Source organism: Spinacia oleracea, chromosome 3 (genome assembly GCF_020520425.1).
Source record: "Spinacia oleracea cultivar Varoflay chromosome 3, BTI_SOV_V1, whole genome shotgun sequence".
Lineage (NCBI taxonomy): Eukaryota > Viridiplantae > Streptophyta > Magnoliopsida > Caryophyllales > Amaranthaceae > Spinacia > Spinacia oleracea.
In genome coordinates, this window is record NC_079489.1 from 28,580,950 (window position 1) to 28,725,128 (window position 144,179).

Here is a 144,179-nt window from a genome sequence, read left to right on the forward strand (position 1 = left end):
TCTCGGTTCCCAAATCTATCATAATTTTGATCAGATTGATTTAATTCAATTTTATTAGGGATGGTAACTTCCAAAAAATATACAATTACTATATTTCTGTTGATTGTATCATCTTTAACACGAATTTACTATGGAACTTAAATCATGTATTATCAAAAAGTCACCATAAGCAAAAAAAATAAAAATAAATTTAAGTGAGTACGTGTCGGCTTAGGGTGAAATGTTCCCTTTAAACCCCCACCCCGAACTCCCTCTTAACGGTTAAAACAAAAAAATAAAAATAAAAACAAATACCAATAATTAAAAAAAAAAACCCTCTTCTCCCAAAAATCAGTGGGCGTCTCACGTTTCCCCCCTCTCTTTCTCTCTCCTCAGTCACTACTCCCACTCTCCCTCCTCCACTTTTTCCGATTCACCACCAAAATTGGCCGGCATGAACACCGGAGTGGCGGTAGAGACCGCCGTGAAGACGGTATTAGACAAGCCCTTGCACGAGCTTACTGAAGACGACATTTCGCAGCTCACTCGTGAAGATTGCCGCCGTTACCTGAAAGAAAAAGGTGTTCCTCTTTTCTCTCTCCCTCCCTTGTTTTCCGCAACAATTGGAAAATTTCGATTAATTTAAGCAAATTGAGTTTAAAATTACGAAATAAAAATGGAGGGAAATGACACGTGGGATTGGGTTTTACAGGTATGCGACGACCCTCATGGAACAAATCCCAGGCGATCCAACAAGTTATCTCACTCAAATCTTTGCTTGAGCCTTCTCCTCTTAATGCCGCTGCCCTCAAATCTGCCGCTGTTCGTCCCCCGCTAAACCCCAACAATACTGTACGTTTTAAGGAATTCATAACAAAATCATGCTTTGATTGGTGTTACTTGTACTTTAATGCTGAATGTTTCTACTCTTAGCTTGCTCAACTTTTTGAAATTTATGTGAAATTTTATTATCTTGCGGTGGATTTTTTATATGCACCTGGAATAAGGTATACATTCTCCTATAAAATAGCTCACTTGTTCATGTCCATAGCATACGAGTAGGAAAATGTGAGGCGATGCACCTACAACTAGGTGAACCCAGGTGCATAATAGCCTAATAGGTGCACTAGGGGGGGGGGGGAGGTGGTGGTTAAGGCCAAATTTTATTTTTAATTATAATGTACTTGTACTAGTAATTAATGGTTAAATAATCTAAGTTGCACATGAAGTGTTCCACATTGTGTGTATGAGCTTGATACGTTAAATAGTTAGGGAGAATTTAAAACTTAGCTAAGCTGCGTTGTTCTTATAATTATAATGTTTTGTTTATAATTTAATTTTATGTTAACCGAATTTTGGATCTTATGAAATGTAGGTGAACTCGAATTCATCTAGCTCCGTAAAGGAATTAAGTCCAGCTGATGCTGATGGCTCGGTGTCAGCATTGGGGGAGGATGGAGGTCCAAATCAGCCGGCTGGTACCTCCAGCTCGGAACCCACGAGAGAAGCGGAATGTCGTCCAACTGCCATCGACTCCAAAGTTGTATCTGTCAGGTCTTTGCTTCTACATTCTTATTAGTAATATTTTATTGGTGGTTCTGTTTCGTTTTAAGGTTTTATTTGGGAAGTGATGCATCTCAAGCCTATTGTTGAGAACCCTGTTTTTAAGTATTGTGTTTAATCTCATATCTGTATATGTCTGGTAGATGAGTTTGTTATAGCATGCTGTAAAATTTGTTGCATAGGAAACCTTCTCTTGGCAGGCATTTCATTCTCTTTTACGAATTATTTTCGACATGAAATGTCTTGAAGCATATATCTCATGCCTAGATCAAGAAGAGCGTACTTAGGGCAGGGAGAATTCATAATTTTTTCCCCCCTACTTTCCCTACTTATATCTTTTTGTAATCCTTGATGTAAAACTTGAAGCAACACATGTATCTCTCATTTTACAGTTGAGAATAAGAACTGTAAATTTGCATCTTAATACTTGTGTTTCATGAAGGCCTCAGCTGGGCCATGAACTTTACATGTGCTAGCATGTCTTGCCTTTTTGCAGCAAACTGGCTTGTTGTTGAAAAATCTCTAGAATCTTGTTGTAGTGTTGATTATTTTCCACAAATTCAGTGTTTTGGTGCTAGCATTAAACTTCTTTTTACCTGTTGGCCAGCCTTAATGGTATTTAACGAGGGACTTGTATTTCTAGGGGCTTTCTAAGCAATTTTCAATTTCCTTCTGTTTGATATGACCTAAAAGGTGTTCAAATAGGAGCTGGGCTGCTAATGTTGTTGCTGCTCATTATGCAATATAAATGTTGTGTGCTGTTTCTATAAATGTTGAATTCTCTCTTTGACAAATTTGTAGGAGCTAGATATAAGGTCCTGCTGCTTAATAATCTTTTTGTCTTAACGAAAATAGATATATTTATCAGTAAAAGGCCCTTTGGAATACAAGCAATTCCTAAAAAAAGAAATAATGATAATCAAAGGAGCATATTGTCTATTCGAAGGGAATCCAATGAAAGAAAATTGTGTGCTATGCACTAACATCATAGAAAGATGTTAAGTAGACCAATATTTCCCGAAATGCTTCTCGTCAGTACTATTAATCTAGACTTCTCCGTTACCTCTGTGAAAGGGTCTTTAAATTTTCAATTGGCTGGAGAACGGAAGAAAGAAGGTTAGCAAGTTTGGCCTTGAAGAAAACGAGAGACAATGGAATTAGATTATAAGAGAGGAAAAGAAGAAACCACAGGACATAAATATTTAGCTTTCCAAAGCCCTTTTTATTTTTGGTGTGATTGATTCTTGGAAAACATCTTCTATGCATCATTTTGAACTTACTGTAAATGTCAAAAGACAGCAAATTCCATGGAACTTTGTAATTTCGATTTACGACCAACTACATTTGTTACAGAAAAGTTTATGCTGGAATATGTAACTTATGAACTTCAAATCGATTTAGCTAACGCTAATATGATTTTATGATTATCTATTTCTTCTTGCATCAAAGTATAATATGCCAATCAGACCTAAAGGAGTTACCATAATAGTGAACCGGTTTCTCACGACATTCATGTTGAATGAAGAATTAAGGGTGCAGTCATTAGTTAATTTACTTTATTGTCGACTTAAAGTACATGATCTGACTGTGTGTGCTCTTGTCATTGACACTTTGTTTGGACAAGGGGAAATGAAGAGAAAGGGAGGGAAGGGAAAGAAAGGAGAACAAGTTCCCTTGTTTAGAAAAGGGGTTGGGTGATGGAAGGGGAGGAAGAGGGAGGGATCCATTTTTCCTCCCTCTTTAATAAACACCATCCCTTCAAAGTTGGAAGTATATGGAGGGAAAATGGACTTTCCCTCTCCCCTTCCTTTCCCTTCTACCTTGCTATCCAAACAACGTGTGACTTGATTGATGAGATCTGATAACTTCAGTAGCTTCTCGGTAGTGTGTTTTGTTCTGCTTTGATATATAGATCAATTGTTGAGATGTCAACTACACATTATTGACTAAGGTGCATAGAACTGATTGAAGTATTTGAACAAAGCCTTTCTTAATTCAATAATTTTATTTGCAGAGGTACAGATGCATCACATCTGCCATTGGATCAAATGACAATCTTTTACAGTGGCAGAGTCAATGTTTATGATGGAGTTCCAATTGACAAGGTAATCATTCATATGTGGATATCATCAATAGAAATCAAATCAGTATGCCCCTTCTGATATGAGTAGCTGGTTCAGCAGGCACGGGCGATAATGCATTTAGCAGCAAGCCCTATTCAGTTTTCTCATGATGAACCGAGTAGCGGAAACTCGACAAATTGGAGCGACCCTTGTCAGTTGCCCACTTCAAGTTTTAAATTCAATGTGTCTACTCAAGATGGAGCTGCTGCACAGTCCATGTTGCAAGGTACAGCATTATGACTTTTAGATCATTACCTCCACTGATAAGTTGTTCTGGAGTCATGACAGAGTTTGGTTTTAATTACCACAAGAACTTAATGTTAGATAGCATCAATTAGTCAGCACTGGAATAGCTTCTTATAAATGGAACACCTAGACAATGTTCAGTTTTCTGTTATGCATGAGTGCTGAATTCAAGGCAGGAAGATGTACTTTTGGAAAGTTGAACGTCATCTTCTTTCTCAAAATAAGTCCCTCTTCACTTTTTTTTTTTAAAAACTTTTACTAAGGGTGAAGGTGTCATCTGTCATGTGTGACTAATATATTTTTTCTTTTCTTTTATATTTGGCTGTTTGGTAAGTAGTACTGAAGTGTTAACTTTTAAAGGGTATATATATAGGATACATAGAACTTGAACTTTTAATTTTGGGCACTGAGGAAACACAACTTTATGGTTTGATTTAGTACTATGTGTTTTCAATACTACTGCTGTAGATTGCACAAAAACCTGTCAAGTTGTACGACAAAGAACACCCAACAAAATATTAACAACACCCTTTTGTGGAATATTGATCTTCATGTTCGCGTTGTTGTACTTTGGTAATAGTTGTGATAAAATTCCATTAGGTTTTGGCTCGTAGAGAAGGCCAGACTTCAAGCCCGATTTAAATAAAGGCATGTAGCTCATGGACATGCAACCACCACCGAGCAAAGGGAAAATTGAAAGCTACAGGCCCAAACCCTTAAATTCTTACACTCTTAGTTGAGTTAGGGTTGAAAGCCTTTACAAAAGGATAATGAAGGTCATTGAAGAAATAGATATGGACATAATTAGTGATGCCACGAGTGAGAGAATGCTTTCTTGGGTTGTGCATGAGGGCTTGGGGGGTAGTTGGTGCTTGTGGGGTGAAGATTAATTAAAGAGTTTCAAGAATGGTGAAAACTGGTGAAAGTTTATGTAACTTTGACAGAAATATATATTTTTAAGGATGAAATGCTGGTTTTAGGTGAATGGCACCTTGTGTAGTATGTGACAGTGCCCATATAAGTTTCCTCGGATTATAATGTTGAAGTTTCGGAAGGAGATCAGTGCATTTACTAAGTATGTATGGGGATGTATTGAACTATTTGTGAATGGTTGGAGGGGATTGAGACTCCATGCATTATGTATAGATGTAAATTTGGTTTTTAACTTAAATAAAAAGATAAGGTTTTGGCCGATTGTTCGAAAAGGGTTTCCCTCTTCTTTTATCGTGTGTCTTGTTGCAACTATTGTTAGTTCTTGCTGCTTTATCCTTACAAAAGATAAGGCTGTCCAATATATAAATTTCCATAGCCCAAACATCATTTGTCAGGATGGTGGATTGGCTTGGTTGCAATTAGCATATTGGTGTCTGACACCATGAATCACAAGTGTAGTAACTACTCCCTCCGTCCCAGATTAGTTGTTACACTTACCTTCGCACAAAGTTTTAGGTGATAAGTGGTTGTTTAGTTATCAATTGTTATTTTATTGAAAAAGTAGATGTGATAGGAGTTAGTGGAGTATCTTTTAATTGAATGAGAGAGGGCGTGGGGACAAAAAAACATTTAGTGGGAAGAGAGAGACAATATAATAATTGTGGGGCCATTCCTAATTTAGAAGTGTAACAACTAATCTGGGACGGACGAAAAAGGAAAGTGTAACAACTAATTTGGGACGAAGGGAGTAGTTTTATTGGTTTTTCAAGTGCCACATAAATTGAAGCAAAAAGGACATCAGAAAATTCATGCACAAATTTTCCTAAGTGTGTATTTTGGTTGAGAAATCTAGATAGCCTATAGAACCCAACTTCTTTACTAACTATGACGATCATTTTGACCTGCCATTGACCTTATGTAATACTCCCTCCATCCCTATTTGTGTGCCCCGTTTTCCATGATTGAGTGTATACCCTATCTCATTAATGGTCCTATTATCCCCTGCTTACTCTTTTCATCAACTATATCCGGTCCCACAATTTTCGCTCGCAAATCCACCCAATCAAACATCCGCACTAAAAAAAAATTGTGCATATAAAAAGGGACGTGGGGTGTATGAATGTTCTCATTACTAATGGATCAATGCTCAACTTTCTTTTGTATATCCTTAAAATTATGAAATGATAGGGAAAGTGGCGGAACTTATTCAACATTGTAGATGAGATGGAAGCATTTTTTACAAATAAGGTGCATCTTTTTTGTGTCACGACCGGTGCATAAAAAAGCGCAAGGCACACTATGACGATAAGAGTCCTAGAGCCTAAGAGTAAAGCTCAAGGGCAAGGCGCGCGCCTCATCCAAGTGAAGCGCTTTTTTAAAATTATAGTTTCTTTACTATTATGAATATATATCTGACTAAATAGAGTATTTAAACCGCAAGCATATATAAACATCAGATTTGCTTCCCAATTACTTTTTTTTATAGTTGCGTCCCAATTACTTTATTTTAAACAAAAATAGGGCATATGACATAGTGTTATCATACACTATCCACTGAAGGAGGAGCTAGAGTTTGTTGATCGTTTATCTCCGACTTATTCTTTTCTTTTCTTCCTTTTCCTTTTCCTTATCTTTTGGACTCTTTGGCCCACTATTGTTAAGGATTTATATGGTATGGTCCAGAACACAGTAAATAACATAGAAAAAGAAGTTTCCAACATAAAGTAAAACATAAAAAGTATTTTAATGTAGCGCCAAAAAGCACGCTTCACGTGCTTTACGTGCTTCTATGCGCTTCGATGCGCTTCTTTCAAAAAGCTTCGCTTATGTCTAATTAAGCACGTTAACCTAACGCTTCAGGTAAAACGCGCTTTTTCATACACTGGTCATGATTGTGCTTTTTATTGTCAAAAATATTTATTTTATTTGAATCGGGATAATATTGGATGAAATGAACGTTAGAGCTAGAGAAATCTATTAAACAAGTATTCTAAGGCATAAATTGCAGCCTAATTTGCTCGTAGAGTGTGGTCAACTTGAGATTGAAATTAGGGTACAAAGTATATGTGAGTGTTGGACTATTGCCCATATTGAAGAAACATAAGGAGATTGACCAACAATACCTCTGTTTCATAATTCATAATGATATTTACAGTTACTATTTTCACAAATATAAAGACAAGTGTGATAAAGTGTGTAAAAAGGTGTGCGAGTATAATAAAATATGGATAAAATAAAAGAGATAATAAAGTAAGAAAAAGTGAGTAGAAAGATATAAATTTTGCTGTATAAGAGGGGTAAGATGTTACATTTTCATGTCCAACATAGTATTAAGTACAATGTAAAGAATATGATGAAACAGACTAAAACGGAAGGTGTATAGATCATTATGAAACGGAGGTAGTATAATATTGGTGGGCTACGATCTTATCTTATATGTTAGTCGACTAACATATAAGACTAGCAGACTACTCCACTCGGTTTTAGGATGTAGCCTTGTTGAGCTTATATGTCGTTAGTTTAGCCTCTCCTCTTGTATGGGATTGTGTTTAGCCTAATGGACTTTATCAATTGCTGGAGCATGTGTAGTCATGTAGATGTTATGGGTTCTTTTAGGAGAGATCAGAAACGAGAGGTGTAAAAAGTGATTTATGAAGAACACGTGCATTGTTGTTGATGTGGGGTTAATTTCCTGTTTAATCTCTATTCTATTAGGGAATATCCAAGGTTGACTTTTTTGGTTTCCCTCCTATATAACACCTATACTACCCCGTTAACGTGATGGTCATAAATATACATCAAAATTATTTTAAGAAATATTTGACGTTCTATAATTAATAGTATAAAATTACAATATTTGTGTAAAATGCCTGCATACACAATAGTTATCCATATAAAATGGGGTGTACAACAGTATAAAATTACAATATTTGTGTAAAATGCATGCATAAACAATAGTTATCCATATAAATCGGGGTGTACAACATGGCACTCTTGTTATTTAGTTGTTGAAACGCCTCATGCTATGTGTTATCATGGCTCGCTAGAGCTTAGTTCATGCCAGCATGCGGGCTGCCGCAACTTACGCCAGTTGGTCCGGCAAGGCACAAACCCAACACAACACGAGAGGCACGGCTAGGGGCCATGTACGGATGGGAGGCTCGAGCTGAACCCACCCCACTTTTTAGGGTCTAGTCCAATTATTTGAGACGCATTGGATTTGTGGTAGATCTGGGTCTGGATCCAATAATCTTAGACTTAGACATGGTCTAAATCCTACCCATGGACCCATTAAAATATATTAATTTTACTTGTTGTTTAGGCATGATTTTGACCAGTGTTACCCGGAACGTGGAGCGGAGCCGGGAACCGGGTTTGGTCTTCCTGGAAGGCTACAATCGCCAACAGGTTCACCGGATTCATAAACGATACCTACGAAGGTGGAAGGTCTTTTTGTTGCCGAAGAAAAGTGCATTAACTATGGAGAGAGAGGAGGCGGAGAGAGAATACTTACGAATAAGAGATGTCGGCTGATTTCTTTACTTTTGTCAACTTTTCTAGGTTTTCCCCTTTTTATTGGTTTGGTTTGGTAGACAAATAGGTAAAAGTATGTGGTCTTTCTAGAAACCATGTGACCTTTCTTTATCTTTTTGTTTTTGAAATTAAATAAAGTTCATTCACATTAAATGAGTTCTCTCTCCTCTTTAAACAAAAAAAAAAAGAACCCATCATACCGAGAACTTTAGGGGCAGCGTTCGGTGTTCCCATTCCCGTATCACGTTCGACTCGTATTCCATGTAACATTGATTTTGACATTGGATTATAGGGAACTAATATGTACTTCGTCCGTTTCAGAATACTCGCAACCCTTGTGTTTTGCGTAGTTGTAAGAATGTTTGTGGGTAGTACATGAAAATGAATAAATTGTGCGAGTGTGGTTAGTGGTGATATTTTAATTGTAGGTGTGAGAGAAGTAAAAAAGAATTAGTGCAAGTAGGGGAAAAAGGAGAGAGAAATAATAAATAATTAGTTGCCCCATACCAAAAGAGAAAATGTTGCAAGTATTCAGAAAAAGGCCGAAAAAGGCAAGTGTATCAAGTATTCAGAATCAGAGAGTATTCACACTTGATATTTTTTATACGAATGTGATGGTAAATGATGGTCAAACTAATGGCCTTGAATTTTTTTGACAAAAAATGTTCAAAATCAATAAAATCTCAAAACCCATTTCAGATTCGTTTTAGAACTAAGACCCGTATAGGTCTTGGTATTTCAGACCCAATGGATCTTGGGCGGATCTGGTTCCACATGAAAAATATGAGTCTAGGTGTGAGACAGGGAGACATTGTCTAGGTCTCACTGGACCCTCCCAATGCCCATCCATGACCATGGGCCTTGCATGGGCCCGCACGTCGGCTCGTTTATTTTTAAGCAATTAAAAAGAAATCTATAAATCAGTAAGGGAGCCTGGTAGCAACCTAGCAACCTGGCCCAACATGTAGGGCATGTTGTGTACGGGCTTTGTTTATGGATGATAGGCACGAGCCCTATACGACACGACTTTCCCTTGGCTGTTCTAGGCACTGTTTGTTAGGGCCTTAGGCAGGTGGGCCTACATGCCTGGTACGTGCCCAACTCTATGGCTTGCCATTTATAAGGAAACATGAACATCTCATGTAACTTGTAACTTGAATATAATATACTGGATAGTGGATACATTCAATTTTGTAGGAGTTAATAAAATGTTGTTGATCATTGCTATTTCGGAATTCATTATCAATAAAAGAATATATTTGTGTGGCATCTGAAAAAAAAAGGAATATATTCATGTGTACTGTTTTACACAACAGTGAATGAGTTTGCTTAACATCGCTACAATTATCATAACGACAAGAAAAGAATTATCCTATTTTATGCCTTCCACTTGATGGGAAAATAGCCCTCCTTATCTCACGAATATTTTTCCTCAAGAGTTAAAGAAGCTTCCTTTATTTCTGATTAATTGCGTGGTGCCAGGTCTTACTGATCCATTTCATTTTATGTGTGGTAGATGTTGAAGGTCAGACAAATAGACAAGTCTCATTGCAGAGGTACTTTGAGAAGAGGAAAGACAGGTACTACATATATTTTTTGACCTGATTTCTTTGATTGTCTCTATGTCATGCTGTTAATATAAATTATTCTTGTTTTTAACTTTTTCAGGGGGAAATTCAAGATGAAAAGGAAAATAGGATCTTCTTCTTCTGGTTTGGAGATGTACCTGAATCCTCAGATGAGGATGCCAGTTATCAACGGACAAACAAATCAAATCAACTCCAGCCCAAAAAGCCAACTTGGGATGCCCTGCTCAAATTATGGCTTAGCGGATCAGAAGAATCATGGTCTGTCTGTTGACCTTAATGACAAAGGTAAGCAGTTAAATGACTGTTATTAATAGTGATTGATACAAAGTAGTGTTTCAACAAGAATTTTGCTCACCATGTCAGGTTATTTGGTAGTTTCTGATAGTGAATAACAGTAGCTTGTTAGAACCATCTTAAAAATGCGTTTCTTATACTATAATGAACTGGCTTAATAATACTTTTTTTTGTTTTTATCTTTTCGAAAGATATAATCTAGTTACTTGGTTTCATGTTTGTAGTCACTGTAGAGCTTGTGGCAATAAAACGAGTTAGTATGATGATTTGAATTTCCAAACTAGATCACTTTTTTTCCCCTAAAATATCCAAATTAGATTGATTTCTCCCTGGAAGCCATTGAAACGTGGGTCATGGTGGTAGAAACCACTTATTGTTCTTGTCAAGCTCCCTAAGATTGTGTTAGTAGGTCTGTTAAAATAATGGCCTTTTCTCTCACTTAATAAGCATAGGTTCATATTAATTTACTATATAATTCAAACTCTATTATTAGCGTTAAATTATCTATCATTTAAAAGAGGTGTAGAGAGAAAATCTCTCTCTACCTTTATTTCTTTAAGTAATTGATGTAGTATATATATATGTTGTAAGAGAGAATAACCCCGCAAAAAGTGCTCCCACAACCTCAGAAACTTCCGCATTGTGTTGGTGAACCTTCTAAGGAGGAAATCATCAAGGATCAAAATGCATTGCAAATTCTGCAAAATGCAATGGAAAATGCTATATTTCCGAGAATAGTCACCGCTAAAACGGCAAAAGAGGCTTGGGATACGCTTAACACCGAATTTCAAGGAAGTGCCCAAGTTAGAGGCATAAACCTTCAAACCTTGGAGTACGAAAACTTGGTAATGTCAAATGATGAGAATATTAATCAATATTTCTCACGAGTTACAAATGAGGATATGTGGAGAAGATGTTAGAGAGGAGAGAATTGTTTCCAAAATGCTCAGCACCGTAACGAAGAAGTATGACACTCCTGTTAGTGTCAAAGTACAAAAGATTTATCAACCTTGAGTGCGTTGGAAATGATTGGTTTATTTCTCTTGACGTCTTTCGATGACTAGAGGCATTTCGGTTAAAGCACAAGAACAAAGGGATAAGAGTAGATCGGATCATAGTTCATCCGAAAAAGCTTTTCAATCAAACCAAAAAGGACATAGCAAAAAATTTGAGGGAAAATATAGTTCAAACAATTCTGGAGGAGGGAATAAAGGAAAATACCCTCCATGTAGGATTTGCAAGAGAACTAACCATCCGGAGAAAGATTGTAGATGGAAAGGAAAACCTCAATACAACTTTTGTAAGATGTTTGGGCATATCGAGAAGGATTACAGAAAGAAGCCAAAACAAGCTCAAGCCCAAATTTCTGAGTGTGATGACGAAGATCATCTATTTTGTGCATACCACGCAAGACAAACCTTTAATGATGATGTGTGGTTGGTTGATAGTGGATGTAGTAATCATATGACAAAGAATTCATCTTGCTTCATCGGTCTAGATAATTCAGTACGAATCCCTATTAGGATGGGTACTGGAGCAATTGTCCAATCAAATGGTAAACTATTGCCATAGAACTACTAAAGGAAGAAGATTAATTAAAGATGTTTTATATGTTCCCAAATTAGACAAGAACCTACTCAATGTTCCTCAGATGATGAAGAATGGATATTCCGTTCACTTTGTAGGTAACAATTGCAAGATTCTTGATCCTTTCGATAAGGAGATTGCAAAAGTGCCAATGACAAGCAAGAGTTTCCCCATGAAATGGTCATATTCAACATATTATGCTTTCAAAGCTGAAAGCAATGAGACATATTGGTTATGGCATCGAAGGTTGGGTCATAGCAATACTGAATCCCTTCGTATGTTATCCAAAAACCAGTTTGTCAATGATATTCCAATACTACATGAGTGTAAAGATCTTTGTGGAACATGCCAGTTTGGGAAGATGCACAAATTTACATTTTCTAAGGATGGAGCATGGAGAGCGACAAGAAAATTAGAACTTTTGCACACAGATGTTTGTGGCCCTATGAAGACCCTTTCAATGGATGGAAGTAAGCATTTTATAATTTTTATAGATAATTTGACGAGAATGACTTGGGTATACTTTATGAGGGAAAAGTCACAAGTCTTCTCTATTTTCCTTAAATGAAAAAATCTTGTGGAGAATGAAAGTGGATGTTCGCTAAAATCCATAAGAAGCGATAATGGCACGGAGTATACCGCTAAATTTTTTAATAAATTTTGTCAAGATGAAGGAGTTGAGCATCAACTTACAGTTACATATACACCACAACAAAATGGTGTTTCTGAAAGGAAAAATAGGACCGTAATGGAAATCGCTAGATGTTTGCTTGAAGAGAAAGGACTTCCAAAGAAGTTATGGGCAAAAGCAGTATACACCTCGGTTTATATTCAAAATCGAGGAATGACCAAGGTTGTGAAAAGCATGACACCTCTAGAAGCTTGGTCTAGGTATAAGCCATCAATCAAACATTCCCGTGTGTTCGGGAGCATATGTTATTTTCACGTTCAAAATCAGAAACGGAGCAAGCTAGATGCTAAAGCTAAGAAAGGAATATTTATTGGTTATAGTTCTCGATCAAAAGGTTTCAGAATTCTCAATCTAGAAAATGAGAAAGTTGTCATAATTCGAGATGTTACTTTTAACGAGGATGCATTGTGGAATCGGGAAACAAAGAAAGAAGAAAAGAGACACATAAATATTCCAATAATATGAACAACTTCTTTACAAAATGAAAGCGAAGTTGATTTACCTCGTACACTATTAAGTTCACCTCTAGCACCACCCTCTTCTCAGATTACACCAGATAATATGAATGCCACTGGTCCTAGGGGAAAGAAGTCTATCACAGAGTTATATGAAAGATTTCCGGAGATTAATGATATTGAAGATTCAGAATCTTGTCATGTAGAATCATTGAGCCCACTCATTATACTGAAGCCGTTTAATTTTCAGAATGGAGGATGGCCATGAAAGAAGAAATTCGAATGATTGAAAAAAATGAAACTTGGGAACTAGTTGAGAAACCTCCTCATAAGAAATTCATTGGAGTCAAGTGGATTTACAAGATAAAATTCAACCGGGATGACACTATATTAAAGAATAAAGCAAGACTTGTTGTCAAGGGTTATTCTCAACAATTCGGCATCGATTACAATGAGAAATTCGCGCCTGTTTCAAGACATGACATTATTCGAGCTGCCTAGCCCTAGCTGCCTCAAAGGAATGGAAGGTACATCAGATGGATGTCAAATCAGCATTCCTCAATGGGTATTTGAATGAGGAGATATATGTTTAACAACCGCTTGGATTGGAAGTGAACGGACAATTTTACAAAATCTTGAAGCTCAAAAAGGGCTTATATGGTCTAAAGCCCTGGTACAACAAAATTGATGATTATAGGGTTCGAAAAAAGTCTAAGTGAGCATACCCTTTATGTTAAGAAACATAAGAATGGAGAAATTCTAATCCTTTCCTTATATATGGATGATCTAATCATCACAGGCAATAATCAGGAATTGATTATAAATTTCAAGAAGAAAATGATGTAAGAATTCGAGATGACTGATCTAGGACTTCTGAGTTATTTCCTCGGTATGGAAGTTAATCAGAGTTCAGAAGGAATGAAGAAATACGTAGAAGGTAAAGAAATTCATGTTGGAGAATTGCAATCCTGTGACAACTCCACTTCAAGTTAATGAGAATGTCTAAGGATGATGGGCACAAGAAGGCAGATGAGAGAATCTACAAAAGCATAATTGGAAGCTTACTCTATCTTACTGCAACTAGACCTGATATTATGTTTGCAGCAAGTTTCCTCTCTAGATTTATGCAGAATCCAAGGCAACTTCACTTAGGAGCTGCTAAAAGACTCTTAAGAAACGTGAAGGGAGCCACAAGCTATGGCATTCAATTTCAGACCTCTAATAATCCAAGAGTAGTTGGTTATACCGACAATGATTGACAGGTTCTCAAGATGATATGAGAAGCACCTCAGGTTACACATTTACACTAGGAAATGGTGTGTTTTTGTGGTTATCTCAGAAACAAGACACAATTGCCCAATCTACAGCAGAAGCAGAATCAGAATATATTGCAGCAGAATATATATTGCAGCTTGTGCAGCTGTGAATCAAGCAGTATGGCTAAGAAAGATTATGTCGGACCTCGGTGAATTTCAAGGAGGAGCTATTATTATTCATTGTGATAATAAGTCAGCAATAGCCATTGCTAAAAATCCAGTTTTTCATCGAAAAACCAAGCATATAAAGGTGAAGTATCACTTCATAAGAGAAGGAGAGAATGAAGGTGAAGTTCAACTTGTTCATTGCAAGGGAGATGATCAAGTTATAGACATTTTCACCAAACCCCTTCCAAAGGGTAGATTCGAGATACTAAGAAACATGCTTGGGATGAGAGAGAGGAGTTCCAAGGAGGAGTGTTAAAATAATGGCCTTTCCTCTCACTTAATAAAGGTTCGTATTAATTTACTATATAATTCAAACTCTATTATTAGCATTAAATTATCTATCATTTAAAAAAGTGTAGAGAGAAAATCTCTCTCTACCTTTATTTCTTTAAGTAATTGATATATATATATATATAGGTTCACATGAGAACCATCTTAAGGTGAGAACCTCTCTTATGGTGAGAACTCTCATCCTCGCCGTTCATTATTGTCATCTTGACCGTTGATTTTACAACAGATCCTGTTAGCCACAAAACCAACTGCTAATGCGTTAGCTTGATCCAACGGATAAATATCTGAAGTTAAAATCCAGCAAGTTGGACCTATCCCTACCGAAATGAAGTCCACATCGCCGAACATAGCAGATAAATAATATTGCCAAAGCAATCCTAACTGATCCTTTCCCTATGAACGACAAACTCACAGCTAGATATACAAAAGCAAATCGCTGACTTTGTAAATCCAACAACAACAATTGCAGCAAATTACTGACTTTGTAAATCAAAAAACAACTATTGAATGTAATTGAAGCTATAAAATACGAAGAAATACTTCCAATTTTGACGCCATCGTAAGTAAAATTTGAAGCTACCATTAAAACTGTCAAATTGTATTTCTCTACTAATCGTTCTCAAATTACTCTATCAACAATGACAAGCTATGATATATAATTATACTACAGTTGTAATCTATATTCAAAACTATTCGTACTGTTTTTTTTTACTATAGGATTAGAAGAGGTTTTATTGTGAGCATAAGTACCTAAAGATTTTGATGTTTTGTTGAATAGAATATGCATATTTTTTAAACTAAATGTGCATATATTGTTTATTAAATATGCATAAGTTTTTGTTTTCAGAAAATCAAAAATTATATTCATGTCGAAAAAAAGTGCACATATAGTTGAAATATTATGCATACTAAGTTCAAAAAATATGCTTATTTGGTTTAAAAAATATGCATAAAGGTTCTCACGAGAAGAGAAGTTCTCACCATAAGAAGGTTCTCACCGGAACCTCACCCTATATATATATATATATATATATATATATATATATATATATATATATATATATATATATATATATATGTTGTAAGAGAGAATAAAAAGATAACACATTTTTGTTCTTTAAAATTTTCTCTCCAATTCTATCTCCACATTCTTTGCACAATTTAGCACAAAGCCACATTTGTCTCACATTTGTGGAGCACATTATTTTAATGAGGTCACTATACATTTGGAACTGCCTACTGTGGTACATTGTGACCAAAAATATCCACATTCTTGGTTTTCAAAAGGAACCCAAATCGTTTTTGGACCAAGTCTTTTGTTGTTGTTGTATTGGTTTTCTGGGAAGAAAGGTGAATTTAAAGTTCATATTTTCTACCAGATCACTCAAATGAGGAGAACTTGAGAGAACTGTTATTTGATTTGTGTTGATTATTGGTTTTTCTAGTTGCTGACGTGGAAGCTTAAGGGAACTTGCGATCGTTTGTGTTTGGTGAAGCTAAAATGATAATGATGCCCATGACAGCTTATTAAGTATCTAAATCTTGATTCTTGAATAATTACTTTTTTGTTCAAGTTTCTGTTTTACTTTCAGGCTTCTGTCTTTTTACTGTAGATAAACTAGAATATTAGTTTGCCGTTGAAAAAACCAAAAGCGTCCATGTGGAATAATCTTGATGAAATTACTAATTGATGGTCGAAGATCCTCAAATTTCCTACTATCTACATGCTAAAATATGGAGCATAAACACAAGCTGTAACTCAGTTGGGTAGTGCACCTTGATTATGTAATGTACTCCACTTGCCAATGTTTTCAGTGGAGTACATTACATAATCAAAAGAATGAACTGTTTTGATGAATCAATGTCTTAGCCTATGACTTTAAGGAGAGCAGGACAATAGTCTAATACTTAGTTCTACTTCGTCCGATTCAAGTGTCCATTTAGCGATTTAGTTATCAAAGCCGTTAGAACATGCTTATCAATCTCTGTCGTTGGTAACCATGAAAGCAGAAAAACTATGTCTCTATGGCATTCCCATTTCACAATCCCTAAACCCTAAATGAATCACTTCAGACCCAAACCCAATCCTTTTGCTCTGTTTCCAAAAAACTGTGATGTCACAGTAGTCAATACAGGATTTGTTTTCTTCATCAAAAGGATTTGTTTATGTCAACTTCATGCCTACTGTATTTTGGTAGGATAGACTTATATAGTTATATGTGGTATGCATCTATCCTCTAGGGCAAGATGGGAAATGAGAAAATTATTGACCTAGAGGAGATGAAGTGCTTACCAACATACAAACGTAAATGGTCATTTGCTAGCTGGTATTACCTTTGTTTTGACTTCTTCCTGCATATAATTAAGCCAAAGTTTTTACCAAACAAGATGACGGTAATTATGGTGATATATTTGGAGCAGTGTACCGTATGTTGGTCCATTTTCTTCTTCCCATGTTACCTTGTTCCTTTATATAAATATGCCAGATGAAGCTTTTCGAAAAATAATTGTCATGGGAAAGAAGAAATTGATGATGATCGGGGTCAGTGCAGTTGTTTACTAGCTTGCTTAGACTAGATCAGGGAGCTGATCCTGTTCTTTCCTCGTGTTCATGTTCAAATATATACAGAAGAGGAAAAAATTTAAACTGAGAATAGAATTATGCACATGATGTATAACATATTGTCCTTTTGGGGACATTATAACATTAGACTTTTTCGGTCCTTTAGGTTTCTTATGGACTTGATGTTCTCCATGATCAATCTAGACGTGAGCTGGAAGGTTCAGCTTCTTTTTTGAAAGACAAACTTTTTCCTTGCAGACCAAAAATCATTACATGCAAGCCCGAGGAAGGGAAGGAAAAGAAACTGAATCTAGGAATCCAAGCTTGGCAATATTATACTCTAACTTCTGATTGAGTTTAATCCTACCATGTCTTATTTGACGCTCTACGTCTTGTCAAATTCATGTTCCTGATACTTTGTACTTAGGCATTGTACTGAACACCTCAATTTGGATCCACAACACCACAGTATGCAGAACTGAAATACTATGGCTGAGCTAGAGCCCTATATACATTTCCTGGTTGGCAATAATAACAAATTCTGAGTAACGTACTGTTACCATGACACTTGCTTCTTCCGAAAATTTCAAGAGTTATGTTTTTCTTTTGTTGATCTTACCTAAGCCCCAAGTTAAAAAGAAGCTCAGTGCCTAAACGGCTGATGGATAGAAACTAGAAACCATGCACATCAATCTCTTTGCATGTTCTTGCTGACTGCTGACTGCTGACCTGCTGTTGAGAAGAGGATTAAAAAGGAATGGGGAAATGAAACAGTATGCAATGTGAAGCAGAGATTGGGCAGTATGGGCACTAAGACAAAAAGGGCGATTAGGTGCCGAAGTTTTTGGGGGTTAGAGAATTGGATTTTGTTCTACTTGGCAAGGATATTACTAGAGGTTGAAATAATATCTTCGGAGGTGAATTACTTCATTGGTTGCATCTTTAACAAGTTCAATCGGCTAAATAACTAATGCATAAGAGCGCTAGAGAGGATTGACTCTTTTCAGCATTCTTACACCTGATATAACAGCAAGCCAGATTAGAGGAACAACACATGGTGAAGTTGTTATTGTGGGGTAGGGGTGGAAGAGAAATCTTCTAAAAGTAAAGAGCCTTGGGGGATAGCAAATTTTAATGGCAAACTAAACCCTTCTTGCACAACTTTCCTCCTTGGCAAACTTACTGCTCAGTTGGCAAGCAATTGAAAATTGGTTAGGAAGTGAAGTAAAATATTTGTTCAGTATTTGGTTTAATTGTTTGTGACAAGTTTTGTAACTACTGGAAACAAATTTATCGAGTAGCTGGTATAAGTTCCTGTGTTTTGAATAAGTAATGCTTTCCTCCTTTTGTAGGGCTTTGACATTGGAAAGTAGTTTGGGGTTGCCTTTTCTATATATTCGGATTGATGCTTGCAATCATTTGGTACTGAATTTTCTCTTGTGAATAAATTGTTGTGCAAATATATACACATTTATGAAGACATTGACTATATAGCTTTATCAATCATTGCAGTTTAGAGGCCCCTGCTATCTTGATCATGGCTTGTTGACTGCTCGTCACTTGGAAGTGCATAACCTTATTAGAAGTCATTACCTGAAGACTGTAGAAGGCATTATTGTGATCCATTATATATATTTGTGGTGCATGGCGGATAAGATGTGCTATGGAGCTCTACTATGGAGTAACAACGAGAGGATCTTTTCGTTAGTGATACAAGTAATCAATTTTGTAAACAAAAGGCGTGGAATGATTCTAGTCTGAGTTAAGGTTCTTTGAACATATGATGCGCCAGCTTCTTGCTGTCTCTGAGCTTTATCATGATGTAAGAACATGTCTAATGCTACCAATCAAGATGTAAAGACCTCTTAGCCATTATAATGCAAGGCTATATGCCTGATGATTCTCTCTTCTCCACCCTGTGCCTGAGTATATCTGCTGTGCCTTATTGTCCACTTGCTTCTGAATGTTTAATCAAAATTTGGGTTTCAAGATCTAACAAGATTAGTGTATCACTCTAACGTACCATCCACAAAATCTGTGATTTGACTTAGGATGTGTCTGGCTGTAGCGGGTAGCGTTTTGGCCTATTTAAAATGCTACTTGTAAAATTTGTAAGTGGTTGGTAAAAAGCGTTTGATAGAATTATAATAGAGTCTTAAACAAAATATACAATTCTTATTTTATTTTACAATTTCAATAGCTACTTTTACTGCACATTAATATTAGTTACCCGCTCCTGCTAAGTTTTTGGTAAGATAGCGATTTAGGTAGAGGTAGCAGTTGAGTTGTTTTTGTCGAATGTTAAAAATATCCCGATTCGAGATAAGGGATTAGTCCGTCATGTCTTTTCGGTCATGGAGCCGGCCAGTATCCAAATCATGGCGGGCCTAGACCCATTAGCATTCATAGGTAGCGGGTAGCGTCTGACAAAAACTATAATAAAGTTTAAACAACATGCTACGCATGTAGTAGTATTTTACAATCTCAACCGATAATTTATCGAATATTCATACTAGTACTTGCTACTCGAATAACTACCCGCTGTTGTTAATTTTGCCCGAACAGGCTAATCAAGTAACTTGGTCAACGAAAGTCTTAATCAGGCCAGTTGGTCAACCAACGTCGAACTTGGCAACTTGCCTTTCCTCTCACCTCCACGCACGGCTCTCACTCTCAAGCGCCACCTTCCTTCACCGCCAACGACAATATTAGCATTGCCCTTCCCTACTCCCTCACATTCTTCCGCTGCACATCATCGTAAGCCAGCCACGGCAGCTCCACTGCGCTTCCCTGCTCCTCCCTACCAACTTCACAGCGCCACTCAAACCGAGGCAGAAGCACCACCGCAGCAACCATCTTCATTAGCGCAACTAAGCAGCCACAAAACAGAGAAAACGGGGGATTGTAATGAACGGACACTCCGTTCAGGCGCAGGTTTGAGTTGAAATTCACAAGAAATTGGACGACTAAACCACAATTTAAGCTTGAATTCACCGAGCATTTGAAGCGGCCGTTCCAATTACTGAGGCGGCCGTTCCAATTACTGAGGCGGCCGCTCAGAATTCTCGTGGTATTTGGGATGAAAACACCGTATTTCCGGAGCGTGGGTGAGCCGTATGATTGCAGATTTGATTGAAGAGTAAGAATGACGATGATGATATGCGAACAGGAGGGGAGCACTGAGCAACGAAGGAGAAGGAAGGGGGATGAAGAGGCTGACGTGGAGTATTCAGAGGAGAATTCAGAATTTTTATTTCGTTTTATTTTTTATTAATAACAATTGGATTTTCCTTAAGCTATTCCTCTTCACACGTTCACTGGCCTTCTTCTTCTTCCTCAATCCTAACCTTACCATAATCGTTTCTTACTTTTGTGTTCTTTATCACCCTCATCTTCTACCTCTCTTAGCGACAAGCGAACTAAGATGCTTGAATTGGATATATTTACACTTCTCGACACTGACAAGGTAACTAGTAGCATTCCCAAACTCCATTTAATGCAATTAAGGTTGTATAATGAGGTGAATTAGGATAGCTTTATTTGATTCTTGCCTTGTGATTGGAATAGTAGAATCATCCTAGGATTTTTTTGTAAATTATTGCATCTTCACGTTAATAGGTGTGTTGTATTTGTACATGTTCTGCTTCCTTATTGTTGTGTTGCCTTATTCCTGTGACACGGAAATTCTATCTTCACAATAGTCCTGTTGTTATGTATCTGTTGTTTCGGAGCAAGCGTGTTGACATTTGTTTGGTCTTGTGTTTGGGTAGTATTTAAATTGGAGTGCACATTCTTGATGTTTTTCTTTTGGTTTTGGTACACTGGCAGTCTGCTAGTCATACAAGTTTGTGTAGGGGTGTGCTAAATTTTGAGGGAGTGTAGGTGTATTAAGAAGTTTAAATGCGTGTTTGGGGGATGATGGGGAGTTTTTTGACTGGATTAGTATCGGCAGGGATGAATTACGTTGTGCAGGTGGGTATTCATGTAAGTGAAGCAGTGTGTGGGCCTGTTTGGTTGGTTGTGTGTGTAGGGGCTGATGTAGGTGGTAAAGTACAGCCTGGTTGTGCTTTCCTTGCGGCACGTTGGTGTTGTATAGGGTGTTTTCAGGATTGTGTGTGTCTCTAGGAGTTGCTGTGGTCAGTTGTGTTTTTAGGTTGTGTAGTATGTGCAGGTCATAGGAGTTAGTGTGTGAAGGTTGTGCATGTTTTTATGTATGTGTCACATTGAGCATAAGTGGGATGCTGACTGTGTGGTAGTATTGTAGTACTATTGAGATAGTGGTAGTTAGTCAGTTTGTCAGTTCCTGTGGGAAAGGTACTAGGTGTGATCATTAATTCAAGCACGTTGTAAAACTTTCAAGCTTATTTATCTGTGCTTAATCACCCATGTTTCAAGTTAGAACAATTCTCATTATTAGTTGATCCTATTTATTTTGATTTCAATTGTGAGTACGAAATCGATTGGTGCTTGGTGTAAGAAATTGTTAGTTTAATTGTATACTTTTATTCTCTAAAATTTTTCTTTTATGATACTACTTGAGTAAATACTATTTTGAGGAGCTGAGACACAATTTTTGAGTTTAGTCTTAATTTACAGCGATTCTGTTGACATTGCTATTTCGTAAACCACTTTGTTATTCCTGAGGACTAGTCATCCCGAGGGGCGTACCCCCAAAGGAGAGAACATGCTAACTGTGGCTGCACCCGTAGAGTATACCATTAGGTACTTAGATTGTCGTCCAAAGTCTAGAATTACTCTCAAACGGCACCGTTTGTTGAGCTAGGTTTGGAAAAGTGTACACACAGGCTAGGGGCGCACCTCCTAAGAACGTCCTCCTGAGTCCTGACTGTTGTTACCAGAGTGTAATGGTTCACTTGCGTTCGTCCTATCCTCTCAATATTATAAAGTTGATCAAAAGGTTATCTTTTAAACAATTGTCCTTATTTTATTTGTTACCCTCTCTTGTTCTATGGCTTCTACCCCTTTTTTTTGGGTGCATGACCTAGAGTCCTAGACCGTAGTCTCATCCACTCCTTTTGTCGAACTCATAATGTTGAGATCTGATAATGATGGTAATACACTCTAAACATTTTATCTGGGACTATCTCGCACGAGGATTAACTAATTTTACTTTGCTTAGTAGATGTTTCTAGTCTAGGTTTGAATTTGACAATGATGTTATGTCAAATCAGGGAAAAATCTTATTTGCTTAATGTAAATTAGAACAAAAAGGGACCCAAATCCGTCAAGGTTGAATAAATATTATTTTGCGGGTCTAGTTTGGTTTTATGCTTCCGAATATTGTAGAATTGTCCGACAGTAACACCATATAAGTATACCTAAATTGAGTTAATATATATTATTTAATAATAATGATAACTCTATATTTGTGGTGTTACTGGTATAGTGGACCAGATAAAACCACCACCGTTCCAGGCTTTCCAGCAACCTCACTATTTCTCCTCAAAAGAGTGTGAAACAATATCCTTAAGTTTAGGTGGGTAGAAGCATGGGCGACTGGTCAAGAGCTCACATTTGCCAATGTTTAAATCGCCTCCTAACTCTCCGAGGCAATTCAACGGTGACTATTGCGCAAGAACAACGCAAGTCAGGTGAGCAGTTCGTAGAAAGTGTGTTGAGTCTTGCTCATAAGCTTTGCCAATTGGGCCTCTGTCGTGGTCAAATTGTTGCCATTTGTGCTTTCAACAGGTTAGTTTTCCCCCAAAAGTTGTTTCTTCTATCATCAAAGAAGTTGATAACTTTCCTGTCTATTGGTGAATGAAGTTTGTGGCCTTTTTTGAATTATTTGGTGATGACCGAATTTCCATCCTTCTGACTATTAGTGATTCATATCTGGAATGGCTGCTTGCTGTTGCATATATTGGGGGGATAATTGCTCCTCTTAATTATCGTTGGGTACGTATAATGTTCTACTCCTTCCTTTAAACAATTTTTGTATGCTCCATGCTTTGGCAGTTGTGCATTTTCTTTAAGATTCGAAGTAAAAATTGTAGGAATTTAGTATTAAAGCATTGTTACTCTTCAATTTAAAGTAATGTACTTTTGTAAGTTGTAACTAAACCTCGCAAAATTGACCCGACCTGAAATAGATATTGATGAAATTGATCTATTTCAAACAATAAGACAATTGGCAATTGACCCGGCAGTTAAACGGCCCTTCCTGTATTCGACTCATATGATGGGCCTCACCTGAATGGACCCAGCTCAAACAACCCAGTTTCCACCTCAAATTTCTGTAACCATTGCTATCTCAAAGTCCAGCTAAAAAGCTAGGTCATTCCTCTAGCTAGTTGCCTATTGACTTTTGACTAATTAGCATCTATAGAAGGCTTTATGAGATGTCCTATTTGTAACCACATAAGTCATCTAAAAAAGATAAGTACTTGAAACTTATGCGATTAGAAGTTACTCTGTATTATATGATCACTTGCTCTCAGACTTCAAAAGTGATTGCAGGATGCTCATGTATCAAAATTATGACAAATAGCATCCCTTTACTAGATTTCATGTTAAATTTCCTCATGTTATCATGTACTTTGTTCCGTTCATCCATTGCTATTATACATCTTCACCGAGCAGTGAACAGGTTTGTTTTTGCTGTATGTGATTAACATTCTTCATACCTTTAATGTTGGATGTCCACCAGTCATAAGGCTAACCGTTTTTATTACTTAGATTATGGCCATTTGGCTTTAAAATATTTTGTGAGTTTATGTGAGGATCTAAGTTTTATTATTTTTGTTCTATAAATTTGGTAATACAGGCATACAGATATACCAGTGAGATCGAAAGTACATGGAGCATGAAATCAGAAGTTTGTGAAACTATAAGATGCATGATCATTCTGTCTATTCGATGGCATAAATGGCATTTATTTGGAAAATTAGCATCTTCTAAAACCTAATGAAAAGATAGATACTAATGTCTGTTCTAGCATTTGCCTAATAGTTTCTTAACCATCAGAGCTTGGAGGAGTCAAAGGTGGCACTGGAAGTCATCCGACCAGCAATGATAGTCACTGATGAATGTTGCACGTGGTTGTCGGATTTGCGAAATGGTACCATGTTTTGTCCAAGATGGCATGTTTCTGTTGGATTTCATTATTCAACTTCAAATGGTATGAAAAGTGCCTGCAGATTTCCCTCAAAAAAAAAAAGTGCATGCAGATCCATGTTTGATGTATAAAGCTGCGTTGGCATGTTTGTGTGATGTGGTGTCATCAATTATCATATACATCTGACATTTTTTATCTTTTATCTTGTTACTGTATTCTATCAGGCATACAAGAATGTGAGAGGTTATCCATAAATCTTCAATCTATCAAATACTGTTGGGCGCCTGACAATGTTGTTATCATATGTTTCACTTCAGGTATTACTTGTGCTCAATTTTTCTTGTATTCTGATTTATGACAACTTGTAATTTAGGTGGAATTAGTTCCATTCATCAGTTAATTTTCATGTATGCTATCTCCAATGAAGATGCTTAATTATACATGGAAAACCTCTCTCTGTTTGAATCATCTACACTGTGGAGTATACTAGGGAAGTGAAGACATACTTTATGTAACACAGATTTAAAAAGGGAACAATCTCAGACTTGTAATTAGAGGATCCACAAAACTTCATGGAATGATTTTAACATTTTAACATGTTGATTGATTATCTTTATCTTTATCGGTATTGAATTTTGTTTTGATGAGAAACAGAGATTGAAAAGACAATCATTCTGTTACCGTATAAATATATTAAACTAATGATTACCCTTGTTAAAAAAATGTTATATCATAGAACTAAAAATGTTTTAGACGAGATACTTCTGTTTCAAATTTAATCACATCAAAGTATGTGATAACCTTGTGCTATCAGAAAAGAGCAAGGCACATCTATGTCATAAAAATTCTGTATGGCCACGAAAGAAATCCCTGTCTTTTGTTGGGAAAAACTCACAATATGCTTCAATCCAAATTATATCAGAATTTCACAAATTACAACTAAAACTAATCAATTGACCCTAAGGATTACAGTACCTAAAACTTATTACATTAACGAAAACATGGAAAGTTTATTAAGTTCAAGAACTAAATTACAAGCCAACATTTGTGAAATTAGTTCATATCTGCATGTTATTGCTCTATCCCAAATCAAAGTGAAATTTTATCTTTTTCCTTTGAAATCCTGATTTTCTACATTTCTCAATGACAAGTATTTATGTATGCTTTTTTCTCATACTTCTCCTGCTTAGGACACCCATAACAAATTTTTGATACAATCTCTTACTATTTCAGTATTATGACCTTGCAGAACCCACAATTTTCTCACTCAGATCATAAAGGTTTTAAATGGTAATGGAGTTCAAGCTTCATAACTAAAACAATTACCCCCAATTTCATTCTCTTGCATGGTTTAGCTCAGTTTTTTATTCCCATCTCCTTCTCTCTCTTTCGCCCTCTTCACTTAGCATGGATCAAAATTGTGATTTTATGGAAAATTTGAAACAAAATCCAAAGTTTCATACCCTATGGCAGGACAATATACTTTTTGTAAATCCGATCACTGACATTTTCTTTCAGTTGATCCCACTACCAAAACCAAATAGGCTTTAAGCCTTTGATGTAGGATCGTGGATGTATAAAAATCAAATCATGGAGTTATTTTCTTCAGAACTCCCTTCAAATATATTTCCTCTGTTTTTTTTTGTTTGCTATATTTATCTTCTATGGAAGTTCACTATTAATTGCTACCTATATTTGGTATAGTTTTGGCTATGAATTGACATCTTTCCTCTTGCTGAATTTATCCTTCCCGGTGTGATTTACTCTTTCTCTTTCTTCCCTTTATGCATATTCTCTTGCCCTTGGTTGTACTGTTGCTTCTTAATATGTATGCGCAATGAGTATGTAGGCATGTAGCTATTATAAAAGATGGAGTAAGTATTAGTATATTATTCTTATTTATCATTATAATTTTTTATTTGATCCTTATTTATCATTATAACTGTTTATAGTTTTCTATCCTTTATAGGGTCCACCGGAAAACCAAAAGGAGTTGCCATAAGCCATGCCTCCTTAATCATGCAATCCTTGGCAAAAATCGCCATTGTGGGTTACGCAGAAGACGATGTAGGTCTCTTTCCTTGTTTCCTTCGTTTAATACAAATAGTTGACGAGCTAGCAAGTAATATGAAAGCAATAAAGTACTTCCCATCTCCTATTTTGGGGTAGGAAAGGAAAGATTCGTTTAAGATAACATGATTCTATTTGCCATAGCTAAGGCCTTTTTTGGAAAATAGAAATGGAGATAATAGACAGAAAAACCTTGTTGATCTGCTATTAAATTCTTCGTTTTCTTAGGTTTATTTGCATACTGCCCCACTGTGCCATATAGGTGGGATATCCTCATGCATATCCATGCTAATGGTAGGAGGTTGTCATGTATTGATACCCAAGTTTGAAGTTAAAATGGCACTAAAAGCCATAGAGGAAAACCATGTGACTTCATTTATAACTGTTCCGGCAATGCTAGCTTCTCTGGTTTCTACAATGAGGTACTTTTCTCATCATATATTCTATTTCTATTATAAAAGAAGTGGAATGATTTCTGCAAAGAGTTGACACGTGATCATCACTAGTTGGATTTAAAAGTTTCATTTGTTTCTCTATATTTGTGGTAGAAAATTGGAATATAGTTTTGCAATATTATGTACTAGTAATCGGCAACAAAGAGTTGACAGAACAACCATCAAAGTGTAAAACAACTTGATAGAGTTTTGACCCACTTATGGCGTTAATGGGGAAATCTACGGGGCTAGGAAGTATTGTGGGTAATCGTCAGCTGAACAAGCTAACATAAAAACAAAGGTAAGGAGTGTAGAAATAGTAATCTCATTATTGATTATTTTTCCTCAAACAAGAAGAACCTATATAGATATTTAAAGAAAAATATCTTAGAGAACAAACAGTAACACAACATATCCTTCATTTATCAATGATCCGTCAACGAAAACTCTACATATAACCATAAAAAGATTTTTGCTCACGCATTATTTTCTTGTAAAGCATCCTTTTTCGCTGGTAATGAAATTCAAAAGATTATGGATGATTCTTCAAGTATAATTGTGAATGGCTTTTATTGGTAGTTATGATGATTTTGTTGGATGTTTGTTGATTGATTCCTGTGACATTTTTGTCCGTTGAGTGGTCTATTCGAGGTGAAATAGGTTCTTTAGTGCAAATTAGAAGCTTGTGGTTGGCTGTAGGTGCATTTGAAGGTTTATTTAGTACGCTGTGGGGATCTTTTTTGTACTAGTTTATTGCAAATTTTTAGTTCTATTATCTCACAAGTTTATCATCTATATTAAAGAGTGTCTTCTACAAAGACTTGTTGGCCATGCATTTTAACATATCTCATGCTAAACATTGCGTGCTACTAAATTCAAAAATTCTTATTGGCTCTGCGTGGAACACAAGACCTCGAAAGCTCACCCCATTCTGATTGAGCTTTTGGGTGCTGACTTAGGTGATTATTAATGTGATTAGTGCTTATCATGATTAATAAGCTCTTTAGCTCAAAAAGCCCAAAAGTGTTCTCCTGAGCAGGTTTAAACCACTCTTGTGGAATATAGGACCCACACAAACCAAACACAAAAGTATGCTCATAATATTTGTGATTAAGCTAGAATATGCTCCTTGAGGTGCTTGTTCCCTTCTAGGCTCTAAATTTCTTGAATAAGTGCATTTTGCATAAATAATAGCCTCTCCGCACAAGTGTTGTTGTTAGTTACAGTGCCATATCTGTGATTGTGCTATGTACTGGTAGAAGTTCAGAATAACGCCAAGTTGGTTTTTGTTTTCCCTTTTCTAGGAACAACAAATCAAGGAATTTGGTAGAAAGTGTAAAGAAGATTTTGAATGGTGGCGGCAGTCTTTCTCTCCAACTTGTAGAAGATTCAGTAAGATGTTTTCATAGAGCCAAGCTTCTCTCTGCTTATGGTATTTGCCACTTGCTTATTTACCGCTTGCTTATTCTCAGTATTATTCTGTTGGAAGCTCTTTCCTGAATCAACTTTATTTTATCATTAAGAGGAAAAAAAAACTCCCTTATCACTGAAAAAATCACAGGTTTTGAAGTACATGTTTATGAGACTTCAGTGATGTGTCCATTAGAATCCTATGCCGGTGCACTAATCCAATGGGTTAACTTGTTCTGACATGGAAATTCATGGTTCAGACATCAGATTCAAGTAAATTTGGGTTTAGGGATGAAATCCCATTCACTAAAGTTTAGAAAATGTGGTCAGGTGAAAATCTTATTTCACCATGTTCTTGTGTGCTATCTTGCAAAACTGTAGGATACCTTGATGTTATATTGACAGTCAATGTATGGGTTAGACATTGTTTTATACCTTTCATCAGTTTCAAAACATGCACATGCTACTATCCTGAAGGGACTAAACTCTTTAACTACAGGTCTACGGTGAGTGAGAAACAAACACAAAAGGCACGTACTAGATTTCAGGTCACACAACATTAAGTTTATGGTTATAAACAATTTAGAGTGTGGGTGACTGAGTTTCCACTTTGCTGTTTCTGAAGCTGCCCCTCTTAATCTCTGATGGTCTATTTTCATGAAGAAGGAAAAAAAACCCGATCCTACTAAGGAGCATATTAGATTTTTCCAAACAAAGGAGCATGTTGTGAATTACGAAGTATGAAATAGTTGGATTTCCACCATGGAACAATATTATGGTTGCCTTCAAATGAACTTCATTGATATTTATTGAGACTTTTGCCTTTTGTCATATAGTTGTGTACTGTACATATGAAATGAAAACCTTACCATATGAAACAGTATGGACTTGGAGGGATTATTGTTTATGTTGCCGCAACTAATTTTTCACTACAAAGAGCTGTATTCTCTCCTCTTCAGCTATTGAAATCTCTCACAATAAGAATTAGCTTCACCAATGTATTTATCTGCATATGGCTTTCAAATCTGCCCTGATTTTTCCTGTTACTGTTATGCTATAAACTGATAATTGTTTTATGTTGACTCCAGGTATGACGGAAACCTGTTCTTCTCTCACCTTCATCACCGTTTATGATCCAGCTATTAATAACCGTCACCTAAAAAAGATAAGAGGAACTGTTTCCAACTCTGTACACCCAATAGGAGGTATATGTGTTGGAAAGCCAGCACCTCACGTCGAGTTACTGGTAATAAAAGAGGAATTGTCTCATGTGGGGAGAATCATGACTCGAGGACTCCATGTTATGATTGGCTATTGGGGTCAAATTAGTGGTCTAGAAATCGACTCTAGTGGAGATTGGTTTGACACTGGTGATAGTGGACATATTGATGCTCATGGAAACTTGTGGCTTGTTGGTCGTAGGAATTGTCGTATCAAAAGTGGTGGGGAGAATGTGTACCCTGAAGAGGTAAGAAAAATGTAACTTCATTATCCATATATGCTGCTGTTTAAACTCTAGTTGTGATTTGTTTCTTTGCCTATCTGCAATATCTTGCTCCCCCTCTCTCCCCTGATATAGGCAATGTGGGGAGTCATGTGACCATGGATATATAATGTGGCCAGTAATTATATTATTGCTGCATTGATGACACAGGTGGAGGTCGTATTATCTCAACATCCTGGAATATTGGCGGTGGTTGTCATTGGACTCCCAGATGCACACCTAGGTGAAATGGTTGTTGCTTGTGTTCAAATTAGAGATAACTGGATATGGACCGACTTAAACGTTGGTGAGTTGCAAAGCAACATGGAACGACACTTATCAACCGGCATGTTAAAGGAGTTTTGTCGGCATAAGAGTTTAACCGGGTCTCTCTCTGTTTCCTTGTTTTTCCATTCCCCCTCACCCTGCTCGAAGCAGATTAGGAAACTAAAATCCCTTTGGTCTGTATGTATGGCTTTTAATTTCCCTCTTGGAAGATAATCTTGGTTTGTTGACTGAGATTTCTGTAAATATTATGCATGTAGGTTTAAGATACCAAGAGCTTTCATGATTTGGAGAAAGCCTTTTCCTCTTACGAGCACAGGAAAAGTCAAAAGAGACCAAGTTAAGGCTGAGGCTATATCGCATCTACAACCTTTCTTTAGCAATCTTTAAATAAAAGGTTTTGCACACACCTGATTGCAATAAATATATTTTACTTCGGGGTAATTTTTACTCAATTTTTTGCAACTATTAACCTGTTTTGATTAACTTTTATACTGTGGAAAAAATTCATGTATAAACATTTTAAAAGGTTATATAACCTTTATACATTATTAGATTTTAAGTTCGTGTGATGTACGGGTTTAATTTAATATAACTTGTTAAATATTTCGTGCAGTGATTTAACTATATCAATTCAAATTTATTTGTAACCCCTCTTTACTCTTTGTTCTTTTGAATCCTAATGTTTAGGATTTGTAATATGGATTTCAAATTCAATTACCAATCCAAAAACAAACACATATATTACGTTACTGCTTAATGCTTATTAAGCTTGTTATTTTGAAGTGTGATTCGACTTTCCCTATGTGAATAAACAGTACATTTCATAACTAGTGAAGTATTCGCACTGCAAATTCACAATTTGGAGAAACCATCGATTCAATCATGCATAAGGCAAATTAGCCAAAAATGACCTCGCACTACATTAGAAAAGAAAAAAAAAAGTGTGACAAAAGATCATTTTGTAGAATAGACTTTAAGTGTTATATAAGACTATAAGCTATGGATTATAATATATTAAAATATTTGTAGACACCTAAAAAGTGTCTCCATAAAAGTTCCTATTGGACTAAAATCAATGTTGTTTATTTGGTCCAACGTAATCATGTGGGTTCTCCCTCACGAAAAAGGCAAAAATACCAATTCCCATCTTCATTAAACATCAAAACCATTTCATAAACATTTTCAAAATGTTTTTGGGCTCCGATTGTACCTAAAGCCCTAAACCCAACTCGTTAATGACCGTATCAAAACCTGATTTTAATCCACCATCATTAATATTCTGTAAATCTTCAAATTATCTCAAATCAATTCCAGCGCGAACCGCTAGGTCTGGACTACTGCTTCATTTGAACCTAATTCTATTGTTTTCCCATACATACATTAGAATTAAACCTCATTTGATACGATTTAAACGAGATAACCTCACCTTTTTCAAAGTAATTCTCTCTATACTTCATTTTCATTTACATGAATTAAACATTACATTATCATTTCATCAGACTTTCTTCGAATTTAATCACAATTCGTCCTTTACGTGATTTACATTATTAAATTCCCTAAAACTCAGACAACCTTGGTGAAAATTTTGAGGACCCTTTTCGAATCCATTTCATTTCATTGTTATTATTATTATTATTATTATGGGAAAACACCAAAAAATTACAAGCTTAACAAGCTACAAAGATCAAGTGAACTACAAGAAGTTGGAGGGGAGCCGAGATACAATCTGGGCCCCCACTCCTCTAGCTATGGCGAACCCGATCCTGCTGAAAATGTGGGCAGCTGCCCGTGCCCCAATGTCCTGAGCCCTAGAGTACGTCTGGACCCGCTTCAGCAAAGAAACAGCCCCTTTCTCTAATTCCCCAAAAGAAGAGAAGGAAAATGGAAAGAAACCGTAACCCAAAGCCCTACAACGTGCCGCATACTTATCCTGCTTCCGCTGCTCTGCAACCGCCACAACCCGTCCCGGAACGAAGCCTGACAACCCAGATTGCGTCATAGGGGAAGACCCAGTCAAGTCAACACACACATCTAGACCGCCATCCCATGAGTAAAGCAATATATCTGCAGGACGAAGAGCTCCATCACTCTCACTAGTCAGCCCAACATCAACCTCCTTGCGAGCAGAAATCCCCGACCGATAGCAAATATCCAAAAGGGTATCACGAACAACATTATGTCGATGTTTGATACCCACAATCCCAGCACAAGACACGGCATGATCCCCATAAATGTCCCCGTCGAAAACCCGAGAGCAAGCAGAACACGGCGTCGAATCAGAGAACAACGGAATACCCAACCGATAGCAAAGAACCAAACGATAAGTCTTACCGTTCATAGTCTGGCCTAAACCCGAGATGGGGACTGCCCGCAACCAAGCTGAGGAGTGATCCCCCTGCTGTGATTTCCATAGGGCAACAAGACGTGAAGATAAGGAGTAGGCGGATTCCGCATCAGCAGTAACCTTCGTGAAATATATGTCTGCCAATTTCTTCATGAGTGTGGGGGCAGCGATCTCACTAGGGCTACGCATAAGGTCGGTCTCCACGGTCCTATTGAAAAGACCAAGAGCATCATCAAAGGCCGGTCCCGGACCATCAACACCTGAAAGCCGAAGAAGCGAATCCTGCAAACCAGAAGACTGCAAACGGGATGCAAGAAAAGCATAATGCCGAACATCACCAGCTGAATAAACACCCAATCTTCCATAAGAATAAGGCAAGGTGGCAAGGCGCCATTGCCAGTCACCGAATCCAGGTCCCGAAGCAGTCACGATGCGCTCTAAAGAAGCCCGCAGAGCCACATCAAAAGATAATTGGGCCGCTTCGAAAAGATGAGGCGGACAAGTGCGCATAGCAAAGTAGAGTTTAGAAACTCCAGTACACGCACGAAGAAGCAACAACTCACACTGGGGATCATTAAGCTTGGCTACAGCATCCATCAACACAACAGTCTTCGCCACACGCTGCGAAACCAACTCCTTACAAAAAGAGGAATCCGTACTGACTGGGCCACCAAGCAACTTAACACCAAGCGCAGGACGAGCAATATCCGTAGGATAGACACCCTCTAGACGACTGCGTGGGTCCTCCGAAGGCCAGAAAACCTCCGTCTTCTCAACATTAACATGGAGACCTAAATGAGGACCCTCCTCCAAAATCAACTCCAAGACCTGTCCAACCACCAAAGTGTCACCAACGATAGTGCCATCGTCCAAGTACCAAGCCTGAAGAGATAGATAAAATGAGTCTCTGATTCGACACACCAATGGATGTAGAACCAGAGAAAAAAGCAAAGGGCCGAGAGGATCCCCTTGCTGCACACCCTGACAAGACCACAAGGTATGCTCCCCATAATACAGCCGCGCTGGAGAAGAGTAGCAGAATTCAACCCAACGCGAAAGAGCAGGACAATGTAGCCGAACCTCACGCAACAAAGCCGATCGATCAACTAAATTGAACGCATTCTGAAAATCCACCAATAACATAGAGAGGCCAACATCGGCCCCATGAGCCTCAACCAACCGATTGACAGCATGGAGAATGGCCTCACCACCTGCTGGAACCCCAACTCCAAACTGAAGACCTTATTATTATTATTATTATTATTATTATTATTATTATTATTATTATTATTATTATTATTATTATTATTATTATTATTATTATTATTATTATTATTATTATTATTATTATTATAAATAATAATAATTATTATTATTATAAATAATAATAATTATTATTATTATTATTATTTAATGTAAGTTTTATAATGCTTGAAATATTTTAATATGTCTACTAATTAATGTGTAGATACAATTTCGATTACTTATTTAATTGCTAACATAGTTTTTTTTTTTGTAGGTTTTAATATATGAATTTTTGTGTTAATTTTATGTATTATTTGTCATTAACTCATCATATTTTGTAGGTACGATTAACTCACGAATCATATAATCATTCGTACATAATAATTGTTTTATTCCACTAATCACCTAAATAACCGAAATTGGAGGCAAATGTTCGCTTAGGATTCCAGCGCAGACCACCACTAGTAGAAAAACGCTTATTTGCATCCCCGCATTTGCCACGCCATTCTGAACATGTGACGCAAATGACAAATTTTAGAATAAAATTTAGTCATTTGCGTCGCAACTTTGTTAAACTGCGAGGCAAATGACTCTAAGATGCCCCCTAGAGTCATTTGCGTCGCAGATTAACAAAGCTGCGAGGCAAATAACTCAATCAAGTGCGTCGCACATTTGTTAATCTGCGACGCAAATGACTCTGGGGGGCATCCCAAAGTCATTTGCCTCGCAGATTAACAAATGTGCGACGCAGTGCCTGCCATATTCCTCCAACATTATTTCAGATATGATAGAACCCTACATTAATTTCGCCGCTCAGCTCCTCACTTTCTCTCTCATCCTCTTCCTAGAAACTCCATTTTCAACGGCGACTTCACCTGAAATCTCCTCTAACCAACCTATCTTCATCTCGATCTCGAAATATAAAACCAAAAAACCCCAAAAGAGATAGTGCGGGATTGAAAAAACAAAACCCAGCACCAGAAAACCCCCAAATCAATTGGGCGGTGACGCAAAACCCAGCCAATCAACCCTTGCAGCGCCGTCGTAATCGCTTATACCCTCACCGTCGACCACCGGCCTGCTCTTTCATCTCTGTTCGTCAGCGGCCCCAGCACCCCAGCCAGCCACCAACACGAAGCAGGGTAACTACGAAGCATCCCCGCAACACTTGCGCGATCCCGCGCGCTTTCCTGGCTTGTGCAGCCTTGCTCGACAACCCAGAACCTCTCGCCCTCCCTCGCATCCTCTTAGAAGATGGGCACAACGTAATTTCTTCATCTTTTAATTAGATTAATCTGATTGATTTATTTTATGTAATTACTCATGCATTTTCGTAATTTGGTTCCTCTGAACTGCTGATTTTTGTGCAATTGGATTCAAAGGAGAAAAGGGGGGTAATTGAATTCAATTTGATTTTTGCGCTTCTGTAATTTTTGCTGCAGGTGTTTGCATTTGTTGCAGCTGAGTGTGAAACCCATAAACATGTACTGAATCAGGTAATTAGCCATTGCTATCTTGTGATTAGTAACTATAATTTTTCTTTTTGGATCTTAAACCAGAATAAGTTTCTTCTGAAAGAAATTGTACCAAGCAGCTGAAGTCAAAAAAAATTGTTGTTGAATTGTTTATGATATGCATAGATTTAATATTTCTATACTTTGAAGTTCATTATTTATATTCTTTGTGAACTATTATTGTTCTGGAAGCGTTTATGTATGACCTGCTTGCCTTAGGAGAGCTGTTTAGGACATCCGATTTTTCAGATGTGAGTTTCTTCGTAGGATAAATCACTTCGTCCACAACCCAACCCACCCACCCAAAGAGTTCCCTAACTTATGAGGTTGAGTTTATTGGTAATTACATCCGTGTCTCGAGTGATAAGTCCCAAAATGGATTGATTGTAACATTAAAAGATATGAACCGTGAATATCTACATGGGGTGATCAAGACACTTAACCGTGAATTATTGTATGTTTAGCTGCAAGGCAGCAGCTTTTAACAAATTAGTGAAAGCTAGGCAATCAGTTGTCCTGCTGATCCGCCTCCTTAGAATATTTCAGATGCTCTTAAGTCTTAACATTACGGAGTACTCCTTATTGTTACTTGTTCATTTTATCAGCTGCGCATTCTGTACTGCATGTCTGCATATGCCTACACTGAAAATAGTTGGAGACCCTTGATCCAATACGAATTGAGTAGGTCTTCTTGTGCAGGTTAATGCTGCAGGTGCAGGTGCTATAGTTGGAGTTGCTATTGCTGTTGGGACTCGTAGCAAGAAGGAGATTGCTGGGATGGCTGCTCTTCTTTCCATTCTAGGAGCTGCAGCTGATTATTCCAGGACTGAGCTGCAGCTGCTCTTCTTTTTGTCTTTTATTTTCAGTTTGCCCATATGGTTACATGATTGCTTTCTTGTTGAAGTGATTAATTTTGATTCTAGGTTCTTGCCTAGATCAGTTATTCTGTTAACACTTAACACTAGAGTATGAGTCAAGGTGATTATACAGTTATGCTTGTATCGAATGAGTTAAGACAGCCATATGTGGCGGTTTGCCTGTTCCCCAAAAGAATATATTGTGTCTGTTACAAGTGTTTGGTGCTACTTTCAGCCACTTGGAAGCCTTTTCCATCTCTAAAACGTACTGGTGTGTCGTATTCAGAACTCACATTTTTGCTCTGTTGCTCGTTGCCTTGCTGAACTCACTATATAATAGGTTTCATTTTAATATATATATATATATATATATATATATATATATATATATATATATGTATATATTAAAATGAAACCTATTTTTTTTACAAAATTCAAAGTCATTTGCCACGCACATTAAGCTAATGTGCGTGGCAAATGAGAGTTATTTGCGTCGCACTTTTGTGCGACGCAAATGACTTTTAGTCATTTGCGTCGCGACCTTTTGCGTCGCGCAATGTGCGACGCAAATGACCTTAAATGTGCGATGCAAATGAGTCATTTTCCACTAGTGCACTAGGTTCTGGCGAGCCATGTTGGGTTCCAGTGTGTTGCAATTGGTACAGGCGCGGGTCCCCCGACTTCTGGCGTATTAAGTTGGAAGCTGGTGTATTACATTTGCCCCGACTTCTGGTGTATTACATTTAGTCATTTTAATTATGCGATTAGTGCGATTAATCGTTCGATTAATTTTATTTTTATTTGACTAACGTGCGTTTTGCAGGGAGCGACAATTAGGAGTAAGGGTTTCCCGCAGGATCATACTGTTTGCGCCAGAAACTGGCGCACTACGCTTGATCCAACGGGCCCCGTTGGCTTCTGACGTGGCCCGCCAGGGTCCAACGCAATGCACTGGTTACGCCGGACTCGGCGTGAACCTTTGCTTCGTCGGTCATGTTTGTGGCTATATTTCGAATTAAAATTCGAGTTTAATTAATTTATTTTATGTTTGTTCTTCATGTATATTTGTAATTAATTTGTTTATATTAACTTTTAATTTATTTTGTAGGCTAAGGTATTTAATTATGCACGATTTTCATAATTATTATTAAAATAATTATCATCTAACTTGTTTTATTTTATAGTGCTATACTAAATTATACAATCATGTATAAACTCTTAACTTCTCTTTTAGCTATTTGTAATTAATATGTTATAACCTTTGTTTTGTAGGATGCACTTTTAGTTCATAATAAGTATAATTTCATTTTACTGGTAAAATATGTAGTTCTTAAGATCTACTCCGAGTTGTAGTAGTGCTTTGTTATTGAAATGATAAGCATAATATTTCTATAAAAAAAAGCATAATAAAAAAAATAAAGATTTAATTTTTAAAGTCGAAGGAAGTGAATGGATGAAGGTTGAGAGAAGTGAACTTAATGGAGAATCGTGGAAAAGAAGGTGGAATGAATGGAAAATAAGTGAATAAGAACATATTCTTGGACGGAATCCGTTAAATGGTGGCAAAAGCCAATTTAATTATTTAATTTTTAAGGTATTAAAATAAAATAAAATTTTAATTATTAAGGTACTAAAATAAAACAAAATTTAATTAAGGTGCTAAAAACAAGGGTGGTTTCTTTTAAGATATTAAAAGTCAAAAAATCCTAAACTTTATTAAAGGGGAAAACTCATCACAAAAAACAAGCAACTTTTACAATATATCGGGATAACTTTTAATCATTTTAAGTTAAATTTACTCTCGACTTTTAATATTTACTAGTTTTATATGCACGCGATGTTTGTGGGAGTGTGTATTTATATATAAAAAAAATTAATATGTGTTATTACAACTAATCACCACAAACAATAGGCAAGAAAAGTTATTCATAAAGATTATCTAAAGAAAAAATAGACATCATCGATTTCAACTTGAACCAAACATACAAACAATGAAACAAAGTAATACTCATGTCCTTACATGACTAAAAATCTAAATTATAGTACCAATGAAAAAAATAAACATATAAAATATTGTGTTCACTTTTTTTTTTCTTTTTTTTTTCTTTTTTTTTTTTTTTTTTTTTATTATTATTATTATTATTATTATTATTATTATTATTATTTTGCTCGAATTGAAATATATTGCCTAACCACGTGCACTTCTTCACCCAAAAGATTTGTTGCACATAACTAACACTATAAGAATGTTCTAGATTTAAATGTTCAATTAGTGTAAGTAGCACCCACGAAAAAGGCTTTAGTTCCATGAGCCGGTTACGTCTATTAGGCTACATAAACTTAAACAGTTTCCTATTAATTTTAAATTCAATATGAACTGATTAAAATCATAAGAGTATTTAAACCTATTGAAATACTTATTTTATTTCAGTAGCTAAACATCCTAAAATGTGTTGTATTGATTTCCCTTTAAAAAAATCAAATAAGGTATTGATTTCCCTTTAAAAAAATCAGATACTTCCTCCGTTCGACAAATATCGCATCATCTTATTTTAACACTATTCACACTATACTTTGATCATCTTTTGATTCATACCTAAGAAAAATTGTAGTCATAATGAGATCTTGTTAGATTCGTATCGATATATATTTTCTAAATATCAACTTTTTATTATTTTTACTATACATAGTTCAAGTTATTAATTAACCGTCAAAGTATGTTTAGAAAAACGTAAAGTCAACCACGGTGCAATATTTAAGAAATTGAGGAAGTATTAGTTTTGACCTTCGATCTTGCGTATCTTAATCTTCATTTTCGTCCAATATAAACTCTAGAACTACACATTATTTTGCCAATATTATTAAGCAATTCTTATTAATATAATTTTTTGTTGGTCCTTGTATTATTAGACGGAATATGATTTACTACTATAATTTTTAGTACTGTGTATTGAACATTTATCTTTTAGCGAGTAAAGCGTAGTTTTTTAATTTTCCTACATCTCTTGTGTCTAATTAATACTCACATTGTTTTCTACAAAACTTTAAAAGTAAATACCACATTTTAGTGTATGTTTTGATGCATTTTAGTACTTTGTATTTACTCTTAATCTTGAAAAGTGAATACTACATGTATTATTTGCATTTTTTGCCGAATAATTATTGTCACTAAATAATCGTATTTACTTTTTTCCAACCAGATTGCTCCCCTTAAGAAAATAGCATAGGTTGAAAATTTGCATTAAACTTTCTCTAATCTTAGCATTAAATACATATTTAATACAATTTGATTAATCCAAATTGTGAATGAGGGTACTATTGACTATTATATATGAGGACACCAAAAGATCATTTACTAAAATGACCTTAAAAGTTCACTTATAGCACAGAGATTGTACACCACCTCTATTCTGTAAGGGAACTCTTGAGGCGATTTTCGTAAATGCACTTTTGGTGTCCCCTGTAAAATACCCTCCCTAACTTCATCATCAAATTGAATGAATTAGAAAAGCTGATTGTTTTGAGACATTGAATTTAATTAAATTAATCCGATTATTTAATGCAAATCACAATTAAGAAAGTTTAATGCAAATCATGGATTGAATCATGCAATCTCTAAAAGACATAAAAGGAAATTAGTCAATTAAGTTTAATACTACTTTCCAATTATATTAACATCAATAGAAAAATAAAAGAAAAATAGAATGGTGATTTGCATTAAATGATCGAATTTTAAATTAATTAAATTAAATGTCACAAAATAATCAGCTTTTCTAATTTAATCAATCAGATTTAATCGCAATAGACAAAAAGCCAAAAATAGAAAAAGAAAGTCACAATCAAACACTTAATCACAACCAAACATATCTATCTATACTAATATATTAAAAGGCGTTTTGAACAACGTATACGTCTAACGTAGATCTCTCCTTATTACGCCACGTCACCACTAATTAGCATCATGACACGTCATTACAACCCAAAACATCTAACAAGGATCGAACACCAAACCTCTTTGTTAAAAGTTACACTTCTTACCATCTTAACCAACTACAACTTATGTAATATCTTTCCATATAAGTCTATATATTCTTTTTACAATAAACAATTCATTGAATAAAAGTAAATGCAAAAAAAGGAATGATTACTTAATTCATAAATGTACAATTATTACTTTGAAGAAAAGGATCCGACTTTGTTTAGATTTTTGGATGTGGGGTTTAATCATGGAGGTTGTTGATCGGCCAATAATTTTATGTCACCACCGTAATTTGATGATGACACCATCTCTACGTGCACATATTTTAAAAAAAATCCGAATAAAAGTCAAAACCCGGGGTAACGCCCGGGGTAACGCCCGGGATACATACTAGTTCCTTATTAATAACATAATTTATTTATTTTCATTCAAGTACTTTATTATGCCACATTTTTATATTGTCACAAATTAATTTGAATTTTTTAAACAAAATTCAATCAGACTAAGGCCCTGTTTAGTTCACCTTATTTCTCCTGATCTGATCTGGTATGATCTGGTCTGATCTGATCTGAACTTATTTTTTCTAATCTGGTCTGATCTGATCTGATTCTTCATAATTAAGTTTAAACAAAAATCTACATTTATTAATATTAAACAATTTACGTGTAAAATAAATGTTACACAAATTTATAATAGTGTTATTATTTATTTGACTTTGCTCATGATTTAACTATTCTTTATATTAGATAGACCTAGACATGATCTAGATAGATCGGTTATGATCTAGACATATAAGTTTTGATCTGGATATGATATGTACAGTTCGGTTCTGATCTGGATATGATTTGTACAGATCTGTTCTGTTTGGACATGATCAATTCTGATCTGGACATGATTTGTACAGTTCAGTTCTGATCTGGACATGATCTATACAGACCAGTTCTGATCTAGACATGATCTGGACATGATCTGTACAGTTCAGTTCTGATCTGGACATGATCTGTACAGTTTAGTTCTGATCTGGACATGAGTTGTACAGTTCAATTCTGATCTGGACATGATCTGGACAGTTCAGTTCTGATCTGGACATGATCTGTACAGATCAGTTCTGATCTGGACATGATCTGTATAGATCATTTCTGATCTGGACATGATCTGTACAGACCAGTTCTGATCTGGACATGATCTGTACATTTCAGTTCTGATCTGGACATGATCTGTACATTTCAGTTCTGATCTGCACATGATCTGTACAAATCAGTTCTGATCTGGACATGATCTGTACAGATCAATTCTGATCTGGACAAATCAGTTCTGCTCTGGACATGATCTGTACAGATCATTTCTGATCTGGACATCATATGTGCATATCAGTTCTAATCTGGTCATGATCAGTATAAATTAATCCTAATATGGACATGATCTTTGCAGATCAATTCTGATTTGAACATAATCTGTATAGAGTCGATATCTAGACTAGTTATAATCTGGACATATCGATTATGATCTGGACATGATCTGTACAAATCGGTTTTGATCTGAACATATTAGTTATGTAAGGATCGGTTCTGATGTAGACAAGATCTTTGCAGATTTGAACATGATCTGGACATGATCTGTACAGATCAGTTATGATTTGGATATTATCTGATCTTATTAGTTCTGGTCTAGATATATATAATGGTTTTGATCTATAAAAATCAGTTTTGATATGGACATGACCTGATCATATCGTTTCTAATCTGGACTTAATGGTTTTAATTTGGACATGATGAATTTGAATGTGTTGTTAATGTTTTTTTATGCCTTAAGTAATAGATTTTAATTGCACCGACTACAACATTCTTTTTTATTAAAGCAATAATAGTAATAAATATTAAATATAATAACAATGGTATAAATACATAATAATAATAATAATAATAATAATAATAATAATAATAATCATCATCATCATCATAATCCGGTCTGATCTGAACTTATTTTTTCTAATCTGATCTGAACTTATTTTTTCTGATCTGATCTGATATGGTCTGATCTGATCTGATTAAATCTGAAATAAGTAATAAGGTCCTGAAATAAGGTGAACTAAATAGTGCCTAATATACTCCATAATAAATAAATAAAAAATACATCCCTAAACTATTTAGATGTCAACTTTTGCTCTAGAGTAAGTTTGCGAATAATATTTTTTATGTAACATCATTTTAGTTTTTATATATTTTTACACGCATCGTGTGCACATAAGTCTAGTCTTTCGATAAAATAAAAGGAGAGTATTTCTAACTTTGGGATGTTTATTTCCCATTTTGAGGCTGTCAAACGTATGAGCTGACGTAAATTCTACGGACCCTTCACGCTACCCGCGCTTGCCTACAAAACACGCACACAACATAAACCTCAACGCACCGTCATCGGCAGAAATCCAGCAACACCAACGCTAACATCAAACTAACTATGGTGTCCCAAGCACCCCAGGTCAGTTATCTAACCATTTCATTCATCAATTTTTCCGATTATTCATAAATTTTTTCGGTTTTAATTTATGCTCTGAATAATTTAACGCCGTTGAAGATTTTTTATTTTCTTAAATTCGAAAGACTTTGAGCTGTAATAATTAATATGCTGTTGATCTGATTCGCCGAGTTAGGTATATATGTGTCTAATTTTCATTAAGTTCTAATTTTTAATTTAAGCTGTTGAATTTTGGTTCTGTTGATTGGTCATTGATGTAGTTGATTGCTAAGAGGAGAATTCTGGGTTCTAAGACTTGCGAAAATTAATTTTTTGAAGTGATTGTTTTTCGTGTATGTCGCCTTTGCGTTGTTGCTTGGGGAGCGTTGTGGTTTATGGGATTAGAGAAATAATGTGATACTCCGTATTGATTTATGTTTATTTGGTGGTATTTTGGGGAAAATTAACCTTATTGTTTGGCTATGGACTCAAACTATCCAGGTATAACCGGTTATACCATGCACACAAAATGAGCTCACTCATTTCTTTTCTCCTTTGCTCACTTGGAGCTCCAAAAATGAGCAATTAAGCAGAAAAGAGAAACCTTGGTGGTATAATAGAAATTTCCTTAGGGGTTTGGAAGAAATACTTAAGTTTAAAGACGATACTTTTAAGTCACACTAATTGGACCTTCCTATGTGTGATTTGAGATAATTTCTTGTTCTTACTAACTCACCCCTTGCCAATATTGAAATTCTCCTCTTTTTTTTTGTTTCACCAACTTTTTGTTTTATTTAATTAACTTAGTGGTTGTTTGGTGGAACCTATGATTTGAAATTTTCGTAAGTGGTTATTGACTTATTCCCATGCAGCTAATTTTTTTAGAAAGTGCAAATTGTTGTTTGGTTGATCATGAAATTTGTACTTACCTATAATGACCTTGATAAACAACTTCCTCCATTTTGTGGAAAATAGAATGTTTTAGGATGCGTCACTTCTTTTGTTTTTTCCAACCAAATAACTTGCATTCTTTAATTTCCTAGGAACTTGTACTTCCCATGTTTTATTATGTCAATTTAGTGGTTGGTTTTAAAAAACATGGGAAGTAGATGTTCTTAGGAAGTGGAAGAATATGTAGTTGTTTGGTTTATAGAAACGTAGAAACACTTCCTACTTCCCTAGGAAGTTCTATTTCAAACTAAATAGAGGAAGTTTCCTACCTAGGTCCTCCTAGGTATGTGCAACTTCTCATTTACCTCTCATGATCAACCAAACAACTTTTTGCACTTCCTGGATTATTGAACTACACGGGTAATACAATTTCTTAAGAAATAATACTTCCTATGTTCTACCAGATGACCTTTTCTGTTCTGAATAAGACTTGCATTTCTACATTTTGTGCTTTTATTGCAATTTAACTTTCTATTGCATATTGGAAGTGTAATTGTTGCAAAGTTCAACAAAATGGGGTTTGTTGAGGAGTATTTAAGAAAGAAGAAAAGGCTTTTGATGAACAATATCAATTCCAAATCATCATATTTGACCTCCTGTTTTAGATTCTTAAGTGTAAACATTTTATTCAGTGACCTTACTCTTCAATGTTGGAGTTTGTATGGGCTACTCTTTTCCTTTTGGATCCCCTGGGGCTGAACTTCTCATTTTCCATTACGTAATAGGCCATTCATATCATGGATATTGACCCTTGGTTTAAAAAAAGAGACTCAGGATCTACTAAGTTGTGATACTTAACAATACACTAGTCTTCTTGCCTTGATCATCCCAGGCGAAGAATGAGATGCACCTTATGTGTATATGGTGCATGACGAGGTGCATCCCTCTCTTCATTCATCTTTTTCTCTCTTTCTAACCCCTTCCAATTGTTCTTTTAAATAGTTATCCACCTCCCCTCTCCTGGTAAATTATGTAGAGAAAAAGTTGGCACATATAAAAGATGAGGTAACCGTAACTGTGCCCCACTGCCCGATGTGTGCAATTGACATACCCTTGCCGCTTACCCAGTGTATGAAAAAGCTCAAGGCGATTCAGAGTTCCCTGCTCCTTAGGTGCGTCTCAGTGCATCTTGTTGCTCCTTCATTGGAGTGCGGCGCACCTAATAAGCAATAAAAATATTTGTGAAAAAAATGTTTTATGCTTCAGGCTTTCAGGTAGAACTTCATTAAAATCGCTTCGCCTAGAAGACAAAAGGTGGATGACCCCTAAAGCCTTGCGCCTGGGGTGCGCTTTTTAAACATTGCTCTTGCCTCACACCTCAAACCACCAAATCCATAGCTCCTTGAAGTGTCTCATGCGTTTGTAATCCCAGGTCTAATAATGATAGACTATTTGCAGATTTCAACCAAGGCTACATATATTTTGGTCGTGCCTTGCCATATCTTAGGTAGAAGAAGCCTTACAAGAGGCACTAGGATAATGTCATGGTATGGTTTTGAATGGTACGCTAACTGTTGTTAGAGAATAAAAAGCACTTCTACAAAGGTTACAATACCAAAACTCAGGCGTGTGTTTCTCTTTGCTTGTTTTGGAAAGAGGATGTGTTTGGAGAAAAGCTATGAGTCATCAAATGTCAGCCGAATGTTGTTCAATTAAAAGTTTGCTATCAAGTTTGTCTGAAAGGGTGGGCTTCCTTCTCCTTCTAATATTGAAGCTTATGGACAAAAGAACTATTACTTGGAGTCGTCACTCACCTTATGTACTGATGTCATATTTTCAATAATCTAACATGTATATGGAACTATGGACACATGGCACTTCATTTTAGATACATACCTGTTTGGTATGTGAACTGGAGTCCAAATAACATAGCATAAGAACATGGATATATAAAACTTCATTTCTACTCTTGATAGGTTTCTTTTCTAATTAATAGTTGAGATGCTCTGAAGCAGCATCTTTGTTTATTCTGTTCTACAAGTACGGGATCTTATTAAAAAAGAAAACTTTGTATTAGGTTTTGATATGAAGTAAGCATGCTTCTTTTATGCAAAGTCATATTACATTTTCGGCACACTCTATATCTTGTTAGTTCTTTGCTTTCTGTTGTTTGGTACAAGTGTTCCTGAACATGGAATCTGTCTATGTTGAACTTACATTGCAGCATTTTGGTGTCCGTATGAATCAAGATTCAAAGGCTTGATACCTATATGCAGAAACAGAATATATAAGTTTTAGTTTGTAGAACGGTTATGGAATCTAATTCTGGTAGGACGACTAGGATCCATCAATTATGCTGTAAGTTTCATTTGTGAGCTTAAGACTAGTTTTTACCTCGGACGCACGAGTTTCTTAATTTAAAAAATATTCTGTTATATTATGCATGTAATATAGGGGAGGATATGAAAATTTTGAAATAATAAAATATGATGCATTTGGAGGATAATGAAACTGAAATTAGAATGTGAGACAAATAAAATTAATTTTAAGAGAAAAGAACATCTAATTAAGGAGGATAAGTGAAATGTATGAATATAAATTATAGTTTTACAAAGAAAAGAAAAAAATCAATAAGATTACGTAGCATCATGGTATGCAAAACATCTTGTTTCAAAATATTAGTGTAGATGATATGTAAAAGAAGGATACTGATCCTACCAGAGTACCAGATAACGCTTGCATGTAATTGTGACTAAGCCAACAAAATAAATAAATAAAATAAGGTACTCATGCAAGCAATATCTTGCTTAAGTAGGTTCCAAAAATTGTTCACTGAACATATATTACCACTTAGGACAAGGTAAAGCACCTGGGTAGCTTGCTATCCCCATTCCCCAATAGAATTGTCTATAAGGGCTTATCATGACATTATTTAATTGCTTCTCAGATGTATTGTGTAGTCTTGCCCTTAGTTTTGTTTGTTGAATTTTTGCGTTGGCTTGGAAATCTTTTTTCTCATTTGATTGTTTTGGCCTTTTGGGGGCCATATATATATGCCTTGGAGGCTGCTATATTCCATAAAATTTGTTTATCTTACAAGTGTATTTATCAACGCTCATAAGACATTTACGGCTCGTTTGGTAGGTGATAATAAATGGCTGTAATGGTAATCTTTCTACTTTGTTAAGAAAATTTCATGTCATTGCCCAAGTAATGTTAGTCCATCCCCAAACACCTCAGTTCTTCATTAATTTTCATTACAATCCATTACCTCTTTGTATTGTGTGGTAATGTATATTTATGAACAAAAACACGTGTTTGGGGATGGAGTTATATAACTTGGTAATTGAGATGGGCCTTCCTTGCAAAATTACGTACAAATTGCATTATCATTCCTGCAATTTATGACTGCTTACCAAACGAGCATTATAGGATCTGGACATTCAGTACATCAAAGAATTTGTATCTCTTGGAAATGGGCACTTGGCAGTTACTATTGGAAACGTACTTAAATTGAATGCTGATAGCAAGGTCTAAATAATTTGGAGATTAGCGAACTTCGGTTATTATGTTTTGCAGTGAATTCTCAAATTTTAAGATTTGTTGACGTCATCATGATAGTACAATGTCACCGGATCCTATTTTCTTCATGTTGTACAGGATACCAGGGAAGAAGTCATCCAAGCATGGTACATGGATGACAGTGATGAGGATCAGAGGCTTCCTCATCACAAGGAACCTAAAGAATTTGTTTCTCTGGAGCAACTCGATGGTCTGTTACATGAAGTTCTCTTTAACTTGTACAAAGTTTATTGGTCTTGCATGTTATTCATTTTTATTTCTCTGTTAAACTGTAGAACTTGGGGTTCTCAGTTGGAGATTGGATGCTGACAACTATGAAACTGACGAGGAATTGAAGAAAATTCGTGAAGCTCGTGGATATACCTACACGGTATCTTTCCTGCTTATTTGTTCTTTTGAGACTATCTTGTTTAAAACATGGTTCATCAACTGAAATTTAGTCACCTTCATACCTGCTCTTTATGCCTGAAGGATTTCTGTGAGGTTTGCCCTGCAAAGCTTCCAAATTATGATGAAAAGATCAAGCATTTCTTTGAGGAACATCTGCACACTGATGAAGAAATTCGCTACTGTGTAGCTGGAAGTGGTAGGTTAAGTACCTTTCTGTTGAGATTGCATCTTCTGTCTTCTTTTCCATTTTTTCATCATAGAAAGGGAGAGGTTTTGGGGAGGCTTTTATGATGGAAGGTAAAACTGATATTTTGTGTATACTATTCTGTGTTGAAGGGTATTTTGATGTGAGGGATCGTGATGATAAATGGATACGCATATGGGTAAAGAAAGGTGCAATGATTGTCTTGCCTGCAGGAAGTTACCATCGCTTTACTCTGGATTCAGACAATTATATTAAGGTAATGATTATTAGCACCTTCAGTCATCTTGATATAAAAAACATGCTTTGCGCTTGTCATGTTGAAATTTCTTGAGAAAAGAGGGTATAAATAGGTGGTGGATCGCTATTTCAGCTCTTGTTTTTAAAAGGTGTTTTTTCTAACCTTAATCTGTTACCAAATTTCCGAAACTTTCTTGAAAAATATGTGTTTGGACTTTCTGCTTCCCGTTGGCTGATAGTCTTTTTATGTTATTGTGTATCTTCTTTCTCTTTTCATCCGCGATCCTTGGATACAGTGTACTTTATGTCACAGTTTACTTAAGTGAGCGTAAACTTTTGTGTAGGCCATGCGACTGTTTGTTGGGGACCCAGTTTGGACACCCCACAACCGCCCCAATGATGACCTAGCTGCAAGGTATGCTCTGGCGTCTTCCCTTGCTGAATTGATATAATTTGAACTTATTTGTTACAAATAAATTAGATCCGTACTTTCTGTTTTCAGGAAGGAGTATGTGGCAAAATTTTTGGACAGGGGAACTTCTAACCAGGCCGTTGATGCTGCTGCATGAGCCCACTTGATTTAGGCAAAGTTAGATGTCGAAAGTGTTGTTGCAAGTCTACAAACACCAAGCTGTTGAAGGTGGTGTAGCACAAACAAGTTGCTGTAGACGAAAATAAAGATGTTGAACTAAGTGATGTATTTCTGCAGATACATATATTTTACACCGAGATATATATGAGCTCTTGTGGTTTCTGGTTTGCTTCTGGACTACATATGTATATTGGCTATTTTTTATGGTTTAATCTACGGTTGTTATTCATATTCGTTAATTGCCATGTTCTTTTTGTGGCACATAAAGGCTCCGTTTGGTAGGGCGTAAAACGTTTTCATGGAAAATCATTTTCCCATTTTTAATCAATTTACGTTGTTTGATTGAGTATGGGATGAAAAAAAAATTCCTTTACTCTCTCAAAGGTGGAAAACCCTTTTCCATTTGAAAGGGAGGGAAATCATTTTTCCTTCTTTCCTCCTTATCTCTCTCTCCTTTCTTCCCCTCATTTTCCTTTGAGAATTGTGTTTTCCCTTGAAAAATGTTTTCTCATGGAAAATTATTTTACAATGAAAACGTTTTACGCCTTACCAAACAGAGACAAAATGAAACGCGTCAATTTACTAGAGTCCAAAAATTTTCTATCAATCAAATTTTGAAATTTTAGATTGTACAAAGATTTGATTCTGGTTTTGGGAATTTAGCCACCGCTAAAAGTTTTTGCTCAATTAATCTCTTTGATGCTGATTGCGTGGAAGTTGGTAAGTTGGGATTTGAAAGTCGTGTTTCTTTACTTGCTCGATGTAACCTAGACTACACCATAGAAGAAAGAGGGGTAGAGATAATAAAGTATTAGCAAACAACCTACTATACGAGGAGCACCAAAGAGAAATTGCCCAAAAAGTCACCAAAATTGCTGGAAACTCAGACAATCTCTCGCATCTAACCTTTTGTTATTTGATTTTCAACAAAATTACTAAAGCAAATTTTGACCGATTATAGTAAACTATTATTAAGGGATATTTCTAAGATGAATGATGTACATGGCTGATGGAGTTTGTTCTGCCAAGTACTACAATCAGTTCCGTCTATTGAGGCAATGCTTCCCTCCAAAGGAGAGAAAAGTACATGTAAATTGACACAGTATCAGTCACACTAGTCGATGTAACTTTTAGCAACATATTTACCTCACATACAACCAGGAATAGAAAGTATATGAAAAAAAAGATCTACAAAACAAAGCAACCTTTCGTGAACTCTTTCTTTCTTATCTAAATCTAGTAAGCGGCAACAGAAAATAAATAGGTACGCATCTCAAACACGGTTGTAACCCACAGACTTGCTGAATAACTTACGAATATATACGACTTGAAGCCCACTGGCTACTATCAGCATCAGGTACTCAGCCAATGTATAAAAGATGACACGCTTTCTAGTGCTCTCATTCGCTGCAAAAAAGAAAGATGCATGCAAATACAGTTAAGCTAAGTAGCAAAGAGCACAAACAAAAAAGGGGAAAGAACTCTTGGAAAAATAGTAGAGGACTTGAAAGTTAAACATGTAACACATCCTGCCAGTAGGGAGTAACCTACAAGCCTTAGTTTCAAGTTTAATGGCAAATGTATAGTTTCAAGTCTAACCGATTCTCATTCGGGAAAATTTAGAGAGATATAATGTAGTTAAAGGGGTTACACATCTCTCCCTACTTTGTTTGTATTAGCCAAAGAACATCTCTCAAGGAGTACTTCTAGGTCTACAATCCTTGAGATTAAGGTAACTTGCAACAAGCACTCATTCCAGTAACACAGCGATCCCTTGTTCTCTCAAGTTCTAGACAAGCCTTGAAGATTATTACTCAGACATACAGCTCTCCCTGGTAATTCCTTATACAAAATATTACAAAAAGCTCATGTATCTTGGGGTGAAACAGCAGCATAGGTTAAGGAGAGCACCATTAAAGTGGTTGGCATTAATTATGAGCATACAATCCATACTCACTGCCCAGGGTCATCTAGAAAACCACTCTATACTTGTTAATATACTTCTAGCCAAAGTAAACCCCTGGCAGGATGTTAGTTTGATGACTAATTTCTTCTCTGTTTCCAAGAATGAAAAGGTTATTACTGAGTCAGCCAGGTAGATTCTAAGCTCTTATATGAGCTGCCTACATATAATGTAGAGAAAGCATTAGTTTTAATGAATTTATTTATTTTTGAGGGGGGGGGGGGTTCATATTTTCATCTTTAAACAAAGAAAATATGAACAAATTTTGGATTAAGAATTTACACTAACTAAGATTCTGTTGCTCAAGTGAGTTAAAGCTTACTGACTGCATAGAACACGGTTTGAGAAGCACCATGACAGACTGTTTTGGCGTTTGCAAGAGCTACGCAACAGAACAAAAATCAAGGAAAAAAAGAAGAATACACCAATGCAGGTTCATAATAAAATAAAGTTATAAAACAAGATTTCACACATTTCTTTAGTGCTCTTTTCATAGGGTGACCAAGTGAACAACACTGTATTCACCATAAATCCATAATCCAGGTGACAATCTTTTGACAAGCTTCAAAATAACTTCGGGGTCAACGGATCAGCGACCTATTGCTCATACATTGATCTCTACAGCCCTACTGTACGCCTCTTGATTATGCATTAGGGTGTTAAATGTTATCAGAGCACTATCAGTCTGTCACCAACCCAGCATAATGCCAGTAACAGAACCCACAAAGATTGTGTATTGGAATACACATCACAATAGTATCAGACAGATTGTGAATATCCTGGTAGAACTTTTAATTTGGTGTCCTTGGTGATTGAACTCCTGTGAATATGAAGGATCGAAGGGGCAGCAAGTGAACAATAAGTTGAAAATGTGGAGTGATAATAAAATTTTGGAACTTTGTCATTAAAGGTGAAACTTGTGTTAATATTGCTTCCATTTACATGGTGGAGAAGCTCGCATTGGACACTGTAGCTCATCCTAATCTATATAAGTCACTTGATGGAAGCAAACTTAAGGTAACTCATCAAGTCCTTAGGATATCCCATTAGTTCTTGTAAAAGTGAAGTGTTCTGTGAAGTTCCCATATTAACTGAATATCATCCAAAATTTTGGGGACCTTGGAAGAATAGTTAGCATGTTGTTTACAATGAACAAGATAATACCTATGTCACATGCCATTATAGAAAGAATATCAGATTCGGTTCTTACTCAAGCCAAAACGAAAGTGGTGGCTGGTTCCTCAGAGCATGCTGAAAATAAACCAACTATAACTCCCACAGCTTGAAAATATCACAGAACAAGGTGAGCAACAAAAACGCAGTAGGTCAGCGGCATCAGGCTTCATGGTTGTATCAAGAAAGCGGATTTTTTTTGAAGAAAAGGAAAAACAGGATGATGTATATCTGCTAGAAAAATCAGATATTTTCCATTTATCTTTGTGGGTTCAAGTCCTATGGAAACTCTCTTAAGTGAAGAAGACCTAAGTACACACAGGTAGTTCAAGATAGAATTCAATTCTACAATCCCTATGATAATACCAAGGATGGATTTTAAATCTGGTTCAAAGGCAAATCATATAACTTTTTTAAAGAGGTCACAGTTAAGAATAATGCACTCTGTAAAGTTAAATTCTTATTTTCACAGAGAAGATAACTAGTTCAAAAATCATGCTTAATTCCTGCTTAATCAGAACCTAGTAGATACAGGGGAGAATTTTTTAAAAGAAAGGGAGAATAATGCAGAATGGCATCACAGGAAAACTGACTTGCACTGTAACTGGAAGTCCGGAGCTGACATTGCAAACTAATATTGAGCAGACTCCCAGAGTACTCAAACTACGGCAGGTTGAAAGTAATTTTTAGCATACATCCAATTTAGCACAAAGCTAAGTGCCGTAGGGGTTAGCTGACATTAAAGATATTAATGGCCCAAGGATCGTCGTTATGCAGCCAAAAAATAATAATAACAATAATAAATCCCAAGTAGATTAGAGTATTAGATTAATGCAAGACTTTAAAATCAGCTCACTTTCCCAATCTTGGTAAGAGTTTGTTTTTGTTTTGGTAGTACTAAGACTCCAAATAACTGAAGATTCTCTAAGAAACTTCATTAAGATTGATCATTTTAAGATTCTTTTAAAAAAATTAAGTATTCTCAGCTCAAGGAGTCTTGACCATATAGTATTCTCTGAGATTTTACTTCTATTTTAGTTCCTAAATTATTCTAGGATTTCTAGACTATGAAAGGGATGATTGTACTTTCTAATCATTCAGCTTCAAAACTTGGTGTTAGGGGTTTTATTTACTTGTCTTCACACCTGACTGGCGGCTTTGCGTTTATTTAATTTGCTGACTACTAAGGGTTTTAGGCTTTTCTTGATGGCTTAGATTTTAAAAGAAATATGGATGACCTCTTTATACACTCTTCCACTAAGATGTGTATTCCATTGACCACAAAGTCGTCCGACAGACCATGCTGACCACCAAAACTTAATTTTTGTATTTTATATCCTTTGTGGCTAATCACCCAGCTGTGAGCTATACTGTTCCCAATTTAGTGCAGGTTACACTCGTTACAGCACGTCAAAGTGACTTCTGCTACAAAATGTGCCTGATAAGTTCAGTTTCATAGCTATCTGCTAGCCTTTTGGCATTTGTCTGCAAAATAACCTTTGTCATACATAGATTAAACTAAGAAGAGTTTTATAAATAAATCATAGAGATACTATTGCCAATATGTGGAGTATGGGGCTACAGGAACCCTGTAATTTAGAAGGTATAGTCCCCTTATTCATCTGTGAATGATTCTTTCATGTAATGCAGTTTCACCTTCCCTCTCCAAACAAAGAAATAAGTGAGATTTCTTTCAGTTAAATGCCAAACCAGTAAAAAAAATCACAAAGTTCTGGCCCAAGATGTCCATCTGACATTTTAATAAAGGACAAGGAAAAAAATATTTTAAGAGTAGTAAATTGGTAAAAATATCTATAGAAAACTACAACTTACTATGACGATGACGCGTATCACGCGCTTTTAAATACTTCTGCTCTGCAGTTACAGACTCCAGTGCTTCTCTGAGCTCGGCAATTTTGACATTGATTGGGTCCAAGTGCTCTGCATAGCAATACAACAACAACGTACAATAGCATGAAATATTGACAAAGGTATAAGATACTGCAACATATATATTGAGGAAAAGAATGTATAATTGACATAAACATGCACAAACCATCTTTCGCAATATTATGCTCGCTTGGAATATGACCAACATGAATGTAGAAAGAGACAGTCTCTGGTGCTGAGTACGGATTGTGGAAACAGAATTTATACATCCCACTTCGGGGAGCTTTCAATTCAAACTTGTCACCAGATGTTCCTTTCTGAGTGTGGACAACATTGCCTGCTGGAGATGTTACCTGCAATGAAGCCACAATAGGCATATATAAAGCACTTGGGTAAAGAGTGCATGGAGTTCTAGCATCCAGCAATCAGGCATTTGGGTACCTAAGTGGAATAAACTACAACAATAAAAATAAACATGTTTGGCAGTTTTCCAAAAATTTCTCACCAGACAGTACATTGAGCTTCAGTGTTGTCCATAACTACTAGGGGATATAGAAGATTTTTTCAGTTTGCCCTTTAATTTCTCTTTATGAGTTTGAATATCTTGTCTTGGTGAATAGCTAGCTACTCGTATCAAATGTTACAACTTAGTGCCTGTGCCCTGTACCCTACTAAAAAAATATTTTCACATCAAATTCAAACCTTCTACCCTTGAAACTTCAGAAAATCTTACCCTGAATTTTGATCTTGCAAATACCAGCAGAGAGACCCCATACCTCATCACTACTTTGAAAAGCTATCAGGTGTTTGCAGTAAATAGTTTCTACGTTCACAAGATGTGTGTCAGAATACTAAAAGATTTCAGATTTTTGTGCCCCCGGCTAATGTTAATGATATACTACTTTAAAGTCAACCATACTCTAGCGTTATACATGGAATTTTATCACTGAAAAAGTTTCAACCAAATACCCTGGCATTGACTCACCATGTACACAACTCTGACTCAACAACTAAGCATTTACGCATGGAATTTTATCAATACTCTAGTGTTATACATGGAATTTTATCACTGAAAAAATTTCAACCAAATACCCTGGCATTGACTCACCATGTACACAACTCTGAATCAACAACTAAGCATTTATGAGTCGATTGCTACGGAGTATATGACTATGTGTTTCTGGGCATCAGAGCCAATAAAGATCATTTACACATTGGATACGGGCAGCAACGTAGCTTACAGGAGGCACAGACTATTCAGCCTTCAGTTCCAAGACAGACCAAGCATTTACGGTAAATATAAAAAACTAAAAAAATTAACTAGTTTTTAAAAATTACATTTCAAATCCAATTTCACCTTGATCCTTCTTTAGATATCACCAAATAATATTCATTGACACAAACATAACTTTAAACATTACCACAAGAGAATAGTTCTGGCATTAATACAAGTTAATTGAGCTTTCCTCTAATATTCTGTGTGATTGTGTTAATTGGTGTTTAATTTCTTTACAATCTTACTTAAATTACAGTGTGGCTGAGAAATCAATCGGATTCTTAGCAAATGCTATGTTAAAGAGAGGACAGAACATAGAAACTCAAATTGAAGAACTCCAGAATTTCTAAAGCCTTTCAATCTGATGCTACTCCAACTAAGGGATAAAGGCTAAACATGGTATGGATCTGAGGTCAATAAGAACCAATAGTTCTCTCAGTGTCATACAATACCCACTTTAGAAGTGTCCTCTCGGTGGACATTGGGACCCCTGGGTTCAAACGAAGAGGAGTACCATGGGACATAGTATTCATAATTCCATCAGCAGAAAGCAAGGAGGGCTTAACATGCTGCAATATCTGACCCATTCCTAACTATGAGAGACCTATGTTCCCCAATACAATGAAAAAGTTCAGACAGACATAGTTAGCTTCGATATCAAAAGAGGGAAAACACACCATAATCTTCTTCCAAATGTTCGAAAAAGATGCTATCAACAAGAAAGTCTTACATCCTATTTGATAGGCATTAGTATATGGCCATATTGTTATTAGATTTGTGTATAATCTTTCAGGAAAATCCTTATGTCAATATCCATGGTAACCCTCAAATATGAGTTATTATTTCTTAAATTTTCGTTCCTACTTGAGTACTTGATATAACTCGGAGATGTGATGTTGAGTCGAAATGGAAATTTGTGCACCTAAACACATACACATACAATTGAATTGCATTACAATGAACTATGGCATGATTTTTCCTTGCAAAATAATATAGAAATGTAAGTTCTAAGCTGATGACATAAGCTCAATGGTAAACGGCAGACTTCGGACATAAAATAGAGAGTATATCGCCCTTTTGAGAAATAATACCACTGTGATAGTGCAATTTTAACTAATCATAAAATCGGATCTCAGTAGTACACACTCAGCTTGTTTATCAAAATAGAAATGAAAGATCCATTATGGACAATGTCACAAATTTCCAACCTTGGTTACAATGGACTAAATCAAAATAGTGGGATTAACTATAAGTGTCTTATTATTTTCTCAATGTTACGCCAGAACCTCATTCGAAGAATAGCTAGCGGCATATAAATAAACAGCCTAAGCTGGACAAGAACTTCATTTGAAGTCATACAACCGAACCCATCAATAAGCCTGAATTGGATTGTCCTTTCCAATTTCATTCATGCGAGACTTGTTGAAAATCTCAATATCCTACAATTTCGAGTAAAATCAACAACTACAGAAATGAGAAAACGTTTAAATTAATTATTCCAAAAAAATCCATCACTCCAACGATCCAAAATGATTCCAAATTGTGCAATACTATAATCAAATAACGTCAAAATCCTACAAATTGAAGAATAAAAGCACACCCAATTACCCTAATTAACAAAAACATAATGTCAAAAATCGACAAACAATATCGGAAAATGTCGGGATTAGGGATGGAATGACATACGGTGAAATCGATACCGGGATGATCGGAGCTCCAGAATATATCATGATCAACAACCACGAAATTACCGGAAATAGTATCGCCTTCGTAAAGAACATACTCATACACACACTCGACATCGTTTACAGTGACGGACAGAGCAGATAGCTTCGAAACGTAGCAGCTCAGTAAGAGTCCTAGTATCATATAGATCTGTACCAAACGCTTTCTCTCTCCTTCGACCTCCATTTTTTCCGATGAAGTTCCGGTAGTTTTCCGGCGAGATTTGATTTGACTACGGGCGGAGAAGAGAGGGGGAATAGAGAGGGAGATGTGTTGAGGAATGGAAATTGCTATGGTTAGTCTACGATGTCGTTTGTTGTCATTTTGAATTTGGTGGACTGACGTGGCGAGTAGTGATTGGCGTCAACACGTATTTGTAGGACATGGTGTAAAGTTGATAACTGTACTACTTTAAACAAAAGCTCTTGTGCGCACAAGGTGTACAATAAATTTACGGATTTTTAATGAAATGCCCCTGAGGTTTGTCTTAATGCACCAAATACCCTTAAACTTTCCAGAATGCACCAAATACCCCTGAGGTTTAGTATAAATACACAAAATGTCCAAAATGACTATTTTCCGTTAACTCCGTTAAGTCCCCCGTTAACATTAATTATTTTTTTCCCTCTTTTTATTCCTTTTATCTTTTATCTTTTATCTTTTCTCTGTCTCTTTCTCTTTCCTTTTTCATGAACTTCACCAACAACCACCACCAAACCCCATTATTTCACCTGAACAGACAAGTTTTCTGCTATCCCCCCTTCAAAGATTCAACTCAAACTCAAACAAACAAATTCCATTTTCCTCTCTCCTAAAATTCAGATCTACAACACAAACCCTTACAAAAAAATTGATCCCCAAATCAGCAATGGTGGATTCAAATAATCAGCAATCGTCGTTGCAATAATCGAGGGGAAACGCCGCAAATCGAGGAAAACGTCGCAAAATTGATCCCCATATCAGCAATGAGGGAAACCCCGACGATGAGGAAGGTGGAGCGGGGTTTGTGGCGGCGGCGGTGGGGTGAGTAACGTGGGGGAAGTGCGGGGGAAGGTGGGGGTTTGGTGGTGGGGGTTTGGGGGTTTGGTGGTGGCGGCAGTGGGGAGAACTGAGGAATTCGGTGGGGGAAGTGCGGGGGGGGGGGGGGTGGTGGTTTGGTGGTGGTGGCACTGAAAATACAGATTAATGAAGTGTTGTTGCTGATGTTGCTGTTATTCGGCAATAAAATGGGTTGTAAATCCACCATTGTTGTAGCTTGAGGAGAGAGAAAATGGTGGGTTTTTTTAGGAGGGATGAAGGAAAGTGATGGTGAGAAGAGAGAAAAGACCGACCAAGGGCAAGTTAATGAGATAGGGTTTTAGTTAGGGATGATGATGGTGGAATAAGAAGAAAAAGAAGAAGATGATGACAATGATGATTGATGGCGTGAAGGAAGAAGAATGCCCAGAAATTGCGTGAAGAAGAAGAGCCCAGAAAAAAAAATTGGGTTTTTTTTTTTTTTTTTTTTTTGATAACATTTTTTTTTTAAATAACAGTAGTTAATTAAATTTTTGGGTTTAATTAATATAATTAAGTGTTAATATTAGAATTAGTAGAGAAATTAGTTGAGTAAGGGCAAAAAAGTAATTTTATGCTAACGGAGACTTAACAGAATGGACGGAAAATGCTCATTAAGGGCATTTTGTGTTATTGTTTTAAACCTCGGGGGTATTTGGTGCATTCTGGAAAGTTTAGGGGTATTTGGTGCATTAAGGCAAACCTCGGGGGCATTTCATGAAAAATCCGATAAATTTATTGTACACCAAGATAACTTTAACCCTTTTTTTGTAACTTTAACCTAGTTTTGATCAACTTTTATATTAGTAAAAAAAAATTAATAGATAAATATTTTAAAGGGTTAAATGATTAATTTTATACATTATTAGTTAGTTTGAAGAAATAAGTTTTACTAAAATGAAAAAATTTATCCTAAAAAATAGATAACTTTTACATATATATGCTTAACTTTTAAGCATTTTGAGTTAACTTTTACTACGGTGTACAATATTTATTGTATACCCATTATAAATAAGAATTTGTGTACTTTAAAAGGCTAAGAGTGCGTTCTGTTCAACTTATTTGATCTGAACTTATCTGAACTTATAAATAAAATAAATAATAATAATAAAATAAAAATAAATAATAAATAATAATAATAATAAAATAATAATAAATAAAAAAATTAATAATAATAATAATTAATAATATATATATATATATATATATATAAAATAATTAATAATAATAAATAACGTTTTCAGATTTTTACGGGTACGGGTTGAACAGGTTCGGATTTTAAAGTGTTCGGGTTTTAATAGGTACGGGTTGAAACGGGGTCGGATTTTAACGGGTTTAGGATTTAACGGGTATGGGTTGAACGGGTTTCGGGTTTTAACAGATCCCGGATTAAACGAAACGGGTTGAAACGGTTTCGGGTATTAACTGGTACGGGTTTAAACGGGAACGAGTTGAAAAGGGGTTGGGTTTAAACGGATTTGAGAATCATATCGGTCATCTTCATGTCAGATCCGGTAAATCGGGTTTGAATGTAATGGGTCAATTTTCGCCGAATTTAGGTTCTTATTGGTTCGGGTTAATATCGTGTCGGGTTATTTAAAATCATAATAGTAATATTTCACTAATAATAATAATATGAATTATAATAAGAATAATAATAATAATAATAATAATAATAATAATAATATTAAGAAGAAGAAGAAGAAGAAGAAGAAGAATAACAATATAAGAATAATTATTTAATTATTAATTATTATTTTTTATTTATTATTATTATTATTATTTATTATTATTATTATTTATTATTATTATTATTATGATTATTATTATTATTATTATTATTATTATTATTATTTACTTATTTATTATTATTATTATTATTATTATTATTATTATTATTGAATCTTATTGGAACTTATTGAAACTTATCTGAACTTATCTGAACTTATTGAAACTTATTGGAACTTATTGAAACTTATCTGAACTTATTGAAACTGAAACTTATTTTTTTCAGGTGAACAGAAAGCACCCTAAAAGCCCATCCAAAAACCCAAATCTATCGATCTATATCTATATAAGGAGTAGTTTTTCGTTTTTGATGGGAAATTTCAAGTAGCTTATCATTCAATCTATCTATCTATACTAATATATTAAAAGGCGTTTTGAAAAACGTATATGTGTCATGTAGACCTCTCCCTATTACGCCACGTCACCACTAATTAGCATCATGACACGTCATTACAACCAAAAAACATCTAACAAGGATCGAACACCAAACCGCTTTTTTAAAAGTTACACTTCTTACCTTCTTAACCAACTACAACTTAGGTAATATCTTTCCATATAAGCCTATATATTCTTTTTACAATAAACAAATACATTGAATAAAAGTGAATGTAAAAAAAGGAATGATTACTTAATTCATAAATGTACAATTATTATTTTGAAGAAAATGATCCGACTTTGTTTAGATTTTTGGATGTGGGGTTTAATCGGGGAGGTTGTTGATCGGCCACTAATCTTATGTCACCATCGTAATTTGATAATGACATCATCTCTACGCACACATATTTTTTAAACAAAAAATCCGAATAAAAGTCAAAACCCGGGGTAACGCCCGGGTTACATACTAGTTGAATATATAATTGGTGGGCATTCAATTCCTCCATCTGAATCATCACTTCCTCAAAGACAAGAGAGTCTTTGGCCATAAAATGTGCCGATTTATTATAGTCTCTTCTAGCAAATTTAAAAGCACAAAAATTTAACAACTTAGCAAGATTACAGGCATCGCTTACAATAACTTGTGTCACAAATTTATCCTTGGCTAATCCTTGAGAGGCCATGGAGGCCTAGGCAATCTGTCTTAATTTCGATCGAACAAAAGCCCGGCCCGCATCTAAGGCATATCGTAATCCAAAAAGCACAGCGTGTGCTTCTGCTTGAGGCACCGATGGTATTCCTTCCATTGGCTTGCCTAATGCCATCATAACATCATCTACATAATCCCTCACAAGTCACAACCATAACCAACCTTACTCATCCATCTACCACAACAGCATATGTATTAACCTATACATAGGATCATTCCTCCTTTTCTCAAACACCCACGAGTTTCTTGTGTTCCACACCTGTCATATCATCATCATTATAATCTCTCAATATCTCTTAATACTACATGCTTTGGCCATAGATGCACACCATTCGACAAACAAAAACGCCTACTCCTTCACATCTAGTCTAGCAGGTGATAAACGCCACAGAAGTTGGCTCTCCATGCATGCAAACAAGGATCATATGAACTGTATCTCTAGGCCCCTCTCCACATCTAGGACAAGCTCTATCAACCTCCATTCCTCGCTTCGCCATACACTCTAGCCTACCTCCATACCAAGTTTTTCAATTTATGTGGGATATCAGCCCTCCATATGCTCCTCCATAATTAACTGTTGTTGGGGGTTCAACGTTGAAGCTCCAACGTCATCATTCTTTCTCTATGCCTCCTGGTTATGCACTCCTCATTGAAAAATCTCCATTTTTGGTATTTTTCCAAGCTAGCTAGAGTGTCACATTGCACACTCTCAGTCACATGGGTGCCCTGGACGTCAACTAACTCCTCTTTAGGGAGGTATTCGGCCAACACCTCAACGTTCGACCCATCCCCAACCTCATTCCTCCAATATGCTATTTTATTGTTGTCTGTCTCTACTGTTAGGGGTGGAGAGAAAATACGACCATTGGTAAACTAGGGAGCCAAGAATCCTTCCAGAAACGGATCTCGCGTCATCCCCAACTGTGAGGGGGGCCGAAACGACGTGTTTAGAATCCCTTCATCTTTCCCTCGCGGACGTGGCAATCAATATTAAGTAAACGGGGACTAAATGGGTGGTCGTAGCCTCCTGTTTACTAGATCAAGGAGTCGTCATTTAGTTTTCAACGACAATGAGGAAAACTGACAAAACTCGGTTATTGTGATACGAGAGTAAGTTGTGGTATTAATAACATTAATTCAACTTCAACTGAAGCGGCCTCTAGCTAGGCATTCAGATCACTTGATCTCACTTAATAATTAACTTGCTTAATTAATACTGAACCACATTTATTAGACTTAGCATTAAATGCAAACTTGGACCAAGGCCATTATTTCCTTCAGCGGTAAACTAGACTCTCGTCTTTTTTGGAAAGAAAGCGGTAAACTCGACTCTCGCTTTGTTGGAGAGAAAGCGGTAAACATGACTCTCGCTTTTTGGGGAAGAAAGCGGTAAACTTGACTCTCGCCTTTTGGAAAGAAGGTGGGGAACTTGGCTCTCGTTTTTTGGAAAACATTATATTTTGGGCTCTTTTTTTTTGGAAAACGGTATTTTTTGGGCTCTCCCCTTTTGAAAAAGAAGGCGGAAAACTTTTGGCTCTCGTTCTTTTGAAAAACGGCAAATTTTTTTGGGCTCTCCTTTTTTGGAAAACGGAAATTTTTGGAGATATAAATATTTCATTAGTTTTAACTCTCGTTTTTTGAAACGGAAATCTACTTCTTTTTTTTAACTTGCTCTCGTTTTTTGGAAAATGAAAAACTTAAAATTTTGGAGTTTCTTGTTACTTATTATTTTTTAGAAAATAAGAAATATTAATAAATGATCGGAGTCATGACCGGTTAGTGGGTCACGATCGCTTTCCGAGATGTCCTGGTGTGTTAGTGGGCCTACGATTTTTATTATTATTTTTTGAATAAATAATGTTTGAATAACCGTTACTTTTTTCGCGGCAAGGAAAGTGTGAAGTTTGACGGTTGATTTGCAGTCGGGCGAAGTCTACGTGGCCCGAAAAGATTCTATCAGAATACTTCCTTGGCGCAAGACATTTATCGCGCCTTGCAGCTGTGCGAAGTACTCCCTCCGTCCCAAATTACTCGTTACACTTACCTTTGCACAAAATTTTAGGTGATGAGTGGTTGTTTGGTTATCAATTGTTATCTTATTGGAAAAGTAGTTGTGATAGGAGTTAGTGGGGTGTTTTTTTAATTGAATGGGAGAGGGTGTGGGGACAAAAAAAATTCGGATTTTTCATGAAATACCCCCGAATTATGGCGTAATTCACCAAATGCCCCTCGACTTTCAGAAATTCACCAAATGCCCCTCACAAATGACTTAATACCCAAAATACCCTTACTAATGACGCGCCGTTAGTCCTCCGTTAGCCTAATTTTTAAATTCACCAAATACCCCTATTTTATTACTTATTTCATATAATACCCCTATTCTGAAACTTAATTCACCAAATACACATAACTTAAAATTACCCATTTTGATGCTCAGCGGCTAGTTTTTATGTTTGAAAATTAGCCGTTGCTTATTGTTTGCTTATAAAAACCCCTTTTCTGACTATTTATTGTAGTTTTTCTATTGTTTTGTTAATTTCATATCATTTTTGTCATGAGTTTTCTTTCAAAATCATCATCCACACCCATGAATCCACATATGTAAGAGTCCCAAACAATTTCTAATATTATGGGAGGAAATTTCCATCTGAGGCTCCGATACAACACTCAGTAAGTTTCAATTATGATCCAATAAGTTCAGGCCTCATCCAGTAAAGACAATGCACTTTAGCTGAGCAAAAGGCCAAAAAACCCCATTTTCAAAGGGATCTTATGTAAGTGAAGCTGAAGTAATTCAATCTAAAGCTAACACCTTAATTTTCTTATTGTCCGAATGGTAAAGAAACTAAGAAATCAAGTTCAATAACACATACATTTTTATCACAACCTCGATTTCAACTTGGATTCATGATGTGAAAATCTTGAGTTTGGAGGCAAATCTTTGTGCCAAGATTCATGTTTTTTCACTGGTTCATGAGCTTTGGAACATACCTTAGTTTCATTTTTTTTTCTTGTTCCCTCAAATCCAAAAATAGACATTTGTCCATAAATCTGACCATGTCAATAGGACCTAGCTCAAAAGAAAAGTGGGAAAACCTTTATGCCTCGACTGTAAGGTGTAGAGAAAGTTAGGAGATTGAAGAAAGATGTTTGGAGGCAGTAGAGACAGGAGACAAAAGGGAGTTAACGTTAAATATGTGGCATGGAAGCAATAGAAGCCGAGGTAGCTGGAACATATGCGTTAGAATAAAATTAATAAGAGCTTTATTTTTAATCTGTTTGCATATGTTAAAGATATTTCCCATATTGAAAAAGGAATACCTTCCGATTGCGTGGTAAATATAATTAATTGGTCACATAAAGAATAAGGTACAAAAGAAGTAGCTATTTTCTTGAAGAGTTGCGACGTTTTGAGGTGTTTTAGGAGTGTTTTCTGTTTTAGTGTTGTACCGGAGCTTCAGATTGAGTGTTGTATCAGATATTCGGATGTCAAATTTTCTCCCATGATAACAAAATTTATTTGGGACTCTTACATATGTGGACTCATTGGGTGTGGATGATGATTTTGAAAGAAAACTCATGACAAAAATGATATGAAATTAACAAAATAATAGGAAAACTACAATAATACGTCAGAAAAAGAGTATTTATAAGCAAACAATAAGCAACGGCTAATTTTCAAACACAAAAACTAGCCGTTGAGCATCAAAATGAGTAATTTTAAGTTATTGGTATTTGGTGAATTAAGTTTCTGAATAAGGGTATTTGGTGAAATAAGTATTAAAATAGGGGTATTTGGTGAATTTGAAAATTAGGTTAACGGAGGACTAACGGCGCATCATTAGTAAGGGTATTTTGGGTATTAAGTCATTTGTGAGGGGCATTTGGTGAATTTCTGAAAGTCGAGGGGCATTTGGTGAATTACACCAAAATTCGGGGGTATTTCATGAAAAATCCGAAAAAAATTTGGTGGGAAGAGAGATACAATATAATAATGGAAGTACAAATAATCCACCATTTTCCCGGTCTGCTATTAACAGTACCACTAATCGATTACTTCTAAATAATCAAATTTTTACCTAGTGTCTTCAATTAACAGGTTAATTTTCCGGTGACCTGCTGAAACTTGTCAACGAGTCAATGTTGACTCTTTTTCCCTCCTACGTTCCCGTAAACCATGCTAAATAGGCCACATGTTGCTCTTTTATAAGTTTAGATTGTTTTTAAATTTATCTTAATTATTAAAAAAACAAACTCTCATCTTATTTTCCCTCCTCTCTCCACTGGAGTTTCCCCTTTCCTCTTGTTTATTTCCTTCACTGCCTTAGCTCGTTCTACGCACAACCACTGCCACCGCCGACTCGACACAGTCGTTCTCCTCCTTCAACCCTCGTCCTCGTCCTCCTGCTCCTTTCTCCCTTTCCCCCTCTCGGTATTTCTCTTCCTGTTTTCTCACCCATCAACCCAAAAAATAACCCCCCATATTGATTTTTTTATTTCCAGCGAGGGAGGAGAAATTTCTGGTGAGGAGGAGAGAATGAATTGGTGGCAGCAGAGTGAAAAGAGGAGAGAGGTGATCGCAGGGGAAGGGGGTGGTCGCAGGGGGCAGGGGTGGGGAAGGGGGTCGTGACGGTGGTCGCAGGGGGTGGCGGTGGTCGCAGGGGACAAGGGTGGGGAAGGGGGTGGTGACGGTGGTCGCAGGGGGGCTGGTCGCGGGGGCATAAGTGGAGAAGGTAGTTGCAGGGGGTGAGCTTCATCTAGTGGTGGTTTATCACGGGAGAGGGGAGCAGAGAAAGGAGGCAAACATGGGAAGGAGAGAGAAAGGGGGCAAACATAAGAGGGAGGAGAGCGCATCACGTGAGAGAGGAGGAGAAATAAAAATGTTTTTTTTAGTTATCATTATATTAAAATTAAATGTATCTATTAAAAAAAAGAATAAACCTAGACCTGATCAAGACGAGCCCGGCCTGCCCGAAATTTTTGCGTGTTTGGGCAGAATTTTCCGGCCCGATTTCCGGTCGCGGCCCGACCCAGTCCGAAATTTTTATTTTTTTGGGCGGGTTTGGGAAACACAAAAATACACTTTTTAGTTATAAATTTGGCCCGGTCCGAAATTGGCCCGGAAAGCCCGGTATTTAACGCCCGAAAATAGCGGGTTTGGGCACAATTTTTTGGCCCAAATCTTGGCCCGGCTCGATATAGCGAGCTGCTTTTATGCCCAAGCCCGGCCCAAACCCGGCCCGGCCCGCCGTTTAATCAGGTCTAAATAAACCAATCGAAGATTGCCATGTGACACATTAACCTGTCAATTCGGTTACAAACAGGTCAAGGACTGTTTTGTTAAGATACCCACTAAGCTTGGATTATTCATAAGTAAGTCAAATGTGGTATTGTTTTTAGAAGAACGGGCAAAGGTTGGATTATTTTTTACAAATTTTCCTATAATAATTGTGGGGTCATTCCTAATTTAGAAATGTAACAACTAATTTGGGACGGATGAAAAAAGAAAGTGTAACAAGTAATCTGGGACGGAGGGAGTAATATGTTTGCGCTTGGGACTCGGCGCAAGAAGCTTCTTGCGTTCTGCTTCTCTAAAACCGAGTTTGTTATTTCTGCTACTGCTTTCGTCCGGTATGCCTTGCTTATTTTCTGCTCGGATTTGCTTTTGTTTTTCTTGACCAAAGTTACTCACAAACAACTCTAGATCATATTTATGCAAGTAATTTCAAATTTTCTTGAGTTCTTGGCTTAACTTTGACTAAGTCTCGTATAAAACTTATGCTCAAATTGATTTGGGGCTTTTCAATTTTGGCCCCATTTCTTGTAACCAGTTGCTTGAACACGATGTTTATAACATGTGTTTGTGCATGTCATTTTTCACAAGTTAATGTCACAGCCTGAGGGTTTTGAGGATCCAAAGAATGATAGAATTGTATGCAAGCTTAAGAAACCCATTTATGGTTCAAAGGAAGCGTCAAGGAGCTGGAATATACGTTTTGATGAAGCAGTCAGTGACTTTGGATTCGTCAAGAACGCAGATGAATCTTGTGTATACAAGAACATCAGTGGGAGCAAGATTGATTTCCTAGTATTATATGTCGATGACATATTACTTATCTAAAATGACATTCCTATGTTGAAATTTTTAAAAATTTGGCTTGGGAAATGTTTTTCGATGAAGGATCTAGGAGAAGCACAGTACATATTGGGCATCAATATCTACAAAGATAGATCCAAGAAGATGATTAGACTTAGTCAAAACCCTTATATTAATAAGGTGCTTGATAGGTTCAAAATGGCTGACTCTAAGAGAGGCTACCTACCCATGTCTCATGGAATGACTCTTAGCAAGACTCAGTGTACGAAGACACCAGATGAGCAAAGACGAATGAGTGGGATACCATATGCATCATTGATTGGTTCAATAATGTATGCTATTATATGTACATGCCCAAATGTTTTGTACGGACTCGGTGCTATGAGTAGATACCAGTCAGACCCCGGAGAGGCACATTGGACTGCTGCCAAGAACATTCTGAAGTACATGAAAAGACACAAAGATGATTTCCTGGTCCATGGTGGATATGATAAATTAATTGTTAAAGGCTATAAGGAGGCAAGTTTCCAAATCGACAAAGATGATTTCAGATCACAGTCTGGGTTTGTCTTCTGCCTCAACGGAGGTACATTGAGCTGGAAAAGTGCTAAGCAATCACTATTACGGATTCAACAACTGAAGCTAAGTATATTGTTGCACATAAAGCAACAAAGTAAGAAATTTGGCTAAGGAAGTTCATTAGTGAACTTGGTGTAGTCCCCTCCATTAAAGGACCAGTAGCTCTATATTATGACAATAATGGAGCTATTGCACATGCAAAGGAGCCTAGACACCACCAGAGAGTCAAACATGTACTTCGTAGATTTCACCTTCTACGAGAATTCGTGGAAAGAAAAGAAGTCGAGATAAGCAAGATTGGAACTGATGACAACATATCAGATCCATTAACTAAACCTCTGCCGCAAGTGAAGCACAACTCGCACACTGCAGCAATGAAAATCAAGCATATTCGAGAATGACTTTGATGTCCTTGTTAAATGTTTTAAGTTTTAGAGTTTAAATACTTAGTAAAACATTTTGGTTAACCATTCAAAGAAATGAATAATTTCATTTTTCTATTTAATTTTGTGGTTTATTAAATGATGAGTCCTTTCAAATTGAAAATATTCAAGATAGACTGTCAGGACGAGTCCTGTGACTAAGAAATCTATATCAAGTGAACTTGAATGTTAAAACTTGAAAATGGTCCCTAGTCGTATGTTTTCTATAAAAGTGGACGCATAGATAATTCTAGACGAGTGGAATGCAAGATGACTAGTAGTTCCGTTTCTTGAAATATGGACACATGGAAATGTCGCAATATCATTTGCATAGATACTTACTTGATAAAATTAGTATCGGATAAACCTATGAAACTTTACTATAAGAGATGAAAATTTTTCATAAGTATATTTCATTATCTTATTAGACACTAATCCTCAATGTCTGAGTGATTTGAGATTACTTGTCTGAGAACTGGTTACATTGACGTTGTCAAACGTCGCACCGTAAAGGAGACTATAACGGAAACGTTCATTAGAAATTTGTTGCTCCTAACTAAAATAATAGTCTCAATTGGCCAATTAAGGTCCTAGTATAAAAACATTGATTTTTGGCCTTTAAAACCATTAAAATCGACACTTTAAAACCTTGGATTAAATCTGAAAATTTACATTTGATTTCCCTAATTTAAATCAACATTAAATTACGTAAATCAATCATTTATTAAAGTAGGATTAAAACCCTAGTATTAAATAATCATAAAAATCACTTTAGGACATCAAAAATCCACACTTTAATAATTTATTAAATCTGAAAATAATAACTAGCTCTTTTAATTAAAATCATCCTCATGAATTCAAACACGTAAAACATCACAATATGGTGTTCATAACCGTTCCCAGCAGTTTAATTAATCAAAATCAATAATAATAATATAATTTAGAAATAGGGAATTAAAATAGAATAGGCAAGGAAGAAGAGAATTATACCAAACCGGCCTATAGCACGGTACAATCACGAATTGAATGTGATTGAGCGCAAAAGATCAAAGACATACGGAGTATGCGTGCGGCAACACACACACACACACACACACACACACAAACTGTTGCTTGCGTGTGTGAGTGTGCGACGCGATCCACAACAAGGCAGAGGGGCTGCGGGCTGTGCGAGCAACAACAAGGCAAGGGGTGTGGTGCTCGACCGAGGGAACGAGAGTGAGAGTGCATGAGTGTGCGGGTGAGAGGCAGCAGCGACAAGAGGAGGGGCGAGCAAGGAGTGCTCGTGGGCACTGGGCACAAGGCAGCGACGAGGGCAGAAGGGCGCGAGGCATGAGAAACGTGCTTGGCTGGCTGTGCGCAGACGAACAAGAGAGAGAGAGAGAGAGAGAGAGAGAGAGAGAGAAAGAGAGAGAGAGAGAGGGGGGGGGGGGGAAGTGAATTACTGCAGCATGATTTTAGAACGCTCATAACGTCTAATATATAACTCGGAATCGATTAGTTCTTGAGGCAAAGTTCAAGAACATTTCGAGATCTACAACTTTGAAGAAGAAACATTTGTCTGAAAACTAACGAAAGTACGAGAAAATCGGCCAACACAAAGTTCGACGAAAGAAAGGGGAATTTAGGGTTAAGGTTTTACTTTTAGGTTTAATGAATAATAGTGAGGGATTTTGAGGGTGAGCACCTATATTTATAGGCTTAGGAAAATCAAAGATGGGTTAGGCTTTAGGATTCCCTTTCGGGCTTCATTAAACATAAGATGAGCTTGCTTAATTTGTTTGGACTTGAACTTGGAATTGGATTGGGCTAGATTAATTTAAAATCGTTTTACTTTTGAAACCCAATTAAATTCCCAACTTGAAATAATAATTTTTTTGTAATTAACTAAATTAATAAATATTCTTAATTAATAAAATACATTTAAATAAATTGTAAATGCAATTTAGATTCTAAAAATCATAAAAAGGCTTTATAAATATAATAAAATATATTTTATAAATATAGAAAAATACAAGGTATTACATGCGTTATACTACATTACTAATATGGATTGCTTTAATGCACAAATATTAACTAAACATATGTCAATAATATGATTTAGATTGATTTTAGGTACCTAACAATAATCCGGATTGTCCAAGAATGTCTTTTTAGGCATTATAAATAATTAGATTAATGTTGACATATAAAGGTGATTAAAGCAATAAACAGAATATGGCACGTTACAATATAGTTTAGGTTATATTGTGGTTCTCATGAACACTTAACACTTGCCTTAGCAGAGCCTCCTTTAGCTTTAGAGCGACCTTTGTACTGACTTTTAGATCTTTATCCTTCCTTGAATTCCGGTAGAGTTTCCCCTTAGTTTCTTCGGTTTAGGTGCTTAACAAGAGTTAATACGGCAGAACTATTACGGGACTTCAACAGAGATTTAGAATACTAGAGAGGGAATACAGACTTCAGAATATTAGAGGAGTGAGATTGAATTTTGAGAACATAATGTTTGTTTGCTCGAAATGGTGTCCTTTTGGAAAAATATTTCCAAAATGACAAGTGGGAGAAAATAGACCTCGAAGTTTTTCGAGGCGAACAACAAACATAAATGGACATTCAGAAGGCTTTAGAAGTTCTTTAGAAAATCTAAACACTTATTCTCCAAGGACAGTAGAAGTGGCTTTAAAGAATATATCTCGGAAGACTTTACAAGTGCTTCAAGGAGAATAAAATATTCAAAGGACTTTCAAAGTGGATATGGATATGGATATTCTATTGTTTGATGTTCTATCCCCATTTAGACATAGATTTCAGATGACTGAAGCTACGAAAATATTTTATTAGATAGTAAAGAACCTACAACTTGCAGTCAAACTATTACCTCGAATAGTAATGAGTTTGTATCTTTTAAGTCCAAACCTGGACCGAAACGAAGACCGGAATTTTGATATTTAAAGACCCGGAGACCGGACCTGGACCGGACCTGGACCGGATCGGAAAATCAATCAAAAACCTAGACCAGGCCGTTGAACCGGTTGTAGACCTATTTCTATTTTTTTTTCTAAAAATTATGGCAAAAAAAGAAAAAAAAAAGTATATAAAAATAAATTGTTTAAGAACTTTTTTGAAAGGTAAAATAAAATATATTACAATATAGTAATATTTACAACATATTGAAGGAGAGAATTAACTTTTTCAATAGTTTATATTAAAAAAATTAGGAAAAATTTGTCCTGTCCAAAACCCGGTTTTATAGGGTTTTGGACCGGACCGAAGACCGCAAATTAATATTTCTCGACCTGGAGACCAGGCCGATTGCCTCCGGTTCGGTCTGGGTCGGTATGGTCCGGTCCATTTTTCCGGTCCGGACCAATTTTTGCACACCCTTACTTGTAAGAAAGCTATGACGAATCCGAACTCCCCAAAATGGTTAGAGGTCATAAAATAGACTCAATGTTTTGATGAAAAAATTAAATTTTGTTGATTTGCAAGAATAGTTTACACCTGTTGGTTACAAATTGGTTTTAAGGATAAAACCATCAAACATATATGGAATTGTGTTTTCACACAAAGTTAGATTAGATGCTAAGGTTACTAGCAAATTCATGGCGTTGATTGCCAAAATCCAAGTTTTCTAAAATGTTCAAAGATGTTTGAAGATGTGCAAGCCCATGTTCAAACTAGAACTCGTGAACACTCAAATTTCATGTTCAACTTTCAAAACTCAATGTTCAATGATGTTTAATTGATAGCAACCTCTCTTTAAACTATAATTTTTCAATGATTATAAATTGGGGATTTTCATACTTGAAATATTCTCTCTTTTAATGCACAAGTTCAAGCCCTAATTTCAATCTTCAAAACCAATTTCAAAAGTCAATTTTAAGATTGATGATACTTTAAACCTCATTTAAATTTAGATTAATTCAGGTTTTTGAAGCATTCAAAAATAAGATGTCATACTTGAACATTCTTAATCTTTGAATTTCAAGTCTTCAAACTCGTCTTTTTTCAAGACCTTCAATTTCGATTATTTATTCCTCACGTGCTTATTTAATCGCTTTTAATTCAATTGTTGCAATTTTCATTCATTTGGTTACACCTAGTCCCTCCGGGTGTTGTATAATTTATTTCCCATGACCTATTTTCAATTGTGATGTATGTTTATGCTTATGTGCATCACCATTATCATGCTAAATACAAGACCATAAAAGTGTCATCACGACTAATAAGATAATTTTTGGACAACCGGGTTAGGTTCCCATTAATTTGACTTAATATAAAATGATCACTAATTTCTAGTTCAAAACGTTCTAAATCAAGCATGCTCAACCCACCTAATAGAATCTTGCTAGGAATATTGCACGAAAACGATTCTTGTATTGAATTCACATACACCTTAGTTAATCCGAATAGGTGTTTCGTTCCCGAATTCGGGTCACTATTGTGTTTTCGATTCATATGCCTTGTCCGAGTCGTCGTAGTCTTTTGAAATGGACTATAAAAAGTTTGGTGGCGACTCCGCCAATGTACAATGTTCAAAACTATAGGGTGTTCAACTTTTTCTAAGTACTAAATGTACAAAATTGAGGTGTTATTAACTCTAAGTGGCTTCCCTTGAGGGTTGGATTGTTACAAAAATCAAGTCACTTAGTGCACACATGGTTTTTAACATCTTGATTCGATTTTGTGTTTTCAGCATATTGTCGAAACAATTTGCTAAACTCGTGAAAATCAACATTTCAAAAACTTTTTCAAAGCTAATAAATCCCCTCCAATTACTAAACCATTTTATTTCATAAATAAACAAGTTGTAATTAAAACAATAATTGACTTACATGGACAAAACATAACTAAATCATTTTATTTCATAACTAAATTAACTAAATTATAACTAAAACAATAATTCTTGACTAAAAGGAAATTATTTTAAAATTAATTATGCTTCTATTAATTTTAATTAAGTTCTATACTAATTTAAAAATAAAGTGCTATACTAATTTAGTTAGTACTAAAAAAAGAACTTAGATAAAAAAAATTATGACATCATGATGAAGTCAACAACCGCATGACAATATGGCGGTATTACGCATAAGATCACTTGTTCACTTATATAAAAATTTGTACAACTATTAAGCTATAATTTGCAAAAAAAAAAAAAAAAAAAAAGGGTTGTTGCAATTTTTAAAGTGGGTACTTCCTCTGTTTCTTTAATATTGCACCATATTGACTTTACATGTTGAATTTACGCTACCCGGCACATGACTTTGACTCTTAATCTCTCGAATCATGCATAAGTAAAATTTATAACAATTGATATTTCGAAAGTATATATATCGACACAAATCTAACAATATCCTACATGATTACATAGTTTTTTACATATATATTACAAAAGATGGTCAAATATACAACGGGAATACTAAAAGTCAAAGTGATGCGATATTTGTGAAACGGAATAAGTATTTTAAATGGCTGCATTTGAGATATTTTCGTAAAATAGGAGTAATTCATAAGAAGTTAAGACAAAAATTATCCACTTTTTGTATCACAATTCTTAAATGGATCTGGTCCACATTAAATTTATTGTGGACCATGCCTAAAAAAAGGTTAACAACTTGTTCCTAATTTATTTGGCATGTTTATTAGGATTATTATGAAAAAAACATTAAACTGGTGTCGTTGATACATATTGTGCTTGAATACTGTGATTTTAAGTCACAATTCACTTTTAAAAACATAGGGTTAATACGATTTAAAAAATGGTAACTATATCTAAGAAATTTCGTGTTTAATTTATTATAGTCACTATGGCCCTGTTTGGTTGATGGCTTTTTGCTGGCTTTTGACTGTTTTCTTTTTAAACAGGTCAAACAACCAAAATATATGTTTGGTAACTGGATTTTTAGCTAGCTGAAAAGCCTCCTTTTTCGCCAAAAATGAAAAGCTAGTGTTACTAGCCTTTTGGAGTTGACTTTTGGCTTCTCTTACCTAAATTACTTTTTTATCCTTGGTTTTAATAATTAATAATTAATACTTCCTCCGTTTTTTAATATTCGCAACGTTTGAACTTTTTACACTGTTCATAAAATATACTTTGGCGATTCTTTGTGTTTTTTTATAATATAAAACATAGTCATTTGGATCTTGTTAGATTCGTCTCAGTATTTTCAAAATATCAACTTTTTATAATATTTGCATAAAGAGAATTTAAGATATAAGTGACCAAAGTTGTGCATTGGCATGCGTGAAAGTAACAAACATTGCGAGTATTAAAGAACGGAGGAAATAATTAATAATTAATAATTAATAATTAATAATTAATAATTAATAATTAATAATTAATAATTAATAATTAATAATTAATAATTAATAATTAATAATTAATAATTAATAATTAATAATTAATAATTAATAATTAATAATTAATAATTAATAATTAATAATTAATAATTAATAATTAATAATTAATAATTAATAATTAATAATTAATAATTAATAATTAATAATTAATAATTAATAATTAATAATTAATAATTAATAATTAATAATTAATAATTAATAATTAATAATTAATAATTAATAATTAATAATTAATAATTAATAATTAATAATTAATAATTAATAATTAATAATTAATAATTAATAATTAATAATTAATAATTAATAATTAATAATTAATAATTAATAATTAATAATAATAATTAATAATTAATAATTAATAATTAATAATTAATAATTAATAATTAATAATTAATAATTAATAATTAATAATAATAATTAATAATTAATAATTAATAATTCATAATTCATAATTCATAATTCATAATTCATAATTAATAATTAATAATTAATAATTTATAATTAATAATTAATAATTAATAATTAATAATTAATAATTAATAATTAATAATTAATAATTAGTAATTAGTAATTAATAATTAATAATTAGTAATTAGTAATTACTAATTACTAATTACTAATTAATAATTAATAATTAGTAATTAATAATTAGTAATTAGTAATTAGTAATTAGTAATTAGTAACTAATAATTAATAATTTACAATTTACAATTAATAATTAATAATACCATTAATAATTAACAATTAACAATTAATAATTAAAATAATATTCTAATTATTTATACTCCATACAATAATTTATTTTTGATTTATATTTTACTTATTTGTTATTATGTTTGACTCCGTACATAATACGAAGTTTTTATTAAAAATGAACAAAAGCCATTAAATGTCCTTAAATGTCGTTTTACATAGCTACAACGAACAGGAAACAACTTATTTTACCAAATATATTTGTAAACCGTCTATAGTCAAACAACCAATAAAATCGGCCAACTTAAACAACCAGTCAAACAACCATGTAAAACCGCCGACAACCAACATACAACCACCAATTGCCAAACATGAACTATATGTATAATAAAAGTCAAATAGACCCTAGAAAAAGTTATTGATTTTGGGTCCATACTAATATTATCATGGCGCAAATTTTTGGCTATACCCGGGTACAACCAAAGCTGGCTGTACCCCCATCCAAAACGATGTCGTTTTGTGTTGTTTAAAATGAACATTAATATACTGGTACAAAAATGAACATTTACTATTTCGAAAATGAACATTTATTTATTTATTTGGAATGGACATTTACTATTTTTGAAATGAACATTTATTTATTTATTTGGAAATAAATTACAAAAATGAACATTTACTATTTCGGAAATGAACATTTATTTATTTATTTGGAATGAACATTTACTATTTTGGAAATGAACATTTATTTATTTATTTGAAAATAAACAATATAGGTGCTTGTAAAAACATAAAAGACCAATGAAGTGAACAATTTCATTATGAACATTAACCATATATTTATTGTGAACAAACAAATAAACAAGAAAGAACAAATAATTCAACAAAAAAGAACAAACAATATAAAAAAAAACATAAAATTCCAGAAAAAAGAACAAACAATACAACAATTATGAACAATTTTATGATGAATTTTAAAGCCAACATGAAAGAACAAACAATACAACAATAAGTTTGATGAATGAATTTAAAAAACAACAAGAAAGAACAAACAGTACAACAAGAAAGAACAAACAATACAAAAAGAAAGAATAAAAGATTAATGAAGAGTTTAATTATGAACATTAAGCATATGATTATTATAAACAAACAAATAAACAATAAAGAACAAACAATATAAAAAAGAACATAAAATTCCAGAAGAAAGAACAAAAAATACAACAATTATGAAAATTTGATGATGAATTTGAAAAACAACATGAAAGAACAAACAGTACAATAAGAAAGAATAAACAGTACAACAAGAATGAACATACAGTACAATAAAAAAGAAAAAACAGTCGACAAGAATGAACAAACAATATGAGCGCGTCGTTTTTTAGTACAACCAGAGCTGGATGTACCCGGGTACCGCAGTTAGCGATTGTCATCATGGAGCAGCCCACACACGAATAATGCAAATTATTTCTTAGGAAATTATCCACTTTTTTTTTATTCTCCGTACCTTGATTAAAAAAGGAGATTATCCACTTACTACGTAACTTTTTAGACATTATCCAGTCAGCATTTTTAAGATTATCCATTTGAACCCTAAGATCTCGCTAATTGCCTGCAATCACGCTCCTACAATCCATCATAAATACCCATCATCATCTGCACCTCCATTTCTCCATTCTTCCCCGCCGTTGACAAACTCTGATCGTCTCCATTTTCTCTCTCCTCATTCGAATTTCATACACTTTTCCGATTTCTTAAGAAAATTTTGCAAAAATGTTGGCAGTTTTCGACAAATCCGTGGCACAATGTCCAGATGAATTAAAGAGTCCAAACCCAGAATCTGTTTTCGCATTAAAAGATGGAAATCTGGCTCAACATTTCTCATCTGTTCATCCTAATGCTGTCACCATTAATCTTGCGCAATCCGGGTTTATTTCATACTCTAGCGATAAGCAGAACCCTCTTCTCCCTAGGTAATACTATACTTATTTTGAGTTTTGATCTTATTTCTGCATTTTGATCTTTCTGTTTCTTGTTGTTCTTCTTATTGAATTAGTTTTTGTGCATGTGGGTCTTACTAATTTCTATTTATTTTGGGGTTTTTTTTATCTTATTTTTGCATCTGGGCCTATTCTTTTTTTCTGTTTTTTTGTGGTTGTTTTGATGTCCATTTTTATTATTGTTCTTATTAATGAAGTTTGGTGCGTAGTTTTGATCTTATTTTGGTGTTATCTTTCTTTTTAATTATTGGTTCGTTATTTGCCCTTTATTTATCTGTGATTGATCTGTTTTTGTCGTTATCAACTTATGATACCTAAATGTAGGATCTTCGTGGGGCTGCTGTTGTTGTTGTTGTTATTATCGCTGAGATTTTTATTGGAATGCAACATTTTGTTTCCATCTATTTTGTCATAAATATATGATGGATTGTCATGTTCAAACCAAATTGTATTGTTGAAATCTTTTATATCCTTGACAAATTAAATCTCTTGGTTTGATCTCAATCTTGGTGTGTTTACTTGATACTTTGATTAGATTAGGATCATTAGATGTTGAAACCCTTATTGTATTACCGATCAAGTTTAGGCTATAAAATGAATTATACTTCCTAATTCACCGCTGTGGGGGACCTAACATTTTGGATGTCAAAACATAAAATTCTCAAAAATAGGACTGGTTTGCAGGATCATTGTATCCATTTTTTATGTAAGCCTTTAAAAAAAATTATGTTTGTTAAATTGTTATTAATAATCTAAACAAAGTTGATGATTTGTTAGCTTCTTTTGATGCTCGTCAAAAGTCAAGGCTGAATGGTTTAGCTCTTAGATAAACTATTCTAACAAAATACATATACGGCAGTTTTGTTTTGCTTATGCTTTTTGTTTGTAGAGGTTGCTTCTTTAGGTAACCAAATATCTGTCAATTCTTATCTTTCTTCAAGGCATATTGATGTTTGATAACAAGTTGATCTATGTCAAAATTTATTGATCTTCCTGTCTTTAGTTGGGAGAAATAAGTTGATCAATTGCTGTTATTATGATGGAATTTCGTGTCGTAATCTGATCTATAATTCGTCTGAATAGACTATTTGCAGTTGTGGACGATATATTGTGCTTGTTCCAGGGCCATATTGAGAATTTTGCTCCACTGAAGCAGCAGTATGGATTGAGCAAAACAGGCAATGAAGTAAACATTATCATTGAAGCTTATAGATCTCTGAGGGATAGAGGTCCTTATCCTATCGAGCATGTCATAAGAGATATCCATGGCAAATTTGCTTTCATCCTTTACGACTGTGCTTCAAAGAACTCGTTTGTTGCTGCGGTGAGAATCATATCTACATTTTAAGTTATCTCTGGTTGTAATTATACCTAAGCTAACCTTCTTCGTATGATATTTTATGCAGGATCCTGATGGGAGTGTTCCTTTGTTCTGGGGAGCTGATTCTGAAGGTCATCTTGTCGTATCTGATGATGCAGAGACTGTTAAGAAGGGATGTGGCAAATCCTTTGCTCCATTTCCAAAAGGTGCACTTCTTATTCCAACCTTCTTAACATAAAAAACCTGATGAATTTATAATGGCAGTTAAGTAACCTGATGACTTAGTTATGACTTGATCCTGAAAAGGCAAGAAAACAGAAGATACATCTTGAACATAAAAAACCGGATGAATTAATAATGTTTGATTCATAGCGATGTTAAATGTTACATCCAAAATCCCCTATTCTATCTCAATCGATCATGTCAGACAAACATTTTTAATTTTCACCACTCCTGCATGCACCAGTCAATGAGACATTGACTGTTACCTGTGATGGTTTAAAGAATTCAGAGGAGTGTACATGGGGAAAGTCTAACCCATGTCTGCTTCCATTTGGTGATCACTGGTGGTTGGTGTTTCTCACTCGAGGCTTAGACCTATGTTTATATTTCTTAGCGCTGTTTTTTTCTACCAGAATTCCCCTCCTTCCATGTTCTTAAAGTTTTAGTTTAGAAATCAAGAGCATAGGGCGAGGGTACAACCCAGCTTTGGTTGTGGATGAGCGGCAGCAACCAGTTGGGTTGTCGACGTGTCGTCTCCTTTGTGCTATGGATGTTAGTAAAATTTGGGTTTGCTTAGTGTTCTGTAGCAGTTCTTTAAATGGATAGTCTTACTTGGAGAGGTTGCAATTGGGGTTCTGCTGTCTTTGATTCTAGAAATGGTCTCTTGAATGTGAATTCTCTGTTAGATCAGGTGGGCGTGATTAGTTTGTCTCATGAAATGGAAGAATAATACTACTAAAAAATGATCAACTATTCAGCCAATATTACAAGTATAGGATTCTGTGAGGATTAGGATTCTGCTCACTCCGTATAGTAATACTCTATATATTCACAAAAGCATGATGTTTTAAGGCAAGCATGATGTTCACAGTGCAATCTGCTTGTACCCCTTTCCTTTTCTCTTCCAACTAAGGAATTAAGTTATTAAGTGTAGGAGCCACAAAAAAGAAATATGAAACTAGGGACAACAGAAGTACAAATTGGGCTAGCATGATGAACGTGATCAGGTTCTTTAACACCACCTGGCTATGATCTTCTCTAATTACCGAAAGTTATCTTTTTAACTTCTTCTTCTTCTCCCTTCACTTCTCTTCACCAATTTCAAAGCTCCCAAACTTTAAACCACCTCCTCAAGGAAGATGATATCCCAATTCCTTGAACTTTATGGTTTTACAAGATAAAACAGTTAAAAGTGCAGAACATGAACCTTGATTGTGAAGCATGCCGAAATAGTAATGTTAACGTAATCATAAAATATCCCGTCAAACAAAAAATGTAATCATAAAATATCATTAATGTATCCGTATACTGCATGGAAATATACTATATAAAATATAAGTCTGTAAACTGTAACGAGTTAATTTAAAAGAACTCTTAGCACAAGCTGTTTTGAAAAACATACTTGTAAGTGTTGGATAGTAGGAAGCATTTCGAAAGCCACCCAGTAGTTTGTGGAGGGTCCTTCCTTTCATGTTTTAATACTCTGTATGAGGTTTTCAGTTGCTGGAAACACATACATCCTAGCGATTGGGATGTTTCCATACTTCATGGGTAAGAGATGATATGATTGACATGCGAAGTCCAACTTACCTACCACTTTCTACGTGTCATGAAAGTAACTTGGGGATCTTTAAGTTCCAAGGACTTTTTTAGTTTCGGTTTGAGGCAAATTCAAAAGGTTTTTAGAGTTCCATAAAAGATGGCAATACAGGCCAATGCAATAAGTTTTGAAATTTCCATAAAATTGTTGATAGTTTTCTCATTTAAAATTTGGGATTGACCTTGAACTTGTCATTGCCATTTTGAAGGCCTTATTCTTTAGTTAAAATTGGATTGAATAGCTTTCCTTTCTGTCTCTTCCTGCACTGCCCCTTGAAAAGTTCATGATTTAAATTGTCAACTTCCGCTGCTGATAGGTTTGCTAGCCTCTGGGACGATTGTATTCAAACATACTGAATTAACTTTTCTCTTCTCTTGTTATATCCAGGTTGCTTCTTTACAAGCTCTGGAGGTTTGAGGAGTTACGAACATCCACGTAACGAGTTAAAGCCAGTGCCCAGAGTTGACAGTTCCGGTGAAGTCTGTGGTGCAAACTTTAAGGTTGATGTAGAAGTTAAGAAGGAACCACTTGGTATGTCCAGAGTTGGAAGTGCTGCGGACTGGTCTTCAAACTACTGATAGACTGCTTTTGATGGCAGGGGATTTTGATGCCTGACAATATTTCAAAATCCCATTACTTTACTGTTGATGACTCTATTTCAAGGGGCTTGAAACCCATTTGTAACACCAGCTATGGGGGTTACTTCTACTATATTAAACTAAAACTTCTAGCTGTAGAATATACGAGGAAATAATTGTTAACAGACATACAGTTGCCTTTGCTTCTACATGAAGTAGAATAAATTGCCCTGAATCATTATGCTAGAGAGACCATGATTGTGTATAATTTGCGGATTCCTTGACCAACCAACAAAGGAGAGCAAGGAAAACAAAGTAGAGTGCAATTTGACTCCATAATAGCTAATATGTAAAGATCACAGGTTTTTTCACATGCCAAAAAAAAGAATAAAAGATCACTGGTTTCAGTAAAGCTGTAGTGAATTTTTTCACTGTTTCGGTTACGTAAGTAGTGTGCCAAACAACCTTAAATGTCAAACTAGTGAGATAACTTTTCCTTAAAGCTAATAGACAGGAAGTAGAAAGCTAGTAAACCTTTACTTAAAGCTAATAAACAGGAAGTAAAAAGCTAGTAAACCTTTACTTAAAGCTAATAAACTGGCAAAATAAACTAGGCTATTTCTCTGGTATCAAATAAATTGATTTGAGTTTCTGCTAGCTTCAGTCCTTTGCATCTGCAATTCCACCTGGTGTAATCTGAAATACGTGTTGCTGTCAAGGAGAAAAATGTCAACATGCCAAAATTACTTAGATATGAACTTTACTAAACAGAATGTTGCAGTTTTAATATAGAGTAGCGCAATTGACACTAGCTGCGAAAGCAGAAGAAAAAGGATATAGCTTCAGCCTCTGGTAGGTTTGGGGCATCAAACACTTTGCAGATACGCTGTTCACCCTTGCCCTTCCTGAACATCAACCTAATTGTTGATGCATGGGCAAGTACATGACCGCCTGCTGGCTTCTTTGGATCCGTAACAAAAACTCCACCAGCTGGGTCAGCAATAACTGCAGCGACAGTGTATTACTTGGTTAGAGTTAAGTGGTTGGATTACTAATTATTCAAATTAATCTCTCCTCGTGACAATTCAAGTCATATAAGATTTCTAGAAGAGAACACAAAGATAGATATGGATTATTACCTTGATTAGTAAGATAGACAGCGATGTTGAACTCTTCAGCAATCTTGATCAAACGAGACAGCATCTGAGCCAGTTTTTGCTGCAAAAGCAATTCAGTTCCAGTCAACGTATAACACTAATCAGAAATAAATTGATGGGGAAATCTATACATAAACATCCCTTCAGAGTTCATCATCAAAATGGACTGTTTCAGTTCTTTCAAAAATTACCTGTCGCTCTGCAAGTTCTCCCCTTCCAGTGAAATCCACTCGGAATAGAGCGATGACAGAATCAACAATCTACAAAGTCCAATTGAAAAATGTTGTCAGCCAAGAACTTTGTGACAGGACTTTCCTGATGTTTCTTAATGGGAAACTGTGATTACTCACCAGTAGTCGGAAGGGTTCCTCAGCCATTTTTGCTGCCAGACCAAGGAGTAGGTTGTGCTGGTGTTCATACGTATATGCACGAGCATATATGATCTGTAAAATTGATGACACGAGATTAAATCATCATTTGCTATAAAAAGTGAATCCACACAAAACAGAAAGGAGTTTCTTTATACATTGTCTAGGACTGCAGAAGCATCCATCCCAAACCTTTCAGCAATTGGCACAATACGATCAGGTCGACTGTAGTGTAGGAAGTGAAGAGAAAACTACTTTCCAATAAAATTTACTTTCTTTGAAGAAATTTAAATATGTTTCAGAACACTCAAACTAAATACTAATGATGAGAGGATACAAAGTTCCTTCAGTGTCGATGTAGGCAACCTTCCCGTTTCCTCCTCTCATGCTAGTCGGAAGCTGCATTTTAGCATTGCAGAATAAGTAAAAGGTATTGCACTTGAGAATTCTACCCTCGAGGGAATCACAGTACATGATAAAAAAAATGCATTGACAATATAGCTTTTACTGAACAGAACATGTGAACCATTTTTCCTCTTTAAGAAATCAACTGAGGTAATATTTCACTGAGTTTCAAATTTCGTTAGCACAATTATAGTTTCTTCCTAATTGATCAGTGCAGACCATTCAGTTTTCTGAACTTCTGTAAGAAAATTGTTAGACCAAAGACATATGCTGAATCTAGCTTAGAGAAAGGTTAATTTTAGGTGGTACAGAAGTATAAATTTAAACATAATTTTCTCATAATTTTCTACCACCTAACCACTCAAACAGCAGTCATAAGCACTTTCTAGTTTCTACTTCCATCATATTTCAATCCTTACCGAAATATAGTGTAGACTCTAGAACAGTAGATCATTCTAGTTAGTAATCTGAATCATCTGATTTCAGTAACATTGTTCCTTAACTGTGTAAGATCAAGATCCATCAAGCAAATTAGAAAGTTACCTGCGTTGTGACGCATAGAGTATGTGCTAGCTGAGTCTTTCCAGAGCTGAGAAATATTATTACCAAGCATGAGATCAAAAGAGTAAAATAGACCATCAGTCAACAAAACTAACTTGTTTAAGCTACATAATCAACCACAAAATCGGAACAAAATATGGTTCCTCACCGAAATTCTCCAAATGTTTCAGTAATTGCTGATGTTTCGATTCCACCTTTTCCAATGTTCAAGCATAGCAAGTGTTAAACGTACAAATAAACTGTAAATTCGTGTGGTTTGAAATAGGCAAAAACGACAGATAATAGTAAAATCAGTACATGAGTACCTCCTAGTAACTCATCTAATGCCTGGCTCCCAGTGGTAATACGAATCACAGACTTTCTCTATTGCAAATCACATAAATGATAGACTTAGAAATAGTAAAGCCGGAAAATTATGCAGTTTCTAATCTTGAAATCCAAAATCTAAAGAGATCAGGATCTTACTTTGATCAAAGCATCACTTCCAGTAATGTACCCATAATTCTGGATAAAGTAGAGCAAAAATCACTATTATTATTCGATTAGTTTCGGAATTCTATCCGAATTTAAATAACTGAGAAGTTAGATTGCAGAGAACTTACCACAATCTTCTCAGCTGCTTCGCATATCTTATCAACTTTAGCCTCAGACAATCCTTTAATTCCAGTCAAATTCTTCACGAACAATGAACGATCAAATTAGAAGAAATTATTAAAAAGAAAACTTAGTCTAAAACAAAATAAAAAGGCTTAAAACCTTCTTTGTCTGCATCATTAAGCCATTACAAGTGTATATTCCAGCATCCTGAAGCTTCTTAACATCTCCAGCATTAATTCCATGTGCAATCACTGATGAAAAATAATTTATGAAAGGCCTATGTTAAATGATACTTAAAAAGCAGTGAAAATGTTAGATGACCTAAGCGTTCAACGCATACAAATCAATTTAGGTGAACTAAGCATTTTCGCGATATTTAAGAGATCGAAGAGATGAATTCTGGAACTCTACAGATTTTGATTTCACAATAACTTTAGGTAAAAGTCGGAGGAACTTTCATATGAGCTAATTTACTCAACATGAACACAGGATGATTCTGCATTTTAAATACGACAACGATAAACTGTAGATTCATACGGATTTTGAATTTATTATTTATTTAAGAGAAATTTAAAATGGATTAAACGATTCAACATGCTTTGATCAAAATCAAATAAAAAATAGGCCGAGAAAACAGAGGTTCAATTCAGCTTTCCAAAACTAGGCGACTGAAGTTGTATATCTGGGAATCCTACGGATTTATATTTAAAAACAGCTATAAAGTTTATACGAGCTGAATTTCGGCGCGATTGTTTTTCAAATCAGACGAAATAACTAGAAAAATCAAACAGTATTATTATTTCAGCTTCACGACATTTAAGCGATTGAAGCGCAAAATATCGGAGGTCAACGGATTTTGAATTTACAAAAAGTTTAAGAGATAAATAGGAGGAAGTTATTTACGAAGTAACCGATCAAACGCTCGGCATAGAAAATTTCAGATTAGACGGAATAGCTAGAAAACAGTGTATAATTTCATCTTCACGACGATTAGACAACCGAAGAGCATAACAGACATAGATTTCCACAGAAATATACGATAACTAAGTGATTCAATATGCTTTCATTATTAGGCGAAAAAAAAGAGCATCAGTTCGACGTTCCAAAATTATGCGGCTGAAGTTAAACACTGAAATCCTACGCTTTTGAAATTCAAATTTGACACCAAATACAAAAATAAGCAAGAAATTTGGAGAATGATAATCATACATTTGTCAATAGCTTCAAACAAGTCCTCTTCATCTTCGATATCTTCACGTTCAACAAGCTGCAACTGCTGGCTCTGTTCTTCAGCTCTGCAACGAAGATACAAAAATTCGTAAGCGTATAAACTTCTTCAGATCTTCATACAACGAATTCCAGCAGAAAATTCTGGAAGAAAACTCACTTAAGTGCGTACATGTCAGGCATTGTAGAGAGAGAAAGCTACGATGATTTTTGAGCGAGGAACAATGGGAATTTTAGTGAGAGAAAAGAGTTTTTGTGTGTGTGGTTAGAGAGAGAAAGAGAGGAATGGTGATTGTGAGTGGCTCTTCGGTGAACGGGAGGTCCCCTTTTATAGATGTTCGATTGGGCGCGGAATGGAATGGAATTTGAAGTCTCTCGTGTTCATCCGCCTTGCGATTCAAAATTATCTTCACTTTTCCCCAATTTGATCAACTTACCATTGTTACTTTTTTGTAAAATTATTTGTGATGACGTGTAATAAATAAAGTACTGATTATATTTTTGTTTTTCAAATTTTTGTGTGATTGCAAATTAATACGAAGTATGTATAACTTTGTAAGTGGTTAGGGTGATTTAAATATTTTTTCATTTCAATATTAAATTATTTGTAATTAGTTGTATCCGATAACTTAATTGTGCAATAGTCAAATAAATTGAAGTTGTTTGAGAAAGGAGGAAACGCACTGTAGCTCAATATGAAAATTGTAAAAAATAATGAAAATAAATACCATATGGTGGCGAGGAAGTCTTGGCCTCAAGTGGCTTGGACACAAGTAACTCGTATAGGTATTCGTTAATTTAGCGTTGGTACTAACACTAGTACTACCTCCGTATTTTATAAAAGAGATACTTTCCTTAAAACGGCCGTATTTTAAAAAGATATACACCTTTTTTTTGACATGTTTTGGTCCCCACTTTCAATTATATTAATATTTCTCTCTTTTCTACTTACTCAGGTCATCTTTTTACTATAATAAATAATCCACCAATTACCCTACTTTCATCTTATTTTAATAAATTCATCCCACTCTCCTAAAACTATGTGTCGATCAAAGTGTATTTCTTTTTAAAATACGGAAGGAGTATGATATTGATATACCAATACATTGCTAAGAAGTACCCATACAAATTACGGAGTATTTACTTATGTTTTTGGTACTGACATATACTGTATTGGTACGAAAAATAGTTATATTTGAATCACTTATGACTATATGAACACAGAAGCCACTTGAGATTTAGCATTCCTCATAGGGTGGCAACATGGAAAAAGATGAAAGTTGTCAAAGTAATCAATCACATACTCTCGTGTTGATGCAAAAATGCAAGCAAGCAAATGACACATTACTACATTAGCGTGATCAAGGGGGTTTTGTCTTAAGATTTTCTTCATTTGCCAAGTCAGTATTTCATTAATATTAAATAATTAAATTATTGTTAAGACTTCTTAAGATTCAATCAAATTTAGCTCTTCGCCCATTAAATCATTTAAGACTTGTAAATTTATGTAAAATATCATTTTATTATTTAATTTAACTCACATACCAAGTCTTAAGTTGAGTTTTAATTTTTCAAGACTCACTTTAAGACTTTGATAAGACTTGTCTATTTCAATGCTACAATTTCTATATGTCTGATCTTAAGACTGATGAATCATATGCCATGTCAGCACAACTCATGTCTTAAGACTTGGTGTTGATCATGTTCTGAGATTATAAAAATTATACGGACTAATAAATAGAATTCAGCAAAAAAAGGTGTCACATTAGCATGAGTGTAGTAGTTATAGAACTGCAGAATTTCGTTTGATCCAAATTGATTTGTATTTGTTAGTTTTAATTTATATTGTAGATGTCGTATGATTATTTTATTAATGAATTAATTTTACCTTTAAAAAAACTCATATGATAGATGTAGTAGTGGTAGAACTGCAGAAGAACTACGGGGTGTTTGGTTAGGAGAGGTTTGAGGGGAAAAGATTTTTGAGGTGAATTAGAGGTTTGAGGGGGTAAATGATCCATACGAGTGGTGGTAAACTCTTGTTCCAGAATCACGGCCCTCAGTTTTGAGGATCCTGAAAGATTTCACGTAACCGATCCCAAGCTTTCATGGCCGTCGCGTCTAGTTCAGGGATCGTGTTCAAGAGGTCACTAGAAATGGTCGAATGAGTCAACTAGACAACTGTAGCTTCCAAGGTCGACCATAACCCGATCTCATCATCCGTCGTCGGAGCCGGCTTCTCTTACCTGGTGGTGGAGGGCCGGGATGATATGGTGAAGAACCTTGTGCAAACGAGGATGTATTTTGAATAGCTCTGCCCACGTCCCGTATTGCACGTTCTCATTTTCAAGGGCAATGGAGACATGGTTGCAATGTTGGAGACAACCAGAGCGAGATGGAAACCAGAGCCATCGGAGGGAGGCTTGCCTTCGGACTTTGGATTAGTCATGGCGGCTGTAGAGAAAGAGAAGATGACGGAGAAGAGAGGCTAGGGCACAACGGAAGAAGGAGAGAAAACCCTAGCGCTCTGATACCATGAAAAAATTATATTCCGTGAATTGTATTTCCTTGAAGTTTGGTATTTATACAAACTACAAATTAGGTAAACTAGGCTAGTCAATATACGTAGAAAATATTCACATAATATCTAGATTATTTACATAATCTAACAAATACAAACATTTAGTCAAATCAACTAACAACTAACAATTCCTAACCAAACATGATACATTACCAGCCACAATTATTATTGTAATACCCCACAATTTTAAATTCGATTTATTAAAATTAAATACATTTATTAAATTGATTTCGTTTTTAATTAAATTACGAATAATCGAATTTCGTTATTTTAATCGTTTTTGCGATTTATTTTAAACGATAAATTTATAAACTGAAATTATTTATTTTCGTTAACGATAATTTATTTATCGGTTTTTTCATGAAATGCCCCCGAGCTTTACAAAAACGCACCAAATACCCTCGCGTGTTTCGATTCACATAATATACCCCTATTTATCCGTACTGTTCATGAGATGCACCTAACAGTTAACGGCGTTAGTCTACCGTTAGTGGAGTTTTACTATTTTGCCCTTAATTGTGTTATGACCCCCATTTACTTACCTTCCCTTTGGCAGAAACTAAAAAAAAAAAAAATCTCATATTCTTCTATTTCTCTCTCCTCTCCCCTGTTCTTCAAGCTTCAACCTACTCGAAACCCAGTAATTCTGGGTAGATCCGTCCAATCTCATATTTTTTTATTTCTCTCTCCTCGCCGGCGGAGGCCGATCTCTGGTCGCCGGCAGTGATCCGGAGGATCACTTAAATTAGATGCTGATGGTGGTCGACTTGGCTTCGCGGAGGGTGGTCGTTTTCCGGTGGCCGCATTGGGAAGGTTGTCGATTCTCCGGTGGCGTGGAAGTTTCGCGGCGGTGTGTTGGCTGGGAGGGGGTTGTTGATGGCTGCGACAGTAGGGGGTTTTTGATGTGCTATCGGTGCACACCTATCGGTACCAATTTGCTCGACAAACTTCCAAATCAGGATAGTCGGGATCGGCAAACATCCCAACCGGGACACTTACAATCGGCGAACTCCCAAATCAGGCTATCGGTGCAACCTTCCAATCGCAAATCCAATCAACTATTTGGTACAATTCTAATCGGCAAATCAGTCGGTGCAATTGAGATTGTGATGGTTTTACTCTGTTGAGTTTTCACTTCCCCCTATGCGGTACCCTATCAAAGAACCAGATACCTGCCTTTTCTTTTTCTTCTCTGAGTTTCGATGTTTCTAGATCTGAACGCATTTTTGTTTGAACTTTGGAGGAGGACTCCCTTGGACATTGTTGACCTTATTTCGCTTCACCGTGTCTTTTGTATGTCAGTACACCAGTGGTGGTACTCTACTTCATTTTTGTTTATAATATAATGAAAATATCTTTTTATTTGGACCTTAAAATATTTTGGATTATACCACAAAAATGCAGATTAGAACTCCCGATATTCTTCTTTACCTCGGAGGTTCGAGAACACAATGGTATGTTATTGTGCCCCTCCTTCAAGGTTAATACGAATGAAGTAAATCATTCATTCTAAGCGCCTGACCTGTAAATACTACACCAAAAAATCGCACTGATTTGGTGGTGGAGTTTTAAACTTGACTAATGCACTGATCGATATGTACACCAACAATATAATTCAATTCAATCAATTTCTTATTGGATTTGTTGTTTGATCATTTCAATTTTCTTTGATTATTACTTCTATTTTTGTTTTATGTTTAACTTTTAGGTTGATTAATTTGATTAATTAGGTGAACAATTTGTGGAAATCAAATTCTGCAGTTTAAAACCAGTTTGAGTATTTGGTGCAACTTAGTTTCAAAATAGGTGTATATTGTGCAATAGGTTTATAAATAGGGGTATTCTGTGAATTATAAACACGACTTAACGGAGGACTAACGGAAGGTCGGTTTAGGGGTATTTGGTGCAAACTTGGAAAAAAATAGGGGTATATTATGTGAATCGAAACACGCGAGGGTATTTGGTGCGTTTTTGCAAACCTCGGGGGTATTTCATGAAAAAACCGTTTATTTATTTTAAGGAATTATTTTTAATTAAACATTTTATTACAAATTCTGAATTTTTGCCAAATGTTGTGAATTTATTATAAAAAAAAAAAAAAAAAAATGAAAATGTCAGCTTTATTTTCTTGCTCCCCACGCACAAACCAGGAAGAAAAATCTTCCTTCCTTCCCTCAATTCAGTCAAAAATTCAACCCTTGGACCTCAAGTATACCTACTTACAAATTCAGAATTAAGGTGAAATTTCAACAACAAACAAAACCCAATTTCAATTTCAATCTCAAAAACCAAATTCAATTTCAGTTTTCTCTCCTCTTTTTGTTCCCTGATTCGGACCAACCACCACCACCTCCGGCAGCCACCACCACCACCGTCCACCGTCACCCACCTTCACCACCTATCAGTCGCAAACGCCCCAGCCACCCAGAACCACCGCACGCACCACCTCTTTCCCTCTCCCTCCTCTCGACACACTCCCTTGTCTCTCCCTTTTTCCCCGCCTCGCCGCACCAACACCACACCACGCACCACCACCTCCAACCACCTTCAACCTCTCGCCGACCACCCTCCGTCTCTAAAACTCCGGCGAACCGCCCTTTCCCTTCCCAAAAACCGATCGAAAAACCCACCAAAAACTCCCCTGCTTGTCCGCCCCTGTCTTGCCCTTTCTCTGTCTCCCTCGCCGTTCTGCCACCACCAATCAACCACCACCATCGCCGCCTCACCTCGGCGCCGCGCCAAACCATCGAGCCACCCAGCCACCTCCCTCCTCTCCTTCCTCCTTCTCGTGCCTTCCCCTGTTTCGGCCCCCTTTCCCCTTCCCCTGCTCGTGTTTCTTTTCCAGAAAACCAAACCAATTAAGTTTCAATTTGAAACTTAATTGATCCCCCTCAAACCATTATTGAGTTGGGCCATTCCAATTGGGCCTTTGGGTAAGATAAAGCCAAATTGTTATTTCAGATTTGCTAAATTATTAATTTTCATGTTTTAATACATTTTATGAATTAATTATTTACTAATAGATTGTTATTATTTTTCAGGTTTAATTATCGATTTTACTAAAATAAATTAAAGGCTTTATTTAACAATAATGAAATTCAAATGAAAATCGATTTATGAATATAAATATATATTTCGATTGAAATTTCGATTAATAATATTTTCAATAAATTTCGAAATTATATTTTTATTAAAATTCATTATTTATTCATTACTTATAAATTTATTTATAAACTATTGATTTTAGATTATTTATCGATTTAATACTAATTCAATGATTTAAAATTTTGAAAGAAATTGGACTCGGAGCTCAGGACGAACGAACCAAGCGAATTCCTTAGCAAAATCGCGGAAGTGAGGTAACGGCTATTGCTAGTACCCGCAATCCCTTTATAAATGTATTACGAAATTATGACGTTATGATTGGATTTATGAATTAAATGTTTTGACATGTTTTATGGATTCTGGGAATGAATTATGATTTGTTTGAATTATCCTTTATAATATGATTTGATTGACTTTTCTCATAAAATGATGTTTATATGATGCGTTGAATGAAATGATGTTTCATGGATCCCAGGATCTAAATGATGTTTTATGATATAAAATGAGTTATGTTATTTCGAATTGAAATACAAGCCAAGGCTTGGTAAAATTACATACAACATGATAAATGAAAGTGAAAGATCTGGTTTGTCTGCCGGTATATAAACTACCATCTTCCTATCTATCGGTCATGCATGCACCACGGACACCTGTCCACCCATGGATTACGAGCCCAGGCTCCCATGGTTTATGAGCCCAGGCTCAGGGCCCAGGCCCCATGTTACGATGAGCCCAGGCTCTTATGGGCCCAGGCCCAGTGGAGAATTCCTTCACGGTTCGTACTTGCCGACAACTAGCATGTTAAACTGCAAAGTTTATGAATGAATTAATTGTGATGTTTTGTTAAATGTTTAACCATTCTACTCTCCCTGTGTTATTAAATAAAATGAATTGAAATGAATTTACGCTGCTAGGATAGTTCGTTACTGAGTCTTCGCCTCACCGTTTTGTTTTCCATTTTAGGTACTGCGGGGGATGATGGACACGAGTAGTGGCGAGGAGTTCCCTTTAATATTATCCACCTAGTTTATGTTTACGGATCTAATAGTTTTAATAGTTTTAATTAAAGACTTTTAGTAAGTTATGCACTTTTATTTTGATAATATAAAGGATTATATATATATCTTGGAGTATTTAAAGGCTTATGATTGATGTTTGCCTTGTAATTTCCGAAGAGGAAGTTACGGCAGGTAATGTCCCGACTAATTAGGTTAATTCCGCTGCTAATTATGCTTTAATTATTGAATTAGAGGTCGGGGCGTTACAGTTTGGTATCAAGAGCAAAGGTTCTGGACCATAAGTGCTAAACCTTACGGGTTTTGGCACGAATAGAATTCATTAGGCTTTAAGTGAAGAATTTTAAGGAATGAGTTAAAAAGAATGTTCTAAAATCTTGCTAAGTTAAAATGAATATGAGTGTGAGTGTAGGAACGGGATCAAAGGGTTTATTTTATATTATTATTTCGCTTCAATCTGATAAGATATGTTATGCAGAATGTCGACCATTGATGCTATCAACGATGTTACCAACGGAGCTCGCAACGAGCATCATGTTCACGATGATAACGACATTACTCACGAGGAGTATGTCCATGTTAATGGCCATGAGGAAAGGATGGAACGATTGGAAAATGTGAGTGCAATGTTGGTCGAATTAGTCCATGATTCTCGGAAAAAGAAAGATGTTAGTGGGAACGAGAGCGCAACGATGTTCAAGAACTTTTCGTCGCTTAACCCACGGTCCTATGATGGCAAGCTCGATCCAGTTGAGTTCGAGGATTGGATAAGTCGCATTGATCAGTTGTTTGAAACCCTGCAATGCCCTGAGAAATGGAGAGTTGATTTCGCAGTGTTCTACTTGACGGGTCAAGCAGGATTATGGTGGAAAGTTAACAAGGAACGAAAGAATGGGCCTGGATTTGGTTGGAATGAGCTACAAAAGTTAATGAGAGACAAGTTTTATCCACCATCCCTGAGGAAACAAAAAGAAGATGAATTTCTACACTTGCAACAAGGAACAATGAGCGTGTTGGAATACGCAAATAAGTTCATGGAGTTGTCAAGGTTTGCACCAGACCTGGTGTCGACAGAGCAGTCCAGGATGAACCGTTTCGAGCGAGGTCTGCACCTTAAGTACCAGGATAGGTTGTCCACTCAGAGGTTTACTTCATACCAGCATATGGTTGATATCGCAGCTAATGTAGAGAGAGTGGTACTGCTTCGAGAAGCGAAGAATGTTGGGTATAAAAGGAGAAATGAAAACCAGAGTCAAGGAGGAGCAAAGAAGCCTAACCAAGGCTATCAGGGAAACCAAAGGAGGAACGATGTTGGAAACAAAGGACAAGGTTATCGTGGAAACCAGAATAATAGGGCGCAAGAATGTGCCAAGTGTGGGAGAAGAGGCCACATCGAGAGTGAATGCCGTGTAGGATCGAACACTTGTTTTCGATGTGGGAGCCATGATCATTACATCAGAGATTGTCCGAAGCAGGTAACCCCAACCACGAGAGGACCAGTTTCAACTAACAACGATCGTGGTCGGAACAACAACAACACAGGAGGTTCAAACCGCAACCCACCCCGACCACCGCCAGCTGGAAGAGTTTTTGTGATGAGACAGGATGAGGCAGATGAGAATGATAATGTTATCACCGGTACCTTCTCTATCCATTCTTTAGCAGCCCATGTTCTTTTTGATTCTGGAGCTTCACATTCCTTTATTTCTCTATTGTTTGCAAAGTATTTAAATTTGAAACCATGTTGTGACTTTCATGTTATGAGTGTTTCCCTTCCTAGTGGAGAAATTGTGAAATGTAGAACCATGTATAAGGATTGCCCTATTATAATAAAGAAAGTTGAGTTTCGAGCAGACTTAATAGCTTTTGACCTATCTGAATTTGATGTAATCTTGGGAATGAATTGGTTGACTAAGTATGAAGCTAACCTTAATTGTTCGAGGCAAAGTGTGACCCTTATAACGCCAGATGGAGATAGAGTTTCATTCCATAAGTTAGTAAGAAAACCAACGATTCAAATTGTCCATGCTTTGAGAGCACATAAAATGATTGAGAGTGGTTTATCTGGTTATCTGTGTAGTGTTATTGACTTAAATACATCTGGACCTTCCATTACCGACATACCTGTTGTTTGTGAGTACCCACATGTTTTTCCAGAAGAAATACCTAGTATGCCCCCACCAAGAGAATTAGATTTCAGCATTGAATTAATTCCAGGATCCACCCCTATTTCTAAGGCACCATATAGAATGGCACCAGCTGAGTTACAAGAATTAAAGAAACAATTAGATGAGTTACTTGAAAAAGGATATATTCGACCTAGTGTTTCACCTTGGGGAGCCCCTGTCTTGTTTGTGAAGAAAAAGGACGGAACTATGAGGCTATGCATAGATTATCGAGAGTTAAACAAGATTACTATTAAGAATAAGTATCCCTTACCCCGTATTGATGATTTGTTTGACCAACTTCGAGGTGCAAAAGTGTTTTCTAAGATAGATTTGAGGTCAGGTTACCATCAACTTCGAATTAAACCTGAGGATATTCCAAAGACAGCCTTTAGAACTAGATATGGTCACTATGAGTTTGTTGTGATGCCTTTTGGGTTAACCAATGCGCCAGCTGTATTCATGGATTTGATGAACCGTATTTTTAAACCATACCTTGATAAGTTTGTAGTTGTTTTCATTGATGATATTTTGGTATATTCTAAGAGTAATGAGGAACACGAGGAGCATCTGAGAAAAGTGTTAGATATGTTGATCGAAAACCAGTTATATGCTAAGTTGTCGAAATGTGAATTCTGGCTTAAGGAAATATCATTTTTGGGACATATTATCTCTGAGAAAGGTGTATCTGTTGATCCTGAGAAAATAAAAGCAATTGTGGAATGGTCTAGACCAACTAATGTACCAGAAGTACGGAGTTTTATGGGTTTAGCTGGATACTATCGAAGATTCGTTCAAGATTTTTCTAAGGTTGCCTTACCCATAACCCGATTAGTTAGAAAGAATACCAAATTTGTGTGGAATGATGATTGTGAATGCGCATTTCAAGAACTTAAGAAACGTCTCACCACTGCCCCTATTCTTACCCTTCCGTCTGGAACTGACGGATTTGTGATTTATAGTGATGCTTCTAAGAATGGGTTAGGATGTGTCTTAATGCAAAACGGAAAGGTTATAGCTTATGCTTCACGCCAACTCAAAGTCCATGAACAAAATTACCCTACCCATGACCTCGAACTTGCAGCTGTTGTTTTCGCCCTTAAGATTTGGAGACATTATTTGTATGGAGCTTCGTGTCAAATTTTCACCGACCATAAGAGTCTTAAGTATATTTTCACCCAAAAAGAACTCAATATGAGGCAACGCAGGTGGTTAGAACTTCTTAAAGATTATGACCTTGATATTCAATACCATCCCGGAAAGGCTAACGCTGTTGCAGATGCATTAAGTCGGAAGTCTCGCCTAAATTCTATCCTAACTTTTTCCCGAGTCAACCGAGATGATCTACAAAAGATGGAAATTAAGTTTATCAAAGGAGATGCTTGCTTGAATGTGTTAGTAATGAAACCAACTTTGATTGATGAGATTAAGGAAGCGCAATGTAAGGACTTGCAATTAGAAAGAATAAGGAGTGAAGTGGAAAACGGGAAGTCACCTGGTTTTGTCATCCAAGAAGATGGCACGTTAAGGTTTCAGGGAAGATTATGTGTGCCTAATGGTGAGAAGTTGAAAAAGAGAATTTTAGAAGAAGCTCATAGTTCACCATACTCGATTCACCCTGGAGGAAATAAGATGTATAAGGATTTAAGGCAAGTGTATTGGTGGAGCAACATGAAGCAAGAAGTGGCAGAGTATGTGGCTAAATGTTTGACATGTCAGAGAATCAAGATCGAGCATCAAAGACCAGCAGGTTTGTTGCAACCTCTGGATGTGCCAGAATGGAAATGGGATTCAGTTTCAATGGATTTTATCATAGGATTACCAAGATCAACCAAGGGAATGAATGCTATTTGGGTCATTGTTGATCGATTAACAAAGTCAGCGCATTTCTTAGCAATGAAGAGCAATTCGAGTTTAGATCAACTTGTTGAACTATATGTGAACACTATTGTGCGATTGCATGGAGTGCCTAGTTCGATTATTTCTGATCGCGATACAAGGTACCAATCAACCTATTGGAAAGAATTGCAGAAAGCTCTTGGGACGAAACTTAACTTCAGTACCGCATTTCACCCAACGACTGATGGACAAACAGAACGTACCAATCAAATTGTCGAGGATATGTTGAGAGCATGTATTTTGGATTTTCAAGGAACCTGGGAGAAGTTTCTACCTATGGTTGAATTTTCGTACAACAACAGTTATCAGGCCACTATTGGTATGGCACCTTACGAAGCACTTTATGGAAGGAAATGTCGAACACCATTATGTTGGAGTGATATCGATGAGGCACGTGTTATAGGACCAGAATTGATTCAAGAAACTACTGACAAGATTCGTTTAATCCAATCAAGAATGATGGCAGCGCAAAGTAGGCAAAAGAGTTATGCGGACCAACGAAGAAGACCTCTAGAGTTCGAGGTTGGAGATCACGTGTTCTTGAAAATTTCGCCAACAAAAGGAATAATGAGATTTGGTCAAACAGGAAAGTTGAGCCCAAGATACATCGGGCCATATGAGATATTAGAAAGAATAGGTGCAGTAGCATATCGACTAGCTTTACCAACCGACTTGGAAAAAGTGCATAATGTGTTCCACGTGTCGATGTTAAGAAAATATGTTCCTGATCCTAGCCATGTCATTACGCATGAACCCTTGATGTTGCGAAACGATTTGACTTACGAGGAGAAACCAATTGAAATTCTAGAACGAAGAGAGAAACGACTTAGAAGCAAAGTAATTCCAATGGTTAAAGTCTTGTGGGCTAACCACTTGACATCTGAAGCTACATGGGAAGTCGAAGCGCAAATGAGAGCGAAATATCCCCAGTTATTCGTTTAGAAACGATAAGATGTATGAATTTTAATATGTTATTTGAATGATTATGTTATAATGTTATTCTGCCATGTTTGTATAGTTAATAGAACGAATAAGTATGAATTGTATGATTTCTATGAATGGCTAGTTCTACTGAGCTCCAGTTTCGAGGACGAAACTTTTTCTAAGGGGGTAAGGATGTAATACCCCGGAATTTTAAATTCGATTTATTAAAATTAAATACATTTATTAAATTGATTTCGTTTTTATTTAAATTACGAATAATCGAATTTCGTTATTTTAATCGTTTTTGCGATTTATTTTAAACGATAAATTTATAAACTGAAATTATTTATTTTCGTTAACGATAATTTATTTATTTTAAGGAATTATTTTTAAGGAAATTTTGGTATTTACTACCTTTAAAATACACCACTTTTGTATTTACTACCTTATGAAATTTTTATTTTAAATTACTACCTTAAACTTCCAGATTCTTTTTATTTACTACCACTTTACAGTTTTCTCATTTTAAAATTAAGATATCTCCTTCGTTTCTTAATCGTTTAAAGTGATTCGAAGTTCATTATTTTCCTTTTTCTATAGGGATTTCATTGAGAACGTCATTTCAAAAAAAAATCGTTTGATAATTCATAACATTTTAAAATTTTAAAAATAATATTTGATTTGTTTAAACTTTTACGAAATGTTAAAAGGTAAGATCCCTATGGAATCCTTACATATAAATGAGAAGAATGAGCTTTGAATCACTTAAAATGATTAAGAAACGAAAAAGATATCTCAATTTTAAAATAAGAAAACTGTAAAACGGTAGTGATTACAAATAAAATGGAACTTTAAGGTAGTAATTTAAAATAAAATTTTCATAAGGTAGTAAATACAAAAGTGGTGTATTTTTAAGGTAGTAAATACCAAAAAATCCTATTTTTAATTAAACATTTTATTTCCTTGCCAAATATTGTGAATTTATTATAAAAAATAAAAAAAAAATGAAAAATAAAAATGAAAATGTCAGCTTTATTTCCTTGCTCCCCACGCACAAACCAGGAAGACAAATCTTCCTTCCTTCCCTCAATTCAGTCAAAAATTCAACCCTTGGACCTCAAGTATACCTACTTACAAATTCAGAATTAAGGTGAAATTTCAACAACAAACAAAACCCAATTTCAATTTCAATCTCAAAAACCAAATTCAATTTCAATTTTCTCTCCTGTTTTTGTTCCCTGATTCGGACCAACCACCACCACCTCCGGCAGCCACCACCACCACCGTCCACCGTCACCCACCTTCACCACCTATCAGTCGCAAACGCCCCAGCCACCCAGAACCACCGCACGCACCACCTCCTTCCCTCTCCCTCCTCTCGACACACTCCCTTGTCTCTCCCTTTTTCCCCGCCTCGCCGCACCAACACCACACCACGCACCACCACCTCCAACCACCTTCAACCTCTCGCCGACCACCCTCCGTCTCTAAAACTCCGGCGAACCGCCCTCTCCCTTCCCAAAAACCGATCGAAAAACCCACCAAAAACTCCCCTGCTTGTCCGCCCCTGTCTTGCCCTTTCTCTGTCTCCCTCGCCGTTCTGCCACCACCAATCAACCACCACCATCGCCGCCTCACCTCGGCGCCGCGCCAAACCATCGAGCCACCCAGCCACCTCCCTCCTCTCCTTCCTCCTTCTCGTGCCTTCCCCTGTTTCGGCCCCCTTTCCCCTTCCCCTGCTCGTGTTTCTTTTCCAGAAAACCAAACCAATTAAGTTTCAATTTGAAACTTAATTTATCCCCCTCAAACCATTATTGAGTTGGGCCATTCCAATTGGGCCTTTGGGTAAGATAAAGCCAAATTGTTATTTCAGATTTGCTAAATTATTAATTTTCATGTTTTAATACATTTTATGAATTAATTATTTACTAATAGATTGTTATTATTTTTCAGGTTTAATTATCGATTTTACTAAAATAAATTAAAGGCTTTATTTAACAATAATGAAATTCAAATGAAAATCGATTTATGAATATAAATATATATTTCGATTGAAATTTCGATTAATAATATTTTCAATAAATTTCGAAATTATATTTTTATTAAAATTCATTATTTATTCATTACTTATAAATTTATTTATAAACTATTGATTTTAGATTATTTATCGATTTAATACTAATTCAATGATTTAAAATTTTGAAAGAAATTGGACTCGGAGCTCAGGACGAACGAACCAAGCGAATTCCTTAGCAAAATCGCGGAAGTGAGGTAACGGCTATTGCTAGTACCCGCAATCCCTTTATAAATGTATTACGAAATTATGACGTTATGATTGGATTTATGAATTAAATGTTTTGACATGTTTTATGGATTGTGGGAATGAATTATGATTTGTTTGAATTATCCTTTATAATATGATTTGATTGAGTTTTCTCATAAAATGATGTTTATATGATGCGTTGAATGAAATGATGTTTCATGGATCCCAGGATCTAAATGATGTTTTATGATATAAAATGAGTTATGTTATTTCGAATTGAAATACAAGCCAAGGCTTGGTAAAATTACATACAACATGATAAATGAAAGTGAAAGATCTGGTTTGTCTACCGGTATATAAACTACCATCTTCCTATCTATCGGTCATGCATGCACCACGGACACCTGTCCACCCATGGATTACGAGCCCAGGCTCCCATGGTTTATGAGCCCATGCTCAGGGCCCAGGCCCCATGTTACGATGAGCCCAGGCTCTTATGGGCCCAGGCCCAGTGGAGAATTCCTTCACGGTTCGTACTTGCCGACAACTAGCATGTTAAACTGCAAAGTTTATGAATGAATTAATTGTGATGTTTTGTTAAATGTTTAACCATTCTACTCTCCCTGTGTTATTAAATAAAATGAATTGAAATGAATTTACGCTGCTAGGATAGTTCGTTACTGAGTCTTCGCCTCACCGTTTTGTTTTCCATTTTAGGTACTGCGGGGGATGATGGACACGAGTAGTGCCGAGGAGTTCCCTTTAATATTATCCACCTAGTTTATGTTTACGGATCTAATAGTTTTAATAGTTTTAATTAAAGACTTTTAGTAAGTTATGCACTTTTATTTTGATAATATAAAGGATTATATATATATCTTGGAGTATTTAAAGGCTTATGATTGATGTTTGCCTTGTAATTTCCGAAGAGGAAGTTACGGCAGGTAATGTCCCGACTAATTAGGTTAATTCCGCTGCTAATTATGCTTTAATTATTGAATTAGAGGTCGGGGCGTTACAATTATGCATGTTAATCAATATATCATTTGCCTTATTTTACAAACCATTGCAATTTTTTTCATACAATTGCAATTTCTCCTGCCTCGTACATATTATGATTTCAATTTTATTTTATTAGAGTTTCTTAAGAGGTATGCTCTGGGAGATTAGCAATAATTTTACGAATTAATACATTATTATTTATTACGTATGGTACGAATATGAATAAACTTAAAATAATTACTCCCTCTGGCTGTATAAAAATAATTGGTGCACTTTGATCGACAAAGAGTTTAATGAATACTACTCCCTCCATTCCTTTTTGTTGTACCCATAAGGAATGTTGGGGGTATTTTAAGAAAACTGAATCTTGGGTTATATTGGGATATGGGTAATGATTGGGTGTAAGAATAATGATTGTGTGTAAGAAAAAGAATAAAGTAAAGAGAGAGAAAGTATTAAATTAAATGGGGAAAAAGTAGATATTTATTAAAGTAATGAATAAATTGAGTTACAATTTCTGAAACATGGGCTGGGGGACCCAAATGAAAAAATATGGACCAATCACAGTACAATGAGTCACGTATTTTTGGGTGGAAATTTTGCCCAAAATTCTGACTCCCACTTTTCCCTCCAAAAATCCCACCAAATTTTCAGAAACAATTACACATTGACTTTGTTTTTCCCTCCAAAATTTTGAGGGGTTGAAAAAGTGAAAATCCTTTATAAATAGGCTGACTTTCCCCACAAAACACCAAATTTCTGATCCAACTCAAGTTCAATAAATACAAACACACACCAAAATTTATTCCTCAACTCAGCATTAAGTAGCTAAAAAACAGGGGACTTAATGGCTTCAGATCAAGAGGAAGACGATTTCCTCGGTTTTTCTGATGATGAAGGCGACGGCATTAACTCCGATTCTGACTCGGAGGAAGGTGATGATGCTGCTGACTTGGTACAAGCTTCTCAAAATACTGCTGCTGAATTTGGGGACATTGGGTTTAATGAAGATGTACCAAACAGCACTGAATATGTACAGCAAGTACCAGAAGTAGAAGGGGAAGGGCAGCAGCAAACTACCAACTTTCAAGAGGTACCATTTCTTTTTGATTTGAACTTTCCACCACCATCAGAAAATGCATCACCTCATCATCATCAAACAGCAACACACACAACAGATCATCACAAGCCAAGGACTCCAAGAATAAATAATGAATTGAGGCTAGAAATATTGGTGTTCCTGCTCAATAGAAAGATTCCAGATTCAGAAACTTTGTTGTATGGGGCAATAAGGGATGCAGTCATAGAATATGATTACACCAGAAAAACCATAGGCAAAATATGGGACAATGCAAAGAAACAGAAGGCAGCAATGAATTCATATATTGTGCAAAGCCAATATCACAGATGTGGAAGGAAAAAGGTTCAAGTCTCCTATGACTCAATTGCAAAAATAGGCATGGGGGACAGAACATGCATCGTAGATCTTGCAAGAATGCTGAATTTGGGACCAACAACAGTATGGAGGCTCATCAAGAGGAAAATTATAAAGCCACACTCAAGTCCCTTGCATCCAGGCATTTCAGAAGCATGCAAAATGGCAAGGATAAGGTGGGCAATCAGACTGATAATGGACTACACTATACCACAAGAACCAACATATTACAGCATGTATGACTTCATTCATATTGATGAGAAGTGGTTTTATTTGACTCAAAAAAACCAGAGAGTTTATCTTGCAAACAATGAACCCTATCCACACAGAAGTGCAAGTTCAAGAACCAAGATACCAAAATTCATGTTCATGGCAGCAGTAGCCAGACCAAGGTGGGGTGAAAATGGGGAATGTGAATTTGATGGTAAAATAGGCATATTTCCATTCACAAATGCAATTGCAGCCAAGAGGACATCAAAAAACAGACTCAAGGGGACCATTGAAACAAAGCCAGTGAAGTCTGTAAATCAAATAGAGACAAGGGCAATGATGATCAACAACCTACTTCCAGCAATCAAGGCCAAGTGGCCACCACATGAAGGGGAAAAGGTCATCTATATCATTCAAGATAATGCAAAGGCACATATATTGCAAAGTGATCCTGAATGGCAACTACACTACAAACAAGATGGGTTCACTTTTGTGTTGACTCAACAGCCAGCAAACAGTCCAGATTGCAACATCTTGGACTTGGGATTTTTCAGGTCAATACAATCACTTATGCACAAGAAAATGCCTAAAACTGTGGAGGACTTAAGTGGAGCAGTGTATGATTCTTTTAATGAGTTGCATCCTAAGACATTGTCTAATGTGTGGATGACATTACAGTTTGTTTCTAATGAGATTCTAAAACACAAAGGCAACAATGATTACCAACTTCCACACAACAAGAAGAAGATTTTAGAAGATGAAGGGAGACTGCCAGAGCAAGTCAAGGCACCTATATGGGCAGTTAATGAATGCATGCAACTCTATGATGAATGGAAAGCAAACCAGTGAAGCAAAGTGAAAACAATTAGATAACTTTTTGTGTTTTGGGGACATGTTTTTAAATTGACAAGTAAAACCAATGTGTCACTTTTGTAAGCTTAAATGCAAGCATAACATGTAGGCAAAACATTTTGTAAGCATATCTTTTGGAAGCATCAATGAATGAATCTCATGTTTAAGTTTAGTAAAGTTTTTTTTCTTCATTCTTATTCACATCAATATAGAGTAATCAAGGCAAGGCAATAAACAAGGCAGCATTGGCAGAAAAAGTACAAGGCACAAGAGGTAAGTCAGCATTGGCAACACTATAAACAAGGCAGCATTGGGTTATTAAGAACAAGGCAGCATTTGCAATATCACAACTCTAAACACATCGGCTTCAAATGGAAATAAATAATAATATCACATCATTTTCAGATGGAAATTATTCCCATTTTGAAACCGATGCGTCAAAAGATGTAATTTTGACAAAAACAATCAATTCATCATTGATAACACATGGAATATGCCTCACATAAACAAAGAACCATAAATATCTCAGAATGTCCCCAAAAATCATTGAATCAAACCCTTTCCAATTAAACTTAGCTCCTGAAAAACATCATGGATGCTAATGGTGCATGAGTTTGATTGAAAAACAAAGGGTTTGACACTCATAAAATGAAGACTCATCACAGATCACAAGGCATAAGTACACAACTTTAACACATCACATCTCTAAACACATCGGCATCCAAATGGAAAGAATGCATATCACATCATTTTCAGAAGGAAATTCTTCCCAATTGGATGCCGATGTGCCAAAAGATGTAATGGAAAAGGAAACAAGAACAAAGCAGCAAAAACAAGGAAGCAATGAACAAGGCAACATCATTGAATCTCAGTTAAGTTGTTTTACATCATTGACAGATTTGTTTCTAAATGATTTACAACCTCACCACCAATTCACCAAAGGGGATACTAGATCAATCAATGATGTGACATGATCTGTATTCCCTTTGGTAATTGGTGGTGAAGGACATGTTTAGAATCAAATATCTCAGGTTATCAACACATACATCACAGAATATCAACACTAACATCATTGAATATCAGAAACACATTATACATGTTTTGCAAGACATGAATTGCCTCTCCTGTCTAACCTGACATAAGATCTCAGAATGTCCCCAAGCATCATTGACACAAACCCTATCCCCTAACACTTAGCTCCGGAAGAGCATCAATGATGCTAATGGTGCACAAGTGTTATTGGAACATTGGGTTTGAGTCTCAGCAAATGAAAGACTCATCACAGATCAAGCATAACAATAACAATCAACAATGCATCAGATCACCATGAACTGATCAAAACATAGGGTTTGAACCTCATCAAATGAAAGACTCATCACAGACCTCCACTGATTCATGGGACATGAAGCATTAAACAGATCATTAACATGTAGGGTTTCATTTCTCAGACATATTGACACACATCATTGATCAAGTAGTTTCAATACTATCATATCTTTAACATTCTTCTGCCGAACGGAATGATTGATATTCACATTCCATTGTGTGAAATGACATTCACTCCGTTCGACAAAAGAAGTTAAAGGACAATTATCAAAACAAAGATCTCAGAATATCAACAATCACATCATTGAAGATCACAAACCTCCTAATATTGATCTCAGAATGTCCCCAAGCATCATTAAAACAACTCCAAACCACAAACACTTAGCGCCCGAGAAATATCATTACTGATACTAATGGCAGCACGAGCATTTGTGGTTAGTTGGACTTGTTCCTCAGCAAAAAAAAGACTCATCATCGATCACAATAAATAAAGGGACATTATTGTATCCTAAAGGGACATGCTTGGACATTAAGCATTCAACACCAGGCCACACTGAGAGGACTGAAATAACTCAAACCCTATCCCCAAATTATATTCATTTCATGCCTTTACTAATCCAAAACATAGTTATACTGATCAAATCTCATACTCACCAAAGCATCATATTTATCATACACAAAACATACCATAAAACAGGGGACATTAAGCCATCAAATCATGTTCATCACACAGACAACATTCCACAAAATTTCATAACCATATGGAAACACCATCATCCAATCATCATTATCAATATCAATATCATAACATCATTATCTAACATCAACATCCATACAACTAATCACAACATCATCATCCAAACAACAACACCCCTGGCCAACAACAGATCACAGTTGTTGGCATCCACCTTATGACTCCACAGCTAGCCAGCATTCAATAAAATGAAAAAAGGGAGAAAGGAGACAGACTTATCTAAGCATCATCAGATGCTGAAGCCGATTTTTTTCCCTTTTCTCCTTTCTTTGAGGAGGGATAACCAGATGAAAGTTGTCCTGGAGACCCAACAGCATCACCATTCTCATTTTCACACTCTCCAACATACACCAGATCAATTGAATCAGACCCACTTGGTTCCTTGCAATCAATAGGGGACAAACAACATGATTAGTGCCATCATAAAATAACAGGGGACCATGAATTAAAATCAGATTTAATCAAACAACTCAAAATAAAGTTCCAAATAATTTCAGATCACCATGGTTACCACATGCAATGAGATAAATGAGAGCAAATCACACAATAATTCCATTAAAATCCAACTAATTTTCCGAATACATCCAGATCCCATTTTTACCCAAAAAATGTGAAATAATATCCCAAATACATCCAGATCCCATTTTTAACCACATGCAATGGGAAAACAGATCAACAAAACACATGAATATTCCGATTTTCTTCAAATAATTTCCAAATAGCTCCAAATAAAATCAGAACTCAATTTTAACAACATGCAATGAAAAAACAGAGCACAAAATAAAATCAGAACTCAATTTTAACAACATGCAATGAAAAAACAGAGCACAAAATAAAATCAGAACTCAATTTTAACAACATGCAATGAAAAAACAGAGCACAAAATAAAATCAGAACTCAATTTTAACAACATGCAATGAGAAAACAGAGCAAAGAATAACATAAAAAGCCCGAATGAATCCAACAAATCTCCAAAAAATTCCCAAAAAATTCGAAATAATACCAGATCTGCATTTTTAACACATGCAATGGGAAATCAGAGCAACTAATCCAAAAAATAATCCGAGTTTAATGAACAATACTCCAAATAAATCAAACATTTATCAAATCCCACTTTTTTAGACATGCAAACAATCATCAAACCATTTTAATAAAACCGACATCAATAACCCTAAATAAATCGCAAAAAATCAAAAGTAATACCTCATCGGAATCTCCTTCACCGAAAAAACGCAGATCTGAGGGAGTGGGTTTCCGATCGTCATATTTTGACTAAACCTCCTCTCCTGGCTCCACTTCCCTCTTCCGAAACCATTCTTCCAAATAGTTTCGAGTACTCGTATTTTCTTTTTGGGCCAAATACAGATTGTTTTTATATTCGGCGGAGTAGGAATGCTCGTTATTGGGACAGTTGCACTTGGATCCCCAATCACAGTTGGAATCGGGGATTCTTTGACCAGTAGTTCCCACCCCAGAATCACCTCGAGTTCTAGACAAAGAAGAACCCATAACGTACCAGAAAAACAAAGATCAGCGACGATTAGGGACCAAAAAGGGGACAAAAATAGAGGGGATCTGATCGGAAAATGAATCCGAGTAATTTTTATGAAAGTTTTTCGGCGAAAACGTTTCAGATTTGTGAGATTTGGAGAGGAAAACCCAGATCAGAGGCGGAAAACCTAGGATTTTCTCAAGAACAGGGGAGGGATTTTAAGAGAGAGAGAGAGTGAAATAAGAGAGAGAGAGAGAGATCCGAAGAGGTGAGAGAGAGAAATCAGAATGAGAGAGAGAGAAATCAGAGGTGAGAGAGTGAAATCAGAATGAGAAAGGGACGGGTAATAAAGGGAGGGGGGTAGGGTTAGGTTAAATAATTAAATAAGGTGGGTGGGGTAAAAGTGGGTGGGAAAGGGTAGAATCTTAAGGTATTTTTGGTAAATAGTGGGGAATCTTAGGGTAAATTGGTAAAAAAACTATGGCCAAAAATAGTAAAGATTCAGTAGGGGAACAACAAAAAGAAACGCCAAAAAAGGAAATGGGAACAACAAAAAGGAATGGAGGGAGTAGTTTTTTATTTTAATAAAATTAACTCGTCCACTTGCGTTGTTCCCCTGATCGTTATTTTAATAAAATTAACTCGTTAATTTTATTAAAATAAAATGCAAGTGGACGAGTTAATTTTATTAAAATAAAATGCAAGTGGACGAGTTAATTTTATTAAAATAAAAAACTACTCCCTCCATTCCTTTTTGTTGTTCCCATTTCCTTTTTTGGCGTTTCTTTTTGTTGTTCCCCTACTGAATCTTTACTATTTTTGGCCATAGTTTTTTTACCAATTTACCCTAAGATTCCCCACTATTTACCAAAAATACCCTAAGATTCTACCCTTTCCCACCCACTTTTACCCCACCCACCTTATTTAATTATTTAACCTAACCCTACCCCCCCTCCCTTTATTACCCGTCCCTTTCTCATTCTGATTTCACTCTCTCACCTCTGATTTCTCTCTCTCTCATTCTGATTTCTCTCTCTCACCTCTTCGGATCTCTCTCTCTCTCTTATTTCACTCTCTCTCTCTCTTAAAATCCCTCCCCTGTTCTTGAGAAAACCCTAGGTTTTCCGCCTCTGATCTGGGTTTTCCTCTCCAAAACTCACAAATCTGAAACGTTTTCGCCGAAAAACTTTCATAAAAATTACTCGGATTCATTTTCCGATCAGATCCCCTCTATTTTTGTCCCCTTTTTGGTCCCTAATCGTCGCTGATCTTTGTTTTTCTGGTACGTTATGGGTTCTTCTTTGTCTAGAACTCGAGGTGATTCTGGGGTGGGAACTACTGGTCAAAGAATCCCCGATTCCAACTGTGATTGGAGATCCAAGTGCAACTGTCCCAATAACGAGCATTCCTACTCCGCCGAATATAAAAACAATCTGTATTTGGCCCAAAAAGAAAATACGAGTACTCGAAACTATTTGGAAGAATGGTTTCGGAAGAGGAAAGTGGAGCCAGGAGAGGAGGTTGAGTCAAAATATGACGATCGGAAACCCACTCCCTCAGATCTGCGTTTTTTCGGTGAAGGAGATTCCGATGAGGTATTACTTTTGATTTTTTGCGATTTATTTAGGGTTATTGATGTCGGTTTTATTAAAATGGTTTGATGATTGTTTGCATGTCTAAAAAAGTGGGATTTGATAAATGTTTGATTTATTTGGAGTATTGTTCATTAAACTCGGATTATTTTTTGGATTAGTTGCTATGATTTCCCATTGCATGTGTTAAAAATGCAGATCTGGTATTATTTCGAATTTTTTGGGAATTTTTTGGAGATTTGTTGGATTCATTCGGGCTTTTTATGTTATTCTTTGCTTTGTTTTCTCATTGCATGTTGTTAAAATTGAGTTCTGATTTTATTTTGTGCTCTGTTTTTTCATTGCATGTTGTTAAAATTGAGTTCTGATTTTATTTTGTGCTCTGTTTTTTCATTGCATGTTGTTAAAATTGAGTTCTGATTTTATTTGGAGCTATTTGGAAATTATTTGAAGAAAATCGGAATATTCATGTGTTTTGTTGATCTGTTTTCCCATTGCATGTGGTTAAAAATGGGATCTGGATGTATTTGGGATATTATTTCACATTTTTTGGGTAAAATGGGATCTGGATGTATTCGGAAAATTAGTTGGATTTTAATGGAATTATTGTGTGATTTGCTCTCATTTATCTCATTGCATGTGGTAACCATGGTGATCTGAAATTATTTGGAACTTTATTTTGAGTTGTTTGATTAAATCTGATTTTAATTCATGGTCCCCTGTTATTTTATGATGGCACTAATCATGTTGTTTGTCCCCTATTGATTGCAAGGAACCAAGTGGGTCTGATTCAATTGATCTGGTGTATGTTGGAGAGTGTGAAAATGAGAATGGTGATGCTGTTGGGTCTCCAGGACAACTTTCATCTGGTTATCCCTCCTCAAAGAAAGGAGAAAAGGGAAAAAAATCGGCTTCAGCATCTGATGATGCTTAGATAAGTCTGTCTCCTTTCTCCCTTTTTTCATTTTATTGAATGCTGGCTAGCTGTGGAGTCATAAGGTGGATGCCAACAACTGTGATCTGTTGTTGGCCAGGGGTGTTGTTGTTTGGATGATGATGTTGTGATTAGTTGTATGGATGTTGATGTTAGATAATGATGTTATGATATTGATATTGATAATGATGATTGGATGATGGTGTTTCCATATGGTTATGAAATTTTGTGGAATGTTGTCTGTGTGATGAACATGATTTGATGGCTTAATGTCCCCTGTTTTATGGTATGTTTTGTGTATGATAAATATGATGCTTTGGTGAGTATGAGATTTGATCAGTATAACTATGTTTTGGATTAGTAAAGGCATGAAATGAATATAATTTGGGGATAGGGTTTGAGTTATTTCAGTCCTCTCAGTGTGGCCTGGTGTTGAATGCTTAATGTCCAAGCATGTCCCTTTAGGATACAATAATGTCCCTTTATTTATTGTGATCGATGATGAGTCTTTTTTTTGCTGAGGAACAAGTCCAACTAACCACAAATGCTCGTGCTGCCATTAGTATCAGTAATGATATTTCTCGGGCGCTAAGTGTTTGTGGTTTGGAGTTGTTTTAATGATGCTTGGGGACATTCTGAGATCAATATTAGGAGGTTTGTGATCTTCAATGATGTGATTGTTGATATTCTGAGATCTTTGTTTTGATAATTGTCCTTTAACTTCTTTTGTCGAACGGAGTGAATGTCATTTCACACAATGGAATGTGAATATCAATCATTCCGTTCGGCAGAAGAATGTTAAAGATATGATAGTATTGAAACTACTTGATCAATGATGTGTGTCAATATGTCTGAGAAACGAAACCCTACATGTTAATGATCTGTTTAATGCTTCATGTCCCATGAATCAGTGGAGGTCTGTGATGAGTCTTTCATTTGATGAGGTTCAAACCCTATGTTTTGATCAGTTCATGGTGATCTGATGCATTGTTGATTGTTATTGTTATGCTTGATCTGTGATGAGTCTTTCATTTGCTGAGACTCAAACCCAATGTTCCAATAACACTTGTGCACCATTAGCATCATTGATGCTCTTCCGGAGCTAAGTGTTAGGGGATAGGGTTTGTGTCAATGATGCTTGGGGACATTCTGAGATCTTATGTCAGGTTAGACAGGAGAGGCAATTCATGTCTTGCAAAACATGTATAATGTGTTTCTGATATTCAATGATGTTAGTGTTGATATTCTGTGATGTATGTGTTGATAACCTGAGATATTTGATTCTAAACATGTCCTTCACCACCAATTACCAAAGGGAATACAGATCATGTCACATCATTGATTGATCTAGTATCCCCTTTGGTGAATTGGTGGTGAGGTTGTAAATCATTTAGAAACAAATCTGTCAATGATGTAAAACAACTTAACTGAGATTCAATGATGTTGCCTTGTTCATTGCTTCCTTGTTTTTGCTGCTTTGTTCTTGTTTCCTTTTCCATTACATCTTTTGGCACATCGGCATCCAATTGGGAAGAATTTCCTTCTGAAAATGATGTGATATGCATTCTTTCCATTTGGATGCCGATGTGTTTAGAGATGTGATGTGTTAAAGTTTTGTACTTATGCCTTGTGATCTGTGATGAGTCTTCATTTTATGAGTGTCAAACCCTTTGTTTTTCAATCAAACTCATGCACCATTAGCATCCATGATGTTTTTCAGGAGCTAAGTTTAATTGGAAAGGGTTTGATTCAATGATTTTTGGGGACATTCTGAGATATTTATGGTTCTTTGTTTATGTGAGGCATATTCCATGTGTTATCAATGATGAATTGATTGTTTTTGTCAAAATTACATCTTTTGACGCATCGGTTTCAAAATGGGAATAATTTCCATCTGAAAATGATGTGATATTATTATTTATTTCCATTTTGAAGCCGATGTGTTTAGAGTTGTGATATTGCAAATGCTGCCTTGTTCTTAATAACCCAATGCTGCCTTGTTTATAGTGTTGCCAATGCTGCCTTACCTCTTGTGCCTTGTACTTTTTCTGCCAATGCTGCCTTGTTTATTGCCTTGCCTTGATTACTCTATATTGATGTGAATAAGAATGAAGAAAAAAAACTTTACTAAACTTAAACATGAGATTCATTCATTGATGCTTCCAAAAGATATGCTTACAAAATGTTTTGCCTACATGTTATGCTTGCATTTAAGCTTACAAAAGTGACACATTGGTTTTACTTGTCAATTTAAAAACATGTCCCCAAAACACAAAAAGTTATCTAATTGTTTTCACTTTGCTTCACTGGTTTGCTTTCCATTCATCATAGAGTTGCATGCATTCATTAACTGTCCATATAGGTGCCTTGACTTGCTCTGGCAGTCTCCCTTCATCTTCTAAAATCTTCTTCTTGTTGTGTGGAAGTTGGTAATCATTGTTGCCTTTGTGTTTTAGAATCTCATTAGAAACAAACTGTAATGTCATCCACACATTAGACAATGTCTTAGGATGCAACTCATTAAAAGAATCATACACTGCTCCACTTAAGTCCTCCACAGTTTTAGGCATTTTCTTGTGCATAAGTGATTGTATTGACCTGAAAAATCCCAAGTCCAAGATGTTGCAATCTGGACTGTTTGCTGGCTGTTGAGTCAACACAAAAGTGAACCCATCTTGTTTGTAGTGTAGTTGTCATTCAGGATCACTTTGCAATATATGTGCCTTTGCATTATCTTGAATGATATAGATGACCTTTTCCCCTTCATGTGGTGGCCACTTGGCCTTGATTGCTGGAAGTAGGTTGTTGATCATCATTGCCCTTGTCTCTATTTGATTTACAGACTTCACTGGCTTTGTTTCAATGGTCCCCTTGAGTCTGTTTTTTGATGTCCTCTTGGCTGCAATTTCATTTGTGAATGGAAATATGCCTATTTTACCATCAAATTCACATTCCCCATTTTCACCCCACCTTGGTCTGGCTACTGCTGCCATGAACATGAATTTTGGTATCTTGGTTCTTGAACTTGCACTTCTGTGTGGATAGGGTTCATTGTTTGCAAGATAAACTCTCTGGTTTTTTTGAGTCAAATAAAACCACTTCTCATCAATATGAATGAAGTCATACATGCTGTAATATGTTGGTTCTTGTGGTATAGTGTAGTCCATTATCAGTCTGATTGCCCACCTTATCCTTGCCATTTTGCATGCTTCTGAAATGCCTGGATGCAAGGGACTTGAGTGTGGCTTTATAATTTTCCTCTTGATGAGCCTCCATACTGTTGTTGGTCCCAAATTCAGCATTCTTGCAAGATCTACGATGCATGTTCTGTCCCCCATGCCTATTTTTGCAATTGAGTCATAGGAGACTTGAACCTTTTTCCTTCCACATCTGTGATATTGGCTTTGCACAATATATGAATTCATTGCTGCCTTCTGTTTCTTTGCTTTGTCCCATATTTTGCCTATGGTTTTTCTGGTGTAATCATATTCTATGACTGCATCCCTTATTGCCCCATACAACAAAGTTTCTGAATCTGGAATCTTTCTATTGAGCAGGAACACCAATATTTCTAGCCTCAATTCATTATTTATTCTTGGAGTCCTTGGCTTGTGATGATCTGTTGTGTGTGTTGCTGTTTGATGATGATGAGGTGATGCATTTTCTGATGGTGGTGGAAAGTTCAAATCAAAAAGAAATGGTACCTCTTGAAAGTTGGTAGTTTGCTGCTGCCCTTCCCCTTCTACTTCTGGTACTTGCTGTACATATTCAGTGCTGTTTGGTACATCTTCATTAAACCCAATGTCCCCAAATTCAGCAGCAGTATTTTGAGAAGCTTGTACCAAGTCAGCAGCATCATCACCTTCCTCCGAGTCAGAATCGGAGTTAATGCCGTCGCCTTCATCATCAGAAAAACCGAGGAAATCGTCTTCCTCTTGATCTGAAGCCATTAAGTCCCCTGTTTTTTAGCTACTTAATGCTGAGTTGAGGAATAAATTTTGGTGTGTGTTTGTATTTATTGAACTTGAGTTGGATCAGAAATTTGGTGTTTTGTGGGGAAAGTCAGCCTATTTATAAAGGCTTTTCACTTTTTCAACCCCTCAAAATTTTGGAGGGAAAAACAAAGTCAATGTGTAATTGTTTCTGAAAATTTGGTGGGATTTTTGGAGGGAAAAGTGGGAGTCAGAATTTTGGGCAAAATTTCCACCCAAAAATACGTGACTCGTTGTACTGTGATTGGTCCATATTTTTTCATTTGGGTCCCCCAGCCCATGTTTCAGAAATTGTAACTCAATTTATTCATTACTTTAATAAATATCTACTTTTTCCCCATTTAATTTAATACTTTCTCTCTCTTTACTTTATTCTTTTTCTTACACACAATCATTATTCTTACACCCAATCATTACCCATATCCCAATATAACCCAAGATTCAGTTTTCTTAAAATACCCCCAACATTCCTTATGGGTACAACAAAAAGGAATGGAGGGAGTATTTTACAATTATCCTGTAATAGGTTGTTGGACCACATGCAACATTATCTCATTCACCTCAGTCAGAGCTGACATACTATTAAAAATGGTCAAACAATTAAGTAAGTGTTTCAAGATCGATCTGATAGGAGACTAGCTCCCTGTAATAGAACACTCAAATTAAAGTTTAATTTTATTATTTGAAAGGAATTAAAAAATTAAAATTGTCAAGATCAAAATCTACTTTGTAGTGTCAAGGAAGAACTGGCTGTGATTCTCTCTCAAATGGCAAATCTTTAATTAAGATGACATAACGGCATAAATAGGAAGCACGAGAAATAAAAGGTCATTATCCTAAGGGTTAAATAGATCAATTTGTTTGATTAATTATGTGTGATAAAAGATTATCACTTATCCTATAAAATCTTGATATGACATCATATTAGTATTTTTTTCTCTTAAAGGATCTTTATGCGTCATGTTCTACGTAACATGAACCTCAGCCCTTTTGTCTCTCCTACAGGAAAAAAAGAAAAAAAAAGTTACCATTTCAACGGCACGAAGATAATGGCCTTGTTTGGCAAATGGCTTTTTGCTGGCTTTTTGGTTGGCTTTTGGCTGTTGGCTTTTTAATCTGGTCAAACAGCCAAAAAATGTGTTTGGTAACTGGCTTTTTAGCTTGCTGAAAAGCTAGCTTTTCCGCCAAAAATGAAAAGCTAGTAACACTAGCTTTTTGGAGTTGGCTTTTGGCTTTTCACTATCTAAATTACTTTTTTGTCCTTGTTTTTTACTAATTAACTAATAATTAATAATTAATAATTAGTGATTAGTGATTAGTGATTAGTGATTAGTGATTAGTGATTAATGATTAATGATTAGTAATTAGTAATTACTAATTAATAATTAATAATTAATAATTAGTAATAATAATTAATAATTAATACATAATAATTAATAATTAATAATTAATAATTAATAATTAATAGTTAATAGTTAATAGTTAATAGTTAATAGTTAATAATTAATAATTAATAGTTAATAGTTAATAGTTAATAGTTAATAGTTAATAATTAATAGTTAATAGTTAATAATTAATAATTAATAATTAATAATTAATAATTAATAATTAATAATTAATAATTAATAATTAATAATTAATAGTTAATAATTAATAGTTAATAATTAATAATTAATAATTAATAATTAATAATTAATAATTAATAATTAATAATTAATAATTAATAATTAATAATTAATAATTAATAATTAATAATTAATAATTAATAATTAATAATTAATAATTAATAATTAATAATTAATAATTAATAATTAATAATTAATAATTAATAATTAATAATTAATAATTAATAATTAATAATTAATAATTAATAATTAATAATTAATAATTAAGGAGTATTAATTAATGAATAATAACTAAAAGTGAATAACTAATTAATAATTAATCATTAATTAATAATGATTAATTAATAAATTATTAATTAATAATTATTATTAATTTAATTATTATTAATTTAATTATTATTAATTATTAATTATTAATTATTAATCATTGATTATTACTCCGCAATTATTAATTAAAATAATAATTTATTAATACTATTGCAAAAATTAATTTATTTTTAATGTATATTTATTTATTTGTAATTACGTTTTACTCCGTACACAATACACAGTATGTATTGAAAAATGAATAAAAGACATTAAATGTCCTTAAATGTCATTTTACATAGCTACAGCCAACAACCAACAACTGATTTTACCAAACACATTTGTAACCAATCCATAGTCAAACAGCCAACAAAAGCAGCCAACTTGAACAGCCAGTCAAACCAGCCAAGTAAAACAGCCGACAGCCAACAGCCAACAGCCAATTGCCAAACAGGGCCAAAATATATTACTAGTGGAGTCCTTGGGTAAGAGTGAAATTATAAAGTAAGGAGGAGAAATTTCCATAATTGGAAAGTGCACCAATTAATAAAATACAACCGATAATAGAAAGTGCACCAATTAATTCTATATGGAGGGAGTACAAATTTAATATGTAAAACTAGAAAAATATAAAAGGCAACTGAAATAAATTATAGCTAGCTAGATCAAGAAACATTTTCACAAATAAAATTAACATTTGTAATTCAATTAGTCAAATAATAATCAATTGATTGTTAACTTGTTTAGTTGGTAAAGTTTCGAGGGGATGATAAACAAGATTTGAATCGAATCTCATTTACACAATTTGTTATTGCACATTTGCAAGTCTCTCTACCTACATAAAAAAATTAAAAAATAATCTATGAAAAGTTCGTGAAAGATATTACCTTCAAAGGAATCTTCACAACAACTTCTGGTTCGGCCGAGTTCGAACTCGAGTACGAACTCACCTCGAGATTAAGAATTCTTACTGGGCTAGGCTTTATAAGAATTTTTCGAGTTTTTTTCGCACCCTCACTCTATAACTGATAAAACACAGTCCAACAATAAGCACAATCATATATTACTACGGAGTATTTTTATTAATTAACACTAAAATAATAATTTTCTTGGATAAGTTATGTAAAAAGTTCCCCTTTTTGTCATTCAATTGACAGTTCCCCTTTTAGGTATTAGTATTGAAGGATATATAACAATCTCTTAGACATGCATGACTTTTCTTCAAATTAACGAGTTCACGAGCTTTCGAGCCGAACACTATTGAGTTTGACTTAATGAACTATAAAATTGAAGCTCATGCTTGATTCATTAACAAGTGAATCGAACTCAGACCGAACTTTATCGAATCGAATCCAAACTCTTCCTAAACAGTTTTGTTCGTATGGATGGATTAGTTGTGCGAGCAACGGACCAGTGCCACTGTATACATGATTTGATTGACTTGAAAGATGAAACTAAAATGGTGTGACATTAGAGATATAATCAGATTCTTTTTATTCTTCAAAATGACAATTCAAAAACTCAACGGCTACATTGCAGTAACAGTTATATTTCAATAACCAGAAAAGAATGAAAGAATTGAATAAGTAATGGAGAGAACTCCAAATCTTCTTTTAAAGTACATTTACAAAGGATATGATTTGTTGTACTTACAAAACAAAATAAATAAATAAAGCTCGTCATATCTCACAAAAGCAGGTTGGAGATTTGATTCCAGCCTGCCATCCATGGTCTTTTATCACTTGGGAGTGCAAAGTTGAGCTCAAACATCTCCCTAGACGCCTTACCACCTTCGCAAAACCCAACAAGCTTAGCCACAATCTCAGCGCTCTCATGCACATGAAGTGGGTCATGAGGATGTGTCCATAGCTTACTCACAAATTGTAACCTCCTATGTTTTCCTTCAAGTGAGACGCCCCATTTCATGTACAATCCTTCTCTTTCCTCGGCACTTAGGCGTGTGCTTACTCTCCTTGCAAGGAACTCCCTTTCACGCTTCAATGCTCTGATACTACAGTTTCGACAACAAAACAAAAGAAAAGGTGGTCATGATTAACAACTTCTGACAATAGGTATTCAAGAATATTACATGATAAACGATAAAAGTTGATTAAGAAAGTACCTGGAAGAAATAGAAATTGTGGGTTCATCTCCAGCAGGTCCACCAGGGGCTGGACTTGCATTTCCATTTTCTGCCAAGTGCTGCTGCAACCAATTCAATCGTCTAAGCTCAACTTCCACGTAAATCTGGTCAGCTGGGTCTCCTTTAAATAGCAGGTAGAATTGTGTTCTGTGAATGATGGATACATAGCAAACATCCCATAATTCTATTATCTGCTGTCTTTGCTCCTTGAAAGTTACATGCCATGAAACCTCTGGTTCATTTCCCTCGTAATCATCTTCATTGTTCTCAATATCGTAACCAGCTGCTTCATTTGCTTCCAACTCAAGCACCTGGTGAACCAATTTTTTTAAATTGAGTAAATCAATAAATACACATTATTGCAGTTTTGCTTATAAGATTTAAGAAAGGAGATTCTGCTACCTGGCAAACAAGTAATTGCTTTTGATATTGCAGTTTTGCAACACGTTCTTTCAGTTCTGTAACATATGCTCTTATGTTTCTCACATTCTCTTCTGCTGCATTCTGAAACATTTGCTTCATTTTCTTCATGTTAACAGAACTTGATCTTCTGTAACCTGAACCTTCCTTAGATGAAACATCACTAACAGCTGCTTCAGTTTTTGTAGGTGTTCCTTTCTCGACACCTTGTGCAGCTTCAGCAACCAAAATGTTGTCATTTACAGGACTCCTATTTTCAATTTCAGTCTCCACAACTTGATCAGCAGCAGATAAAGGGGAGCATGGAGATCTTATAAGATTCTGCCTATTGGCACCACTGCTTGAACTTAAAGGAAGTAACTTTTTCTTTTTCGATTGAGATTTCGAGTTCTGAGTTGCTTCACAATTAGGCTCCTCGTTATTTGGAAGAGATAATACCAGTTTGTCTATCGACTTCTGCACATTTTCAAGCTGCTCTTCAAGATCAGCAATTGTACTTCCTTGAGTATGAAGTCTTGTAATCTCTTCCTTGAGATTAGCGCTGACACTTTTATTGGTGGCAACAACTGCTGCTCCAGACTCATCTTCCATCATGAGTTCTGGTTTAACAATACGCATTTCTCTTATCTCTGCTTGCAGCTTAGCAATTGTCTCAGCGGCATCTTGATTTCCTAGCCTATGACAAGCAACCTCTTTTTGAAGCACTTCTAAAGCTCGATTGGCTTCTTCTCCAAGCTGCTCCTGCAGATGCTCAAGTTTCCTAATTTCATGCATCAGAGTGAATGGAGCAGTAGATGACTTCCTCATTGATTGCCTAACAATTTTATTCTGTGTCTGATATCCCTGTTGCTTCCCGTTTAAGTTAAATGGCAACGTGCCAGAGAAGGAAAGACATTTTACAACTGGTCGAGGCGATGCTAAGGGACCGTTAACCTAGAATAGTCAACAGACAAGAGTTAACAAAAGACAATGATCCAAAGATAAAAGTTGAATGCAACTGATAGACAACCTGCACTTTTTGGCGCAACTCTTCTACTTCAGATAACGCAAGATCTCTTTGACGTCTCAAATCTTCAATCTCCTTTTCCATCTAAAATGCAAGAAAACAAATATTGTGTACTGTCAGTACATCAGCACCAATGCCTTTCAGCATCCCAATAAAGCAGAAATAAATTTCACCTGGTGAATCTTCAGGTCCTTGTCTAAAGCATCGGGGACACGTAGCTCTGCTTCCAGTCTAGCTACCTCCTTCTGTAACTGTTTTACTAATTGTTTATCAGAGACAACCTGAAATCAATAGACATTCTTTAGCCTTAAGCCAAGCTAGTCATACAGCCAAACATAAAGCTATAAGCAATATTTTCATCTTTACCATGTTCACTTGAGCATTGTTAGTCACTTCCTTGGCTCGAGTAGCAAAATATAAAGTATTCCGTGTCTGCTCGGCATGACTCATTGCTGGACTCAACGTACAAATGATAGCAGTACGAGCATTTCCACCAAGAGAGTGTTGTAAAATTCTCGTAAGTTTTGAGTCTCTGTAAGGTATATGACCAGTTCGCTTTCCACCGGCACTGCATGGAAACCAATGCCAATATGAATTCCCAGCAATAGATCAAATATCTGACACCCAAAAATTCCTAGAGGCTTTTCTACAATGTATCATGTTTTCGGAGCAGTTCCCACTAGAATAAAAACCAGGGAAGGAAGATATAATTTGACATACTAATGTGCCAAACTGCACAAAAAAGAACCAATTATAGTGCACGTGGAAAAACCCCTTTACCTAAGCTTCCGAATCACAGTTGTCAGAGTCATGAGACTGAGATTAATATGACACCCTTCCCTGAGTCTAGCCCCATCAGCATGTGTTTGTGAAGCCCTCTCACTTCCAGCAAGGTCCACAAAATTCTGCAAAAGGAAAAAAACAGTCATTGGGTGCAGATGTACTGACTTCACAGTGAAAGTTGTTGTAAACAGCCATTAAACAAAATCTTTGTATAATATTTACCAGGCTTGCAACGTATGATCGGATGCAGCCTGAACTTTCTCGCAGTGTACTTTGTATTGTCTGCATTGTTAGCCATGCAATTAGTAAGAAAATTACCTAAAATGCCCGTGGCTGTCAGCGCCAATTATGTGTTTTTGAAACTAACCAGCCTAATAATTTGGTGAGATCGTGAACTATTATCATTGAGTGCAGTTTCGCCCACTTGTCTTTGAGCTGAGTAAAAAAAACAACTTGTTCTTTAGGGTAAGATTAAAAATATGAAAAAAGATTCTCGCAGGGCTTGCAAACAGTTCCCTTACCCTCGCATATGCTAATCAAGTGTTTGAGATGCTGGTCATCAGTTGCTGTTTCTTCCACCAGCTTCTCGACAACAGTACCTTTCTGCAGAGAAACAGAAAAATAATGTATTTCAGCAATAATCATGTTATGAATCTCTTGTAATGAACTATAGTTCTGTTATACTGAACATACTTCTGGATCATCCAATAGCTTAAGGCTGCGGCCAGATTCAGAATTGAGAAGATCCCTGACATTCTCATTATAGATTTCTAGTCCAGAAATCCTGATAGTGAATTCTCTTTCCGGGGTCTGTAATCATGGAACAAGCGATTAGTTTGACATATCAACTATAGGACGAAACATACTAAGCTTAAACCGAGCTTTTACTTGCTATGATCATGTACATTCCGGATTGGAACCTTACATTGATTATGTGGTTGTAAATATCTGTTACAGCTTTTTCTGTAATTCCTCGCATTGTATATGTCTTGCCACTGCTTGTCTGTCCATAAGCAAATATAGTTGCTGCAAACAAAATCAATGTTCAAAGTTTAAAGTTTAAATCAAACCACCACAGCACATAAACAATCCAAAACAAACCTAGGAACAAGCAATTAATATTAAAAAAATGCATTACCATTTATACCCATCAAAGAAGATAGAGCAACATTTTTCACCCCATCTTCATACACAGTCTCAGTAAAAGACGCAGGACCGAACACTTTGTCTGTAAGCAGAAAAATAGCCAAATTTAAACTCAGTACACCTAAGACAGTCGATTATATGAATGCAATATTTACACGAAAGGGAAAAATACCAAAAGTAAATGAAGACTGTTGCATTGAACGATCATTATTAACAGAAGGCTTATGAACAATTGTGTGTTCATCAACACATTCCCATGCCACTTGGTCTTTTGCTGCTTGCTCCCGTCTGCTTAAAGGCCTCAACCTTACAGTCACAACGATCTTATCCTCCTTCGCAGCAATTCTCGCCCCACCCGGTGTTGATGCAGGCGTTCTAGGCCCACCTGGTGTTGATGCAGGCGTTTTAGGCCCACCTGGTGTTGATGCACCCTTTACTGTCATACTGTTGCTGTCTTCCAAAATTTAAACCCTTGAAAAACCAACACATTTTCAAAAAACAATTCTTCAGTATACAAGTGTTTTTTCTATTTTATCCCAACTTAAATTAAGTAGCAGCATATTAGGAAATCTAATCATAGACCATTACGGCAATTGCACTGGTTTCACCTTTTTCCAACATCATTAATATAAGTATATGCAAACAATCAATTCTGGACAGACGGAATATTTCTCTTGCAGATTTGGGTGAAATTTTTGAACAATTTGAGAATCATTGCACCCAATTATTTGACACCAATACAAAATGCTAGAATCATGACAAATTTCCATCGCTATCAAACTTTAATTACACAATTTCTTACTTTTTACATTATAAAATAAATTTATTTCCTTAATTGGAAACTGTAGAAGAACATTGTTCTAAGGAAATGAAATGAAATGAAGATTTAGGTATCATTTTACAAAGTCGATGCCAAGACCTGAGATCAAATCCCATCTACATTTTCCTATTATTGGAATAGGATACAACTAAACAGGTCACCAGAATCTAAGATTTATTTCCTTAATTGGAAACTGTAGAAAAAGTTCGTTGATTGAATCTTCAAACTTATAATAAGATGAAGATTTAGGTGTCATTTCGCAATGTCAATGCCAAGACCTCAGATGAAATCCCCATCTACATTTTCCAATTACCGGAGTAGATGAACAGAACACAAATAACAGGTAACCAGAAGCTAAGATATCCAAGTGAAACAATAAACTAGTCATGAAATTAGGTAAACAATCACAGAAAATTTCCAAATTCATCAAATAATTTCCATTTTTGAAAAATTCAGGAAATTAAACAAATAGATAAGATTCGAAAAATCGAGAAACAAGGAGAGAGAAAGGGGACTTACAAAGAAATATTAGGAGCGGGTGATTGATTTGATTAGTAAGGCGAAGAGAGTGAAGAAGTATAATCCCGTGTGATGCGTTGAAAACCACTAAACATTCCTAATAAGTTTTTAGGACGCTCTTTAAAACTCAAACTTAGCTAGAGTACCCTCAGTGTAACGGCTCTTTCGTGTGGCCCAATAGTAATCTGCCACGTCAGTAACACTTTCAAGCGGCGTTTCACAGGACAACGGCTATTTTCTTTGCAATTATTTTTTACAAAAATGCATTGTCTTTTTTTTCAATAGAGAATTAAATGTGTTAAGTTCGGTTTATGGGGAATTAATGTGTTAGGTCCGGTTCTGGTCGAAAAAAATTGTGTTAGGTTTGGTTCAGTTTTTATTTTCGCAATTTGGTCCAGTATTTCATCTAGTGTGACTAGAAATGTTTGAATTATTTAGTTTTACCCTCTATTTTGCATAACGTACATCAACAAGTCCACACGTGTGAATTAACTAACAAAAGAGTGTTGGATTTAATGCTTTAAATTAGAGTGTTAATGGTTCTTTATTTTAGAAACATGATTAGTTATGAATATTATTAGTGGGTAGTAATATGTTAGTGGGTTTTTCCACATTTTAGCAATGTATTATGTTTTACTAGTCTTATATGTACGCTATGCGTGCGAGATATAAAAACTAAAAATTATGTTATGACAACTAATCACAATAAATAATACTCCCTCAATTTCTTTTTGTTTGTTACGTTTGGATTTTTGCACATTAATGTATAATAAAGATGTTTTTCCTTTTTTATTAAAAATATAAAGCAAAGTAAAACCTCAATCCACTAATCATTATAACAACCAATAAGATTGTTTTATTTATCAAAATGAACCAATAATGAAAAAGAACAAAGATTGCTAACTTTACATATTTGGGAAACTGTAGAGAAATTTAATGATTTGAAAAAATTGGACCAATTAAAATTAAAAGCTGGCACAAAAAATGATAGTAAATAAGTTTATAAAATGAAATATTCTCCCACGTCACAAACATTGTGAAACAACCTAAAAGGAATACGTAACAAACAAAAAGAAACGGAGGGAGTATGTTAGAAAAATTGTTCAAAATGTTCATATGAATAAAAATTAGCTATAATAATCTCTAGATAAAAAAAAAGTATTTATATAGTGAAACAATGTAATACATGTATTATATGACGAAAAATCTAAATTGTAGTACTAACGTAAAGAAAATGACATAAAGATGAAGCTCATATTTCAGAAATGAATGGAACTGTGTGTTTCGCATTGATGTTAATCACAGAATATATACTACTTACATTGCTTGATGGAAGTTTGATTTCTAGGAGTATCTTTGACAACTAATATACAGGAGTGTAATTAGCTAACTAATATAGGTAATTATTTGTCGTGATTGATTTACATAATAAAATCAAAGATCTTATAGCTAATATAGGTAATTATTTGCCGTGATTGATTTACATAATAAAATTGATTATATAGCTAATATAAGTAATTATTTGCCGTGATAAAAACTAATAATCAGTTTTTTAAAATAATAAATAATCAGATTTACAATAATATGTAAGTGTGAAATGCGAAGGGTATTTTAGTATTTTACATGGGACACCAAAAGCGTGATTACGAAAATAACCCTCCCATCTTGGCTTATATAATATTTATATATATATTAGACTATAAAAAGTACTTTAATGTAACTTAATTAATTTGATTGAATGAAATGCTATTATAATTTTACTATATTATTTCCCCTCTCTCATCTCTATTTTTAATTTCAACATGGTATCAAAGCTGGGTTAGATCGCTTGAAAAAAAGGAGAGAGAGATAATGAGAAGTAAGTCATTGCAGGTCATCTTTCATTTGTGAGTGAAAAACTAATGGGCAAACCACGTGGCAATAGTGGTTGGAAAAAAATTTAATGATAGATGATTATGTGCATCATGGGTGAAGAGAAGTCCTTCACAAGTTCGTGTGCGAAGATAACACAAGCCATACATTTTCATCAAAGTGGATGGACAATGTGTACCTTAAGCATACGACAGTAATACTCCAAGAGTACGATCTCAGGTTCATAATCCGATCATCACCACCAATTTTATGATACCCGTCACTCATTTGCTTGAACTCCTAGTTATATATCCATACTTCAATCTTCATAATATATGAAGGAACTCAACTCTTTCATAAGCTCCATATATTTACCTTAACAAGGGTTCTACTTCCCTAATCAAATCTGAGTTGAGATATGCAACAACAATGAATAGAGGCATCAACAACGTACAACTCGTAGCCAACAGCAACTACCAATTTCAGATGAGCATATCTCCTAGAATACGGATCCAAATTGAGTGACTTTTGCACCTAAATTCATCTACGTAAAGATATGTACAACTTTTGTTTAGAAACAAGAAGCGAAAAATGAGCATAATATCTTCAAAACATGGAAAACAAAAGCTGGTGCTGAAAACAACAACTGCATCCCCTACGATACAACTCCAAATTGAATGATTATTGAGGCAAAATTGATTAAATTTTCAAGGGCTACAACTTTCATGAAGTAACTATTGGAAAAATCCGAACTCATCTTGTATGAATTGGACGAAACAGAAGTTGTAATACACGAGAGGATAGAGAAAATGGAATGGGTAAGTTGGGATTTTTGGGTTTACAAGCTCCAAAATTATGGGATTAAATGGTGATAGCTGGTGGATTTTTGGCAACATAGTGAAAAATGTCCTGGTTTCTTTTCTTTCCCAAAATTAAAGTCTTCTAAAGTTAAAAAAAAACTAAAAAGTTAAAACTAAATTAAAATGATGATTAATCATCTAAGGTGAGCAAAAACTTGACACAAATTCAATTGGGTGGCAATTCCCCTTAACTGACACGAAGCAAAGAAGATAAAGAATTGGACTTTTGTCCTATTAAAGCTATAAGGGGAAATTTTTTGTAATTTTTCAAACTCTAACACTAATACAATATAAATACCAAATAATTAATGATCAATATATTTGAACAAAGATACTTTTACAATATAATTAATTTAAGAAAATAATTATAATTAGCTTTTAATAAACACGCGTTTAAATCCCGGCTATTACAATTAGTGCGTGCACGTGCAATAGCAAGCTAGGAAGCATACAAGATATACTTCATATAATACAAGATATATAATTGAAAATGGCATATGCGTACTTAAACCCTTCGGTCTCCTTCTACCTTTTCGGTTTAATCACAGTAGGCTAATATTGTGGAAGTAGGAAGCTGGCCTACGACTTCTATTACGTGGGCTTTAGTCTTGTACCGTCAAATATAACTCAAAGCATAATCTTTCTAATTGATTAACGTCGTATATATAATACATCTAACTCAACTCTGATAGTGCAACTCTACATATATTAGGATACTCTAATATTAACGGTGGGTTATATTGAAAATGTTGAACCATTTAAATATGAGTATATGATTAAATGAGGGTTTATTTGTAATTATTGTCAATTCAAAATTGACTATATACCTTTATTTTTATTTGATACATTCTATATATCCCGTGCTTATGCACGGGCACATCCTAGTTAATACTTTTTCTGATTTTTAATACTCACAACGTTTGTGTATTTTACATTATTCACGTATTCTATTTTGACAATTGTTGGTGATTTATATATAAAATAAAACATAATCATGTAAGATCTTGTTAGATTCATCTCAATTTGTATTTTCAAAATATTAACTTTTCGGATATTTCATGAAATGCCCTCGAGTTTTGCTGTAATTCACCAAACGCCCATCAAGTTTCAACAATTCATAAAATACCCGTCACAATCCGTACAAATTCCCACCATACCCTTACTAATAACGTGTCGTTAGTCCGTCGTTAACCAAGTTTTCAATTCACCAAATGCCCCTATTTTGAAACTTATTTCACCAAATGCCCCAAACTTAAATATAGCTATTCTAATGTTTCAATTTCTAGTTTTTGTGTTTGAAAAGTAGTCGTTAGTCATGGTTGGCTATAAAAACCCCTTTGATGAATGGTTCTTCTAATTTAGAGGTTTTTTTGCTTTGCTTTGCTAATTTCATGAGATTTGTGCACTCTGACAAGATTGATATTAATGATTGAAAGCCTTGAATCGTATTGCTGATAACAAAAAGATATATATAGTACAAGCTAACTCAAACACAAACACAAACACATACTTCTCCATGGTAATTGACTTCAACAAATGGTAGTGATAAATATACCAGAATATGAGTTCAGAGAATGGGCACCATCTAAAATAATATGCAACAAAAATGATTTAGCTTTACATTAGTTAATCTCATCCAATTCAAGCAGAATTAGCATGTCCCTATAAAATTAGCCAAAACTTATGCCTTATTATCCTCAAGAATACACACCAAACCAAGAATAAAATTCAGTCTATTATGAGGACAGTGAATTAAGCTGCTTTTCCATCTGTTGAGAATCTAAGATGATATCACCAGCTACAGAGTTACTATTTTATATGAGGAGCAAACATGTTTTAACACCTCTACCAACATTTGATAAGTTTTACCAAGGACGAACTACACGTACAAAAGCATGTACAAGTCCAAACAACACATTCATAATCTTTGTTCCTTTAGAATCCACACATTTATCTTGGTAACATACTTGTACAAGTATCAAATCAGCCAACTCCTAGGAACTAAAAACTGAAACTGATGCCTCTTTTTAAACACAATTTCGTTCAGGCATTTCATCGAACACCTTTCAAGCACTCCCAAAATCACCACATTGCACATACCCATTAATCAAAATGTTCCTAGACATCACATTTTTCCACGACATCACATTATACAACACTAAAATAATGTCCAATTCGCCATTTTATTTTCTCTCTCCATTTCGGCTGCCATGGAAGCCACAATGCCACCTTCTTCCTCTCCTTCATTTTCACCGCACCTAAGCACTTGTTGCAGGATTTTCGAGTCCTCACTGATCGAAATCAATCAAAAACTCACACTCACAAAGTCACAAACCAAAAGCTCCTAACCAATTAAGCTCCCAACGTCAAAGAAGTGGGCGCAACAATGACAGAAATCGAGCACGAACAACAATTAACTCGAAAATTTTGCAACTCACAATCAAAAGCTTAACGAACTCTTCAATCCCAGATCTTCATCACCTCAAACCTTCTTCAATTCCTATCGCAGAGCTCTACTACATGTTTTCAATTTTCAGCGACAAACCGCCTCCAACAACCAGGTTCATTGTGTTATTTTGTTACACATAGAATGGGGAGTAACAAAACTGAAGCTTTAGTGTGTTTTTGAGTGATTAATTGATGCAGTTATGGTGGATGAAGGAGGAAGAACATGGGAGAGAGAGAGAGAGAGAAGCAAAGGAGTTACAGGGTCGCGATTTTTTTGAACTTTGGAATGGGTAACCAGGGGTAGGGAAGGGTTATGGCGCCCAAAAAGAAAATAAGGGCAAAATGGTAAACTACCCATAACGGAGAGTTAACGTCTGTTAACAGTAAGGGTATGGTGGGAATTTGTACGGATTGTGAGGGGTATTATATGAATTGTTGAAACTTGATGGGCGTTTGGTGAATTACAGCAAAACTCGAGGGTATTTCATGAAATTTCCGTTAACTTTTTATAGTTTTTCCTTAAAGGGAATTAAAGATATTAATGATTAAAGTTGTGCACATACATGCGTGAAAGTGACAAACATTGCAAGTATTAAAAATCGGAGGAAGTACTAAATACCACCTCCGTATTTTAAAAAGAGATACACTTTGACCGGCACACAGTTTTAGGAGAGTGAGTTGAATTTATTAAAATAAGATGGAAGTGGGATAATGAGTAAATTATATATTATAGTTAAAAGATGTTGTGAGTAAGTGTGGGGACCACAAGAAAGAGAGAAATATTAATATATTAAAAGTGGGACCAAAACATGTCAAAAAAGAAAAGTGTACCTCTTTTTAAAATACGGAGGGAGTATAATTGTATTTACGGATATTTCATGAAATACCCCCGAGTTTTGAAATAATTCACCAAATGCCCTCCAAGTTCCAATAATTCACCAAGTACCCCTGACAATTAACTTAATGCCCAAAATACCCTTACTGATAACGGTCTATTAGTCCGCCGTTAGCCTAGTTTCATAATTCACCAAATACCCCTATAATTAAACTTATTTTACCAAATGCCCCAAACTTAAAAATAGTTATTATGATGTTCCAGCGGCTAGTTTTTTCGTTTGAAAAGTAGCTGTTGGTCTTGCTTGGCTATAAAAACCTATTTTCTGAATGTTTCTTGTAATTTAGATGTTGTTTTGCTTTGCTTTGCTAATTTCATTAGATTTGTGTCATGAGTTTTGTTTCAAAATCATCATCCACACACAACGAGTCCACATATATTAGAGTACCTAACCAATTTTGCTATTTTGGTACAAAATTTGTCATCCGAAGCTCCGATACAACACTCAATCCACAAAGGTTGTACTACCAATGTGATCCTTACAACAATCTGAGATGGTGCAAGGGAGTAGTTGAACAAGAAAACAGGGGCAGCAGCATGAAGGACAATACAGGGGAAGCTTAGACGAAGGAGAAAGTACTGAAAATAGGGGAAACATGTAAGATGCAATAGGACTTGAAGCAAATGAAGAAAAGGCTGATATTGTAATGTCAATACAAGGCATATTACTTTGATTTTGAAATGAAGAAAGGCTAATCCTATTTATGTCATGGTTTGAGATGGACAGGCAGAACTTAGGACTCAGGAGAGCACGCAAGTACTTTTAGCAAAGAAAGGTCAGGACTTCAGAGAACTCTTAGCAAATATACTGGGAGGCAACCAACATGTGAAAGATGTCTGAGGCATGGTCTTATTATTGTTATAGAGTTGGATGTACAAGCTGACTTGCTAGTTGATGCTTGTCGAAATTCAGGAATGTTAAATTATTAATATTAACTGCTGGAAAAGTAAAATAGTGAGATTGGTTCCTCCACTGACCATATTAGAGCAGGAGCTCGAAACAGGTTCTGAGATTCTCCTCAAGTGTTTCCCGTCCCTGGGTTGAAGCATTTGAGTTGAATTTGTGTACGATGAGTCGATGCTTGTCAAATTTCCTTGTGACATCAGTAGATCCAAAGCTCATAATTGGCATCGTAGCTGTAAATCGGGAATAGTTTTCCTCCTAGCTTCTCTTTGGATTATGCCTTGGGTTTAATGTACAAATTGTCATTTCAAGATATCCCACTCGTTAATCAGAACATTGATTTTCTTTGATGTAACACCCCGACAATTTCCTTTTTCTAAAATAACCCTTTTATAATTATAACTATAGAGAATTATCAAAGTATTATCGCCCGTGTGAAAACGTAACGGCTTATTCAGAATTTTGCAGCGGAAAACATAAAACTAACTTTTAGGTTTATAAATAATTAATTACATATTAAATCCAAAAACCAATTAACGAAAATAAGGCAATATAAATAGTATGACAAGTTTCAAGTCTAAATTAACAAACTAAGTCACTTAGCAAAACAAAAATAAATACAAGCTCTCTAATCCCGATCCCAATGATGCATCATCTTCAAACCTGTAGATGGGCAACGCTTATTGATCCTTAGAGATTGCTCACCAAAATGGGTCATCACAGGATCAATAAGGCATAGCCATGATCAACACACACAAACAAAGCACGTAATCAGCAAAGCTGAGTACTACATACTAAAACAATAATAATAATCCTAACATGATACTATTAAACGAACAATCCTAACATGATACTAATGAACATAAACAAGGGCAGACAAAACATGATAATTTGACGACCATACTTGACTAGACTAGGCTAGACTTATAACGATAATATTATTTTAGTTGAAATAGACAATGGACCGAGTTGTCCGTCCAACAGTCTTCATTAAGGAAGACGAGGTACGGGCGCGACTCCGTAACCTCACTGACTTGCGATATCGAGGAACGTTTGAATAAAAATAGAACACGGTGATCAATCCGGTCCCAGAAAAGGCCATGGGCTACCACCATGAACCCCAACTCCTGTTTGTCCGTCACTTTAGACGTGCACAGTCTAAAGCTATTGCTACTCAGTTTCACTTTACATGATTTACAAATTGAGACTCTGTTATGACTCAACAATCACATAAGGCATACCATCCACATTTGTTCACAACTGTTTTTATCTTGGAATTAAGTAAGTGATCATAAAGGCATCAATCAAGACTCATTCCAATTTATCCAACCTTTCCTTCAACCATGATCAACCCCTGTATATGGGTGTAAAGTTTCAACTTACTAAACAAGGTCCACCGCCCTCATAAAGTAGTGAAAAGCTAAAAAGGAACAACGATCGATCGATCCAATCCAACATATATAGAATAATCTAGTGTTCCCAACCAACATGTTTGTATCAATCATCCATACTAACATGTTATAATTCTCATAATGCAAACTATTAAAACATTAAAAATCCATGCTTTAGTAATTAAAAATCAATATTTCAATGCATTTATATAATCTGAAAATTAATAATTTAATGCAAACATATAATTCTTGAAATTCATAATCAAATCATAAAACTTATAATTTAAATTCAAGAAACATATTAAAATTATTAAAACGTAATTAAATTCATTAATTAGTTTAGGGTTTAAGGAAATCACCAAAAGTGGAATGGAGTAAAGCTGTTTGCGGACAAGGGCACGGCTGTGGAACGGTTGGACGGTAGAGACGCACACGGTGGTGCGTGGCTGGGCACGCAACTGCCGTCGAGGGGTAGAAAGCAACGAAGAGGAGGAGGGCTGGACCGGCGCATCAGCGATGCTGCAGGTGGGCGGCGCAACGTGCAGGGGAACGGCGAAGGTGGTTGATGGTTCTCGGTGGTGGCTGTGCGAAAATAGAGAAGAGGGCAACACCGATTAATTGGTGTGCAAGAAACCGAAACCAAAAGTTTAGGGAACGAAGAGATAGAAGGAGAACGACGAGGGGAGAGAGGAGTTACCAGCGGGAGGGACGACGGAGGAGAGGAGCTACGGCGGTGGCGGCGGCTGGGCAGCGGCAGCAATGGAGGTAGGGTTAAGGGTTTTTGTTTTACGTGAAAGTGAAGGAGAGTGTTGGTGTTTTTTTTTGTTTTTTTTTTTTGTTTTTACGTAATGTTGAAAGAGAGGGAGTAGAGTAGTTTGGGTTTTATTATTTTGGGCTTCACCCAATTGGGCTAGTGTTAGGATTTAGTTTTAGAAATTGATTTCAACACCGCTTAGGATTGTTTTCTAAATTCAACCGAATGTGTTTTCGTAATTCTAATTCTTTTCAACATAAAATTCTAAAATTATTTTTAATTTCATAAACCGTTAAAATATTTAAAACGTAAATAAAATAAAATAAATATACGTTAATTATATAATTATTACTAAAATTCATAAATTCTATTTAAATATAAATAATATACGTTAAAATATATTTAATAAAATTTATAAATTTACGGGGATTACATTTGATGCTTGGATTCTTTTCATAAGTATCTTTCTCCCTTATTGTAAGGCTTAGTTTGTTATTTTGATACCTATAAATTACCTAGCTTTGTATTGAGTGGAACACACAATCAACATTATTATTTTCTCTTCTTACTACGTTTGTTCATAATTAGCCTTTAGATATTATCACGACTTTAATGGATCAAGAAGGCATAAGCAAACAATAAGCAACGACTAATTTTCAAACGAAAAAACTAGTCGTTGGAACATCAGAATAACTAATTTTAAGTTTGGGGCATTTGGTGAAATAAGTTTAATAATTGGGGTATTTGGTGAAATAAATTTTAAAAAAGGGGCATTTGGTGAATTATGAAACTAGGCTAACGGCGGACTAACAGACCGTTATCAGTAAGGGTATTTTGGGCGTTAAGTTAATTATCAGGGGTATTTGGTGAATTATTGGAACTTGATGAGCATTTGGTGAATTACTTCAAAACTCGGGGTATTTCATGAAATATCCGTTGTATTTATATCCGTGTCTCCGTACTTCGTAACAGACTTTTCCACAACGAGTGCATTTAAAAAAATAAAAATACAATAAAAATAAAAAAATTGAAAGATGCCCAAACACCATCGTCTCTCCTTTTTCTAGGGTTTCCCAGGAGCAGCGCTCTCAACTGGCGTGCTCCCTCTTCCTCTTTCTCACTTCCTTCATCATTACTCAACAACCTGCTTCAATGGCAGCACCTTGATCCCTTCCTCTCACGACTCACGAGTCTCACCTCTCAATTTTGCCACTTTCTCTCACCTCCCTCTACAATGCGAGACCAGAAGCCCCCTGTAAACGAAGCACAAGCTCCCGAAACCCTAGACTCCGATCGAATCACAACTCTAGCGACGAATTCCGGCGCTGAATCCGATGAATTCGAATCAGTTATCGATGTTTCCGGCAAGATTTTGGAGCTTCCTCTCTCTCTCCGCGACGGGGATGGTGGGAATTCGGCGGAGGGGTTGTATGTATATCGGAATGTGTTTAACTTGATGCCCAAATCTTTGGGGGGGTTCGGGGGGAGGTTGAAGAAGCTTAAGTTTTTCGCCAATGAGATTAATTTGTTTCCGGAAGAGATAAGGGATTTGGTGGAGCTTCAATGTTTGCAAGTTAAGGTATCTCCAATTGGTCTAATGGGTTTGCCGCTTAGCAAGTTAAAGGCTTTGAAGGAACTCGAGCTTTCGAAAGCGCCACCCAGGCGCTCCGGGTTTCCCATTTTGGCGGAGATTTCTGCCCTTAAGTGCTTAACTAAGCTTTCAGTTTGCCATTTTTCTATCAGGTTGGTGGGAAGTTGATTGTTTATTTATTATTTATTACAGTATATTACTCCATATTTCTCTTAGAGTAACTTAGAAATAAGTAAAAAGTTAAGTTCTTGGTACATTTTAATGGTAATCGCTTATCATGTGTTATGTGAGAGGAATCAAGAAAATAATGGGTAAATAATAAAGAAAATAAAGAGAGGATATTATGTGTTCTTTTTTTATACAATATTTTTTCTGGCAGCGTAAGCAAAAGTGGATCCTTTTAATTTAGTGCTATTGTTTAGGAGCTCTGTTTTAGATTCTTCAAATATGTTGAAAGGGGTTTAGATGTTTCCAGCAAAAACTTATTAAATGGTTAATAAGTTGGCTTCTATAGATTATCTATTAGGTTAGTTTACAAACATTTTATGTCTGAATTCTCGGCCTTAATCTGGAATTATTCCGCTAATACACATTTTGTTGTTGTTTTCCATCAGTAACAATTTTTACTTGCACTATTCAAAACCTCAAGCTCTCCAAATTCAACAATTTTAACTTGTTAATGCCCGTCTTTGGAATTGGGTTTAAAATTTTGAATAGGGAGTATTTCCGAAGAACTAGTTAAGGAGAGTTTTTATTTAAGGACGTTTATTTGGAGGAAGTTTTGTTATTAACGTTTCTTACAGTTGGGAAAGCATACCATGGGTCATGGCCTCATGGGTTCAAAATATTCTAAGGTCTAATCTAGTTGGTTAAGGATATAGATGAACATGGCATTATATTGTTTCCATTCCTCTCTCTTTCTCCCCTTTGTGGGTGCTGTAATGTGCTCACACTTCCAAAATTTGGTGATGAAAAAATTAAATTTCCTATTTGTTGCGTCCTTGTGATTGTGAGAGACACAAGGTGGATTTGATAGAGCTCTATAGCTCTCCGTGCTCTATGGTCTGCTTGCATGATTGAGGTTTTTCTTGCTAAAGCACTAGGTTACTTTTGTTTTCTCTGGGTGGGGGTGGTGTGGGGATAGACAAGATAAAATGGTTTTTAATGTTTGGTGCATTCTCTTCTGTGGTGTGTTTGGTAGAGGTTTTAGGGGGCAATTTGGGTTGGAGATAAACATCAATGACAGTGAAGGCTGTGTTTCATTACCTAATTTAGGTGATCTGCTGTGAGTTTCTTTTAGTGTAGTTAAGTTTGTTAGGGGTGGGGGATTTGCTAAAGAAGCACTAATTTTGTTCAATGTTTGATTCATTCTCTTGTGTTATATGTTGCTTATATGTCTTTAAAAGAGATGAATCGTGCAATGTTAAAGAAAGATTCCGAAGGAGAGGGAGTAGTGGTACTAAAGGTTAACCAAGTTTCGTTGAACTTATTAGCTTTTAAAAGAGAAGAGTCGTGCAATGTTAAAGAAAGAATCCGAAGGAGAGGGAGTAGTGGTAATAAAGGTGAACTAATTTTCGTTGAAAATATTTCATCTTCATGTCGACTAAAGAAAGTTTTACACATATTGTAGAAGATACTAAATTACACTAATAGACAGAAGTAAAATTAGGGCAAAAGCGAAGCTCAAACGTTAAACTACATAGTGCATCTGTGCATACATTGCGCCACTGTAACCTTAGAAGTCATGGGAATGTTGGAATTCATCAAATTTACCTTCTAACTTGCTGGTGGAAGGACAATGTAGCCATGTAGGTTGGAGGAAAGGGACAAAAGATTTACAAGAAAGGGTGAACTACATCAGGACTTGGGAATAGGGAAAAATGATGTAGGTCCATTTATTTAGGGAGGTAACCTAAGATCTCTATGGAAATTAGAGTTTGTGTTTTTGTTTTGTTTTTAATGAATTTTATTATTTCGGTGTCAAGTTACTCAACTAACTTCTACCCTCTGCTTTGTTCAATCTAAGGTATGAGGTAGGAGTTTTGCTTCCAAACCCATGGGTTTAGAATGGATGATACCTAGAAGCTAGAACCCCATACCTTATTCCACATGTTTGGTAAAAAGAATAGACCTAAATCCTACCACTACTGTATTCTCTCTTCTCACCAACTCCCCACATCTTCTTTCCCTCTTTCCTTCAAGTTCATCACCACCGCAACTTCTCGCTTTCCGTCATCCCTTACTGCCAGTCCCACACATCCTCCCCCCTCCCAAAACAAAGTGGTCGATTTTGACCATTGAAGCTCCAAATCTGAAACTTTAATAGCCGAAAATGATCATTTCAAATCTAGGTGTATTTTTATCCATAGTATGTTTTCTATATTTGTTTCTGAAGCACTCTATTTTTGGTCTGCTGGGTAGCTATGGTGGTGATTAGTGGCTTCGACGAAAGTGGTTGCTTGGTGATGTGATTTTGATGGTGGTATTAATGACTTAGATGATAATGGTGATTTTTTGGTTCTGTAATGGTGGTGGAGATATGGTGGTTAGGCTGGATTGTTGATGGAGAGCAAGAATTGTCCCTTAGTGGTAGATTGGAGCATGAACACATATGGAGTACATGAATTTGCAATGTTGATTTTTTTATTTATAAATTCAGTTGATTCCAAGGGTGGGGTTTTCTCCAACCCCCCCTCCCCCCAGGTATGACCGTATGAGAAACCAATACCGGGGGGTTTGAGAGGGGTAGGTCCCCCATACGTTAAATATGGGTTTGGATGATTCCACACCCAAACCTGATTCCAATAGATGTTCAACCAACCGCTCCACTAGGTGATTTTTGGTTCTGTTATGGTGGTGGAGATCCGCACGGGTGAAATTGTTAATGCACACCATTGCTATGCCTGTTTTTGAGCTGTTTAGCCGTTTGGAGTTTCGTCAAGAATTTCTCATTTATGAGTGTTCTCTAATTATAAATTTCCAGTAGTAATAGTAATTATTTAATTTTATTCTCCGAAAATCAAATTTTTATTAATAATAAGGAAATGATTACAAGACCATAGTAGCAAGAATCAAATCCAACTAGCACAAAATGCATCAGTATTAACCTTAACCCAGCTTCTAGGAAGTGTTACTAAGCTAGCCCATCAGTGCGGCTAGTTTGGACTTGGAGCCACAACATACCAACAAGGCACTGACTAACTTATAGAAGCACTATAAGCTGACAAAGCCTAAACAGAAAAATTTAACAACAGTTTGATTTGAGCTGTAGTTTCCCTATATTGTCAGGATAGCTTCAGGAGTTCTACAACTGCCTTTAAATGCCTTTCCATTCCGCTGAATCCAAATGTGATGCACAATTTCAGCAAAAAGGATCAAAATATTTTGTACTTTTCACTAGTCTTTTTTTACTTCATTTAGTCACCCAATCTTACTGAAACTGAAAGTCAGCATCTCTGTTCCCTTGAAACATTTTCAGGACCTGATTCCAGATTCTAGCAGAGAAAGAACATTTATAAAATAAATGGTCAACTGTTTCAGGCACCATACGTCCCCAATACCACACCGATAGCATACATTATCTGTTACAATTTTCCAATTAAGTAGCCTGTCATGGTATAAATAAACTTCTAGAAGAAGCTTTATTATGGCAGATCAAACTTCTCCTTGATTGAGAAATCGCCATTTTCACCACTTGATCCCAGCGGACCGAGCCTCCAATATCTCTCATATGCTCATGACTGTCAATAATTTTCTTCTATGTCTAAGAACAGTAGCTAGTACAAGTGAAACTATCCAGCTCACTGCCTTTGCTGAGATAGCTGTTAATAGTAATTGTTTATTTTTATCATCATCATCATCATTTTATTTTCATATTAGCATCACCATTGTTTAATTCATCATCATGGTTGTCATTCTATTTTTAGTTCTTAAATTTTATCTACTTACAAATTTAAAATATTTCCTTGAAAATATATTTTAATTTCTTGTTATAACTCATTATTTACTCTTGTATGTCATTATTATATCATATGTAGACAAAATTTATATTTTTAAAGAAAATAATGATACAGTTTCAAACTAAATATCAATAATGAGTGTAATTGTATTAGTGACTAGTGAACACAACATATTGTTTGTATATTTTTGTTTATTTAATTGGTAGCATTGTAGCACTATTTTATAGTGCTGCCCCGACTCAATTACTGTAGCAAAACCTAAGGTGAATTAAAAAAACTGTGTTATTTGAATGTGACTCTAGTTCTTCTAGCCGTGACTCTAGTTCTTCTAGCCGTATTACTGTGTAAAAGGTGTGTTTTTTGTTGTGACTTTATTGAACAATTAGTTACATTTTTAATTGTTATTAAAGTTTATGTAATCCTGTTTCTCTTTAGATATACTTACTTTCATTTAAACTATTCATGAAACTTTCATTTTACGCATATTCCTTTGTACTCACTCTGCAGATACCTTCCTCCAGAAATTGGCTGCCTTAGTAATCTGGAGTATTTGGATCTGTCATTCAATAAGATGAGAAGTTTACCAAAGGAAATAAGCTCACTAGAGGCCCTCATCTCACTAAAAGTTACTAATAATAAACTAGTCGAGCTACCAGTTGGATTGTCCACTCTACAAAGATTGGAGAATTTAGATTTATCCAGGAATAGGTTGACATCTCTCGGATCGTTAGAACTTAGCTCAATGCAAAACCTTCGGAAGTTGAATCTTCAGGTACTTACGAACAACTTGCCTTTTCTTATTTATTTTGATAAAAATTCCTGATCATAACTGGTTATTGATGTTTATTGCTGTGTAATTGATGGTCGAAGTAGATGGAAGGACATGTGAGCAAATTCATTTAAATTATCTTAGATAATAGGAAGTGGGGATGTCATTCCACTAACATAAAACTCTAAGATTTTACTGAGTCTAGATGTGTAAATCTAACATGCTTACTTTCATATATTTTTTTTATTATTGTCTAAGTACAATAAGCTTCTCAGTTGCCAAATACCTGCATGGGTTTGCTGCAATATGGAGGGCAATATAAGTGACATCTGCAGTGATGACATTATCAGTTCTACTGTTGAGATGGATGTTTTTGAAGCATCAATTGATAACGATGGAAGCATTTCTTGCGACGGTTAGCCTTGAGAAATTCTGTCTTTTTTAGCGATTCTTGGGTGTTAATATTTTCCGATGTTTAATGAAGCTAAGTATGTATTAGAAGTCTTTTAACAATTAGGTGACTACTAACAATTGGTGCTACAAATGACGCAGCATCTTCAAATCCTACGTCGTATCATGTACCTGGGTCTTCATTGATCGATAGATGTTTTGGTAAGCGCCGATTAGGTAAGCGGTGGAAGAGAAGGCAGTATTTACAGCAACGTGCTCGCCAAGAGAGATTACATCATAGTAAGAAATGGAAGCTTGAAGACCATGGTGATACTTTCACTATTAAATCAAGTGAAAAGTGCAGAACTTGCAAACAAGCTCCACTTGCTTCTGACTCTATTTCTGAGTGTGCTTCAGACATCACTTGTGTTGAGGATCAGGGTAAGCAGTCACTATATGGGGATGATGAGGGTGGTGCAGATTTTCTTGTTAGCGCTGAAGATGATAGTGTGAAGACTGAGGAGGGGCTTGATCTGAAGAACTGCAATTGTATTGTGAGTGAGGCTGCTTCTGAAGAAGAAAATGACACTCATTGTGGTGATGCTTCATTGACTTGTGTTTGCAGTTTGGGTGATAAGGCGGAAGAAAACTTTTCTTCGCAGGTCTCAAAAACTTCCCTCAAATGTAAAAGGCAGTCAGAAAAACATCTTGATAATCCAAAGCCCAGAAAGTCTAGGAGATCAACTGAGGGTCAGCCTACTATTTCTCGCAAATATAATATTACGTCTTTCTGTGGTGTAAAGGATCATCTACCAGATGGGTTTTATGATGCTGGACGTGATAGACCGTTCATGTCACTAGGGGAGTATGAGCAAAGTGTGGAAATTCATTCTCGTGAAGTTATTCTACTAGACAGGTTCTCTCATCTTAAATCATGGTTTGGTACATATTAATTGTTTTGCTGTCTTGAGTCTCTTGACCGATGCACAGACCATATTTTTTTGAATTAAAAGAATCTGTGGGTTGTCAACTCTTTGTTCAGGGGAAGGGATGAAGAACTGGATGCAATTTTGTTGTCAGCTCAAGCAATGGTTCTTCGCTTGAAGAAGTTGACTGGCCTGAGGCTGAGAAGGGAGCTCACAGCTGATGATAACTTTCTTGTTGCTTCCTGGCTTGCTCTTTTTGTCTCAGATCATTTTGGTGGTGGTGACAGAGTTTCTTTTGTTGAAAGGATTAGAAAAGATGTTTCCGGTTCAAACTATCAGAAGCCTTTTGTTTGTACTTGTGCTGTTGGAAATAGTGAGAATGGGATGGTGGCCTCTAAAAAGAATCTTCATACTATGGAGGATGTTGTTTTACAAGATATTTGTGAGAAATCTCTTCACACTATCAAAACGAGACACAATTCTGTAGTTGTCCCGTTAGGGGCTCTGCAATTTGGTGTATGTAGACATAGGGCAGTTCTAATGAAGGTAACCTTTTTGCTGATTCTTGTTCATTTGTTTTTAGATCTTTGATCTCTTTCCAAACATGTATGAATTCATTAATTTTTGTGCATCACAGTACCTGTGTGACCGAATGGACCCTCCTGTTCCTTGTGAGCTAATTCGAGGCTACCTAGATTTCTCTCCACATGCTTGGAATGCAATCCTTGTCCGAAAGGGTGGATTATGGGTTCGCATGATAGTTGATGCTTGTCGTCCGCATGATATACGGAATGAAATGGACCCAGAGTACTTATGCAGGTTTTTATCATTTTCATGTCATTTGTCTTGTTTTGATTGGTTCTAAGACTAGTAGCCATCATGTCATAGAAGTTTGTCCAGAGGAACTGGTTTATTTCTTTTTCTCATCCTGACATTAAAGATGATTGTTGCAGATATATTCCTCTTACTCGGATTATTTCTCCTAAACTTGCTCCTAGCAATCCTGTGTCTACTTGTTTCCCTTCGATCTCTGAATGTGAAGAAATTGAAAAAGTCGCTTCTAGTTCTCTCATCCTATGCAAAGTGGGATCAGTTGAAGCTGCAGCTAAGGTATAGCATGTGTATAAGACATTTTTCTACTTGTATGATAGATTGATAGTATACAAGTGATGCTGCCTCAACATGCTTTCCTTTGCAATAGAATATCATATGCATTGCAGTCAAGTTTTATGAATCTCTTTTGGAGATGAAGTATAGTGGATATTTTTTGTGAAAGTCTTGATGCTTTACTTAATGTATTGTAACCCTCTACATTTATATGAATGCTCCCCTAGATTGCTCAACTGCTGATAAGTTTTAAGATTTTCAAGGTGAGAAGTGAAGTTGAAACCCTTAGGCATCATAGGGAAATAGCATTTGTGTTTTAGCAGTATGCCAAAGTCAGTTATCTTTTACTTAATATCTTGTGGAAAATTTTGGGCTCTAGTTTTGGATACAAGACACTTGAAAATGGGTCATCAATGACTAAATTTGACCAAGTTATAGTGCATGTGTTCTTGTATCTGTTGGCCAACTTTGATTATTAGTTAAAGCAGCCTATTAGTTTAAAAATTTCCTTCATATTGGGTCCTTGGAAGATTACGACTCCAATATGCATGGCTTGGTTTGGAATGGTTCTATGTTATGGGCACCTAGAGGCTAATGTTATGTTACTTTGATTTGACTTCTAGTGTCTGGTGTTTGTGTGTTGCTCTTGTATGAATAAATTATGTTTTTTTTTCCAGATTGACATATCAAGTGTTCATACCCATGTCGGAGTATTGTATATTTTACATGGGTACTTAAAGAGAAATTGGTGAGTGTGAGCTAAGAGCAGCTAGATAATTAAGAAAATGGTAAAGAAGTGACTACAGCAATGGTCACATCACATCCAGTTAGTTAATGAAACTTTTAGTTTGGTGGGACAATTGGAAATAATTGACAAGCCTTGGATGTGACTTGAGAATTAGGAGTTAAGGTAATTGTCCACTCAAGGAAAATTATGTGTCCTCCTTGGACAAATACTTAATGTTATGCCCAATTGGCGTGTTGGTTCCATAATTTTTTGCCTCTGCTTTCACTATGTATTATATCCACCTTTATGTAACCTTATATGTAATGATAAGTCAACCATGGCTCAATGAACTTATAAATATTTTCACCGCATTCTCTGTTTAAGTTCTCCAAAAACTTTTGGTGAAAGCTCTGGCTTCTGTGATTGGTTCCTTTTGATTTTTGAAAATTTCATATTTCATTTATTTCTATGTCATTGAGATTTTCGTCCCTTCTTCCCCAAGTCCCCCCTTGGGGATACTGTGGTTAGAGTGGTCTATAATGTTCTTCTAGCTGATGTAGTTGATTGCTTCAGGTGCGCACCTTGGAGGTATCTGCAACTTCCCTGGATGAAATCAGGCATTTCGAGTTTACCTGTATAGGGGAAGTACGAATTTTGGGTGCTCTCCGGAAACACCCCTGCATAGTTGAGATTTACGGGCATAAGATTTCTTCAGAGTGGATACCTGCATCATCATCAGATGAAAAGCCTGAGCGTCGAATGCTTCGTTCTGCAATTTTAATGGAATATGTTAAAGGGGGTTCTCTGAAGGTAACACTCGTTTCTCCATAGCAACTTTTTGTATCAATTGCCTTGGTCAATCTATTGTCTACATTGTGTGAGCATTAACCTGCATCATACTGCAGAATTACATAGAGAAGCTTTTGAAAGCTGGCGAGAAGCGTGTACCTATTCATCTGGCTTTATGTATCGCTAGAGATGTTTCATGTGCGTTAAAGGAGCTGCATTCCAAGCACATTATTCATCGTGACATTAAGAGTGAGAATATTCTAATTGATTTGGATCAAAAGAGAGCTGATGGATTGCCTGTTATCAAGCTTTCTGACTTTGACAGAGCTGTTCCTCTTCGATCCTCCTTGCATACATGTTGTATTTCTCATGTTGGTGTACCTCCGCCTGATATGTGTGTCGGAACACCCCGCTGGATGGCTCCTGAGGTATTGCAGGCGATGCATGAACGTAAAGCCTATGGGTTGGTAAGTGTCACATCCAGATATTTGTTGTACTTTGAACTTAGCATGGGTCGACATTATTTGCCTGGATGTGAAACAATCCTGATGCACATTGTCACCAGCAGGTTTTTGATGTTTGGACCTGCAACATAGTGAATAGATATGTCATGTTGTTTAGCTGGCTTGGAGGGTATACTGCTATGTTTTATATTGGGTGGGATGTTCTGTTTCTCTCTTTTTTTCCCCACAAACCATACAGGCCTCAAAACTTGTTATTATATAATCAAACAGGAGCTTCTTAGCTTTTGTTTGGTTAGTTGATGTGAAGATCATTGAAGACCACATCACAGAAAGTTAATGTGGCATGTGTGTTGCAAAAGTCAAAGTATTATTTTATATTCTCTGGTGTGATTTCTGTTGTTTGTTTGCAATAAAATTTGTAACTAGTTGGGTGTGTGAAATGCTAATAAAACCATGGTTCTTATCTGTAGTCATTTTTTATGTGGTGCTCTGAATGTAAAATTTCTAGATGCTTTAAGTAGCAGCCTACTACAATTGCAGTTTAGGTTGTAGGAAATAATAGTCGCAAAATTAGTTTCTATGTAGAATGATTCATAATTTGAGTAGAAAAATTATACTTCCTCCGTTTTTGTAGATGATGCTTTTGCACTTTTGACTAACTCTGATGATTTATCCTTAAGAAAAAATAAAGCCAACTGGGGTCTTGTAAGATTCGTCTCAATGTATATATTTCCAAAATATCTAATTTTGATAATTAGAGATATTACTCCCTCCGTATTTATTTAAGAGATACACTTGGTCGGGCACGGGTATTAAGAAAAAGAATTGAATGAAATAAAGTAATAAAATAAGTGGGGTTGAGTAGATATTTTAATAAGAAAAACAAGTGAGGACCATGTCATTTTAGGGAGTGGTGGGTGGGGGTGGAGTGTAGATATATTATTTAATTAGATAGTGGGGTTGATAAGTTACTAAAAATGGCAAGTGTATCTCTTAAATAAATACGGCCGGAAAAGGCAAGTGTATCCCTTAAATAAATACAGAGGGAGTAACATTTAAAGATATGATTGGAAAGCGTGCTAATTCCAATGGTTCATCTATAGTGAAACAGAGTATGTGTATGCTTATACAGCTAGTGTACTGTGGGGCAGGGGAATTTGCTGCTAATAAAATGATATATTAGGTGTCACGAGGACACATATTTACTATAGAATTCAGTGTTTGCGTTTTAGGCGTCATAGGTGTCTCCTATACATTTTCAATACGATATTCTCATAATTTAATTTGTTTGTGTACTGCGAGTCTTGAGGACCCTTTTATGTACTTTTAAGTATGATCTTGACGACCCGGAACTTTTACACTATGTTAAGATAAGCAAAAATGGAGAGAGGGAGGGAAGGGAAAGGGAGGGGAACAATTCTGTTGTTTGGATAAAAGGTTGGGGAAGGAAAGGGAGGTATAGGAGGGATCAATTTTCCATCCCTGTTTAATAAATACCATCCCTCCAAAATTGGAGAGATTTGGAGGGGAAATGGAGCTCACATTCCCTCTCCCTTTCTTTCCATCCCCTTCGTCCTCTTTCCCTGGTTGTGCACCTTCTTTACGTAGATGTTTTGACTGCACAAGAGTGGCTTTTTGATGGTCTCTTTCTTTTTGCAGGAAATTGATATTTGGTCCTATGGATGCTTGCTCTTGGAATTGTTAACCTTGCAGATCCCATATTCAGGGCTACCTGACTCAAACATTCATGATCTTCTACAAGTAAAGACCTCCCACTCTCTCTCTCTCTCTTAACATTTGAAATTCTCATAATCAATCAATTGAAATAATCAAATCATAATTATATAATCTAGCATTTTATGTGATAAACAAACTATTTTAAATTAATAATTGTAAAAGGAAAAACAACAAATTATAAACCATCTTACACAATGTTACAGACCCATAGTTTCTTTTTGGTCTTATTCCTTCTTGCTTCCACTAATTCTTAAATGGATCTGGTCCACACTAAATTTATTGTGGACCATGCCTAAAAAAAGTGAACAACTTGATTCTAATTTATTTTGACGTGTTTATTAGAATATTATGAAAAACATATCCAATTGGTGTTGTTAGTATATGTTGTGGTTGAATAATGGTGATTTTCAGTCACGACTCTCTTTTAAGATATAGGGTTATTTTGATTCAAAAAATTGTTATTATATCTATGAAAATTGTTGTTTTATACTTCGTTTAGTCACTAAAGGTCACTATGTATGTAAAATGGGTGCTAGAGTAAATTATTGGCTTTAGCTCGTTTATGGAACGATATAAACGAGATTTAGCAGAGCCCGAGCCCGAGTTGTTTATTTAGAAATCGTCTCATTTACACCCGTAATTCTACAACGCTTGGTGTAAATAAAATGGAAGTCTTCCCCTTTATCATCTTTAAGGTTCTCAGTTCTCTCTTCATACTTTTTTTAGTTTTTGGAGATGGTGAGCTTGGTTTGTTTGTAGTTTATTTTCTTGAACAGTTTATGTGTTACATGATCTCATATTCTTATTACATCCCCTTTTCAAAGCCATTTTTAGATATATTGATGTTTATATATACATGTTCTTTGAGCAGAATGGCAAGAGACCCCCTCTAAGTGACGAGATTGAACTGTTGAGATCTTCAGAGGAAGCTTCCAGTAAGAAATTTGAGGGAGCAGATGGTGAATTGGAGGATTTAAGATTCTTGGTTGACCTCTTCTATCAATGCACAAATGGGAATCCTGCTCAGCGTCCTACATCCCAAGGTCTCTATGATATGCTTCTTTCAAAGACGACTGTTCCACCCAGCTAGGGATTTAAATGTACCTTTGTAATCTTAATTCATATTCGACATTACAAATTTTGTAGACCTAGGGTTTAGAAAGTTACGACGTTGTGTCCTTTCACAAAAGTTATTTAAGTTGTATTTCCGGAATAAAATTTCTTATTTGTAAGTTGTATTTTATTCTTGTAACAATTTTCATTATGTTTTCATTAATATCAAGTTGACAGTTTTCATAAATGTTTCAAGGCATATTGTAAAACGAAGAATAAGCTGATTTGAGTTTCTAGACGACGTCAATTACTAAATACGAGTTTAATTTCCTAACTTTGTTGATTATTTATGTGTTAAGAGGATCACCATTCTTCATGTCAAAAGAGATACATACAAAGTTGCCCTTGGGTTAGCTGAGATACATTCCAAAAGCTTATCACTTTCAAGTTTCAACCACATGCTAATGTCCGCGGAGATTTGAGAAAGAAGTGATCTAGCTGCTTGACTGCTACTTGATGTCTTTCAGGATCAAGTACAAAAAGAAACGAATTCTTTGTGGCAATTTCAGTTTCTATAACTTGTTCCAAGGGCATGGTACTTGTTCCTCTTCATTTCTTTTTTTGGTGCGAATAAGCCACAGGGGCAATATAAATTACAAATGGGGGCAGGGGGATTCGAACCTGAGACCTATGGTACACATACCCTCAGTCTTAACCACTGGGCCAAGACATCATT

General features: G+C 35.6%; 8 protein-coding genes across 25 annotated transcripts; 5 read left to right on the forward strand and 3 right to left on the reverse strand.

Annotated features, from left to right (window-relative positions):
* The first annotated feature begins 224 nt into the window (after positions 1–224).
* Positions 225–19,246, forward strand: LOC110803695 (protein TIFY 4B). 6 transcript variants are annotated; one of them, XM_056840024.1, is made up of 9 exons: positions 225–560; positions 692–831; positions 1,355–1,533; positions 3,557–3,647; positions 3,714–3,891; positions 9,895–9,958; positions 10,047–10,252; positions 18,685–18,754; positions 18,845–19,246. In XM_056840024.1, exons 1-8 carry the CDS (start codon positions 434–436, stop codon positions 18,690–18,692), a joined length of 993 nt encoding a protein of 330 aa, XP_056696002.1. In that variant the 5' UTR covers positions 225–433; the 3' UTR covers positions 18,693–18,754; positions 18,845–19,246. The 6 variants fall into 6 exon arrangements, with proteins under 6 accessions (XP_056696002.1, XP_056696004.1, XP_021864920.1 ...); XM_022009228.2 differs by having other exon boundaries at positions 244–560; positions 3,723–3,891; XM_022009230.2 differs by having other exon boundaries at positions 251–560; positions 3,726–3,891.
* Positions 19,247–19,879: 633 nt separating this feature from the next.
* On the forward strand, positions 19,880–30,661 carry LOC110803701 (2-succinylbenzoate--CoA ligase, chloroplastic/peroxisomal). Of its 11 annotated transcripts, none has more exons than XM_056840015.1 (12): positions 19,887–20,798; positions 22,740–23,041; positions 23,176–23,248; positions 24,117–24,167; positions 24,317–24,470; positions 24,632–24,724; positions 26,377–26,478; positions 26,740–26,899; positions 28,216–28,343; positions 29,410–29,789; positions 29,976–30,265; positions 30,350–30,661. In XM_056840015.1, the coding sequence occupies exons 2-12, from the start codon at positions 22,842–22,844 to the stop codon at positions 30,477–30,479; spliced, it is 1,761 nt and encodes a 586-aa protein (XP_056695993.1). In that variant the 5' UTR covers positions 19,887–20,798; positions 22,740–22,841; the 3' UTR covers positions 30,480–30,661. The 11 variants fall into 11 exon arrangements, with proteins under 11 accessions (XP_056696000.1, XP_056695993.1, XP_056695994.1 ...); XM_056840016.1 differs by having other exon boundaries at positions 19,888–20,798; positions 24,317–24,410; positions 26,377–26,474; positions 26,706–26,899; XM_056840013.1 differs by having other exon boundaries at positions 19,889–20,798; positions 26,377–26,474; positions 26,706–26,899.
* Positions 30,662–42,348: 11,687 nt separating this feature from the next.
* Positions 42,349–48,611, forward strand: LOC110803694 (acireductone dioxygenase 2). Its single transcript, XM_022009227.2, has 7 exons — positions 42,349–42,509; positions 47,037–47,148; positions 47,234–47,328; positions 47,430–47,544; positions 47,685–47,809; positions 48,135–48,205; positions 48,293–48,611. Exons 1-7 carry the CDS (start codon positions 42,489–42,491, stop codon positions 48,357–48,359), a joined length of 606 nt encoding a protein of 201 aa, XP_021864919.1. The 5' UTR covers positions 42,349–42,488; the 3' UTR covers positions 48,360–48,611.
* A 716-nt stretch (positions 48,612–49,327) lies between these two features.
* Positions 49,328–56,710, reverse strand: LOC110803702 (transmembrane emp24 domain-containing protein p24beta3). 2 transcript variants are annotated; one of them, XM_022009240.2, is made up of 4 exons: positions 56,371–56,708; positions 53,575–53,761; positions 53,352–53,459; positions 49,328–49,789 (listed from the first exon to the last, which is right to left on the reverse strand). In XM_022009240.2, the coding sequence occupies exons 1-4, from the start codon at positions 56,593–56,595 to the stop codon at positions 49,656–49,658; spliced, it is 654 nt and encodes a 217-aa protein (XP_021864932.1). In that variant the 5' UTR covers positions 56,596–56,708; the 3' UTR covers positions 49,328–49,655. The 2 variants fall into 2 exon arrangements, with proteins under 2 accessions (XP_021864932.1, XP_056696006.1); XM_056840028.1 differs by lacking the exon at positions 49,328–49,789 and adding an exon at positions 49,936–49,994 and having other exon boundaries at positions 56,371–56,710.
* A 19,373-nt stretch (positions 56,711–76,083) lies between these two features.
* Positions 76,084–80,451, forward strand: LOC110803698 (stem-specific protein TSJT1). Its single transcript, XM_022009232.2, has 4 exons — positions 76,084–76,455; positions 77,566–77,806; positions 77,889–78,009; positions 80,013–80,451. Exons 1-4 carry the CDS (start codon positions 76,256–76,258, stop codon positions 80,201–80,203), a joined length of 753 nt encoding a protein of 250 aa, XP_021864924.1. The 5' UTR covers positions 76,084–76,255; the 3' UTR covers positions 80,204–80,451.
* Positions 80,452–80,990: 539 nt separating this feature from the next.
* LOC110803696 (meiotic recombination protein DMC1 homolog) lies at positions 80,991–84,842 on the reverse strand. Of its 2 annotated transcripts, none has more exons than XM_022009231.2 (14): positions 84,679–84,842; positions 84,501–84,586; positions 83,451–83,542; positions 83,297–83,368; positions 83,160–83,198; positions 83,000–83,057; positions 82,843–82,888; positions 82,677–82,722; positions 82,066–82,127; positions 81,887–81,953; positions 81,711–81,803; positions 81,552–81,620; positions 81,343–81,421; positions 80,991–81,208 (listed from the first exon to the last, which is right to left on the reverse strand). In XM_022009231.2, the coding sequence occupies exons 1-14, from the start codon at positions 84,699–84,701 to the stop codon at positions 81,012–81,014; spliced, it is 1,029 nt and encodes a 342-aa protein (XP_021864923.2). In that variant the 5' UTR covers positions 84,702–84,842; the 3' UTR covers positions 80,991–81,011. The 2 variants fall into 2 exon arrangements, with proteins under 2 accessions (XP_021864923.2, XP_056696001.1); XM_056840023.1 differs by having other exon boundaries at positions 84,691–84,834.
* A 30,727-nt stretch (positions 84,843–115,569) lies between these two features.
* LOC110796457 (kinesin-like protein NACK1) lies at positions 115,570–120,984 on the reverse strand. The gene is made up of 15 exons (XM_022001515.2): positions 120,829–120,984; positions 119,662–119,960; positions 119,482–119,571; positions 119,269–119,369; positions 119,037–119,153; positions 118,865–118,946; positions 118,711–118,778; positions 118,566–118,625; positions 118,341–118,465; positions 117,927–118,128; positions 117,734–117,841; positions 117,564–117,644; positions 116,537–117,487; positions 116,114–116,445; positions 115,570–116,002 (listed from the first exon to the last, which is right to left on the reverse strand). The coding sequence occupies exons 2-15, from the start codon at positions 119,930–119,932 to the stop codon at positions 115,678–115,680; spliced, it is 2,913 nt and encodes a 970-aa protein (XP_021857207.1). The 5' UTR covers positions 119,933–119,960; positions 120,829–120,984; the 3' UTR covers positions 115,570–115,677.
* A 9,922-nt stretch (positions 120,985–130,906) lies between these two features.
* LOC110796458 (uncharacterized) lies at positions 130,907–143,690 on the forward strand. Its single transcript, XM_022001517.2, has 11 exons — positions 130,907–131,674; positions 135,989–136,253; positions 136,509–136,665; positions 136,803–137,556; positions 137,683–138,112; positions 138,204–138,385; positions 138,520–138,676; positions 139,974–140,210; positions 140,306–140,656; positions 142,313–142,414; positions 143,262–143,690. Exons 1-11 carry the CDS (start codon positions 131,166–131,168, stop codon positions 143,478–143,480), a joined length of 3,363 nt encoding a protein of 1,120 aa, XP_021857209.1. The 5' UTR covers positions 130,907–131,165; the 3' UTR covers positions 143,481–143,690.
* Positions 143,691–144,179: the final 489 nt, after the last annotated feature.

What these genes read in the sequence shown, in the direction of transcription:
- LOC110803695 (XM_056840024.1), top strand. Translation starts at nt 434, where the DNA reads ATGAACACCGGAGTGGCGGTAGAGACCGCCGTGAAGACGGTATTAGAC. An exon ending in ATGGAGTTCCAATTGACAAG is followed by an intron (nt 3,648 to 3,713) that starts GTAATCATTCAT and finishes TGATATGAGTAG; the next exon opens with CTGGTTCAGCAGGCACGGGC. An exon ending in TTTGAGAAGAGGAAAGACAG is followed by an intron (nt 9,959 to 10,046) that starts GTACTACATATA and finishes TAACTTTTTCAG; the next exon opens with GGGGAAATTCAAGATGAAAA.
- LOC110803701 (XM_056840013.1), top strand. Translation starts at nt 22,842, where the DNA reads ATGGGCGACTGGTCAAGAGCTCACATTTGCCAATGTTTAAATCGCCTC. An exon ending in GCCATTTGTGCTTTCAACAG is followed by an intron (nt 23,042 to 23,175) that starts GTTAGTTTTCCC and finishes TCTGACTATTAG; the next exon opens with TGATTCATATCTGGAATGGC. An exon ending in CTCCTCTTAATTATCGTTGG is followed by an intron (nt 23,249 to 24,116) that starts GTACGTATAATG and finishes TTGGTAATACAG; the next exon opens with GCATACAGATATACCAGTGA.
- LOC110803694 (XM_022009227.2), top strand. Translation starts at nt 42,489, where the DNA reads ATGGTGTCCCAAGCACCCCAG. An exon ending in CTCGTGGATATACCTACACG is followed by an intron (nt 47,329 to 47,429) that starts GTATCTTTCCTG and finishes TTATGCCTGAAG; the next exon opens with GATTTCTGTGAGGTTTGCCC. An exon ending in CTACTGTGTAGCTGGAAGTG is followed by an intron (nt 47,545 to 47,684) that starts GTAGGTTAAGTA and finishes TCTGTGTTGAAG; the next exon opens with GGTATTTTGATGTGAGGGAT.
- LOC110803702 (XM_022009240.2), bottom strand. Translation starts at nt 56,595, where the DNA reads ATGGAGGTCGAAGGAGAGAGAAAGCGTTTGGTACAGATCTATATGATA. An exon ending in ATCCCGGTATCGATTTCACC is followed by an intron (nt 53,762 to 56,370) that starts GTATGTCATTCC and finishes GCTTCATTGCAG; the next exon opens with GTAACATCTCCAGCAGGCAA. An exon ending in GCATAATATTGCGAAAGATG is followed by an intron (nt 53,460 to 53,574) that starts GTTTGTGCATGT and finishes ATTGCTATGCAG; the next exon opens with AGCACTTGGACCCAATCAAT.
- LOC110803698 (XM_022009232.2), top strand. Translation starts at nt 76,256, where the DNA reads ATGTTGGCAGTTTTCGACAAATCCGTGGCACAATGTCCAGATGAATTA. An exon ending in AGAACTCGTTTGTTGCTGCG is followed by an intron (nt 77,807 to 77,888) that starts GTGAGAATCATA and finishes TATTTTATGCAG; the next exon opens with GATCCTGATGGGAGTGTTCC. An exon ending in CTTTGCTCCATTTCCAAAAG is followed by an intron (nt 78,010 to 80,012) that starts GTGCACTTCTTA and finishes TGTTATATCCAG; the next exon opens with GTTGCTTCTTTACAAGCTCT.
- LOC110803696 (XM_022009231.2), bottom strand. Translation starts at nt 84,701, where the DNA reads ATGCCTGACATGTACGCACTTAA. An exon ending in GAAGTGATGCTTTGATCAAA is followed by an intron (nt 83,058 to 83,159) that starts GTAAGATCCTGA and finishes GATTTGCAATAG; the next exon opens with AGAAAGTCTGTGATTCGTAT. An exon ending in GAGAACTTGCAGAGCGACAG is followed by an intron (nt 81,422 to 81,551) that starts GTAATTTTTGAA and finishes TTGCTTTTGCAG; the next exon opens with CAAAAACTGGCTCAGATGCT.
- LOC110796457 (XM_022001515.2), bottom strand. Translation starts at nt 119,932, where the DNA reads ATGACAGTAAAGGGTGCATCAACACCAGGTGGGCCTAAAACGCCTGCA. An exon ending in TTCTTTGATGGGTATAAATG is followed by an intron (nt 119,370 to 119,481) that starts GTAATGCATTTT and finishes TTTTGTTTGCAG; the next exon opens with CAACTATATTTGCTTATGGA. An exon ending in CTCACCAAATTATTAGGCTG is followed by an intron (nt 118,626 to 118,710) that starts GTTAGTTTCAAA and finishes CTAACAATGCAG; the next exon opens with ACAATACAAAGTACACTGCG.
- LOC110796458 (XM_022001517.2), top strand. Translation starts at nt 131,166, where the DNA reads ATGCGAGACCAGAAGCCCCCTGTAAACGAAGCACAAGCTCCCGAAACC. An exon ending in CAGTTGAAGCTGCAGCTAAG is followed by an intron (nt 138,677 to 139,973) that starts GTATAGCATGTG and finishes TGATTGCTTCAG; the next exon opens with GTGCGCACCTTGGAGGTATC. An exon ending in AACGTAAAGCCTATGGGTTG is followed by an intron (nt 140,657 to 142,312) that starts GTAAGTGTCACA and finishes TTCTTTTTGCAG; the next exon opens with GAAATTGATATTTGGTCCTA.